The 144,179-nt window shown below is 43.8% G+C and overlaps 1 protein-coding gene across 5 annotated transcripts; it reads left to right on the top strand.

The window, feature by feature from the left end:
• Window positions 1-31,123: 31,123 nt before the first annotated feature.
• DCUN1D4 (defective in cullin neddylation 1 domain containing 4) lies at window positions 31,124-137,689 on the top strand. Of its 5 annotated transcripts, none has more exons than XM_040334905.1 (11): window positions 31,126-31,278; window positions 61,663-61,733; window positions 65,920-65,959; window positions 79,646-79,760; window positions 86,303-86,394; window positions 103,815-103,885; window positions 105,624-105,715; window positions 122,713-122,821; window positions 132,795-132,899; window positions 136,354-136,456; window positions 136,536-137,689. In XM_040334905.1, the coding sequence occupies exons 1-11, from the start codon at window positions 31,260-31,262 to the stop codon at window positions 136,589-136,591; spliced, it is 873 nt and encodes a 290-aa protein (XP_040190839.1). In that variant the 5' UTR covers window positions 31,126-31,259; the 3' UTR covers window positions 136,592-137,689. The 5 variants fall into 5 exon arrangements, with proteins under 5 accessions (XP_040190842.1, XP_040190839.1, XP_040190840.1 ...); XM_040334906.1 differs by lacking the exon at window positions 31,126-31,278 and adding an exon at window positions 64,011-64,127 and having other exon boundaries at window positions 61,661-61,733; XM_040334907.1 differs by lacking the exon at window positions 31,126-31,278 and adding an exon at window positions 64,023-64,127.
• Window positions 137,690-144,179: the final 6,490 nt, after the last annotated feature.

The raw sequence follows: 144,179 nt of genomic DNA, 5'->3' as shown, positions 1-144,179 counted from the left end.
GGGAATATTGCTTATATTGGTGGTCAGTGGGATAGGGAATATTGCTTATATTGGTGGTCAGTGGGATAGGAACTATTGCTTATATTGGTGGTCAGTGGGATAGGAAATATTGCTTACGTTGGTGGTCAGTGGGATAGGAAATATTGCTTACATTGGTGGTCAGTGGGATAGGAACTATTGCTTACATTGGTGGTCAGTGGGATAGGAACTATTGCTTATATCGGTGGTCAGTGGGATAGGAAATATTGCTTACATTGGTGGTCAGTGGGATAGAAAATATTGCTTATATTGGTGGTCAGTGGGATAGGAAATATTGCTTACATTGGTGGTCAGTGGGATAGAAAATATTGCTTATATTGGTGGTCAGTGGGATAGGAAATATTGCTTACATTGGTGGTCAGTGGGATAGGAACTATTGCTTATATTGGTGGTCAGTGGGATAGGAAATATTGCTTATATTGGTGGTCAGTGGGATAGGAAATATTGCTTACGTTGGTGGTCAGTGGGATAGGAAATATTGCTTACATTGGTGGTCAGTGGGATAGGAAATATTGCTTATATTGGTGGTCAGTGGGATAGGAAATATTGCTTATATTGGTGGTCAGTGGGATAGGAAATATTGCTTATATTGGTGGTCAGTGGGATAGGAAATATTGCTTATATTGGTGGTCAGTGGGATAGGAAATATTGCTTATATTGGTGGTCAGTGGGATAGGAAATATTGCTTACGTTGGTGGTCAGTGGGATAGGAAATATTGCTTACATTGGTGGTCAGTGGGATAGGAAATATTGCTTATATTGGTGGTCAGTGGGATAGGAACTATTGCTTATATTGGTGGTCAGTGGGATAGGAACTATTGCTTATATTGGTGGTCAGTGGGATAGGAACTATTGCTTATATCGGTGGTCAGTGGGATAGGAAATATTGCTTACATTGGTGGTCAGTGGGATAGAAAATATTGCTTATATTGGTGGTCAGTGGGATAGGAAATATTGCTTACATTGGTGGTCAGTGGGATAGAAAATATTGCTTATATTGGTGGTCAGTGGGATAGGAAATATTGCTTACATTGGTGGTCAGTGGGATAGGAACTATTGCTTATATTGGTGGTCAGTGGGATAGGAAATATTGCTTATATTGGTGGTCAGTGGGATAGGAAATATTGCTTACGTTGGTGGTCAGTGGGATAGGAAATATTGCTTACATTGGTGGTCAGTGGGATAGGAAATATTGCTTATATTGGTGGTCAGTGGGATAGGAAATATTGCTTATATTGGTGGTCAGTGGGATAGGAAATATTGCTTATATTGGTGGTCAGTGGGATAGGAAATATTGCTTATATTGGTGGTCAGTGGGATAGGAAATATTGCTTATATTGGTGGTCAGTGGGATAGGAAATATTGCTTACGTTGGTGGTCAGTGGGATAGGAAATATTGCTTACATTGGTGGTCAGTGGGATAGGAAATATTGCTTATATTGATGGTCAGTGGGATAGGAAATATTGCTTATATTGGTGGTCAGTGGGATAGGAAATATTGCTTACATTGGTGGTCAGTGGGATAGGAAATATTGCTTATATTGGTGGTCAGTGGGATAGGAACTATTGCTTATATTGGTGGTCAGTGGGATAGGAACTATTGCTTATATTGGTGGTCAGTGGGATAGGAACTATTGCTTATATTGGTGGTCAGTGGGATAGGAACTATTGCTTATATTGGTGGTCAGTGGGATAGGAACTATTGCTTATATTGGTGGTCAGTGGGATAGGAACTATTGCTTATATTGGTGGTCAGTGGGATAGGAACTATTGCTTATATTGGTGGTCAGTGGGATAGGAACTATTGCTTATATTGGTGGTCAGCAGAGAAGGTTCCTACTTACATTGGTGACCAGTGAGAGAAGTGTCTACTAACATCAGTGGTCAATTCAAGAAAGTTTATAGGTTCCAATGCTTGAAAAAGAGAAAATAAAAATAAAAGAAAATGCTAATACTGATGCTGGCTATGGTGGGTGATGTGCTGCTGGAAGTTACAAGAATAATAAACCCAGAAGAAAAAAAAAAGCAGGGTCCGGATTCCCACTGGGCTTTAGGGCTACAATGTTTAAATGATGCCCTGACCAAATTTTGTTGACTTATTTCCTATTGTTTTCTTATTGTTTTACAGCAAGCTTAAATTGCTTTAGGAAGACAACAGTGCAAATAATGGTGAGCATTTTAGAAAGACTAACCTAACACCTTATTTCTTCAGATTCTTGTAACTCCTGCCCGTGGTAAGTGACAGTTAACTACACACAAAGGTGAATGAGCCAATACCAGGCAAAAGCCTGTTATACTGTAGTTATAAAAGAAAGATCATTTTCCCATTGCCCGCCCTTGATAAGGTGATATATGTCAGGGCTTGGCTGTCGATTTATTTCTTTGAAAATCCGAGGTGTAAAATCAACCTTTGTTCCTGCTAATGGAGCTTTGTTGGCACAGGTAGAATCTACCGGGCATTTGCCAAACTGTGTAAAGTCTGGTTGCTGCTCTTCAAAACATTTCTTATTTTGGGGGTGTAGGTGAAATTAACTTTGCTTGCATCTGAAGAGCATTTTATTCATGTCTTTATGTTCAAATCACAATTTTTTAAACAACTCATTTTTTAAAAACAACTCTCCAGATTTCAAAATAGAATAGCTGTCTGTGTAGTGTCATAATAACCACTTAAGCCCCGGACCATTTTGCTGGCCACTTTTTGCAATTCGGCACTGCGTCGCTTTAACTGACAATTGCGTGGTCGTGCGACGTAGCTCCCAAACAAAATTCACGTCCTTTTTTTCTCACAAATAGAGCATTCTTTTGGTGGTATTTGATCACCTCTGCGGTTTTTATTTTTTTTGCGCTATAGACAAAAATAGACCGAAATTTTTTAAAAAATTAAATTTTTTTGACTTTTTGCTATAATAAATATCCCCAAAATATATATATATATTAGGGCTGTGCAAATTAACTTTTAATTAATCGATTAATCTTTAATTTTTTTGATCAATCAAAATCTTTTTGATCGTTTAAAATTCTTTTGATTGGTACTCACCTCTCCGGCGGCTTCTGGGCCTTCCGTCGGAGATCCAGTAATGTCACGGACACCGGCGGGGCTTGCCGTGTCCATCTGAAGGGCTCCTTTGCTGTGCCTTCATATCTGCATGCCGGCGGGACCTTACTATCTGCCACACGCAAGGGCTGTTACACTTCCCTCTATCACTTCCCTCTATCAACCTGGGATTCTACAACAATCCACTGGGAGTTGTGATAGTTCCCTTCATGGGACATCTACATGCCAACGGACTGATGTTAACCTCTCCTCATCTGGATTCAGCAGTGGTATCGTTGTACACATTTTTATACCAGTATCATACTTAGCTACATGTTTTTATGACTGCTTTTGGTACCGTTTGGTATTACTCGCACCATTTTTACAGTTTATGTAGCTGCATCGATTTTATCTCCAGTGCAATATTTATTTTGTTACCTACTTGAAGACTATAAAAGTTTTAATGCTATTCCCATCGAGCGCTGCCTTTGTGTGTTTTTTGTATCCTGCTATCCATTTTTCCAGTTGTTGGTAGCTGCACTGGGAATCAGCCTGCAAGGAGATCAGCTAAAAGTAGTTGGATCTGTATATGCGTTATAATTAATCGAAATTAGTCGATTAATCTATTAAAAACGATTAATCTAACAGAACATTTTTGATCAGTAACAGCCCTTATATATATATATATATATATATATATATATATATATATATATAAAATGTTTTTTTCCTCAGTTTAGGCCGATACGTATTCTTCTACATATTGTTGGTAAAAAAATCACAATAAGTATATATTGATTGGTTTGCGCCAAAGTTATAGCGTCTACAAAATAGGGCATAGAATTATGGCATTTTTAATAATTATTTTTTTCTTTTACTAGTAATGACAAGTGATTGTTATCGTGACTGCGACTTTATGGCGGACACATCGGACACTTTTGGGACTATTGTCATTTTTACAGCGAACAGTGCTATATAAATGCACTGATTACTGTGAAAATTACACTGGCAGTTGCTGTAGATCCGAGGGGGGACATGCAAGGAAAATAAAAAACAGACTTTTAGCTTCCACATGATTGGATGAAAAAATCAGCAGAGCTTTCCATCATTTCAGATCTTCCCCTCAGATGTACAGCAACTGCACTTCTAAGTGTATTTACAGTGCACTTCCAAGTGCACTTGTAGTGCAAAGTGGATTTGCCTTTAGTAAATAACCCCCACAACCATTAATGTCCAAACAGCTGGCAACAAAATAGAGGCTCAGGGCCTAATCCACAAAAACCCGGCGCAACGTAACTTTTGCCATTTAAGTTACACCGCCGCAAAATCTCTACCTAAGTGCCCGATCCACAAAGCACTTACCTAGAAATTTTGAGCGGTGTAACTTAAATCCGTCTGGCGCAAGGCGTTTCTAATTTAATGGGGCGAGTCCCATTTAAATTAGGCGCGCTCCCGCGCCAGACGTACTGCGCATGCTCCCGACGTCATTTTCTCGACGTGCTTCGCGCGGTTTTACGTTGCACCGGTTTTTGAGAATCGCGACGAGCGTAAAAAAAAAAACGAGTTGCGGCGGGAAAAAAAAAGACAGCGACGCGGGGTAGAAGGGTCTACTTTTACAAGGTGTAAACAGTTTAGGCCTTGTAAAAGCAGCCCTAATTTTGCGACAGCAAACTAATACTTACGGAGAAAAAACGAAGCGTAAAAGCTTTGTGGATCTCCGTAAGTGCTAATTTGCATACCCAAAGCGGCATTTCGACGAGAAATGCCCCCAGCGGCGGATGCGGTACTGCATCCTAAGATCCGACAGTGTAAGTCCCTTACACATGTCGGATCTTCTGCCTATCTATGTAAAAACTGCTTCTGTGGATCAGTTCCATAGATAGAAACAGGGATACGACGGCGTATCAGTAGATACGCCGGTGTATCCATTTTGAGGATCAGGCCCTCAGTTCTGTCAGCTTTTGTTTGCTTTGTTCCTTAATATTTTTACACCTTTAACATATATTTACACATTTCACATTGAAAAAAGCGCCAAAATTTAAAAAAACAAAAACATTTAATTTGTAAATATTTTTTCAATACTTTGTACGATTGCTGACAGCTGAAGTGTAAACAAAACCGTTGTGTTAGGTATCGGTAATTGGTATTGGTGAGTACTAAGAAAAAAGTATTGGTACTCATATAAAAAAAAAATGGGTGCCTAGGATAGGGTGCCCACGTGTCCCGGATTGCCCCGGGACTGTCCCGCAAGTGACATGTCTGTCCTGGGTCCCAGGCACCTTCATTCCGGGACAATACAATGTCCCGGAATGAAATAGAGGACACAGCCACCCCCTACTATTAACTAAATTTCCAGAACTGGTTGCTAGGGCCAGCGCTGCCTGGCATCTTGCAACCAGTGACAATTTACTCTCAGAGTGTGAGACCGGGGGCGAGGCCTGGGACTAGTGCAGCACTGCTGTCCCCACCCACCTTGGCACCTCCTCCTTCTCTGGCACCCAGCGGCACGCAGCAGGGACTGGTGTGATCTTCACTCTCCAGATAGTGACCCCAGTCCTTTCCTTCTACGCATGTGGCTCATGCATAGGGAGTGACAGCTGCACTGTATCTGGTGGCAAGTGGCACATTCACCTAACAAATAACCCGCCGCCAAATTCCCCATCAACCCCGAGACTACATTTTCCCCCGCCCCCCCATCTTATTTTGGGGAAGGTGAGAGAGGGGGTGTGTCCCTGAATGGCTGTTTGGAAATGTGGTCACCCTAGCCTAGGATCCATGAGAATAGTGGTGCAGTGAAAATAGTGCCATCCATTTGGTTCACATATATTGGATTGATGTGCTTTTACTACTCAGCTTGTGAAAGTTTGTAATCATTATTATTGCTGAAAAAAGCATTCAGAGAGAACTATGAGAGTTTTTTTCTCTTTTCATATTGATACATATGCAGTGATAAGTATTATGCAGAGGAAGTTTTGTTCTGGAAGACATAAAAACCGCACTCAATCTGGATGACTGAGCAGTATTTCTTCCCTGTGGGGATACAAGCATAGGGCCAGATTCTCAGAAGAGATACGACGGTGTATCTCAGGAAACACCGTCGTATCTCTGTTTTTGGCCCCGGGTATCGATGCGTATGATTCCTAGAATCATTTTCACATAGATACGGCGTAGATCCGACAGGTGTAAGTCACTTACACCGTCGGATCTTAGATGTAATTCGACGCTGGCCGCTAGGTGGCTTTTACGTTCAGTTCTCATTTGACTATGCAAATGAGCCTGATACGCCGATTCCCGAATGAATTTGCGCCGCGTCGTCGTCGTTTCCGTAAGCGTAAGGTTACCCCTGCTATATGAGGGGTAACCTTACGCCAGTCCGCCGTATGCCATGTTAAGTATGGCGTCGGGTCAGCTTAGTCTTTTTCCGTCGGTTACGTCGTTTTACTAAGTCGTCCGCGAATACGAATTTACGTCAATGGCGCTCACGTCGGCGTCATTGACGTTTTCCGTCGTGAGCTGGAGCATGCGCACTGGGCTATTTTTCCGCCCGGCGCATGTGCAGTTCGATCGGCGCGGGGGCGCGCTTAATTTAAATACAAGCCGCCCCTTTGAATTACGCGGCCATACGCCGGGCCATTTACACTACGCCGCCGCAAATTACGGAGCAAGTGCTTGGAGAATACGGCACTTGCTCCAGTAAGTTGCGGTGGCGTGGTGTAAATGGCTTACACTACGCCGCTGCCGATTCTATGAGAATCTGGCCCATATTCCTTGCAGAGGTCACAATATGATGGTGAGCAGGTTGGAGTGACACTAGTAATCGGGTTGCACTTCACAGTGTGTAATTTAAAGTATGCAAATCTTGTGTACTCACCTGGATTGGGACTTTATTATTTTATTGTCCACTTATATTTGTGGAATGTTCACAGGATTTTGGTTATCTAACACTTTATATGTAAACTCTGAGGCCTCGTACACACCACAGGACATGTCCGATGAAAACGGTCCGCGGACCGTTTTCATCGGACATGTCCGCTCGGAGATTTCGGTCTGATGGCTTTACACACCATCAAACCGAAATCCACGCGGACAGAGAACGCGGTGACGTAGACGACACCGACGTTCTCTATCGTGCAAGTTCAATGCTTCCACGCATGATTCGAATCAATTCGACGCATGCGCGGGATTTCGGTCCGCTGGTTAGACATACTAACCAGCGGACATGTCTGATGGACAGCTCTCCAGCGGACAAGTTTCTTAGCATGCTAAGAAACTTTTGTCCGCTGGAAATCTGTCCGCTAGCCTGTACACACGATCGGATCTGTCCTCTGAAACTGGTCCGCAGACCAGTTTTAGCGGACATGTCCGGTCGTGTGTACGAGGCCTCAGATGTGGTTTACACAGTAGCACATTTGTTGGATTTATTATGATTTTTGCCGTAACCCCCGTTGCCCTGGCACAACCCAAGGCCTGTAAGTGTTTTTTTTTTTAAAAACTGTGTAAACTGTGAATTCAATATCTGCAATTTATTTGAACATTTCAACTAATTATTTTATGTTTATTTTATGGACATTAATTGAACACTTGTTGCGCCCTTTTCATTGCCAATCACTTTTCATTAGTTTTCACAAATTTTTGGAGCTGCACTTGTTGTCATAAGTATTTATATCATTGGCGCCGGATCCTATTTTTTATTTTTCACAACCCAAGGCCACCTTCAATATTCATTACAATTATTTGCAGTAATTTATTGGACAGCATTGTCAAACACCTTATATTTTTCACAGGATCATTCAACAATGTGTTACACAGCACTAATTAGCACTTTATTCCATAGGTTTGTTAATTATATGAGGAGCAGCGCCACACCTACACTTTTTCCTTTTCATCATTCACTTTGCACAACACAAATGCAGCAAAATAATTATGACAGCGTGGGCCGGATTCAGATACATTGGCGTATCTGTCCGGCCCGCGTAACGTATCTCCGATACGTTACGCCACTCTAACTTTGGGCGCAAGTTCTTTATTCACAAAGAACTTGCGCCCTTAGTTGAAGCGGCGTAGCGTATGTGTTGCGGCGTAAGGCCGCGTAATTCAAATTGGGATGTAGGGGGCGTGTTTTATTCAAATTTCCCTTGACCCCGCGTTTTTTACGTTTTACTAGAACGGCGCATGCGCCGTCTGTAAAATCTCCCAGTGTGCATTGCTCTAAATAGCGTTGCAAGGACGTCATTGCTTTCGTCGTGAACGTAAATTACGTCCATCCGTATTCGCAAACGACTTAAGCAAACGACGTAAAAATTTCAAAACTCAGCGCGGGAACGACGGCCATACTTAACATTAGCTACCCCTCATATAGCAGGGGTAACTTTACGCCGGAAAAAGCCAAACGAAAACAAAAAGCGCCGGGCGTTCGTTCGTTTCTGAATCGGCGTAACTCCTCGTTTGCATATTTGGATCTTAGGGATATCTATGCGTAACCTGATTCTATGAATCAGGCGCATAGATACGACCGTCGGAACTCAGAGATACGACAGCGTATCAGGAGATACGCCGTCGTATCTCTTTCTAAATCCGGCCCCATATGTCCAAAGTCTGATGCATTATGCTGATGTGGTGTCTAATTGCATACTTATGACAGGCAACAAAACTGATGAAATACTGTGAAAGAAAATGTTCTGCTGTAGATTGGTGTGCAAATCTTGCTGCTCTGCTGCCACCTGGTGGTTACTATGGAAAAGATTGATGGCAAATACTTATTAAAGGTTAAAGCAGAGGTTCACCCAAAAGTGAACCTCCGCTTTTCGGAACCCTCCCCCCCCTCCGGTGTCACATTTGACACCTTTCAGGGGGAGGGGGGTGCAAATACCTGTATAAAACAGGTATTTGCACCACTTCCGGGTATAGAGTCCCGCGGGAGTCCGGCCCCACCGCGTCACCCCCCCGTTGTGTTCTGGGAAACACTCGGCTCCCAGAACACAACGGAAACCATTGGGAACTGCACAGCGCGACTTGCGCATGCGCAGTAGGGAACCGGGCAGTGAAGCCGCATCGCTTGACTTCCCGATTCCCTTACAGAAGATGGCAGGAGGGGCTACCACTCGGCTTCGGCGGGCGACTTGGACAGGTTAGTGTTAGTTTTTTAAAAGTCAGCAGCTGCTGTATTTGCAGCTGCTGACTTTAAAAAAAAAAAATTGCAGGTGAACCCCCGCTGTGTTTAAAGGGAGACTACATTTCAGTTTTTAAAAGAAAAGAAGTAAAATAAATAAATGTATTTTCAATTTTGTATTAACTCTGTAAAGAACATTCTATTTCGCATTATATATATTTTTTTTCTAACACCCTAGAGAATAAAATGACGGTCATCGCAATACATTTTGTAACACCGTATTTGCGCAGCGGTCTTACAAGCGCACTTTTTTTGGAAAAAATTCACTTTTTTGAATTAAAAAATAAGACAACAATAAATTTGGCCCAATTTTTTTATATATTGTGAAAGATAATGTTACGCCGAGTAAAATGATACCTAACATGTCACCCTTAAAAATTGCGCCCGCTCGTGGCATGATTTAAAAATCTCGATAGGCGACGTTTAAAAAATTCTATAGGTTGCATTTTTTGAGCTACAGAGTAGCTCTAGGGCTAGAATTATTGCTCTCGCTCTAACGATCGCGGCGATACCTCACTTGTGTGGTTTGAACACCGTTTTCATATGCGGGCGCTACTCGCGTATGCGTTCGCTTCTGCACGCGAGCTTGTCGGGACGGGGCGCTTTAAAAAATTTTTGGGGGGTTTTCTTATTTATTTTTATTGATTTTATAATTTTTTACACTGAAATAAAAAATAATTTATCACTTTTATTCCTATTACAAGGAATGTAAACATCCCTTATAATAGAAAACAAGCATGACAGGTCCTCTTAAATATGAGATCTGGGGTCAAAAAGACCTCAGATCTCATATTTAGACTTAAATGCAAGAAAAAAAAAAAAAAGGAAAATTTGTCATTTAAAAAAATGACAACAAAAAAATTGTCTCTTTAAGACGCTGGGTGGGACTGACGTTTTGACGTCATTTCCGCCCAGCAAAGCTATGAGGACGGGTGGGGGCCATCTTGCCCTCACTCAAGTCCTCACACATCAGGCAGCAGCACCTGATCTCCTCCGCCGCTACCGGCGGCTCCGGTAAGCGGCGGAGGGCGCGGGAGAGCAGCGGGAGCCCCTCTCCCGCCACCGATAACGGCAATCTCGCGGCGAATCCACTGCGGAGACCGCCGTTATCGTTTACAGGCCCGCCCACTGAAAAGATGGATACCTCGGTTGTGGCAGCAGCTGCTGCCGTTACCGAGATATCCATCTTTAAAAACAGGACGTATATATACAGTGGGCGGGCGTTAAGTGGATAGTAGGCTAACTTCATATCTACCCCCAATTGACAGAAGGCCAGAATCCTACTTATGACAGATTGTATAGGGTTCCACCCTCTTGATTTACACCAGGAAACATATGCCTTCCAGATTCTATAATAAATGAGCCTAGGGGCCGGCTTCCTAGCAATAATAAGAGTGGAAAGAACCGGACCTGAGAGGCCCCACTTCTTCGGTATGTAGGATTCAACAGCCAGACCGTAAAATTTAGCTTTTGTAAGGAAGGATGGAACACCAGACCTTGAGATAACAGGTCTTGGCGAAGTGGAAGAATCCAAGGTTTCCCCACCGCCATCCTAACAATCTTGGTTTACCAGGCCCTTTTGGGTCAATTCGGGGGCCACCAAGAGAACTGGTATTCCTTCTTCTTTGATATTGCACAGAAGTCTCTGTAAGAGCGGAAATGGAGGGAATGCATAGACCAGGGAAAACTGATCCCAGGGAATCATAAGTGCATCTGTTCGGTAGGATAGAGGATCTGCTGTCCTCAATACAAAAGTTGTCTAATTTCCTGTTGAACCTGGAAGCGAACAGGTCTACGTCCGGGGTCCCCCATTTCTGGCATATATCCTAAAAGATGTCGGGGTGGAGAGACCATTCCCCCGGCGATAATTGCTGACGGCTCAGGTAATCCGCTTGCCAATTCTCCACTCCTGGGATGAAGATCGCAGAAATGCAAGGAATATGAGTTTCTGCCCATGTTAAAATCTTGCTCACTTCTCGCTGAGCATTCCGACTTCGGGTGCCCCCTTGGTGATTGATATAAGCCACAACAGTAGTGTTGTCGGATTGAATCCGAACCAGGTGACCCTGTAATCTGTGTGTCCAGGTTGGTTAAGAAGGCTAGGTATACTGCCCGAATCTCCAAAATGTTGATAGGGAGGCCTTTCTCTGACTTTGAGCAAGTTCCCTGGGCTGAGGCTTCTTCTAGAATTGCCCCCCAGCTCAACAGGCTGGCATCCGTTGACGCCACTTTCCAAATGACTGGAAGAAGGATTTCCCTGCTCGCAAATTCTTGGTGTTCAACCACCAACTGAGGTTTCGGCGCACCTCTGAGGATAGGTACATCGGCCAATCCAAGGCCTGGATCTTTCTGTTCCAGGCAGTCAGGATACTGTTCTGAAGTAACCTTGAATGAAACTGGGCATACGGAATGGCCACCATTTTTCCCAACAACTTCATGCAAAGGCGAATTGATGGTTTTCCCTTTTCCCTGACCATGCGGACCAGATCCTTTAAGGATTTGATCTTTGGCTCCAGAAGGAATACCTTGGTTTGGGTTGTGTCTAATGCCGCGTACACACGATCGGTTTGTCTGATGAAAACGGTCTGATGGACCGTTTTCATCAGACTAAACCAATCATGTATGGGCCCCATCGGTTATTTATCCATCGGTTAAAAAATTAGGAACTTGTTTTAAAATTATCTGATGGATGAAAAACCTATAGAAAAAAACAATCGTCTGTAGGCACGTCCATCGGTTAAAAATCCATGCATGCTCAGAATCAGGTCAACGCATGCTTGGAAGCATTGAACTTCATTTTTTTCAGCAAGTCGTTGTGTTTTACGTCACCACGTTCTGACACGATCGTTTTTTTAACTGATGGTGTGTAGGCACGACTGATCATCAGTCAGCTTCATCGGATAACTGATGGAAAAATCCATCAGACCATTTTCATTGGATGGACCGATCGTGTGTACAGGGCATAAGACCATGCCCAAATATTCTAACCTCCTCTGGGGGTGTAGAGAGGACTTCTGGAAGTTTAGGATCCAACCTAGATACTCTAGGTATTTTACTGTGCTGAGTACGCTGTGGTTTAACCGACTCACTGACTGTTCTACCAGAAGTAGATCGTCTAGATAAGCCGTCACTGTTATGCCCTGCGTCCTTAGATTTGCTGGAAGCGGGGCCAGAACCTTTGTAAACACGCAAAGTGCCGTGGCCAAGCCGAAAGGCAGAGCCACAAACTGATAGTGGTGGTGTTCTACAGTGACCCTTAGGAACTTTTGGGGAGCGGGATGAATAGGCACATGTAAATATACATCTTTGATGTCTATTGACGCCAAAAATTCCCCGCCCTGTAGGGTGGAAACCACTGATCTAATTGTTTCTATTCGGAAATGACGAATGTTTAAAAACTGATTTAGGGCTTTTAGATCCAAAATGGGTCTGACGTCTCCATTTGGTTTCGAAACCACAAAAAGGGTTGAATAGAACCCCGTGCCTTGTTCCTTTAGGGGAACTTTTTTGATTACCCCTTGGGACAGCAAGTGATCCACTGCTTGGAAGAAGGATTTTCTTTTTAATGGATCTCTGGAGATTTTTTAATTTAGAAACCGATAAGGTGGGATTTCCCGGAATTCTATTTTGTATCCTTGGGATACTGTGGAAATTACCCATTTGTCCAGTCTCTCTGTTTGCCAAGCTGTTGAAAACTGCCAAAGCCGTCCTCCCACTTGGCCGAGCAGGGGTGCCCCTTTATAAGGAAGCTTAGGGCCTTGTACACACGAGCGGATATCCGATGAAAACGGTCCGCCGGACCGTTTCACTCGGACATTTCTGCTCCGGATTTTGATCTGATGGCTGTACACACCATCAGATCAAAATCCCAGCGGAAAACATACGCAGTGACGTGGCTGCGCCGTCGCCGCGACGATGACGCGGCGACGTGCGCGACCCTGGAAGGTAAATACTTCCACGCATGCGTCGAATCACCTCGACGCATGCGAGGGATCGGTCGGACTTATCCGGTGAGTCTGTACAGACGACCGGATAAGTCCGACGGACAGGTTTCCAGCGGATAGATTTCTTAGCATGCTAAGAAATTTTTATCCGCTTGAAAACGATCGGCTGGACAAATGTCCGCCGAAAATAGTCCGCTAGGCCGTACACACGACCGGATTTGTCTGCTGGAACTGATCCGCGGATAAATCCGGTCATGTGTACAGGGCCTTAGGTTTCTGTTCACCAGTTTTTTGGACCCACGGCTTTTTGCGACCCTGGGTCTGATTCTGGGTCTTAGGCTTTGTGGTTGACTGAGAATGCCATCGCCACTGCCTGGGAGCAGAGGTCCCTGGGATTGGAGAGGGACCTTTTAAAACACAGCGTTTTTTCTTCTTCTCTGGCAAAAGCGTAGTCTTACCACTTGAGATTTTCTGGATGTATTTATCCAGATCATCCCCAAAAAGTCGTTCCCCATAAAAAGGGAAACCAGCCAACAGCTTTTTACATGGAGCTTCCGCTGACCAATGCTTTAACCAAAGGATTCTGCACCAATTGGAGCGTGAGGCGGGATGCCTGTTGGATAAAATCTCTCATAGCATCGACCGTGAAACATAAGGCCTTAGGTAGGTTACGTCCCTGTCCATGCCTGCTGGATCATGAGTCAGCGGTAATATGCACCTTACCGCTGATCGCCCTGTCCAGCGAGGCATGGACATTGCCTTCCACATGCCGGTAGAGAGCCGGAATCGCCTTCCGTGAGAAAAAGGCGTTTGGGAACCTGCCACTGAGGTACATTCCACAAACTCACGGAAGGGGGCAGAGTCTACCAACTGAATAGGCAGCAGTTGAAGTGCTGGCAATTTAGCCAAGTGTCAGGGAGCCAGCGTTGCCAGCCACCGAATGGCACACATGCGCGTTGGAACAGCCCCCCGGCGCACCCCCCAGAACCATTTAGAGGCCTGACCGGCCTATTTAAACCAGCCCCTGTCTCATGACAGGTTGCTGGTTTGTCGTCAGCTCCTGCTTGAACTTTCTGTTGCTGTACCTGCCTCGTTTTGACCCGGACTTCCGCACGACTCTGCTCTCTCTCCTGAACCTGACCTCTGGCTTACGTCCCTGGATTTGCTGTTGTCTCCAACCCTTGGCCTCTGGCCTGTATCTCTGGACTTGCTACCTTCTCCTGCCCTTGACTCTCGGCTTGCACCCCGGACCCGCTTTCAGCCTCTGCCCCCTAAAACGTGCTCTGTGTACCTGAAGCTGTCCTGCTGCCTGACCTACAGCCTGCCTCTAGTAAAGTTCTACCGGATAAGTCTTCCGTTCAGCACCTGCCATCAACTTCAGATACCTTGCTGGTACCGGTGCCTCCTTGCACCTTTCCCCCCTGTCTCAACTCCAGGGGGCGAAGTGCGCCAGGTCGCAAAGGTAAACCACCCTCAGCATCTCGGTGAGTACGTACCTGACAGTACAAACCAGCCCGATGTCTGAGGCCGACAGGGCGCGCTCGCCTTTCGAGACCCTATGCCAGCAGGTCTCCGCACTTACTGAAGCCGTGCAAAAACTACAAGAGGGATATATGCAGATTGACGGCCGTCTTCAGCAATTAGCCGGTGCACATGGGCCTTCACCTCCACCTGTGGCAACATCCACTTGGGCTCCGACATCTCAGACTCCCACGAGCCCGGCCGTGGTGGTGACTCACCCAGAACCTCGGGTTCCCACTCCTGAGCGATTTGCTGGCGATCGCAGGAAGTATATGGCCTTTAAGAACGCTTGCTCACTGTATTTAGCCCTCCAACCCAGAACTTTTTGTTCAGAGGCCGTTAAAGTGGGGTTCGTGATATCCCTTCTGGCAGAGGAGCCACAAGCATGGGCCCACAGCTTAATGGAGCAAAGAAGCCCGATACTGGACACTATAGATACCTTCTTCGAGCACATGGCAAAATTATACAACGATCCTCAGCGCACAGCCACGGCTGAAGCCACCCTCCATAATCTTAACCAAGGGAGGAGACCTGTTGAGGATTACACCGCCAAATTCCGGAAGTGGTCGGCCGACACAGGTTGGAACGAAGCGGCTTTAAAATACCAGTTCCGCCAGGGACTCTCTGAAGCCCTTAAGGATGAGTTGGCGAGGACTGAGACTCCTGCCTCCCTGGAAGACTTGATTCAGTCCACCACTCAGCTTGACAGGCGACTACGGGAGCGGCGCTCCGAGCGTTTTCAGGCTGCTCGCCCCAACTGGATACCTCCGAGGCCAAACCCAGTACCACCGCCTCCCTCAGCTCCTTCAAACACCTCCTTCCCAGATCCTGAGCCTATGCAGCTCGATCTGGTCCGAGCTCCTCTTACCCCCGAGGAAAGACAACGCAGGCGCCAAGCCAACCTGTGCCTCTATTGCGGAGGTGCTGACCACTTCCTCCGCAATTGCTCAGTGAGACCCAGTAAGTCAAAGCCTCAACCTGCCTTTAATTATCATGTTTCAAGTGTTCCACAGACTTATGTTGTCCTTTTTATTTCCCTACAGTTACCGGAAGGGGCAACCCGCCTACCGGCCATTGTTGATTCCGGAGCTTGCAGCTGCTTCCTGGATTCCACCTTGGCACAGAAGCTGCATGTTCCTCTATCTTATTTCATAAGGACCACCACTTACAAATCCATTTAGCAGATGGCTCTCTCCCCCGCTCTGGACCAATCACACAGGAGACTGAACCCATCTGTGCCATCACCGATTCCGGACACCAGGAGTTCTTACGATCAGACCTCATTCCGTCTCCCCTGTTTCCCATCATTTTGGGCCTTCCCTGGCTACAGGCACACCAACCCTGCATAAACTGGCTCAAGAAGGAGGTTAGCTTCACGTCTTCCTATTGTTCTCAACATTGTTTCACATCTACAGTTGCCACTTGCTCCACCATAACAACCCCACCGGAAAACCTTCAACACGTCCCCTCCATTTACCTGGAGTTCAAGGATGTTTTTGACAAGCAGCAGGCCGACTGCCTTCTACCTCACTGTCCCATTGACCTCCTACCCGGTTCCGAGGTCCCCTTCGGCCACATTTTTCTGTTGGCTGAACCGAATTAAAGGCCCTCAAGGCTTATATTGATGAAAACCTAGAGAAACACTTTATTCGACCGTCTTCCTCCCCAGCTGGAGCAGGAATCTTTTTTGTCGAAAAAAGAAAGATGGCTCTCTAAGACCTTGGATTGATTATCAAGAACTCAACAAAATAACTGTCAAAAACAGGTATGCGTTGCCTTTCATCCCGGAACTTTTTCAACGCTTCTGATCAGCTCAAGTTTTCTCCAAGCTTGACCTTCGAGGCGCCTACAACCTCATTCGGATCAGGGCTGGAGATGAGTGGAGTGTAATTCTACACCTTCATTCCTCTCAGTGCAGGCTTCAGAGAGGACTGAAGGTATAGTGGGGTTAGAGATCCCAGCTGATGAGGAGCAAGGAGAGGTTCTTTGGTGTGGGTCTTTTAGGTACGCTTGCCAATGAACTGCATGGCAGGTCGACATATGTCTGGTCAAGCATGTGGTGCCCAAGCGGGTGATGTTTTGGCCACGCGAGATACGCTTGCGACATATTTTGCAAATAGCAGTGGTGCGATCTGATGCACTCATCTCAAAAAAGACCCACACCAAAGAACTTTTGGAATAACGTGGAGAGAAAGCAGCGCCCTGCACATGCAGAGCTCTGCGGTGTGATGCAGTCGGTGTGCTGCCCTTAAGCTGGCCCCTGGAGGGCATCCTGCCTCATTGGAGATGTGCCTCCTTCTCCTATCAGGCACCCACGTGGAGTCAGTGACCTCATCATCCCCTCCCTCCTCATCACTGGAGCAAATCTGGCAGTATGCTGCAGCTGGGGGAACATGACTGCCAGATTGCTGTCCTTCTTGGACACCCGTCACTCTGGGCTAAAGTTACTGCCTTCCTCTAGCTGGCTACCATCATCGGAGCCTTCAAAACGCAGCGCATCCTCCTGCAGCATGTACCAAACACTGTGGACAAACAGTTCGGGGGACTCCTCGGGAGGACAGGGTGGGAATAGGGAAGGAGTGACTAATGCCATTGAGCAGAGGGAGGAGGTCGAGTTGGCAGCTGCTTTGCCAGACAAAGTACCCTGAGCCTGGGTGAGAGAGAATGAGGACGGCTTGGTCATCCACTCTACCAAGTCTTCGGCATGTTGCGGCTCAACACAGCCAGCTGCCGAAAAAAAGGACAAGCGTGTCCCATGGCCACTTGCTGATGAGGATGCACCGTGTCCACGACCAGCACTGTTGCCTCTAGACGCAGAGCATGCTTGTCCTCTTTTATCGGCTTGTGACTGTCTGCCTCTCCTTGTTGTCCTTTCAGACATACTAATGGCCTGCAGGGAGATGTAGCTGCACAAAGCTGGAATGTATTTATATACTGATTATACTGCAGCTAGCAGAATCAACTGCCTGCTTGTAGTATTATTAATAAGAGAACACCAGCAATTGTCTTCAGTTATCTTTAGTTGCACACTGTGCAGAGGACACAGTACACCAAGTGAAAATACTTGCAGATCCCTGCCTGTGGTATTACTATGAGAACACCAGAAATTGTATTCAAGTAGCTTTGTGTGCACACTGTGCAAAGACACAGTACACTAACTGACAATACTTGCAGATCCCTGCCTGTGGTATTAGTATGATAACACCAGCAATTGTAGTCAGGTAGCATTAGGTGCACACTGTGCAGAGGACACAGTACACCAAGTTGATATATGACCTCTGAGGGTATAAAAAATAAACACTTTAAAGGGGGCGTACCATCATCCAGGATCTAGATATATAGAGCTTGGTGCTAAGGTCCCCAAACCAGAGAGCCAAGTGGGGGGAGTAATTGGGCCAATATTGGACTATCACGGTACTAGTAATATATGTAAGTAGTGTACAGCAAAACAAGTAAATAATAATAAAAAACAATTTTATTGAATAAAATGTCGATAATGACACAAAGGGGATACATGGTTAAAAAATACACACCCTGGGCCAGATTCAGATAGATTAGCGGATCTTTAGATCCGCGTAATCTATCGGATTTACGATCCGCCGGCGCAATTTTGCGAGGCTAGTGCAGTATTCACAAAGCACTTACCTCGAAACTTGCACCGGCGGATCGTAACTCCCCCGGCGGAATTCAAATTCCGCGGCTAGGGGGAGTGTAGTATTTAAATCAGGCGCGTCCCCGCGCCGATTTAAATGTGCATGCGCCGCCGGCTAAATTTCCCGGCGTGCATTGCTCACAATGACGTCGCTAGGACGTCAGTGGTTTCGGCGTTAGCGTAACTAGCGTCGGGCTGAATTCTGAATCGACGTACGCAAACGACGTTAAAATTTAAAACTTGTGCGGGAACGACGGCCATACTAAACATAGGATACGCCGCAGTTACCCCTGCTATAGCAGGGGTAACTATCCACCGGAAAAAGCTGAACGCAAACAACGTGAAAAAAAGCGACGGGCGGGCGTTCGTTTCTGAATCGGCGGTTTTCCTCATTTGCATATTCGTCGCGTAAAAAACCGAAGCGACACCTAGCGGCCGGCGGGAGATTGCAGCCTAAGATCCGACGGTGTAAGTCACTTACACCTGTCGGATCTAAGGGAGATCTATGCGGAACTGATTCTTATGAATCAGTTGCATAGATCCGACCGTCGTATCTCAGAGATACGACGGCGTATCAGGAGATACGCCGTCGTATCTCTTTGTGAATCTGGCCCAATGTATGACCAACAAATCGCCAGTATAGTAGTCCCCAGGAGGGGAAGAAGCATAGTGGGTAGCAAGTCATATCACAACATCTTAACTAGTTTCGTGGCTATGCGCCACTTCATCAGAAGAGTCTAAAGTTAAAAATAACATGGGTCAGACAATAATACATAAAACAACAATACAATAAATGTACATGGGGGAAGGGTAGACTCGGCTGCTCACCTAAAAACCCCCCCCACATGAGACCAGCGGGGAGGGCGTCCGCCACCTCAGAGTGTCCCGTGTAACGACCATGGGGCACGTGTATGGGCGAATGGACCTACTTCTCAAATATATAGGGTAAGAAATATAATTAATATATGAAGCCCAGGTTGGAAATAAGGAAGGTAAGTGGAACACGCGTGATGTGAACCAGTGGTGCAATTTCAGAATAAAATAAACAGTGATAAGGAGGTAAGAATGATGTGATGTGGTGGTAAGGGGATAAGGGGTGGTAAGGGGATAGATGGAAGAAAGGGGATAGAAAAAAGAAAAATAGAGAAGGGGAAATGAGGGGAGGAGGAAAGATAGAAAGAGGTAAAGTGGAAAAGTGAAACATTTTATTCAATAAAATTGTTTTTTATTATTATTTACTTGTTTTGCTGTACACTACTTACATATATTACTAGTACCGTGATAGTCCAATATTGGCCCAATTACTCCCCCCACTTGGCTCTCTGGTTTGGGGACCTTAGAACCAAGCTCTATATATACAGTACACCAAGTGAAAATACTTGCAGATCCCTGCCTGTGGTAATAGTATGAGAACACCAGCAATTGTATTCAGGTAAGCTTTAAGTGCACACTGTGCAAAGGACACTAAAACTGAATACTGAAGGTCCCTGCCTGTATATGTATGAGAACACCAGCAATTGTATTCAGGTAAGCTTTAGGTGCACACTGTGCAAAGGACACTAAAACTGAATACTGGAGGTCACTGCCTGTGTTTGTATGAAAACACCAGCAATTGTATTCAGGTAAGCTTTAGGTGCACACTGTGCAAAGGACACTAAAACTGAATACTGAAGGTCACTGCCTGTATTTGTATGAGAACACCAGCAATTGTATTCAGGTAAGCTTTAGGTGCACACTGTGCAAAGGACACTAAAACTGAATACTGGAGGTCCCTGCCTGTATTTGTATGAGAACACCAGCAATTGTATTCAGGTAAGCTTTATGTGCACACTGTGCAAAGGACACTAAAACTGAATACTGGAGGTCACTGCCTGTGTTTGTATGAAAACACCAGCAATTGTATTCAGGTAAGCTTTAGGTGCACACTGTACACTAAGTGAAAATACTGCAGCTAGCACAATCACCTGCCCACCTGTCAGTATATTATGAAGAGAATAACAGGAACAGATCTAGCTAAACTGAATACAGTGTATAAATATATATACAACACCTGGGATGCATACAGAGGCGTTGCTAGGGGGGTGCGGGGGGTGCGGCCCGCACCGGGTGACACCCGCTAGAGGGGTGACACCCTCCCGTTTTTTTTTTTTTTTTCTTTAATTTTTTTTTTTTTTTTTTTTTTTTTTAGCTTACATGCCCAGCACTGCTGGGCATGTCAGCTAAAAAAAAAATTTTTTAAGAAAAAAAGCACCCCCCTAGCACCCACCAGAGGGTGACACCAAGAGCAGGACAGGAGGGGCGTGAAGAGATGAGTGTGCGGGCAGTGCCGGCTTATGTCTGCCCGATGGCAGTTTAACATCATGTACACAAATCACTGCCAAAGTCAGACCCTGAAGAGCACTTGCAGAGCTGCAGTGGCGTGCCGAGTGCAAGAACGCTCCCTGTGTGCCTCCTACACTCGGCACTAGTAGACATCTATTACACTTCTCTATCAGGAGTAAACTCCACTGGACAGATCATTTCTAGTCCCCGCCTCTGTCATGATGTCATTCAGAGGCTGGGACAGGAAGAGAGGCACCGCGAGGGAGCTGCATGTTGCTGTTATTAGGTAAGTGAGCAGTGACATACAGAGCAGAATGTAATGTTGTATGTGTAATGTTGCAGTGACTCAGCACTTCCTCAGTGCACTGACTGGACTGGTTACTGTCTTGAGAACTGTGGTGGGTTTTGTCAGTGGGTTTCAATGAACTAACACTGCCATTAGCTAGTAATGTGTAGCATGAAGGGGTTAATGTACTGACACTGGCCTCTAATTCAGTATGAGGTGTTATTGAACACTACCATTGATCTCAAATGCATTAGTAACCAGTAGCAGTTAATTAAGCCCTTTGTGCTGCATTAGTGGCCAGTGTTAATTAACCCATTCATGCTCTAATACAAAGTGGTTAAATAACACTGACCACTAATAAAGCACAAAAGGGTAAATTAACACTGGCCACCACTGCATTAATGATCAATGGCAGTGTTAAATAACCCCCTTGTGCTGAATTAGTGTCCAGGGTTAATAAGCCCCTTCATGCTGCAGGATTTAAAATAGCCTAATGTCACTGACCATCTATGCTGGGGGCTATTATTGTAGCTACTGCACCAACCCCTTGTGCAGCCAGAGTCAGACCAGTGACACTAATGTGATGCCAGGGAGCTACTGTAAGAAGCAGCAGAGCACCTCCCAAGAAGGTACTTGGCATCATACATGGACACAGACCTATCTTCAGATACCGTCCTCTCACTCTCTCAGCCGTCCTCTCTCTCTCAGCCGTCCTCTCTCTCTCAGCCGTCCTCTCTCTCTCAGCCGTTCTCTCTCTCTCAGCCGTTCTCTCTCTCTCAGCCGTTCTCTCTCTCTCATCTGTTCTCTCTCTGCCGTCCTCTCTCTCTCAGCCGTCCTCTCTCTCTCAGCCGTCCTCTCTCTCTCAGCCGTTCTCTCTCTCTCAGCCGTTCTCTCTCTCTCAGCCGTTCTCTCTCTCTCATCTGTTCTCTCTCTGCCGTCCTCTCTCTCTCAGCCGTCCTCTCTCTCTCAGCCGTCCTCTCTCTCTCAGCCGTTCTCTCTCTCTCAGCCGTTCTCTCTCTCTCAGCCGTTCTCTCTCTCTCATCTGTTCTCTCTCTGCCGTCCTCTCTCTCTCAGCCGTCCTCTCTCTCTCAGCCGTCCTCTCTCTCTCAGCCGTCCTCTCTCTCTCAGCCATTCTCTCTCTCTCAGCCGTTCTCTCTCTCTCATCTGTTCTCTCTCTGCCGTCCTCTCTCTCTCAGCCATCCTCTCTCTCTCAGCCGTCCTCTCTCTCTCAGCCATCCTCTCTCTCTCAGCCGTCCTCTCTCTCTCAGCCATCCTCTCTCCTAGCCCCAACCTCTCTCTCTCTCAGCCCCACATCTCTCTCAGATCCACTTTCTGACCACTACCCTTTCTCCCAGCCCCACATCTATCTCAGCCCCCTCTCTCTCTCAGCCCCCTCTCTGTCCACCACCCTCTCTCTCAGCCCCACATCTCTCTCAGCCCCCCTCTCTCTCAGATCCACCTCCCTGTCCACTACCCTCTCTCTGAGCCCCCCACTCTCTGTCCACTACCCTCAGTCTCAGCCCCACCTCTCTCTCTCAGCCCCCTCTCTGTCCACCACCCTCTCTCTCAGCCCCACATCTTTCTCAGCCCCCCTCTCTCTCAGATCCACCTTCTGACCACTACCCTTTCTCTCAGCCCCTCTCTCAGCCCAACCTCTCTCACTCAGCCCCCCTCTCTGTCCACTATCCTCTCTCTCTGCGCCCCTCTCACTCAGCCCCCTCTCTGTCCGCTACCCTCTCTCTGAGCCCCTCTCTCTCTCAGCCCTCTCTCTATCCACTACTCTCTCTCTCTCTCTCTCTCAGCCTCACCTCTCTCTCTCTTTCTCTCTCTGCCTCATCCCTCTCTCTCTCTCTCTGCCTCACCTCTCTCTCTCTCTCTCTCTCTCTCTTTCTCTCTCTCAGCCTCACCTCTCTCTCTCTCAGCCTCACCTCTCTCTCTCAGCCTCACCTTTCTCTCTCAGCCTCACCTCTCTCTCAGCCTCACCTCTCTCTCAGCCTCACCTCTCTCTCTCATCCCCACACCCTCTCTCTCTCTCATCCCCACCCTCTCTCTCATTCTCTCAGCCCCACCACTCTCTCTCAGCCCCACCGCTCTCTCCCTCTTTCTCTCAGCCCCACCTCTCTCATCCCCTCTCTCTGTCCACCTCTCTCTGTCCACTACACTCTCTCTCTGAGCTCCTCTCTCAGCCCCTCTCTCTCAGCCCCACCTCTCTCTCTCAGCCCCTCTCTCTGTCCACTACCCTCTCTCTCTGAGCTCCTCTCTCTGTCAGCCCCTTTCTCTGTCCGCTACCCTCTCTCTCTGAGCTCCTCTTTTTCTCAGCCCCCTCTCTGTCCACTACCCTCTCTCTCTCAGCCCCCTCTCTGTCCACTACCCTCTCTCTCAGCCCCACCTCTCTCTCTCAGCCCCACCTCTCTCTCTCAGCCCCTCTCTCTGTCCACTACCCTCTCTCTCTGAGCTCCTCTCTCTGTCAGCCCCTTTCTCTGTCCACTACCCTCTCTCTCTGAGCTCCTCTTTCTCTCAGCCCCCTCTCTGTCCACTACCCTCTCTCTCAGCCCCACCTCTCTCTAAGCCCCCTCTCTCAGCCCCCCCCTCTCTCTCTCTCTCTCTCTCTCATCCACACCTCTCTCTCTCTCTCTCTCTCTCTCTCTCTCAGCCTCATATCTCTCTCAGCCTCACCTCTCTCTCTCAGCCCCCTCTGTCCACTACCCTCTCTCTCAGCCTCACCTCTCTCTCTCTCATATCTCTCTCAGCCTCATATCTCTCTCAGCCTCACCTCTCTCTCTCAGCCTCACCTCTCTCTCTCAGCCTCACCCTTCTCTCTCTCTCTCAGCCCCACCTCTCTCTCTCAGCCCCACTTCTCTCTCTCAGCCCCACCTCTCTCTCTCTCTCAGCTCCACCTCTCTCTCTCAGCCCCATCTTTCTCTCTCTCTCTCAGCCTGACCTCTCTCACCCAGCCTGCCCTGTACCACCCCAGCCTGCCCTGTACCCCCCCAAACAGCCCTGTGCCACCCCAGCCTGCCCTGTACCACCCCAGCCTGCCCTGTACCACCCCAAACTTTCCCATGCCACCCCAACTTGCCCTGTGCCACCCTAACTTGCTCTGTACCACCCCAATCTGCCATATGCTACCATAACTTGCCCTATGCCACCCTAACTTGCCCTATACCACCCACAACTACCCTATATCACCCCAACATGCCCTATACCACCTTAACCTGTCCAATACCACCCCACGACACCAACCTGCCACTATACCACTCTATACTACCCTAACCTGTCACTATACTGCCCTATACTATCATTTACAGGGGCTGGTTTGGGGTGTGCCCCGTTCCCGTGCGCTGCCTGCTTGGTGCTGGGCAGCCTAGACAGAGGGGGGTGACACCATGTTTTACCGCACCGGGTGACACCAACCCTAGTGACGCCACTGGATGCATATATATCCTCTGCACACTGTAATTGTAGCTAGCTGACTCGCTTGCCTGCCTGCTATATCTAACTCAAATGAAATGACACTGTCTCTCTCTCAGCACCCCGGAACACACTACACGAGGCCGACTTCCAGGCGGCATTATATAGTGTGGGGCGTGTACTAAATGCCCTGAGGCATAATTGGCCAAAGCCACCCTGGCTTTGGCCAATTACGGCTCTCTGTACAGACGGCGCTGTGATTGGCCAAGCATGCGGGTCATAGTGCATGCTTGGCCAATCATCAGCCAGCAATGCACTGCGATGCCGCAGTGAATTATGGGCCGTGACGCGCCACTCAAATTTGGCGCGAATGGCCCATAACGTTCGCAATTCCACGAACGGTCGAACATACGATGTTCGAGTCGAACATGGGTTCGACTCAAAGCTCATCTCTACTGCCTAATATATCCCACCCACTTTCAGATGTAATTGTAATAACATAATCACTGTGATTCACTTTCACCTGCCAGTGGTCATAATGTTATGGCTGATTGGTGTATATTTTCTTTGCTATTTGAGAGACAACACCAGTGAGCCTAGGTTCACACTAATGTGGTGCAGGAAATGCTGCGATATGTGTGAGTTTCCCACACAAAATTAACGACACTTCAAATGCAGGTTGCGTACATAACAATCATGCAATCCGGTTGTGGTGCGGCTCCAAAAAAGGTGCATGCGTGTATTTGTTGCAATTCAAATGAACAAGCTCAAATCGCACCACACTGAATGGCATGTGAATTGCACAAGAATGCAGATGATGATTGGTTTCATTGCAAAGCTGAACCAGATTTTGCACTCTCTCGTTTTAGTACATGTCCACCACAACGTCATTGGTTGCTAGAAATTTGGCGGTTGCCGGTGTCCCAGCAACCAATGACAGTTAGCCACACGTCATCAGTTGCTAGAACTCTGATAGCCGCCAGTGTCCCAGCAACCAATGTCACTTAGCCACACAACTTCATTTGCTGCTAGGACATTGGTGGCTGCCAGTATCCCAGAAACCAATGACACTTAGCTACACGTCGTCATTGGTTGCTAGGACATTGGTGGCTGCCAGTATCCCAGAAACCAATGACACTTAGCCACACAACTTCATTTGCTGCTAGGACATTGGTGGCTGCCAGTATCCCAGAAACCAATGTCAATGGACCTAAGCGCAGCCTTCGACACTGTAGACCACAAACTATTACTGACTCGGCTAGCTGATGTAGCCAAAGTCGCAGAAGGTGATTTATCTTGGTTCTCCTCTTTTTTGGAAAACCGATCACAAATAGTGAAATTGGGACCTTTCACTTCTGAGAAACGCACATTATCGTGCGGAGTCCCTCAAGGATCGCCTCTATCGCCGGTGTTGTTCAACATCTATCTTCGTCCTCTTTTTGAAATTATTAGTAGCCAAAAACTACTTTATCACTCCTATGCAGACGACACGCAACTGTATTTCCGTATTTGCAACAAAAAGGATCATCATCTCAATCTAGAGACATGCCTCTCTTTGATAGAGAACTGGATGACAAAGAGTTATCTCAAACTCAACGGCGCGAAAACAGAACTTCTCCTGTTTCACGCCAAGCGTCTGAATCAACCTGCAACAACTTGGATACCGCCGCCCATTCTGGGCAAAATCATCACCCCTAGCGCCAAAGTCAAAAGTCTTGGGGTCATCTTCGACTCTCACATGACAATGGACGCACAAATAGGGTCAGTAGTCAGCGGATCTCACCATCTGCTGCGCCTACTACGCAGACTTATTCCATTTATTCCTAAAGAAGACATAGCGGCCGTGGTGGGAGCGATTGTAAACTCCAGACTGGATTATGCAAACACCCTTTACCTCGGACTCCCAAAGTACCAAATCGCTCGTCTACAAGTCGTTCAAAATACGGCCGCCAGACTAGTGACTGGGAAAAAACCATGGGAATCAATCTCACCTTCACTGAGATCCCTTCATTGGTTGCCAGTAAAAGACAGAATTGCTTTTAAAGCACTCTGTCTAACGCATAGATGTTTCTATGGGAACGCTCCCCATTATCTGTGCGAAAAAATAAAAGCTCACAACCCCAATCGCGTTCTGCGATCCGCCAACCAAAATCTGCTTCAGATACCGAAAGCCAATTACAAGTCCAAAGGAGAAAGAAGATTCGCGGTCCAGGGTCCCAGACTATGGAATGCTTTACCAACCAGCATTCGGTTGGAGGAAAACCATTTAGCATTCAGGAGAAAGATCAAAACTCATCTCTTTTGATATCAAAGGAGACAGGAACAACAAGCGCCCAGAGGCGATTTGGTTCGCATGTGCTGCGCTATATAAGTTATTCATTCATTCACTTAGCCACACAGCGTCATTGGTTGCTAGGACTTTAGTGGTCACCAGTGTCCCAGCAACCAATGACACTTAGCCACACAACATCATTGGTTGCTAGGACTTTGGCGGTGGCCAGTGTTCCTGCAACCAATGAAGTTCAGCCGCATGACATCCTTGAGACCTTTGAACACAGCCTTTGTGACAACTTCATGTACAGGTTTCTGACACATATTTGAATTGATTGGATTTACTGACATTTGTCCTATGGTGGTGTTTATGAATTCCAGAGAGTTTTCCTGGACAGGAGTTTCAGGATGGTGGCGCAGAAACAGAGCGATGCAAGGAGAACTTTGGCTTCCAGGAAGACAACTCTGGGCTCTGCAAAGTTGTCTTTTTATTATCATTCAGGGACAATTATTGGACAGATGGAGTTTAGTTTTACCTCGGTATGGGGGAAGTTCTTCTAGATCAGGGGTGGCAGGCCCGCGGGCCGAATCCGGCCCGCCAGGCCTTGTCATGTGGCCCACGCGGCGGCCCCCGTCAGCAGGGGGATCTCTCTTATGGCGGTAATCAGCGAGGGGCCGAGCCGAGGACAGATAGGCCTAAGAGCCCCGGAAGTCAGGAGAATAGCTCAACCACGGCCGCCTCCTCCTTGACCTCTCCCCCCCCGACCCCCCACGAGGTGAGAAGCAGCAGGCGCCGCATCTCCCGTGCCTCCAGAGCATGGATTGCTCTAACTTCCATTTCGCAGTGAAATGAGGCCCGGGGAACAGGCTGACTAGAAGCATCAGAGGAGACACACTGGCATGAAAGGTAGAGATAGCAGTCTCTCTTGTCATCTCTCAGGCCCCGTACACACGACCGAGGAACTCGACGTGCCAAACACATCTAGTTCCTCGTCGAGTTCAGTGTGGAAGCTGACTTTTCCCATTGACTAACGAGAAAATAGAGAACATGTTCTCTTTTCGGCCCGACGAGTTCCTCGACGGGTTCCTCGCTGAAAAGTGTACACACGACCGAGTTTCTCGGCAGAATCCAGCTCCGACCGAGTTTCTGGCTGAATTCTGCCGAGAAACTCGGTCGTGTGTACGGGGCCTCAGCCTCCCCCTCCTCTCCCTTTCCCTCAGCTCCACTGTCTCTCTGATCCCAATGTCTCAGTGAATCCAAATCACCAGTGCTGCAAAAAAACACAATTGTACAAATATATAAATAAACAAACTCATTTTATATAATTATTAATAAAATGTTCATTCATAGCCATGTTTTTTATTGATTGTTATATGGAATTAGTTTGTTTATTTATATAGTTGCACAATTGTGTGTTCTTGCAGCACTGGTGATTTGGATTCACTACCCAGTAGGGCCATCTTAGAATTATTGTATTTGATGAATTGTTTTATGACATTTTCTGTACTTTATTTATTTGCACAATGAGGTTGAGGTTTCTTGCAGCACCGGTGATTGGGACTCACTACCCAGTAAGGTTATTTTATAATATTTCAGTAAATGGAAGCTACATATGTCATATTCACACTATAATACATGTTGCAGCACCGTGCACTTGGGATCAATACCCATTAGGTTTTTTTTAACCTTTCTATATATATTTTGGTTTATATATAGATATACCTATATATATATATATATATATATATATATATATATATATATATATATATATATATATATATATATATATATAACATTTTCAAAAAGGTTAAATACAAAACCCTACTGGGTATTGATCCCAGCTGCACGGTGCTGCAATAAGTATTATAGTGTGAATATGACATATGTAGCTTCCATTAACTGAAATATTATAAAATCCCGCTCCTAATGCCTATGATAGCTAACCTGTGTAGAAAAGATGTAAACACCTATTTTCAGGCTGTCCGGTCATGTTATTCCCTGTGTGAGCCAGTGGTGTATGCAGCGGAGAGGAAGGAGCACCAACAACAGATGGGACATAGGAATCTATATTTGATGTCACCACTCCAGGCTTTACCAGTCATTGACAAGCACGCTCTCCTCTCCCCTGCAGCCACCGCTGGCTCACACAGGGGATCACGTAACCAGACTGGAGCTAGCTGAAAATAGGTAAGTCTGCGAATCAGGGGGGGGAGCAAATTACCCCGGGCGCTGACAACCCACGTTACGCCACTGGTGTGAGCGCAGATACAACCGGCCCTTTGAGGGCAACCAAACTGCTGATGCGGCCCCCGATGAATTTGAGTCTGACACCCCTGTTCTAGATAATTATACATGGAGCACTACCCCTGGAGCTGCTGAGTATTTTTGGGTGGCACATTACCTCTATCTTCTCGCTGTCCAGGGTGAAAGGAGAGTCCAAAGAATTTCAATGTCCACAAAATGCACTTATTTTTCTGGGATTTATTTGTAGAACTTCAATAGAAAGAAGTGGAAAGGGGTAGAAGGGTAGGTAGGTTCAGGTGTATAGTCACAAATAGGAAACACTCCTGCTTCCAGCAAACAGTTCTCGTCGCCACTCTAGCCATAGTGGGTATTGCTCACCCGGATAGGTCCCTCTCACTGGCCTAGCAGCTGGAATGGCGCACAGAATAAAGTACAGTCTCTGCCACAGACCTTCCTTTATAAGGAGACACTTTTGGTCCAGAATCCCCTGACACAGGATTCAGCATCCGGATCTCTCCAGCTTAAAGAGGAGTTCCACCCTAAAAATGGACCTCCGCTTAACCCACTCCTCGCCCCCTTGCATGCCACATTTGGCATGTAATTTTTGTGGGGGGGGGGAGTGGGGGCGTCAGGAGAAGGGGACTTCCTGTCCCACTTCCTCCGAGGGGCTGGAAAGGCGATTAGCTTAATCGCCTTTTCACAGCCCCTCCCTGTAGGCGAGCGCCTGTCCAATCGGACGGCGCCGCTCGCGCATGCGCACCGCCGTTCGCGCATGCGCAGTGGGTGCCTGGCCGTGAAGCCGAAAGCTGTCACTTCCGGGTGCCCACAGTAAGAATGAAGACGCCGGCCGGCGAGGGGGGGCGAGGAGCGGAGCCCTGGCCGGCGCGTCGTTGGAGCCGTGGAGCAGGTAAGTGTCAGTTTATTAAAAGCCAGCAGCTACACTTTTTGTAGCTGCTGACTTTTAATAAACTAAAAAAAATGTCTGGAAAACCCCTTTAACTCTGATAGAACTTTAGGCCCGACAGGCGACACCGTCAAGCTTCTCAATGTATGGTGCATCCTTCGATGAAGTTTCCAGGCCTTCTCCCAAGGTACCAGCCTCTTGCATGGCCCCTTCCAGGATAGGTCCTCCCCTGGCTTCCTCCATCAAGTGGCTTCCTCCCGCAAGATGGACGGTACAGGATCACCTCTGCAAAAGCAGGCCCCAGTCTGACTACTGGGCCTACCAGGCAAAGCCGAGAACCCGGACCAACGTGGTCCCGGAGTCAGGATACGCACCTCTGGCCAGGCGGGCCACGAGGCGCGAACAACGGACCCCCGCCAATGGCATCTGTCCCTTAAGTACCCCTCCCCAGCATGCACCTCGGGGCAACTACTCCCACTGATCCGCTGCTGAGGGGAACACCCAATGCACCCTGGCCTTGCTACTCCCACCCTTGGCCTGGGGTGGTAATGACACCCCCAGGCGAACAATGATGGAACCCTCAGCACAGCCATGGCTGGAACAGAGGCTAAATTTGCCATTAACCCCCACTAAATTTACAGCAGCGCCTGTTCAACAGGAGCAGGCCGCTACATACACAATTGGGCTGATTTACTAAAGGCAAATACTTTGCAAGCAGTTGCACTCTGCAAGGGCATTTGTTCCATAGCTTAGTAAATAAGAGGGAGCTCTGCTGACTTCCATCATCCAATCATGTGCAAGCAAAACATTTTTTTTTCATTTCCATGCATGTGATTGGGTATTTTTTGCAAAGTGAAGCATCACCTAATTTACTAAGCCCTGGAGCAAATTCCCTTGCAGAGTGCAACTTCTCTGTGCACAGGCTATTTATCTTTAGTAAATCCCCCCATTGAGTGTGAATGTATCCCTTCTACTTAGCCATCTCTCAGACACCCCTGACAAAAACAAGAGGGCGGGACTCCCATCCCCGCCCACTCACCCTACCGACCAATAACACGGCTTCCATAACAGCTGCTTATGTCATCTCAAGTTACTCTAGGGACTTTTATGAGAGGAGCGTCCATCAATGGCAGATTTACCAATAGCTTCATCGATTCCTGACAACTTGTAGGCGGGCCGTCCTTAAACCCGATAATGACGTCATCCAGAAATTAGCCCACCCCCCCTATCGAAACAATAAGATCCGCCCCGTGTTCCCGCAACCTTTCCAGCCCCGCCCCGCTCACCCGCAGCCAATCGGGGAGACAGAAGGGAGGGCGCCCCGAAACCGTCCGCCAATCCGAAGCAGCGGAGGGCCGGGCTGAGCGGTGTGCGTGTGTCCTGCGAAGTGAGTGCGGGTCGAGGAGCTGAAGTGGGGGGACCGGCTGCTTAGTGGCTGTGTGTCTGCGTCACACGAAAATGCACTCGGATGCTGTCAGTAAGTACGGGCCGCGGCCGGCTCCCCTCCACCCGCTGCCTGTCATTGCAGGGGGACGTTGTAGTATGTACCCGAGTCCTGAGTCTTACAATGGGGGAGAGACTGCTGCGTAATAATAGCGGCCGCCATGGCCGTCTGCCTCCCCTATGTGGGATATGAAGCTGCCATCCTCACCCTCCTCCACCCAATGACTGCCTCAGAGAGAAGTGACAGATGTCAGTGCGCCTCCTGGTGGCGGGGTGTGGAGAGGCAGCTGCTGTCAGATTTCTGGGTCAGGTGTATGGGATAGTACTACTGGTATTATTTATGATAAACCTGACATGGTGTCTATGGAGCTCAGTCTGCTCTCATTTATCTACTGGAACAAGGAGCTTATTCAGTGGGACTGTATACATGGGGCCAGACTAGGGGGCTGCTTGTAAATGGTGCCGATCTATGGGGTGGGGGGCGCGTAAATGGTGCCGATCTACAGGGGGCCACGTAAATTATGCCAATCTACACGAGGACACGTAAATGGTGCCAATCTATGGAGGGCTACGTAAATAATGCTGATCTACAAGGGGCTGCGTAAATGGTTTCAGTCTAGGGGCTCCTCATAAATGGTGCCAGTCTATGGAGGGCTACGTAAATTGTGCTGATCTACAGGGGGCCACGTAAATGATGCCTATCTACAGGGGGCGACTTGTAAATGGTGCCCATCTCCAGGGGGCCACTTAAATGGTGCCGATCTACAAGGGGCCGCGTAAATGGTGCCGATCTACAGTGGGCCACGTAAATGGTGCCAATTTACAAGGAGCCACATAAGTGTTGCTGATCTAGGGGCGCCTTGTAAATGGTGCCGAATTACAGGGGGCCACGTAATTGGTGCTGATCTGCGGGGGGCCATGTAAATGGAACCTGTCTAGGGGGGCCACATACATTTTGCTGAACTAGGGGCAACCCTCGTAAATGGTGCTGATCTAGGGGCCTTGTAAATGGACTGATGGTTATTGGGCCAATCTATGGGGCTGCATTAATGGGCCATTCTATAGTGTTGTGTAAAGGGACGATCTATGGGGTACTAACGCCTAGAGCAGGGGTCTCCAAACATTCTAAACAAAGGGCCGGTTTATTGTCCTTCAGACTCTTGGAGGGCCGGACTTTGGTCAGCGGGAGTGAAAATGTTCCTGGCATCAGTGGGAGTACATATCTGGTATTAGGGGGAGGAATAGTGCCCCATTGCTGGTATCATAGGGAGGAATAGTGCCCCATTAGTGGTGTCAGTGGGAGAAATTACGCTCTTTTGTCGGTGTCAGAAGGCAGAATAGTGTCTTGTATCATTGGGAGGGATAGTGTTCCAAGGGCCGGATAAAGGCAAGCAAAGGGCCACATTTGGCCCTTGGGCTGCAATTTGGAGACCACTGGCCTAGAGCTTTCTTTTGGTGGTATTTGATCACATCTGCAGTTTTTATTTTTTGCTAAACAAATAAAAAAAGACCGTTTTTTTTTTCTTTCTTTCTTTCTGTTTCTGTTATACATTTTGTAAATAAGTACGTTTTCAGCTTCATTGAGGTGGCACTGATAGGCACTCATGGGTGGCACTGATAGGCGACACCGGGCACTGAAAGGCTGCACTGATGGGTACTTATGGGCTGCACTGATACGTGGCACTGATATGCGGCACTGATAGATGGCACTGATACTGGCAGGCATTGTGGATGGGCATTGATTGGCAGCTGCCTGGGCATTGATTGGCAAATTTCTGGTGGTCTAGGGTGGCATACCTGGTGGTCCAGTGTGGGTCACCATCCTTGGTGGTCCTGGCGGCATCCTGGTGGTCCTGGGCAGGCATCCGAGGGGGGGCTGCGCTGATAAACAATCAGCACAGACCCCCCCCCCCCTGTCAGGAGAGCAGACTACCGGCTCTTCTCTACTCTGACAGACACGAGTGAGGAAAAGCCAATCAAGGGCTCTTCCTGTTTACATCATGATCCACCATGATTGGACACGGCTGATCACGTGGTAAAGAGCCTCCGTCGGTGGCAATCGGTGTAGCGGTGTGTATGTCAGAATGACAAGCCGCACCACCTCGATGCGCGCGCCCCCATGGGCACGCAGCGGCTGTTATACTGCTGGACGTCATATGATGCCCATTCAGGATAACTGAACCACTGCCCGGCCGTTTTCAAACTATGTACATAATTCATAAAGGTGAAAAGACAATTAAATTACGTATATTACATTCTTGTGAATCAATACCCATAACTGATAATTATGGTCATAAGTATAGGTGCAAAAAACATAATTTTCAATACAAATTATTATAGAAATGTTTATCAATAAAAATGGCTCAATTCAAAAAATGTAAGTTCTTATTACGGTAAGTATCAGGGTGGATAAAAAGCAATAATTAAAAAAAAAACTGATTTTATTTTCTGATTTTTAAATCTGATTTTGTTTTTCTGATTTAATTTTTTTTTCTGATTTTTCTGATTATCAAATGTATTTTAATAAAATGCTTTTGGGTTAACAATCTATCTAAAGATAGTTTTTTATTTAAGATTCATTTAGTTTATTCAATTTAGTTTATTCAGCATGAAATGGAGCTTGGTTATGTAGCTTGAGGCTGTATATTCTGCAATATGTACATTTTTGGAAAACTCATTTGATGAATCCAAGCTATGTAAGCTGAGATAACATGCACTGCATTGATGCATTTACACAACTTCACAGTAACCATGAGATAAAACAACGTTCAGAAAAATTTCTTTATCCCATTGTTTTGCAAATCTATGTTCACTACAAACTGTATGATGGAATCGGTTCTGATATCGCTGTTTTACTACCCTGACAGCGTATTATTCTAAATAGGAAACCTTCATTTTGTTTGCAAATATTAAACATTGTAACTACCAGCGCACTCGCGACCCGGTCCAAAGCTCCGTGACCGCGGGACTCGCGGACCCGATCGCCGCCGGTGTCCCACGATCGGGTCACAGGAGCTGAAGAACGGGGAGAGGTGAGTGTAAACAAACCTCGAGTTTTACTTCCTCTTTGTTTCCCTGCAAAGGTAAAGCATCGCATAGTAGCCCATTATGTGTCATTACCTGAAAATGAAGCCTGCGATGTCCCCGATTTCCTCGCTTCCATTATGGGTGCATCTTTCACCCTCTTCCTTCCGGGTATCGTGGCACGATCTCCTTTAGAAATCCAATCAATGACGTGGTGCGCCGGGGGCGGGGCCAAGTGATGCACTTAGCGGTTATGGCCGCCGACTGTATCACACAGGAGCGCGGCCGCAAGCTAACCCCCTTGGGAGAGCTATTGCGGAGAGGAGCCAAGACAGGCGCAGAGGGACCCCAGAAGGCGAGGATCAGGACCACTCTGCAAAACAAACTGCACAGTGGAGGTATGTATGGTATGTTTGTTATCTTAAAAATAAAATAAATCTTTACAACCCCTTTAACCACTTAGGGACCGCCGCACGACGATATACGTCAACCGAATGGCACGGCTGGGCACATGGACGTATATATAAGTCCTCTTTAAGATCCCAGCCGTGGGTTGCAAGCGCTCCGCCGGCTGCGCCCTCGCGACCCGGTCCGAAGCTCCGTGACCGCAGCCGCGTACCCGATCGCCGCGGGTATCGCATGATCGGGTCACAAGAGCTGAAGAACGGGGAGAGGTGAGTGTAAACAAACCTTCCCTGTTCTTCTCTGTGGCTTGTCACTGATCGTCTATTCCCTGTCATAGGGAACGACGATCGGCACGTCCAGACACGCCCCCCTACAGTTATAAAAAAACACCTTAGTACACACTTTAGCGCCCCCTAGTGGTTAACCCCTTCACTGCCATTGTCATTTTTACAGTAAACAGTGCATTTTTATAGCACTTTTCGCTGTGAAAATGACAATAGTCCCAAAGATGTGTCAAAAGTGTCCGATGTGTCCGCCATAATGACGCAGTCATGAAAAAGATCGCTGCCATTACTAGTAAAACATTTTTTTTTTCTAAAAATGCCATAAAACTATCCCCTATTTTGTAAACGCTATACATTTTGCGCAAACCAATCAATAAATGCTTATTGCGATTTTTTTTTTTTTTTACCAAAAATATGTAGAAGAATACATATTTTTCAAAATTGTCGCTCTATTTTTGTTTATAGTGCAAAAAATAAAAACCGCAGAGGTGATCAAATACCACCAAAAGAAAGCTCTATTTGTGGGGGAAAAAAGGACGCCAATTTTGTTTGGGAGCCACGTTGCACGACTGCACAATTGTCGGTTAAAGTGACGCAGTGCCGAATCGCAAAAAGGGGCCAGGTCCCTTAACTTGCACATTGGTCCGGGTCTTAACCGGTTAAGGTGAAAAAACACCTTGCAGTCACCGAACCCCCGTTTTACTTACCTGAGCACCGAATCTCTGTGGGCGTGATCCCGCGTTGCTTTCCCCCAGCTCTTGTCGGCTCTTCATTGGATGATTGATGGGAGCGCAGCCATTGGCTCCCGCTGCTGTCAATTAAATCAATGACGTGGCGCGCCGAGTCATACACTTGGCGGCTATGGGCACAAAGTGTATCACACAGGAGCGCGCCCGCAATGTAACCGCCTTGTGAGAGAGCTTCCCAGAGGGGGTTAGCTCTTGCGGGGAGGGGCCATGAGAGCTGCTGTGGCCACTCTGTGCAAAACGAACTGCACAGTGGAGGCAAGTATGACATGTATTTTGTATTTTTTTTTAAACCAAACCTTTAGTATCCCTTTTAAAGCAGTAAATTTTTCTAGTTTTTGGTGCCGTAAAATAGGGTAATACCGCAGCAAGAGCAGCAGCTCTGATCATTTTTGCTAAAAGGACAATATTGCTTAAAACCTGGCAAGATAATCTGACCTAAAATACCAGGCCACGTGGAACCCCATTTGTGGTGATCTGGCTAAGACTGTTTTGATATTTTCTTTGGGGAAAATGAATAGAATTTCATCCTAAAGATTGAAGGGTTTCCCAAAAAAAAAAAAAAAGATATATTTGGGGCCAAAGTCTCAAATGTTGTGGTTTTCAGTGCACTGAAAAAAAGTAGTCTTTCAACCAAGCAAAGAGGCCCACTTCCATTTGTTATCACAAATCTTCCAGGAGACCGAGGGAAAGCAGAGGCTCTCTTGAGTATCATATCGCATCTGAAGGAGGAACAGGTCATTCTGCAGGTTCCAGAGGACCATCTATTGCGGGGGTTATAATCCCACATCCCACATTATCCTTTTTCCAAACACCCTTATGGGGAATTTAGAATGATTTTTAATTTTGAAGAAATTTCTCATTGGCAGAAGCCAGTGGCTCCCACTGCTGCCTCAGCCAATGAGGAGTAAGAGTCTCTGGAGAGTGGAGGCTTTCATGCACATCACTGGATCGCAATGGGGCCCAGGTAAGTATTAGGGGGAGCAGCACAGAGAATGTTTTTTTTTTTTACCTTTATGCATAGAATTCATGGAGGTAAAAAACCTTGAACCTGTAGAACCATTTTAACCTCTTTTTGGTTTGAGTTTCCAGTTGAAGGCTTACCTAGAAATACAAGTTCTGGAAAGACTTAAAGAAGAACTTCATTTTTCTACACCCATTACATAGTATGTTTGGGCCAAGCTGGCCAAAATGAACTATGTTCCTCACTAACCTGTGAGGCCTCTGGATGTTCAAACTGTATGTAGCTGGGGCCACATCCAGCATACCAAACATGCCGCACTGTGTTCCGGGTGCAAACCCAGACTTTCTGTCTCATACCGCATTGGCAATGTATTCTGTCAATGAATAAAAAGCTTTCTCTGATTGGCAGATGTTGTGACATCATCAGCCGCCTCTCTGACTTGGCCCAAACGAACGAGTTCTTCTTTAACGGTAGTTTTTATACAGCTCTGAATGTGGTTGCTTAGAGAAACATGTTGGTTATGTTTGATTTCATATAAATGCATAAAATCTAAGCTGGTAATTTGATTGTTTACCAAGAACTGCTCTCGCATATTTTTTTTTGTAACATAACAATTGGTTGTTGTTTGTTTACTGGGGAGTCCCCGGGTGTTGTGTATGGACATGCCTTCGTTTAAATGGATGTTCAGTGATAGGAAACTGAAATTGGCCGCATATTTTGATGTCCAGTCATAAGATTTCGTGTTTAGGGCAGTTTTACATCTGGTTTCCAATATGTGTGTGTGTGTGGTTAAAGCGGGGGTTCACCCTTAGAGGGCACTTTCCCCCTTAGATTCCTGCTCGTTTTTACTAGGGGAATCGGCTATTTATTTTAAAATATGTGCAGTACTTACCCGTTTACGAGATGCATCCTCTCCGTCGCTTCCGGGTATGGGCTTCGGGAATGGGCGTTCCTTCTTGATTGACAGGCTTCCGAGAGGCTTCCGACGGTCGCATCCATCGCGTCACGATTTTCCGAAAGAAGCCGAACGTCGGTGCGCAGGCGCAGTATAGAGCCGCACCGACGTTCGGCTTCTTTCGGCTACGAGTGACGCGATGGATGCGACCGTCGGAAGCCTCTCGGAAGGCTGTCAATCAAGAAGGAACGCCCACTCCCGAAGACCCATACCCGGAAGCGACGGAAGAAGATGCAGCTCGAAAACGGGTAAGTACTGCTCATATTTTAATACAAATAGCCGATTCCCCTAGACCGAACGAGCAGGAAGCTAAGGGGAGAAAATTTTTTTTTTTACAAATGGGTGAACTCCCGCTTTAAGTTTGCAAAAAATCCAATCTGAATCTCCTGTTGGATTATTTTATGTAATGCAGGGCACTAGACCGTGTAGTGCGTTACCTGATATTGTGTTGACACAGCACAGTGTAAACTTGGCTTTATAGTGGAACTAAACCACCTGATTGAATCCTTGTGCATGGCTCTATTAGGCCTCATTCACACGGACGCACAGTTCGGGTCCGCCTATCAGTTTTGACGGCGGACCTGAACAGCAGCTCCATGCATCCCTATGGAGCGTCGGATGTCAGCGAAGACATGTCCGCTGATATCCGATCCGCTAAAAACAGACTTATGGGGGCACGTCCCCATCCGTCCATGGCGGATCGGGTAAGATCTAATGAAAACGGACATGCTGTCTCCATAGGAGACAGTGGTGCCCGACAAGCCCCTCCCCGCTCAGTGAGCAGAGAGAAGCTTGTCATCCGTCGGCTCAGCGGAGATCTGCGGACTAATCTCCCGCTGAGCTGGCGGGAGAAGGCGGACTTCGTAGCGCTAAGGCCCCAGTCACACGGAGTCCGCCTCGTGTGAATGGGGCCTAAGGCCTCATTTACACTTGGTGGACTCCGTCGCTACGGAGTCCGCCTGCTCCCGTCGGCTCAGCGGGAGATCAGTCCCCATACGTGTCCCCATACGTCTGTTTTTAGCGGGTATGATCAGATCGGATGTCAGCCGGCATGTCTCCGCTGACATCCGACGCTCCATAGCGATGCATGGAGCGGCCGTTCAGGTCTGTGACAGACGGACCCGAACGGCCCGAAGTGTGAATGAGGCCTTAGGGCCCTTTCACACGTGCGGACCGTGCATTAGATCAGTTCAGTCACATTTTTTTTTTTATCATCAGTTGTTGTCAGTAAACATCAGTTTTCATCCTTTTTCACTTCCGTTTTTCATCCTTTTTCACTTCCGTTTTTCATCCTTTTTCACTTCCGTTTTTCATCCTTTTTCACTTCCGTTTTTCATCCTTTTTCACTTCCGTTTTTCATCCTTTTTCACTTCCGTTTTTCATCCGTTGACATTCGTTTTTCATCCGTTGACATTCGTTTTTCATCCGTTGACATTCGTTTTTCATCCGTTGACATTCGTTTTTCATCCGTTGACATTCGTTTGTCGTCCGTTGTCGTCTGTTTTTTTGTTTTGTTTTTTTTAGAACGTTATTTAATCAGTTTTTCATGAATTTTCCCATGATTCTTTGTTTTCCCCAGAGTGCATTGTGCTTTCCATGCTGCTTTGTGATTTCAGCTCGCTTTGTGCTTCCTGATATCTTGCTGTAGTGTTCGTGCTTATACAGCAATGGATTTCGGCAGATTTTTGGAGCATGTGACATTATTTGTCATGTTCTCCTATTTGAGGAGACAAAAAAGCACAACTTGTGGCAAGTGGACAATCCACAACTTGTGACAGGTGACGTGGCAAGTGGACAATCCACAACTTGTGACAGGTGACGTGGACAATCCACAACTTGTGACAGGTGACGTGGCAAGTGGACAATCCACAACTTGTGGCATGTGGACAATCCACAACTTGTGACAGGTGACGTGGCAAGTGGACAATCCACAAATTGTGGCAGGTGACGTGGCAAGTGGACAATCCACAAATTGTGGCAGGTGACGTGACGTGGCAAGTGGACACCACAACTTGTGGCAGGTGACGTCACAGGTAACGTGACAAGTGGACAATCCACAACTTGTGACAGGTAACGTGACAAGTGGACAATCCACAAATTATGGCAGGCATATGGATGCTGACATATGGGTGGACTACACGTTTAACCATGCCAACCCACCCCCCATCCCACAAACTGCTTATTTTGATGAAAAACGGATGTCAGCTGATCGGATCGTCCGCTAACATCCGTTTTTCGTCCGTTCCGGTTTTTTTTTTACAGAAGAAAATTCAGGTTTTCTTCCATTCAAAAAAACTGAGCTTAACGGAGATGGATGTTAGCGGATGCTCATCTGCTAACGTCCGCTATCCCATAGGAAAGCATTGCAGTCCGTTTTTTAATCTGTAAACGGACGTATGAAAAAACGGACAAACGGTCCGCACGTGTGAAAGGGCCCTTAGACTCATGCAGGTCCTTGCTGGCAGCATGATCATATTGTCTGTACGGAAGGTGAACTCGTACAGATATAAACCCACCATGTCAGTATGACTGGAGAGACTTGCATTCTGTGCTGCCACTTATCCACTATTGAAGTAACCACCCCCCTTGAATGAGTCACTCATGTGGTGCAGGTGCAGACTGATCTTGGCCTTTAGTCATTCATAATAATGGAAGGTGGTGGTTATTCTGTTCCGCGACTGCATGGATGACTTATTCAAGGGAAGATGTAAGCATCAATAGTGTATAAGCAGCGGCAATGCCACAGAATAACCTCAGCCTTCAGTTATTCAGAATGGCTGTTAGGCCAAGGTGCGTCTGCGCCCCCTCCCCTGCTGCCGCCCACAGATTGTTGATGTTTTATTCTGCGGCCTCCTGGGACCTACCCTACGACATGTCCTGGAAAGTTCTGGTGGGGGGGAATGGGGTTCTGAACTTCTGCTAAAACTAGGTACCTGCACCCCCCCCCCCCCCCAAAAAAGAAAACAAATATTCCAAATATGGTTTGGGGGGGGGGGGGCAGAACTTCCCCTCTTGGGTGAAGTTCCACTTTGAATATTATCTATTGGGCCCCAAAAATATCTCTCCTGGCCCTACAAAGTAATTAATCAAGCACACGTTGTGCTTGGTTAGCTGCTTTCCTGCTGTAACAGCCAAAGAAGTGACGGCTCTGAAATCGTAGGGCTGTGTACACGGTCGATCCAAACCGATGAAAACGGGGTGAAGTCCAGTTTCATCGGTCCAAACCGGCCGTGTGTACGGCCCATCGGTCTGTTGTCCTTCGGACAAAAAATATAGCACTTGCTTTTAAATCGAACCGATGGACGGCTGACCATCGGTCCAAACCGATGGTTAGTACACAAAAGCATTGGTTCAAAACCCGCGCATGCTCAGAATCAAGTCGACGCATGCTTGGAAGCATTGAACTTCGTTTTTTTTAGCACGTCGTGTGTTTTACGTCACCGCGTTCTGACCCGATCGGTTTTTGAACTGATGGTGTGGGCACTTCAGCGGTGAACCGATGAAAACGGTCCGTCGGACCATGCTCATCGGATGGATCGACTGTGTGTATGCGGCCTGAGTGACAAAATCATTGTCTCTTCAGCCATGAACTTGTAACAACCACTTGCTGACATGATGTCTTTATATGTATGTCGGTCTGCAAATGGTTAATAAAGTTTGGGGGAAAATGTTATATTTGGTTTTATAAAAATTGGCTCCACTTTAAGGGAGTGTTTAATTGCTGTGGGAAAAACTGACAGCTCTTCCTTCAGATGATGATGATTTCACAATCTCTCTCTTTATATTTTTTAAAGCTAAACTCCCCCCGCAGTGCTCTCACACAGTAAAGGATGACTTCTGGTTTATATCTAGGAGGCCCATGAAAAGCACTTCCTTGATCCTCATCTCCTGCAGGCTCCTGCTAGCCTGGCCCCGGGTGCTTCTTATTCCCTGCACTCCAGCATCCGACATCATCAAGGCTGATACTCATAGCCCTGATTTGGATATGAGGATGTTGAGAACAATCCACTGCTAGGGTGGAGGGGAGCGCCGTTTGCCAGAGGAGCAGAGGATGAGGTAAGTAAAAGTGCTTTTCACATCCATTGGACTAAGCCAGCACGTTTTTAGTTTTCCAGATTTTCGCTTGAGTTGTCCTTTTGTGTTCCGCAAAGTGGAAGTAATTATAAGTAATTGAAGTCATTTTTTTTTTAAATGCACTTCAACAAAAGAGACAGGAGGATCCATTGAAATTAATGTTCTTTTAAAATTGTTTTCCTGTGGTTAAATACATTCACTTTACTGCTGAAAAACCAAGTGTGCTCCCTCTTACCCCGGCTTTTATCCCCAGCCAAGTTCTAAGTAATATATATATATATATATATATATATATATATATATATATATATATATATATATATATATATATAAATTTTTTTTAATAAATTCTCATGAATGTAATTCTTTGGAAGTGAGGCATGGCTGCTTACGGCGGTATTAAACCCAAAACCTAAAATGTAATATATTGCAGGTTTCCAATCATTTCTTTACTTTGTTTTTTTGTCCACCTGGTGATCTGGCCTGTAACACACCTCCTGTATTAGTGAGTCACAACTCTGGATGAATGAGCACGAGAGGCACAGCAGCATGGTCAGTCTTGGGGTAGGATAGTGTTAAAAGTATCAGCAGATTTAAATACTCCAGTTCAAACTTTATAATCAGTTACAGCCATCATTTTTTCTTTTTTTTGGGATAAAGGTTTACATGAATAAATGCTGATCATTTTAACCACTAGCCAACCGATATATATAATTACACAGTCCGGTACATAAATATTGGGACATCAACACAATCTTTTGGGCTCTATACACCACCACAATGAATTTGAAATGAAACAAACAAGATGTGCTTTAACTGCAGACTTTCAGCTTTAATTTGAGGTATTTACATCCAAATCAGGTGAACGGTGTGGGAATTACAACAGTTTGTATATGTGCCTCACACTTTTTAAGGGACCAAAAGTAATGGGACAGATTAACAATCATAAATCAAACGTTCACTTTTTAATACTTGGTTGCAAATCCTTTGCAATCAATTACAGCCTGAAGTCTGGAACGCATAGACATCAACAGACGCTGGGTTTCATCCCTGGTGATGCTCTGCCAGGCCTCTACTGCAGCTGTCTTCAGTTCCTGCTTGTTCTTGGGGCATTTTCCCTTCAGTTTTGTCTTCAGAAAGTGAAATGCATGCTGAATCGGATTCAGGTCAGGTGATTGACTTGGCCATTGCATAACATTCCACTTCTTTCCCTTAAAAAACTCTTTGGTTGCTTTCGCAGTATGCTTCGGGTCATTGTCCATCTGCACTGTGAAGCGCCATCCAATGAGTTCTGAAGCATTTGGCTGAATATGAGCAGATAATAATATTGCCCGAAACACTTCAGAATTCATCCTGCTGCTTTTGTCAGCAGTCACATCATCACTAAATACAAGAGAACCAATACCATTGGCAGCCATACATGCCCACGCCATGACACTACCACCACCATGCTTCACTGATGAGGTGGTATGCTTTGGATCATGAGCAGTTCCTTTCCTTCTCCATACTCTTCTCTTCCCATCACTCTGGTACAAGTTGATCTTGGTCTCATCTGTCCATAGGATGTTGTTCCAGAACTGTGAAGGCTTTTTTTTAGATGTTGATTGGCAAACTCTAATCTGGCCTTCCCGTTTTTGAGCCTCACCAATGGTTTACATCTTGTGGTGAATCCTCTGTATTCAATCTGGTGAAGTCTTCTCTTGATTGTTGACTTTGGCACACATATACCTACCTCCTAGAGAGTGTTCTTGATCTGGCCAACTGTTGTGAAGGGTGTTTTCTTCACCAGGGTAAGAATTCTTCGGTCATCCACCACAGTTGTTTTCCGTGGTCTTCCGGGTCTTTTTTTTTCAGTTTCAGTTTTTTTGCAGTTTTTACATTTCTTCAGTTAGTTCCTGATTTCTTGCCTAGGCAAATGATGACATACATCCCAAGAGTCTTCAGGATGGGAGGCGAGAAAGGGTTTTCTCAGCTAAGCACACGCTCCTGCCTGCATGCTTGAGCTAAGGATGGATTCCAGGAAGTAGATGCTACATGAATCATTTCCCCTTCTCAAGATGGCCAGGGCCAGAAATGCTAAGGGTTGTTTTTCAAAGTGATTTCTCAACAAATAAATCGTGGAGACATGGATGGATGGGAGAGTTTGCTTTGAATATTAAAAACAAATTAAATGGTGTTTATGGTTTATGGTGCTCGGTTGCAGTGAAGATCTTTAGGTTGTAATTTTTTTGGAAAATTAAGAAATGAAATCAAATGCGTCTTTTATTTAACCCCTTCCATACAGGGCATTTTCACCCCCTTCCTGCCCAGACCAATTTTTAGTTTTCAGCACTGTCGCACTTTAACTGACAATTGCGCGGTCGTGCGACGTGGCTCCCAAACAAAATTGACGCCCTTTTTTCCCCACAAATAGAGCTTTCTTTTGGTGGTATTTGATCACCTCTGCGGTTTTTATTTTTTGCGCTATAAACAAAAGAAGAGCGACAATTTTGAAAAAAAAAACACTATCTTTTACGTTTTGCTTTAATAAATATCATAATTTTTTTTTTTTTTTTAACTTTTTTTTCCTCAGTTTAGACCGATGCGTATTCTTCTACATATTTTTTGGTAAAAAAAATATCGCAATAAGCGTATTTGATCGGTTTTCGCAAAAGTTCTAACGTCTACAAAATAGGGAATAGAATTATGGCTTTTTTTTTTTACTAGTAATGGCGGCGATCTGCGATTTTTATTGTGACCGTGACATTGCGGCGGACATATCAGACACTTTTGACACATTTTTGGGCCCATTCACTTTTACACAGCGATTAGTGCTATAAAACTGCACTGATTACTGTGTAAATGTGACTGGCAGGGAAGGGGTTAACACTAGGGGGCGCTGAAGGGGTTAAATATGTTCCCTAAAGTGTGTTCTAACTGTAGGGGGACTCGCAAGGGGAGGAGATAGATGTGTGTTCCTCTGTACTGGGAACACACATCAGTCTCCTCACCGCTGACAGGACACGGATCTGTGTGTTTACACACACAGATCCATGGTCCTGCCGTGATTGTGGGCATGTGCACGGCCGATGGGCACGTGCACCGGGTCCCGAGCAATGCGGCAGGGGCGCGCGCCCCCTAGCAGCCGGCAAAGCAAGGACGTCATATGAAGGACGAAAGGTTCCCGCCAACGTCATTTTACTATGACTCGGTAGGGAAGTGGTTAACATGCCGTCACAGTACAGCATCATGATTTAACTGGTGAGGAGGTGATTAGGGATGCTGACTGATGATGGCATGTAAAAAGTAAATTTAAAAAAACTAAAGTTTTTTTCTTTAAATTTTTTATATTTAATATTCTAAATGTTTTTTTAAGTAACCTTGTATCGGGGATTTTTTTTATTTTTTTTAATTACACTATAACTATCTAACTATTTAACTAATCACAGCAGCCCTGTACCTTTTGATCAGCTGTGTCCAATCACAGCTGATCACATTGTATACAGACTTTCTGGTTATCAGCAGTACTTTCCTCACGTGCTGTCACAGCGTGAGGAAAGGAGAGGTGGTAACCGGCAAATCTGACACATACACTGACAATCGGTGTTGCATCATCAGCGCACATCAGTGAAGAAGACAAATTACTTATTTGGAAAGTTGTTCGAACAATTTTTTTTTCAAAATTTTCGTATTTTTTTGGTTTAGTAAAAAATAAAAACCCTAGATGTGATTAAATACCACCAAAAGAAAGCTCTATCTGTTTAAAAATGTCATTTCGGTAGTGTTGCATGACTGTGCAATTGTCATTCAAAGTGCGACAGCACTGAAGTTATTTTATTTTTTTCCTTTTTCACATATGGGCACCTCCGTGTATTCTCTGTGTGAAAACCCTCGTTGTGCATCTGTCAAGATTCACATCAGGGCTACTTATGAGAGAAGTTTTTTTTTTTGTAGAAAATAAAGCTTTATTGGTTTAAAAAAAAACAAAAAAACGGCTCCTAACTTTTTAGGTTGGCGCCTAGATAAATTTCTCTCTGCTGTCCAGTTCCTCTGCTCTCAGCATGAGTCACTTCTTAGGCCTCGTACACACGACCGAACATGTCTGCTGAAACTGGTCCGCGGACCAGTTTCTGCGCACATGTTCGGTTGTGTGTACGGACGACCGGACAATTTTCCGGCGGATCAGACAGGTTTCCAGCGGACAAATGTTTCTTAGCATGCTAAGAAACATGTCCGCTGGAAGCCTGTCCGTCGGACATGTTCGGTCATCTGTACGACTCACCGGACATGTCCGCTCGGCCGAAAGCCCTCGCATTTGTCCAAGTGATTCGACGCATGCGTGGAAGCATTGACCTTCCAGGGTTGCACACATCGCCGTCGCGTCGACGTCACCGCGTTCGCTGTCCGCGGGAAATTTGGTCTGATGGTGTGTACAGCCATCAGACCAAAATCCGCCATCGGACATGTCCCGTCGTGTGTACGAGGCCTTACACATTTTCCTGACACCAAGAGAAAAATGGTGACGGGAGGGGTCTCCAGCCGATTGACAGCTTCAACTCTGTTCCTGAGTGCTGTGTGAAGGGGGGTGTTTCCCTCTCTCCAATTTAGCTTTAAGAGCTTTTGTGCAGTGTGCAACTGCAGCTCCACACCCCCTGCTTTGCGGGCCTGTGAAAAATCCTTTTCATCTCAAGAGTTTTACAAGGATGTACAGGGCACATTGCTGCAAATAAACATGTACAACTTATGGAGGAGGACTTGTTTTATCTTCAGGTGTATCGCCTGAGGCCAGTCACTTCACTGGGTATATGTAATGGTTTACAACCACTTTAAAAAATCTGTTGGTGGTGTCCAAAGATTGTGTGTCCAAGTTGTACCCTATCATCTGCCAGCTGTCTAAAGATTATCAAACTTGGTGAAAGGACAGTGTTTTTGTGTGTGTGTGTGTGTGTGTGTTAGGGTGTGGATCTGTGGTGGTACAGTCCATGATGGGGTTTCTGAAAGTGTGCTGGTTAAGAGAAAGTTTAGCTACATAAAAAGACAGATCAGATGATAAGTGCTGCTTATGAAATATTCTGTAATGCAATACTTTTGAATTGTAAAAAAGAACGGAGGTTATACTGATGTGTTTTATTTATCTTTATTTTTATTAAATGAAAGTGAAATAAAAATTAACGTGAAGTCTTCATTAAAAGTTACATTTTGTTTTAATACCATTTTTAATCTGTTTGTTTATTGATTTTGTTTTTTCATTGTAATATCAAAACCCACCCTTTTTTTTTGTCCGTTATGCATTATAAGAGCCTGAATGCACAGTTGCCTTTAAGTGAACCTGTAAGGGAACCAGTAACTTTGCAGTATTATTCAAATTTAAACAGTTCTCTTCCACAACAACCATGTTTTTAGTGTTGGGTTGCTCCAACTGTGTACAGTTCAAGAGCACAAGTCTTTCCTAGGCGACATCTCTTCTCACATTACCCGGCCCGTAGTCAGACTAAAGATGAAACGACTGTCTGCTCTCCACAGTCTGGTGCAAAAGTCACTTGGGAGAAGAAGGCCTTTATTTTTTGTGCACCCGTCTGTACAGAAATTAAATTAAAGTAGGCGGGACTGGTGCAAAGATTTTTGACACCCTACTCGAAACCTCATTTTGCCCCCCCTCCTTGGCTCCACCCCTGACCCCACTTTGCCCTGCCCATATATACCCCACCTTTTTATTGAAGTGTCCATCTAATGCAGCCTCACCAGTGCCCATTAATGAATGTTTGCTTGCTTCCATTCATTCTGGAGTCGGGACAAAGTCCTCCACCGCTGTGCCTCTGACACTATGAGCGAACTGAGCGGCGGCTGATGCTGAGACTTGGTTGCATACAGCAGAGAGAAGAGAGTAGTAAAACCAGTGGCCGGGCATCCTAGGCAGCAGTGCGCCCTAGGCGGCTGCCTAGTTTGCCTAGTGGTAACATCGGCCCTGTGGCTTAACCATATATTTGCAAATGTGTGCAACCAATCCTCCGCTTTTAACATACAAAGTTAGACAGTTGAATTTGGCCTGCTGATTGGTTGGTAAGTTTTAGCCTGGTTATTACGCATACAACCTTATTTATTTATACTTACTGTTTGCATTTAAACGCATCTCATTTAAAGTCCCAAACCCTTCTCTTTTTCCTAGTTATAAACCCCATTCATGAAATGTGAATTAAACACTTATACCTGTAGTGTTTACTTGTGTCTCTCTCACCAAAGCTCTAGGTGTCATTTCTCTCTGGCGCTTCATTCCTCTATTATCAGCATGAGTCACTTCTAACAAGTTCTCTGACACATGAGCATACAACCTTATTTATTTATACTTACTGTTTGCATTTAAACGCATCTCATTTAAAGTCCCAAATCCTTCTCTTTTTCCATTATCAGGGATGGAGGCATGTGTTTTTCATATGCCTCATTCAAAGTCCCAATCCATGTTCCATTCATATCATCAGGGATGGAGATGCGTTTTTTGATACGTTTATACATATACCTTTATGCGTTTTTTTTTCCAGTGCTCTCTACTACTATACCAATCCTAGATGGAGGTGGTGACACACACCCCTAGTCACCTGCCCTCCATCTACTCATTAGTACTTGTATGCCTCCATTGAGGAAACCATAAAAGTTTAGTTAGGACTACAGGAATGCAGAGAGCCTTGGCGAGGCCTGTAGCTTAACCATATATTTGCAAATGTGTGCAACCAATCCTCCGCTTTTAACATACAAAGTTAGACAGTTGAATTTGGCCTGCTGATTGGTTGGTAAGTTTTAGCCTGGTTATTACGCATACAACCTTATTTATTTATACTTAGGCTGCATTCACACCTGAACGCGGCGTATTTTACCACGATTTTCCGCGACAAATTGCAGCGTTTTGTCCTGCGATTTGCCGCGACAAAACGCGGCTTTTTTAAGCCTAACATACGCCGGAGGGGTGATTAACATTGTCGGCTATGCCGAACGCCGCTTGAAAAATGGGTCCGGGACTTGTTTTGAGCTTCAGGCGTTTTCGGCGTGGAGATGTGAACCATCTCCATAGCCGACAATGTTAAATCACCCCTCCAGCGTATTTCAGGCTGCAATAGCATCGCGCTACAGGCGACAAAACGCCTAGGTGTGAATGGAGCCTTAGGCCCTGTACACACACGAGAGGATATCCGTTGGAAACGGTCCGCCGTACCGTTTCCAGCGGACATTTCTGCTCCCGATTTTGATCTGATGGCTGTACACACCATCAGATCAAAATCCCAGCGGAAAACATACGCAGTGACGTGGCCGCGCCGTCGCCACGACGATGACGCGGCGACGTGCGCGACCCTGGAAGGTAAATACTTCGACGCATGCGAGGGATGGGGATCGCTTGGACTTATCCGGTGAGTCTGTACAGACGACCGGCTCAGTCCAACGGACAGGTTTCCAGCGGATAGATTTCTTAGCATGCTAAGAAATTTTTATCCGCTTGAAAACCGTCGGCTGGAGAAATCTCCGCCGAAAAATGTCCGCTAGGCCGTACACACGACCGGATTTGTCTGCTGGAACTGATCCGCGGATAAATCCCAACAGACAGATCCGGTCGTGTGTACGAGGCCTAACTGTTTGCATTTAAACGCATCTCATTTAAAGTCCCAAACCCTTCTCTTTTTCCTAGTTATAAACCCCATTCATGAAATGTGAATTAAGCACTTATACCTGTAGTGTTTACTTGTGTCTCTCTCGCCAAAGCTCTAGGTGTCATTTCTCTCTGGTGCTTCATTCCTCTATTATCAGCATGAGTCACTTCTAACAAGTTCTCCGACACATGAGCTAAAAATTTGTATCAGGGAGGAGCTTAGGGGGAGATGAGCACGGAGCTTGTCTATTCAGAATACAGCTCTACATGTTCCTTCGTTCTTCCACCTATGTGGAGGGGGGGGGGGGTGTTCTTTTCCTCCAATCAGCTCTCACACAGTGTACCTGCAGACTCCCCACCCACCCCTATATACTTCTGAAAGATGATAAAGATTTTTAACAATCTGCACTTTTCAAAGGGTGTAGAAAGGGGAAGACAGCTGATATACAAGTAAAACTTATTTGTTTCATCTGTGTGTATCATCCAAAGGGTGTTCACTTCACTGGGTATGTGAGGGTTTAAAACCACTTTTAATAGTGGTTGAACAGCATGGCAAATCCAACCTCCGCTATAGTTGTCATGGAAAAAAATAGAGTTCAGTTCGGAGAACTCTAGGGAAATATTTTATCCATACTGTGTGTTTCTTTGCACTCCACAGCATAAACATAAATGCTTGGCTGACCCCAGAACTGACATTTATACCTGAAGCTGGACTGTCTAAAATGTATAACCCTCTAGGTAAACACAGAGAAGGACTGTCAGGAAAAATCTCCCCACAGTCATTACAATTACAGAACCTTTAGATGGAACAATACTAATCTCATGCCTGTTTCAGACCTGGACTGCCAGTCATGTGTAAAGTAGATATGTGCATTCCCGTTCGTACGAATGTTATTTTCGTACGAAAATGTTCATTTTCGTACCCGCAGAATAATGTGTACATACGAAAAAAATAAAGCACCAAAATACGAAAACGACGGGATTACGAATGAGCTGCATAACGAACAACCGCAAATACGAACGAACGATCTGACGAAAATACGACAAAACGAAAACGGCAAAAGAACAAAAATTACATCTATAACAAAAGATTTGCATTCTGTATCCTGTTTGAATCCCCTCTCTGTTCGTATCCTCAGCCGTATGTTCACACGACATCCCCAACAAAAGATTTGCATTCTGTATCCTGTTTGAATCCCTTCTCTGTTCGCACCCTCAGTCGTATGCTCACACGACATCCACAACAAAAGACCCGCACCCTGTATTTTGAATTCCTTTTTTCTGTTTGTATTTTGGATTCAACAGAATGCAAATCTTTTGCCACAGATGTCACACGAACACACGACCGAAAACACCAAAAGAAAAAGGACCCAAAATACAGAATAGAAATCTTTTATTATAGATGTCATTTTCGTTTTTTTGAATGGGCAGTGAGTGTAGTTTGTAAAGCAGCTTCTCTTTTGTGCTGAGTAGTACAGTAAAGCCAAATAAACTTTTCTGTGGATTTTCATCTGAAGGGAGATCAGTTGGCCAGACTTTTGAACCCAAAAATGGTTTTCTGATGGAGTTTAAAAACGAACAAATTTTCTGAGAACGAACGGAAAACGATCGTTTTTATGTTTGTTGTTAAAAAAGTCTGACCAAGTGTATGGGCTTAACAATAGTTAATATGGATGAGCCGCGTGTTGAAAGTGCCGCGAATCCCGCGATATATTTACGAAAGTACAAAATGACGAAAATCCTTTTTCTGTTCGTATTTTCAGTCGCATGTTCATATGACATCTATAACAAATTGTTATAGATGTCATATGAGCATACGATTGAAAATACGAACAGAAAAAGGAATTCAAAATACAGAATGCAAATCATTGACGAAAATTCACGAAAATTATTGTCTAACAAGTAATGAACATGAATTAAACATAATAACGAACCATCCCGCATGTACGAAAATAAAACGGTAACGAAAATACGAAACGATCGGAATACGAAAAAATCTCGTCGTACGAAAAACGAACGGGAACGAACAGGAAAACGGGCATCTTACGAAAAACGAACGGAAATGAACCTACGGAACGATATGAAACAGAACAAAAAAAAACGAAAAAAATTTCTGTGCACATGTCTAGTGTAAAGCAGAGCTCCACCCAAAAGAGGATGCTCTGCTTGTCTGCCTCCTCCCCCCTCCGCTGCCACACTTGGCCCCTTTTGAGGGAGAGGGGGGGAGTGGAAACCTGGTTTGGACAGGTACCGTTCCCTCTTCTGGCTCTGTTCACCACAGTGAACTGAGCCAGAATTTCAAACCCCCCTTCAAGGCCTTTTGGTACACATTACAGGTCCTAGAAGACTGTGGCCCATTCACAAAGCGCAGTAGGAGAATAACTGGCTGTGAAGCCGTAAGGCTTCATTGCCGGTTTACCTTAGTCAAGATGATGGTTCCAGCACCTGATGGCCGATTAAAGAATCGACTTGGTTGAGGACACCGCTGGATGCATGAAAAGGTAAGTGCCCTAATAATAAAAGTCAGCAGCTACACTATTTGTATGAAAACTAAAGGATACATTGTGCCTGATAACTAAAAAAAAGTGTTTGTATATGTGAATAAAATAGGCTGCTACCCCTGGCTTGATATACTACGAGAACAATATTGGATAGAAGATAGGGGGCGCTCTGGTTAAAACAAATATAAAGTGCAACTGTGCATGTAACTGACAATATCTATAATCCATTTTCAAAAGATCATAATATAGTGCAAACAATTTATACGCATGCAAAAACGACTTGTGCAAAAACATTAGCAAAAGAGGTTAAAATGACACACACTTTAGAACAATTATTGAAATATGAATAAAAAAAAGTCCAATTTGGAGTAACACTGATAAGTGGTTGATTCTTCTGATTGCTGGCGATTTATAAGTACACCTTCACCAACTAGAGGCTAGACACCCAAAGTGGTCAATACCAGATGGTGTTGACTTCTTTATTTTAAAAAAAGCAGGTCAGTCATGCTTTAGCAAGAAATGGAAAAAGTGCGCTTATCTATAACAATAATAAAAACAGCTGCAAACTCAAAATGTTTATACAAACAAAAGATACTATGAAAAGAAGGAATGGAGTTGCGCTAAAAAAAAGTGACTTTCTCAAAAAATAGTGAACACTATAAAGTCCCAAAAGAAGAAGAAAAATCTTCTTTATTCCAATATCAACTCTGTGAAAGTTCTGTGCATAATCAGATAATCATGTGGAATCACAACGTGTGGAAAGATCTGGATCAATGTTCCCTGAGAGTGCTGACCCTTACCAGATATTCAGATCCAAAGGATCAAGCCAAGCGGATTAGCCACACACCTGGGCTGCATAGGAGATCAGGATCTTGATAAGGTCTTCCCAGCAGTGGATCAGTGGAACATCCAGAAAGCAAAAAAAATAAAACTAGATAGTGTGATATTGTCAGGTAATCACACACAGAAATTCCCCCTGTGACTGGCAGACGGACAGTGTGACATGCAAACCACCACCTAAAAACACACTGACCCTTACCAGAGATCTGGGTATAAACAAATCGAAAACACACGGGGGATATGGGCAGCCACTGGAAATGAATTCTCCCACAGACAATCCACTTGTGTAATGTAATACACTTACACTTATGTAAGTGTATTACATTTTTGCCCATTAAATGCTTAAACGTTATCACACCATTGTGAGTTTCTTCCTCCATGACCGCGGATTGTCTAATACACTTTGGTGAATCCGAGGATTGTCTGTGGGAGAATTCATTTCCAGTGGCTGCCCATATCCCCCGTGTGTTTTCGATTTGTTTATACCCAGATCTCTGGTAAGGGTCAGTGTGTTTTTAGGTGGTGGTTTGCATGTCACACTGTCCGTCTGCCAGTCACAGGGGGAATTTCTGTGTGTGATTACCTGACAATATCACACTATCTAGTTTTATTTTTTTTGCTTTCTGGATGTTCCACTGATCCACTGCTGGGAAGACCTTATCAAGATCCTGATCTCCTATGCAGCCCAGGTGTGTGGCTAATCCGCTTGGCTTGATCCTTTGGATCTGAATATCTGGTAAGGGTCAGCACTCTCAGGGAACATTGATCCAGATCTTTCCACACGTTGTGATTCCACATGATTATCTGATTATGCACAGAACTTTCACAGAGTTGATATTGGAATAAAGAAGATTTTTCTTCTTCTTTTGGGACTTTATAGTGTTCACTATTTTTTGAGAAAGTCACGTTTTTTTTAGCGCAACTCCATTCCTTCTTTTCATGCTTTAGCAAGATATTGCTTGCTGCAATATTGGAAACTGTATGAGCTGCTCAAACTGACGAGGATCACAAATGGGATATGTGAAAGAAAAATGGAAGGAACCAATAGTGTAATCCTGTTTTATTTAAAATAAGTAAAATACAAATGCCAACTGGCTGCTTACATGAATTGTGCCATCACCCGGCACTGAGGCACTTGTGGCTAGCGTGCGTTCCACCGTCGATGGCAGACAACCTTGACGTACGTTTCGTGTGTTTCACGTCATCGGGTACGCTTCCTCATGACGTAAAACACGCAAAACTTATGTCGAGAAGGTACTTGGTCACGCTACTTCCCGTGCCTTTGGTTGTCTTCCATCGAAGGTGGAACACACGCTAGCCATGAGTGAGAGCCGCGGGGCACTATTCGCCAATTTCCTTTGCACAACAGCCCCTCGGTACCTGTCAGTTTTTTAGTCAGACTTGAACGGATGTTAGCGGTGACATGCCCGCTGACATCCGACTACGGTATGTCTTCATCCGATTCCCCCATAGAGGAGAGCGGCGCTCTGACAGGTTGGTCCCTGCACAGACAGATTTGTCATCTGCCTTCTCAGCAGGGATGGATGGAGCGATCCCTGCTGAGCAAAGCGGAGCCCGTACACAGACACGTGCGTGTGAAAGGGTCCATAGAGTCTACAAGCTATGGTGCCAATCACTGAAAATTGATCACAAATGATGTACTGAAGGACTATCTAATTTCTTGAGACACTGACAAGCCAGGACAGTACAATACCCTCCAAATGACCCCTTTTCCGAAAGTAGACATTTCAAAGTATTTAGTAAGAGTTTTATGAAGTTTTATTTTTTTCCACAATTTGCAAAATAAAGTTGTGTTTTTTATTTTTTTTATACAAAATTGTCATAGTTACAGGTTATTTCTCTCACGTGGCATATGCATACTTGCAACTACACCCCAAAACACATTCTGCAACTCCTCCTGAGTATGGAGATACCACATGTGTGAGACTTTTACACAGCCTGACCACATACAGAGGCCCAACATGCAGGGAGCACCATCAGGCATTCTAGGAGAATAAATTACACATTTCATTTCTTGACTACCTCTTACACTTTTGAAGGCCCTGGAGCACCTGGACAATAGACACGACCAAAAAATGACCCCATTTTGTAAAGTAAACACCCCAATGTATATTCTTTGAGGCATAATGAGTCTTCTAAATGTGATTATTTTTTTTGGAAAGAAAATGAAAACACTTTTTTTTTATACACACAAAGTTGTCCATGTATAAGATATGTGTTGGAAATGGCATGTCCATAACAAAAATGACACCCAGAAAAAAATTCTGCTGCTCCTCCTGAGTATGGCAATACCACATGTGTGAGACTTTTACACAGACTGACCACATACAGAGGCCCAACATGCACCATCACGTGTTTTAGGGACATAAATTTCAAATCTAATTTTATTACCTATTACACTTTTTTGTGAGGCACGGAAGATCACTGATGCGGCATGGATGACCACTGATGCGGCATGGATGACCACTGATGTAGCATGGATGACCACTGATGTGGCATGGATGGGCAAGAATGAGCCATGGATGTGCTAGAATGAGAATGGATGGGGAAGGATGATCCAGAATGAGGATGGGTGAGCCATGGATGGCGATGGATGAGCCAAAATGAGGATGAATGAGCCATAATGAGGATGGGTGGAAATGGATGAGCCATAGATGGGGATTGATGAGCCAGAATGAGGATGGATGAGCACAGATCAGTGCTGTGGGCACTTCAAATCCAGCCCACAAGGGCTGCTGTACCTGCTCCCTCCTCTCCTCACACACTGTACCGATCAGTGAGAGGCAAGGGGAGAAACTGAACTGGACATTCCCTGGCTTGTTGACAAGTGATCGCTTCGTCATTGGACAGAGCGATCACGTGGTAAAGGGCCATTGGCCATGATGCGGCTGGTCCATAAGATCACACGGTCACATGCACTCCCAGGTGCGGGCGGTAAGCGCAAATCTGGGAGGACATCATTGTACGCCCTCCCAGGCCTAGTCAGCAAGTGGTTAACCGATGTCTGAACAGCCTCTGTGCACTGAAAGAAAGAGCTGTTAGTATATAGCAGGAGCCCAGCCCTGACAGTACCCCCTCCTCCAAGACCCCTTCCCCCCTCAGTGGAGCACCAGGCTTGATTGGGGAAATGTCTATGGAAAGGTGGAGGGCAGGAGCTTGTACATCCAGGCTTGAGACCCAAGAGCGTTCCTCCGGACCGTAACCTCTCCAGTGAACAAGGTATTGTATGTGTCCACAATGCCTATGGAAATCAATGATGGATTGTATTTCATATTCCTCATGGTTGTCAACTTAAACTAAGCGAGGGCATGATGCTGAAGTGGTATAGCGGTTGCACACAAAAGGTTTTAATAAGGAAACATGGAATATTTTGGAAATCTGCATGTTTGAAGGATCTGATGTGTCACTGGGTTAATCTTATGGAGTATGCAGAAAGGCCCAATATAGCGAGGTGGCAGTTTTAGTGATGGGACACTGAGTTGGAGGTTATAAGAAGATAGCCAGACACTTTCCTCAATTTAGTAGGAGGGCACAGGTAGGCAGTGGTGGTCAGCATGGAGTCTGTACCTCTTGTTGGTGCGTTGCAAGGATTTTTGAACCTGTACTCAAGTGGATTTCCTTGCGGAAATAAAATCTTAGGTAACATGGATGACAGAAAAGGGGGCCACCGTGCCCTTCTGGGAGATGAACGTTTGGCTTCAGACAAAACATGTGAGGTTCTTATGGTCAGTTAAAATGAGGACTGGCACCGAATTTCCCTCGAGGAGATGCCTCCATTCCTTAAAGCGGAGGTCCGCCGATTTTCCTTTTTTTTTAAAGTCAGCAGCTACAAATACTTTAAAATAAGGACACTTACCTGTCCAGGGTGCCCGCGATGTCGGCACCCGAGGCCGACCCGTTCCTTGGTCCTCGGATGCTACCGCCGCCATCTTCGGTAAAGGGAGTCGGGAAGTGAAACCTTGCGGCTTCGCTTCCTGGTTCCCTACTGCGCATGCGAGAGTCGTGCTGCGCAATCCGAATGGTCCCTGCTGTTTTTTGGGACCCGTGTGTCTCCCAGAAGACAGTGGGGGAGTGGCATAGATCCCCGCAGATTCTGTGGCTATGGATGCCCGGAAGTGGGTGCAAATGCCTGCATTATACAGGTATCTGCAGCCCCCTCTCCCCTTAAATGTGACATCGGAGGGGGGATCAGGACAGCGGAAGTTCCACTTTTGTGTAGACCTCCGCTATAAGAGCTTAAATGTTGGCTAATAATTCTTTGTCCCCAATCTTGTAATTGCATTCTGCAGGAGACAATCTTTTAGAAAAGTAGCCACAGGAAGCACAAAGCTCTCAGAGGTAGGACGTTGAGACAGGAGAGCGGCTACTCCAGTCTCAGACACCTCAACTTCAAGAATAAAGGGTAACATAGGATCAGGAAGTGCCAGCACAGGAGCTGTAGCAAAGTGGTCTTGAGGGATCCAAAGGATTTAATGGCGTCTGGGGACCAATTCTTTGGGTTGCTGTCCTTCCTGGTCATATCAGTCAGGGGTTTGACCAGAGGAAAGAAATTACAAATACATTTCTGATAATTGGCAAAGCCAAGAAAATGTAGGTGTCATCTATGGTGTTGGGACAACTTGTCAGAAGTGACACATGCTTATAACAGAGGAACAAAGCACCAGAAATGACACTCCGATCTTTGGAGAGAGACCAGTAAACACTGAATGTGCTTTGTTCAGATTTCATGACTGAGGTCTACAACCACTTTAACTACCTGAGACCCGGGCGTATGTCAAAAGACGGCCTCAAGGAGGTTCTATAAATCCGTGAGGATGTCTTTTGACGTCCTCCGGCCACTGGGGGGCACGCGCGCACCCGGCGCATCCCCGAGATGCCGATGCGCGTGCCTGGCGGCCGTGATGCCCGCCAGGTACCTGCGATCGGCAATGACAGCAGGGACGTGGAGCTCTGTGTGTAAACACAGAGCTCCACGTCCTGTCAGGGAGAGGAGACAGATGCTGTGTCCCTTGTACATAGGGACACAGCATCGGTCACCTCCCCCAGTCAGTCCCCTCCCCCCACAGTAAGAATCACTCCCAGGATACACATTTAACCCATTCCTCGCCCCCTAGTGTTAACCCCTTCCCTGCCAGTCACATTTATACAGTAATCAATGCATTTTTATAGCACTGTTCGCTGTATTAATGTGAATGGTCCCAAAAATGTGTCCGCCGCAATATCGCAGTTCTGACAAAATTCGCAGATCGCCTTATTACTAGTAAAAAAAAAATGTCAGAATTCTATCCCTTATTTTGTAGCCACTATAACTTTTGTGCAAACCAATCACTATACGCTTATTGCGATTTTTTTTTTTTTTTTACCAAAAATATGTAGAATACATATCGGCCTAAACTGCAAAAAAAAATTGTTTTAAAAAAAAAAAAAATGGATATTTATTATAGCAAAAAGTAAACAATATTGTTTTTTTTTTTTAAATTGTCGCTCTTTTTTTGTTTATAGTGCAAAAAATGTAAACCGCAGAGGTGATCAAATACCACCAAAAGAAAGCTCTATTTGTGGGGAAAAAAAGGACGTCAATTTTGTTTGGGAGACACGTCGCACGACCGCGCGATTTTAATTCAAAGCGACGCAGTGCTGAAAGCTGAAATTTCGCCTGGGCAGGAAGGGGGTATATGTGCCCAGTAAGCAAGTGGTTACGTTTCCTTGTCCAACCAGTGCTTCTACAGTACTCAACATTGCCTGTTTTTCTTTGTGCTTCTTCAAAAAAGCTTGAACAGCATGTCTTGAACCCCCAGTCTGCTTTGAAATCTTTGCCTGGGGGGGGGGGGGGGGGGGCCGTGCTGATGCAGTAGAACTACCGTGTGACTTGCTGCTGTGCTCAGTCTTTCAATGGTGTATGTGGCCTGTGACACAAAACTGTCTTCCACAACCTCACCTTTAGTAGCAGAGTTTGTTTGTTCCTTACTCAGTTTTAACACTCATACACAGCTGTTTCTGTTATTGGCTGTGTTTCAACCTACATATGAAATTGATGATAAATAGTACCTGCTTGTTATAATTGGCTAATCATACACCTTACTCTAAAGCCTGGGCACACACGGTTCGATTGTTGGACAATTGCCACAAACATGGATGTAGTGACGTACTACGAGGAATTTCAGTGCAGAAAAAATTTGACAACAATTGTCAAAAAGAGCGTACTAACGGTATGAATTTAGGACAACAGTCGGTCAACAGACAATCCCTTGCCAACAATCAAACCGTGTGTACGAGGCTTAAAGGGGTTGTAAAGGTAAAACATTTTTCCCTAAATAGCTTCCTTTACCTTAGTGCAGTCCTCCTTCACTTACCTCATCCTTCGATATTGCTTTTAAAAATTTCCTTATTTCTTCTGAGAAATCCTCACTTCCTGTTCTTCTGTCTGTAACTCCACACAGTAATGCAAGGCTTTCTCCCTGGTGTGGAGAAAGCCTCTTGAGGGGAGAGGGCGAGCAGGAGAGTCAGGACACTCTACTTTGCAGATAGAGAAAGGAGCTGTGTGTTAGTGGGCATCCTGACACTCCTGCTCGCCCCCTCAAGAGGCTTTCTCCACACCAGGGAGAAAGCCTTGCATTACTGTGTGGAGTTACAGACAGAAGAACAGGAAGTGAGGATTTCTCAGAAGAAATAAGGACATTTAAAAGTGGAAGGATGAGGTAAGTGAAGGAGGACTGCACTAAGGTAAAGGAAGCTATTTAGGGGATTTTTTTTTTACCTTTACAACCCCTTTAATCCTACAAAATCCCTGTAGTGTAAGAATTGGTGCTGATTTGGAGTCAAAGGTTAGTCGCACCAAATATTGATTTGACTGAGATTTTTCTTCTGTTCACTCACTTTGCCTTTCATAAACTGATAAAAATAAACAATTTAAAAATATATTTTTGAAAGCATTCTTGCTTTACTCAATCAGATCTCACAACGAGCTGTTATCCAAGATTTTAACACTGCGCCACAGAGAAAATCAGACAAGTATGATTAAACAGATCTACCAAACAGGTTAAAAGGTAAATAGTGGCGCTAGGTAAAGCAACAACACATACATAAGTATTACACACCCAGTGAGCAGTAATGTGTAAACATAGGAAAAATAGTCCATATGCTATGATAATAAAAAAGCAGAGTGGTATCTCTGTGATAGAAATTCAGTTAATAATACGGTGTTGGATCAGTATATCAACTGAATTTCTATCATGTAGATACCACTCAGTTTTTTTATTATCATAGCATATGGACTATTTTTTCTTATGTTTACACATCACTACACCCCTCACATTTGTGTAAATATTTTATTATATCTAGGGCTGTGGAAATTAACTATTAATTCCTAGATTAATCTTTAATTTTTTTGATCAATCAAAATTCTTTTGATTGGTACTCACCTCTCTGCCGGCTTCCAGGCCTTTAGGGAGTTCCGTCGGAGATCCGGTGAAGTCACGGCCACCGGCGGGGCTTGCCGTGTCCATCTGAAGGGCTCCTTTGCTGTGCATTCATATCTGCATGCCGGCGGGACCTTACTATCTGCCACACGCAAGGGCTGTTACACTTCCCTCTATCACTTCCCTCTATCAACCTGGGATTCTACAGCCATCCACTGGGAGTTGTGATAGTTCGCATGACTGTGGTGACTAATTGCGGGAAGGACCAGAGACAGATGCCGAGGGACCCCAGAAGACATGGATCAGGGGCACTCTGTGCAAAACTAACTGCACTGTGAAGGGTAAGTATGACATGTTTGTTATTTAAAAAAAAAAAAAAAATATTCCTTTAGTAGTGCTTTAAGTCTTGAAAGCACTTGAGAGATTTGGCTGTAGACACTCCACAGCTACAGAGGTCAACAGGGCTTGTTTTAGAGCTAATTTATTACATAACAATATAAATATGTGAATGTCCATAACCTGGACTGACTAAAAGTGGAGTTCCACCCAGGAATTTTTTTTTAGACCAAAAATCCTAGAAAAAAAATAGAATTTTTTTTATACTCACCTGAAATACCTGTTGCTATGCAGAAGTCCATCATCTGCCTCTTCCGTAGCCGCGGTCTACCTTCTTCTTCATCTTCTTCTAGTGAATGGGGCACGCTGCTTTCTGGGAACTGTGTGTGTTCCCAGAGAGCAGCTGCCCATTCACAAGTCGGCGCGAGACTCGTGCATGCGCAGTAGGAAACTGGCAGTGAAGCAGTAAAGGTTTCACTGCCTGTTTCCCTTAGTGTGAATGGCGGCGCGGGACCTGCACTGATCGAGAGATCGGTATCGGGGGGGGGGGGGGGCCATCAGCGCGAGCGAGTAGGACAGGTAAGTGTCCTTATTAAAGGCAGCAGCTACACTGTTAGTAGCTGCTGACTTTAAAAAAAAAAATAATAATTGACGGGTGGAATCCCGCTTTAAAGTGTGTAGGATTTCTGAGGATGCACAGCTCCAAGAAATGTTATGTCTTATCATTGCACTACCATTTGCTGAATAAAATGATGGCATCTCTATTTATTATTATTTTTTGTTGGGGGGGGGTTAAGTAATTCTGACTTTACTCCAAATGTACCTGTATACTGCCCTTATTCCAGACCAATGACTTAAAATATTGAAATCGGAGGTATTCAGGAAACTAGCATTTTAGGTCCGCAGTGGCTTGCTCCAGCTTTCCCTCATTCCATTCTGTTTTTCTTGTATGAAGAGAAGCGTTGTATTCATGGTACATGCAGCCTGCAATTTGATATCATAGCAAATTGGATCATGCTCTGCTGGGGTTTTTTGCCTTCCTCTGGATCAACTGTGGGTATGGAGTTGGGTGTATAGGATTTTACTGTGTTTTTTATTTTGTTTTTTTGTGGTTGAACTGGATGGACTTGTGTCTTTTTTCAACCTGACTAACTATGTAACTATGTAACTATATGGGTAGTATGTATGTATGTGTTTGTGTGATATGTAAAATATAATTTTTTTTTATCTGATTTCAGATTTTCAGCTGAACTCTCATCTATCAACACTGGCAAATATTCACAAGATATATCACACTCTCAACAGGCTGGTAATAAAAAGAATATTATTCGAAAATAAATACGATTTTTTTTTTTTTTTTGTAGTTTGTATCTAATTTATTAGATTCTCTGCAGCCGTTTATTATTAAAGGATAAGTTCATCTTTTGGGAAAAAATATTAAATGCATATATTTTTACAGGAACAAAATATGCATTTATTAATTTTTATTAAAGGGGTTATAAACCCTCAGCGTTTCATTCATGCATTAAGGTGAAAAACATTCTTTACTGCAGCAGAGCCCCCGAGCCCCCCTTTGACTTACCTGAGCCCTGTAATTCCTGCGACAGGAACGAGTACACCAGCTCCGGCCGGTGTCTCGTGTCCTGATTGGATAGATTGATAGCAGCACAGCCATTGGCTTCCGCTGCTGTCAATCAAATCCAATGATGCAGGTGCCGGGGGCGGAGCCGCGTCTTACTGTCTGTGTCAACAGACGCAGAAGCAGCAGGACACTGGACTGCACTCACACGGGTGTCCTATAGGAGAGCGATTTTCCGACGGGACACTCGAGAAGAGGAGGAGCCAGGAGCGCCGCAGAGGGACCCCAGAAGAGGAGGATCGGGGCCACTCTTTGCATACCCAAGTGCACAGCGGAGGTAAGTATGACATGTTTGTTAATTAAAAAAAAAACTGAACCTTTACAACCCCTTTAAGGAGTCTGGAAAGCATTGCATTTGTGATCAGTGGAACAGGGTTCAATGCCAGACTCCTGCAGACAAGCCCTGCAGCTTTTAGCACATACCTACATATGGGCTGACTGTTTACAAGCTTACAAGCTGCATGAACTACACAGCCGCTCATTAGCATCCTCACAGTTCATTCCAAACTACAAATCATCAGCTGCAATGGTAGTTTGTGCATTCACAGGTAACTGTGACTAAATGACGTTCTTCCCACACATAATTTTCAAATAATGACAGCAGGTAAGGGGAGAAGATCCACCCCCACCCCCCACTCTTTGTCGGGGGGGGGGGGGTGGTCTGCAGCTGCTGAAACATGTTGCATGTTCCAAAAAGTGAACTCATCCTTTAAAATTAAATTGTGTTGCAAATACACTTTAAGTGGAAGTCCATGCAAAAAATCCCTGCATCTATAGCCACCAGGGATCTAACACTAACCTCTCTATTCCTGTAAAGAAAAGATGAGTATACATACCTTTTTGGAAGCCAATCTGACCCGCTCCGACACGATCTCCAGCCATGGAAGCTCTGCAGAGGACACCGATGACAACGGCTGTGAAATGAATGGGAAGTGACCTCACCCATAGGGGGTGATTCACAGAGAGTTAGGCCGGCGTATCAGTAGATACGCCGACGCAAATTTAAGCGTATTCTGGAAACCAGATATGCTTAAATTAGGCTCAGATACGAGCGGCGTAAGTGTCTTACACCGTCGTATCCTAAAGTGTAATTCTTAGGCTGACCGCTAGGCGGCGCTTCCATTGCGGTCTGCCTAGAATATGTAAATGAGTAGATACGCCGATTCACGAACGTACGCTTGCCCGACACAGTAAAGATACGCCATTTACGTAATGCACTTTCAGGCCTAAAGTTATTCCATCAAATAGCAGGAATAGTAATTTTAAGTATGGCCGTCGTTCCCGCATCCAAATTTGAAAATTTTACGTTGTTTGCGTAAGTCGTCCGTGAATAGGGACTTACGTCATTTATGTCCACGTCGAAACCAATAGGACCGTGCAGCGTACTTGGCCGCAATGCACACTGGCATATGTACACGGACGGCGCATGCGCCGTTCGTAAAATACGTCAATCACGTCAGGTCACCCCCTATTAACATAAAACACGCCCCCTCAGCCGAATTTGAATTAGGCGCCATTACGTCCGCCCGATTTACGCTACGCCGCCGTAACTTAGCAGGCAAGTACTTTGTGAATCATGTACTTGCCTCACTAACTTATGGCGGCGTAGTGTAAACACGATACACTACGCCGCCACAACGCTACTCCTGCCTACCTGAATCTAGCTAATAGAGTTACTATGGGGCTTCCATTGTCCTCCGTCTCCTCTGCACCCACCTACACAGAGAGGTTGTGGCTGACAGCTCAGCATGGGATCCGGTCGGTATGTATACTTGTTTTTTCTTTACAGAGAGGTTAGTGTTAAATCCCTGGAGTCTATAGATGCAGAGATTTTAGATTTTGCATGGACTTCCACTTTAAGCTGCAGTTCATTCTGTAAGTATGAGAACGTAAGGTTAACTAGATAAAGTTTGTTCCATTTTCATCTTATTATTAATGGCTATTCAGTCTTTATTACAGCAAGCTCCTGCATAGAGGCAAAGTTTCACACTGGTTTACTGCATGGATTTGGAAGAAATGCACAACGCACACCCAAGACTCAAATTTGGAATACACATGGCTCTTGTATGTAGACAATATTTGCTTATTTGGAGGTCAGCTTAAAAGTGAACATTAGCTCAATATTATAAAAGTCCTGTTGCTGCAAAGGTACATAGAATGCCAAATCTCTCAGTCTCATCAAGGCCCCTATAGAAAAAAAAATGCACAAAAGGGGAGTACAAATTTTAAAGCAAAAATATCCCCATTAACCCCTAGGTCTGCATTCTGGATGCAATTTGCATTTGCTACATGAGTGGCAAACGCTTTTTTGTGAGTGCAAGCTTGCGGTAAAAAAGGCTGTTGCGAATTTAACTGATTTTCTTCAGTTGTGTGTCTTGTCATGTAATGTTAAAAGAAAAATAGGCTCTCCTAAATTGAAAGGTGAACTTTGACTTTAGGCTTACCATTCTGCTGTACTGAATGCAAAATTTGACTTTTAATATGCAAGGTGCAACTACAGAAAAATTGTGCAAAACCATATACTGAGGGCCAGATTCTCGTAGATCGGCGTATTTTTGTGCGGGCGTAACGTATCCGATTTACGTTACGCCTCCGCAACTTAGACGGGCAGGTGCTGTATTCTCAAAGCACTTGCTCCGTAAGTTGCGGCGGCGTAGCGTAAATAGGCCGGCGTAAGCCCGCCTAATTCAAATGTGGAACAGGGGGGGCGTGTTTTATGTAAATGTTATGTGACCCGACGTGATTGACGTTTTTCACGAATGGCGCATGCACCGTCCGTGGAATATCCCGCCGCAAGGACGTATTGGTTTCGACGTGAACGTAAATGACGTCCAGCCCCATTCACGGACGACTAACGCAAACAACGTAAATTTTAAAAAATTCGATTCGGGAACGACGTCCATACTTAACATTGGTACGCCGAATGTACGCCACCATATAGCAGGGGTAACTTTACGCTGGGAAAAGCCTAACGTAAACCGCGTATGCGTACTGCGTCGGCCGGGCGTACGTTCGTGAATTCGCGTATCTAGCTGATTTACATATTTCTAGGCGTAAATCAGCGTACACGCCCCTAGCGGCCAGCGTAAATATGCAGTTAAGATCCGAAGGAGTAAGAGACTTACGCCGGTCGGATCTAATAGAAATCTATGCGTAACTGATTCTAAGAATCAGGCGCATAGATACGACGGCTCAGACTCAGAGATACGACGGCGTATCTGGAGATACGCCGTCGTATCTCCTTTGAGAATCTGGGCCTAAATGAATAAATACATGAGATGCACGATCTCTTTAAATATATCAAAGCATTAATAAAGACATATATTTTTGTAGTGAATAATACGACCGTGCATCAAATGATATAAAGCGAAAACATTATAAATAGTGCAATAAAAAAGTCCAAATATCATGTGAATAAGCTGTGAGGATGCTCCACCTCATAATGTGTCCAGTACGTGTTCCACTACCTGATTGCACATCAGCTCCTTGCCGGATTCATACGACCTCCCAAACATTCTGTTTCTGAGTGCTTAATAGGAAAAAAGCCTATGCCTCAAAGATGTCACCTGGTCCTTTATAGCGCCTTCACCGAGATGCAGTTCATACTCAAATATTACATGAACAATCCAAGGCACATAGGAGGAAATAAACTATTCTGCTGTGTTATGTATACATTTCACTGATGTTCCTTGTAAATAAAGAGATAGTGACAATTATATTTCAGGGGAATATCTGGGTTTGCCCTGAATATGTAAAAGTAGCTTTAGTAAAAATTACATAATAATGGCAGGTGTCTGTTTCACAGCATCTAGCTGATCTTATTATTTTTTTTTACTTTACTTTTTTTTCCCCACAGAATTTGACTGAAGACGTGGGCCAAGACGATCACCAAACAGGTAGCCTTTATATTTACTCCAAGGGAGCAAAGAATAATTATATTGGAGTGGAGTAATTACTAGGTATTCAGTTGAATTATGGGCTCTCATATAAAAACAATATATATATATATACTAGCTGAATACCCGGCGTTGCCCGATCTTCCTATCTTAACCTTTTGGGGAGGAAAATCATAGTAATATAAATATACCCATCTTTTATATAAGGGTGTAGGTAAGGGTTAATTTAACTGTCATATATTTTTATTTGGCATATAAGTAATATGTGTACCAGGTATTATTGAAATATCTCCAGGCGTACAGAAGTTATGTGGGAACATACATTTCCCATTGATTTGCATGGGACTTTAAACAAAAATCCCGACCCTCACAAATGGGGGTAGTTAAGGGATAAATTAACTATCCTATAGTTTAAGTGGACATATAAGTAACATGTGACCAAGTGTTATCGAAATATGTACAGCCGTTTGGAAGTTATGAAGTAACATGTATTTCCCATAGAGTTGAATGGGACTTTAAAGAAAACCCCGACCATGGCAAATGGGGGTGGGTAAGGGTTAAACCACCTATCCTATGTTTGTTGCTGACATATAAGTAACATGTGTGCCAAGTTTCATGTTAATATCTATAGCTGTTTGGACGTGATGCTGGAACATACATACACACACACGTTGAGTTTTATATATATAGATATATATATCTATATATATATATAGATATATATTTGCTTCAGAAATTAGAGTTTTTGTAAAACCTCACCTTTGTAAAATAACCAATTCAGTTGAAAAATCTAAATGAAAGGCATACATTTGCCCTTTTCTAAGGCCTCGTACACACGACCGAACATGTCTGCTGAAACTGGTCCGCTGACCAGTTTCAGCAGATATGTTTGGTCGTGTGTACAGCCGACCGGACCGCATTCCCGGCCGAGCGGACTTTTTCCAGCGGACAAATGTTTCTTAGCATGCTAAGAAACATGTCCGCCGGAAGCCTGTCCGTCGGACGTGTTCGGTCGTCTGTACAGACTCACCGGACACGTCCGATCGGCCGCCATCCCTCGCATGCGTCAAAGTGATTCGACGCATGCGTGGAAGCATTGACCTTCCAGGGTCGCGCACGTTGTCGTGTCATCGTCGTGGCGATGTCGCGACATGTCACCGCGTTTGTTTTCCGCGGGGATTTTGGTCTGATGGTGTGTACAGCCATCAGACCAATATCCGGCAGCGGACATGTCCGATGAAAATGGTCCGCGGACCGTTTTCATCGGACAGATCCGCTGGTGTGTACGGGGCCTTAGTGATCACATTCCCTCTGTTCTCAGCGGCATAAGAACTTTGTTAGGAGAAACAGCGGCACACTGAATTTCCCAGCGAATGGCTGTACAGAGGCGATGTGTCAGAACAAGTCTGATCATTGGAGAACACATCGAGTTCCCAGCAAAAATTGCAATGCATGGTGCTGTGCTGTTAGAGGTAAATAATGAATGTGAAGTAAATAACAATACTAAAGATGAATCCAATAGACATATAAAACACTATCCTAGTCAGTACATAAGTACCTAAGATGTATAAATACGTGGTAAAGGTATCTCACAAAAATTATAAATGCACAAATAAGAAAGGAGAAAAAAATCCTAAATCACAGGGAAAAAAAAGAATGAAAATCACTACTTGCTGATAGTAATCATATAAATAAAGTGACATATAATATAGTGCATCAATTTATTGAATTTAAAAGTCCTGGGGGGGGGGGCTGTTCAGCAGCAGGTAAGTATTTTTTAATAACACAAATTGCACCAAATTTATATTCAAGTCTTGAAAATTTAACCTGATTTCAGATTTGCCTTCTTCCAGTTTTCTGAACATTACCCAGTGAGGTTGGCTAATGTCCAGTACTGGCTGAACAAAAAACCTGACAGATCAGTGTACTAACACACACCGTGCTATTGTGTTCTGACAGGATGCCCCCCCATCAGAACATAGCGGTCAATGCTCTCAGCCATTGGACTGCCTATCACAGAGTGGTGCACTGTAATAGCCAATCTTACTGGGCAGGTGCAAAGGGCACCACCTTGTGGAAGGCAGTACACTAACCGATTTTTTGTTAACCCAGCATACCAGGCAAGAGAAGTGGTACTGTGCAGAGTCTATGCATATAGAACATAACTCACAACTTTTGAGCTTGAAAACAAACCATCCCTTATCTACGTGCCTGGTGCTGATTGGCCTCTCACCTTATTGCTGTAAGGTAACAGCATAAGTGTATGATCTGATGAAGTTCCAATGGTAAGTCCTTCCCAGACTTACCCGTACAATATATACAAGAGAAGGATATCCAAATAGTGTAGTAATGTTTTGTAGATTTATTATATAAAAACTGCTTCTTTTACTCACATTGGCACAAGCAACATACATCATATAATCCACAGTGTGCCTGTCAATCAATCTCAACATGTTTTGTCATGTCCACGTGACTTCATCAGGGGATCAACTTCACCAGATCATTCACTTATGCTGTTACCTTACACCAGGTGTCTTCAACCTACGGCCCTCCAGTTCAGGAACTACAATTCCCATCATGCCTAGTTATGTCTGTAAATGTCAGAGTATTACAATGCCTCATGGGATGTGTAGTTTCATAAAAGCTGGAGTGCCATAGTTTGAAGATCCCTGTTTTACACTGAAAGAAGAGACACTTGTCACATTTTTCTTTATTTTTATCTGTGCATGGTGAAACCATTTATCACTTTTGATATTATCTATACTAGATTGATTCCAGGACTTTTATATTCAATCAATGTATGGACTAAATTCTGCCTATTATCCATTTAGTCACGTTATTTATATGTTCACTATCAGCACGTAGTGAATTTCTTTTACTTTTTTCTTTTTTTTCGTGATTGTTTTCATCTTTCTTCTTTATACATTTTATAATTTTTGTGAGATAGCTTTACCACGTATTTATACATCTTACGTACTTATGTACTGACTAGGACAGTGTGTTTTATATGTCTATTGGATTCATCTTTAGGATTATGTACTTCACTCCTTCACATTCATTATTTACCTCTTAGGGCTCTTTCACACGGAGCGGACCGTTTCTGGGTCCGCTCCGTGTGTCCGCCAAAGCTCAGCGGGGATCCCCGCTGAGCTGTCGGCGGATAGGGCGGTCCCCGCACACAGTGCAGGGACCGCCCTGTCTCTGCTCCGCTGTACCCTATGGGGGATCGGATGCAGACGGACCGTCCCGCCGAACTGAAGAAAAATAGGGTTTCTTCCGTTCGGAAAAGCGGATCCCGACAGACGCGGACGCTAGCGGATGCTCCATCCGCTAACGGACGCGATCCCATAGGGATTCATTACAAGTCCGTTAACGGACTTGTAATGAGCGAACGAACGGTCCGCTAGTGTGAAAGGACCCTAACAGCGCAGCACCACACATTGCAATTTATTTTACATTCCTTTGGCTACGGATTTAGCCTATAGGTGTTTGCAGCAGTTAGTTCTTTACTTGCTTATAGTGATAGCGTGGGAACACTACTTTATACTTTTCATAGAGTTCCCAGAATAGTTAGAGAACTAATCACTATGTGTTCCCCTGTTTAGTGTGATCAGTATTAGGAAAGTAGAGGGACAGGCAGGTAAAGCTGGGATTTTTATACAAAGGAAGAAATGCAAAGAGAACAGGGTACTTTTTCATATGAGCACGTAGTACAGCAGGCACATATCGGGAATATGAAATGTTGGAGGTACATATTCTTTAATTATAAGGCCGCTTTCACACTGCGGTGTCGGTGGTAAAGCGCCAATATTTTTAGCGATGCTTCATCGCCATTTTTGCAGTGCTATTCGACTGCTAGCGGGGTGCTTTTAACCCCTGCTGGTGTCCAAAACCGCATGTTAAAACCGCCCACAAAGCAGCGGTTTGGCAGCGCTGCCCATTGATTTCAATGGGAAGGTTCGCTTTAGGAGCGGTGTATACACCGCCTCAAAGATGCGGCTAGCAGGACTTTTTTTTACCGTCCTGCCAGCGCACCGCTCCAGTTTGAAGGCCGCTGGAGTGAAAGGAGAGGCTCATTCAAGGCACTTTGCAGGCGCTATATTTAGCACTATAGCGCCTGCGAAGCGTCTCAGTGTGAAAGCGGCCTAAGTGTATCAGTATTGCATTTTGTCTTGGTCCCCCTACAAAGTCCCACAAATACCTGTTGTTCCAATCAGTAAAGTCCACCTAATGCAGCATCCTCTCCTCTCTCTCTACACTATAATGAAACTACACTTCCTATCATGCTTTGGGATGTGCAGTGAGTGTGGGAGGGTACACTAGGCCTGTACATGTTGAATGTGAACATCATGCCAAGTGAATGGTACTCGCACCCCAGCAGCTGTGGGGTTAAGTCTATACAGCCGCCCAGTTCCTTCCCCTCTTTTCCTTTGCTTATACAGAAAGACTATAAAACGCTTTCACTCTCCCCTGTGTATCTCCGGTGATCGACATAGTTAATACTGATCTCTGAAGTCTGGGCTTTCACAGTGCCTTCCTAATATCACTAGTGAGGTCTGTACCCCAGGCATGTTAAATGGTTTCAGGGAACTTTACAGCTGGGCCTCCGTGGGAGGTTCATACCGGGCATCTCAAACCTGCTGGTCCACCCACTGCAGCGAGCAGGAAGTGCTGGATGAACTAAACTACAGGAAGGACGTGACAAGACCAGTGGAATGCAAGGCATGGCAGCCTGTGGTCTTGCAAACAGTAAACCACAGATGATCAGCCCCATTATTTAAAAAATGCACAGGCTGTTTCTCAAAAACTACAGAGGGAATCAGAAGATGGACTACATATTCTAGAAAGGTAGCAAAGCAGCATTAACCATTTCAGCCCTGGAAGGATTTACACCCTTAATGACCAGGCCATTTTCTTTATCGTACATCACGGGACACAGAGCGGCATATTCATTACTATATGGGTTATATGGAGTACCTTCAGGTGATGGACACTGGCAATCTCAAACAGGAAGTGCCCCTCCCTATATAACCCCCTCCCATAGGAGGAGTACCTCAGTTTTTACGCCAGTGTCTTAGGTGTTGGTCATGGTTTAGCTTGCCTCCACATCCTTGGGATTAAGGTGGGCTAACCGGTTCTGTCCAAAGGCCTCAGCGCTAAAGTGGTCAGTAACCGGACCCCAAACCAATGGGGTATAGCCCATAATGCTTTCTTTTTAGAGAGCTGGACCCTGGGCCCAGAACTTAGAAACCTTTGGGGGCCTAATGTTTCTGTTGCCAGAGTGCTATATGGGCCCAGGACAGTGGATCCTTCATAGGAACCCAGGGCCTGAAGGTCAATGCCCCACGGAGATGGGGGAAGATTGGGCCTCTTGCTGTGCAAAGTCCTGCGGCATGGAGCAGGTAAGTGAGGGGAAACTTGCGGAACTTGGTTCGCAGCAGGTTTTCTGGGGGGGGTCACAGTGGGACATGCCTAAAGTTATGCGCTGCATCTGGCAAAGTGAGTCACATGTCTTAAGGATAGGATGGCTCTATGTGTATTTCCCCATAAAAGGTGACCTCCCTGGTAGTATTGTAAAGCATTGAGAAAGCTGTGTGTGTGTAAAGAGAGCTGTGCCTACCTGCAGAGCCTCCAGGCGATTGCTGCCAAGGTTTCTTCCTCCTCGCCTGGATGACAGGCAAACGCTGGCCTCCTCGTGTGGCCCCCTTCCCCCCACCCCCCCCCCCCCGCCGGCGGGCGCGCGCGCGTCCCCGTGATATGGGCGCAATTTCGCGCCGTTAGCTGGGGGGGAAGGGTGGGCCAGTATGTTTAAGGAAGGGGCGGCCCTTCCATTCGTTCCCAGCTCAGTGTTTGCTGGAACTGAGAGAGGAAGAGACCAGAGCGGCAGCGCGGGGCGCCGAGGACACACAGTGGCCAAAAAAGAATATTACAGTCTTGAAAGACTGTCCTGGAGCCTAGAGTTAGGCTGTTCTTTTTTTTCTTTCTTTCTCAGCAGTTTTTTGGCAATACTACTAAGGGGGACAGAATGTTTTTTCTCTCTTTGGTTTAAAAAAAAAAAAGAAAAAGAACCATTAATAGGAGAGAAGGCATTTTTTATCCCCCAAAGGGTTTTTGGGTAATAACTATTTATAATTCCAAACACCGTTAAGTTAGCGGGCGTACCTCGGTATTGTACCATGGCATCTGGTTCAGAGGGTACCAGAGGTGGGGATTCCCCCAGAGAGTCTGAGGTCTCGGACAAAGTTATGCCGCTGCTTTCCCGAGAGGGAGCCTTGGTGGGACCATTGGGATCTGGGGCTGGGGCTGGCACGGGTCAGTCCAACCCTAGGGTGGTCACGGACGAGGTACTGTCCACCTCTTTAAAAGAGATGGAGAAAAGAATGGAAAAAATGATAGCCAAGGCTATGCGGGGCAGAAAACGGAATAGATCTCCGTCGCCCGAGCGTGGACCCTCAGAGGAGGAGGTCCTTTCCGCAGGGGAATTGGACGACCTCTTGGACGAGGACCAAGCAGGTTCGGGGATCGAGGACCCAGATACGGAGGAGTCTGGGGCAGCCTCCCAAGGGGAGAGCTGGTGGGTTCAAGCCTTAACGGACTTGGTCCATAGAGCATTCAACTTGCCAGTACCAGATCTCCAAGTATCGACGGTTTCTGCTTTGGGCTCACTAAGAACGCCTCAAAACAACGCAGTTTTTCCGATCCATCCTCTGCTAGAGGAAGTTATGTTCCAAGATTGGACCAAGCCAGATAGAATCTTTTTACCACCTAAAAGATTCTCTGCCTTATATCCTATGGAAAAGAAATTTTCCAAGAGATGGGCAACCCCGGCGGTGGACGCAGCCATCTCATGTGTTAACAAATCTTTAACATGCCCTGTAGAAAACATACAGGTGTTCAAGGATCCGGTTGATAAACGCTTGGAAACGCTACTTAAAAACTCCTTCACCACTGCAGGGGCAGTAGTGCAGCCAGCTGTGGCTGCGATTGGGGTTGCACAAGCATTATCGGATCAAACTAAGCAGATGCTTAAACTTATTCCTGCCCAGCAGGCAGAAGAATTTTCGGATGTCCCTAGGGCCATACGCTTTACGGTAGACGCGATTAAGGATTCTATCCAGCAAGCGTCACGTTTATCGTTATCCCTTATCCATATGAGAAGACTCTTATGGTTAAAGAGCTGGGAGGCAGAGCCCCCATGCAAGAAGCTCCTGGTAGGGTTCCCCTTCCATGGAGAACGACTTAAAAATGGTAAATGCATACCTAAAGGTCCGCTCATTTCGGATGGAATCCGTGCGGTCAGCAACTGCCACACTCCAGAAGGACGACTTCATGGCATCCATAGACATAAAGGATGCCTACCTTCATGTTCCAATTTATCAGCCACATCAAAGATTTCTACGCTTTATGGTGGCTTCGCGTCATTACCAATTCGTGGCGCTTCCTTTTGGGTTGGCTACGGCCCCCCGGGTATTCACAAAGGTCCAAGCTCCAATCCTAGCCAAGCTAAGGATCCAAGGGGTCACGATCCTAGCGTACCTGGACGACCTCCTAGTCATAGATCACTCGTCTCCTGGCCTGGAACGAGCAGTGGCCCTCACGGTCCAGTACCTCGAGAGGTTCGGCTGGGTCCTAAATCGAGAAAAGTCAGCATTCCAGCCCACAAGGCAGTTGGAATATCTCGGCATGAGGTTAGACACAGAACAACAAAGGGTGTTTCTACCTCTGATAAAGGTCAAAGCCATCAAGGAGTTAATCCTATTGGTTCTAAGCAAGAGAGAACCAACTATTCGCCTATGTATGCGGTTACTAGGCAAGATGGTGGCCACATTCGAGGCGGTACCGTACGCCCAGAGCCACACTCGCATCCTGCAGGCAGCCATCCTGTCAGCATGGAGCAGGAGGCCACAGGCCTTGGATATCCCTTTGCCGCTCTCATCAAGAGTCCGACAAAGTCTGTGTTGGTGGTTAGACCCTCAGAATCTACTGAAGGGAAAGTCTTTCAGCCCAGTGGCTTGGAAGATAGTAACCACAGACGCCAGCCTGACGGGCTGGGGAGCAATTTTGGATGGTTGCACTCGCCAGGGTACTTGGGCAAAGCCAGAGAAGCAGTTGCCCATCAACATCTTGGAGCTCAGAGCTGCTCGACTAGCCCTCAGGGCTTGGACGTCCAAATTGCAGGGGTTCCCGGTGAGAATTCAATCAGACAATGCCACGGCCGTGGCATACATAAATCACCAAGGGGGAACCAAGAGTCAAGCCGCTCAGAGAGAGGTGAGCTTGATTCTCCTATGGGCAGAAGCTCATGTGCCCTGCATATCGGCAATATTCATTCCAGGAGTGGACAACCTTCAGGCGGACTTCTTAAGTCGCCAGACTCTGTTGCCGGGGGAATGGTCTCTACATCCACAGGTCTTTCAGACACTCTGCCAAAGATGGGGAGTGCCGGACGTGGATGTCATGGCATCGAGACTCAACAAGAAGCTAGACAGGTTCATATCCCGCTCAAGGGATCCGATGGCCTGCGGAACCGATGCGCTGGTTTGCCCTTGGTATCAGTTCAAACTTCTTTATGCATTTCCCCCGCTCCAGTTACTACCCCGCCTGCTGCGCAGGATCAGGGTGGAGCACATACCAGTTATCCTGGTAGCTCCAGCATGGCCCAGAAGGGCATGGTATTCACTAATCCTGAAGATGGTAGTGGGAGACCCTTGGACTCTTCCTCTACGGCCAGACCTGCTATCGCAAGGTCCGATCCTCCACCCTGCCTTACGGCATCTAAATTTGACGGCCTGGAGGCTGAATCCCTGATTCTCAGGGGTAGAGGTCTGTCTCAGAAAGTAATCTCTACCCTAATCAGAGCCAGGAAACCGGTCTCTAGGGTGATTTATTACAGGGTCTGGAAGGCCTATGTAGGCTGGTGTGAGTCCAAGCGATGGCTTTCTCGCAAATTTACCATCGATAGAGTATTAAGTTTTCTCCAGCTAGGAGTGGATAAAGGACTGGCATTAAGCACAATCAAGGGACAGATTTCAGCTTTGTCAGTGTGGTTTCAGCGGCCGCTGGCCACCCACTCGCTAGTTAAGACCTTCATTCAAGGGGTCTTACGTATTAATCCTCCAGTTAAATCCCCACTTTGCCCGTGGGATTTAAATCTTGTTCTGTCAAGTTTACAGAAACAACCTTTTGAGCCGTTGGCTGAAATTCCTTTGGTTTTACTGACAAGGAAGTTAGTATTTTTGGTTGCCATGGTTTCCGCCAGAAGAGTATCGGAGCTGGCAGCCTTATCCTGTAAGGAACCATATCTTATTTTACATAAGGACAAGGTCGTTCTCCGCCCTCATCCTTCCTTCCTACCAAAGGTTATATCCAGTTTTCATCTAAACCAGGATTTGGTATTACCATCCTTCTTTCCTAAACCTACTTCCAGAAAGGAAGGGTTGCTGCATACCTTGGATATTGTCAGGGCCATGAAGGCCTATCTTAAAGCTACAGAGAAGATCCGGAAAACAGATGTGTTGTTCATTTTACCGGATGGGCCCAAGAAGGGGCAGGCAGCTGCAAAATCCACCATCTCGAGGTGGATTAAACAGTTAATCACTCAGGCCTACGGCTTGAAGGGGTTGCCTCCTCCGTTATCATTAAAGGCTCATTCTACTAGGGCCATGGGCGCCTCCTGGGCAGCACACCACCAGATCTCTATGGCTCAAGTTTGCAAGGCGGCAACCTGGTCTTCTGTCCACACGTTTACAAAATTCTACCAGTTGGACGTAAGAAGGAATACTGATACAGCCTTTGGGCAGGCAGTGCTGCAGGCTGCAGTTTGAGACCCTCGGAATCCGGGGGGCTCCCTTTTGAGTTAAATTTAAAATTTAAAATTATTTTTTCTCAACTAAGTTGGATTTATTATGATTTGAGTATATCTCTAAATTAAATCCTTTTGTCTTGGGAAGATGTTCTCCCTCCCCTCATTGTAAGCATTGCTTTGGGACATCCCATATAGTAATGAATATGCCGCTCTGTGTCCTGTGATGTACGATAAAGAAAAAGAGATTTTTAATACAGCTTACCTGTAAAATCTTTTTCTTGGAGTACATCACGGGACACAGAGCTCCCACCCCTCTTTTGGGGACCATTTTGGGAGGCATACTGCTTGCTACAAAACTGAGGTACTCCTCCTATGGGAGGGGGTTATATAGGGAGGGGCACTTCCTGTTTGAGATTGCCAGTGTCCATCACCTGAAGGTACTCCATATAACCCATATAGTAATGAATATGCCGCTCTGTGTCCCGTGATGTACTCCAAGAAAAAGATTTTACAGGTAAGCTGTATTAAAAATCTCTTTTTTTGCAATACAGCACTGCATCGCTTTAACTGACAATTGCGCGGTCGTGCGACGTTGTACCCAAACAAAATTGATATCCTTTTTTCCTACAAATAGCGCTTTCTTTTGGTGGTATTTGACAACCTCTGCGTTTTTTTTTTTTTTTTTGCGCTATAAACAAAAAAGTTTAGGCCAATATGTATTCTACATATTTTTGGTAAAAAAAAAAGCAATAAACGCATATTGATTGATTTGTGCAAAAGTTATAGCGTCTACAAAATAGGGGATAGATTGATATTATTATTATTTTTTATTTTTTTAATAATGGTGGTGATCAGTGATTTTTAGCGGTATTGCAGTGGACAGATCGGATACTTTTGACATCTTGTTGGGACCAGTGACATTTATACATGCTATAAAAATGCACTGATTAATGTATAAATGACACTGGCAGGGAAAGGGTTAAATGTGTTCCCTGGGAAGTGTTTCTAACTGTGGGGGGGAGTGGACTGACTGGGAATACATAGAGATCGCTGTTCCTAATCTCTAGGAACAGACGATCACTCTGTACTCCCCTGATAGAACGGGTAACTGTTTACATTGACAGATCCCCATTCTGGCTCTCTCTGGAGCGATCATGGTTGGCCGACGGACATCGCAGCCGCCGGCTACTCGCATCGGTTCCAGCGCTGCACCACGAGCCCACTTTATCTATTGCACAAAGCGACGTACACCTACAGCGATTTGCGCAATAGAGCCGACCTGCCGTATGATAGATTGTGTTTCCGTTTAGCAAGTGAAGTCAGCTGACGCACATCCCTAAATTACAGAATAGGTCACTAAAGAGTTTCTTCCTCTAAAGTGGGACTTTAACAGGGGGCACTGCTTCACTAAGAGTCAGGCAGTAATTGCTATCAAAAATATATTATATAATTGCAGCGGCTGGTCGGCAAGTGGTTAAAACTATAAAAAAAAAGTTTTTGCCCGGAGTTCTGCTTTAAGCCTTAAATGTGCATTGCTTCTCTTAGTAAAACTAGGTCACTTTAAGTTCTTCTAGAAATGGTGACATTTAAAGGTGTTTCAGTGTGGTGCATTCCATAAGAAAATTCTGCTTATTGCATCTTTGGTGTGCTTTCCAGCAAAATGCAGCCTCAACAGTGATGAATGTTAACTTTCATATAAGACATCTGCAGCTGCACTGCATGCAAAATGCAGATGTTTTGCCTTAGACCCCTTTCACATAGCGTCGGCGGTAAAGCGCAGCTTTTTTTACTGCCGGCACTATGGGCGGATTCACGGCGCATTTCGGCCACTAGCGGGGCACATTTAACCCCCGCTAGCGGCCGAGAACGGGTTAAAACCACCCTGAAGCAGCACATTGCGGGCGGTGTAGCCGAGCTGTCCCATTGTGGTGGAGGAGCGGTAAACACACCGCTCCAAAGATGTGGCTAGCAGAACAGGCTTTCACACTGGAGACAATGAAGCAGCTGTTTGAGGGCGGATTGCAGGCGCTATTTTTAACGTTATAGCGCCTGCAATACGCCCTCAGCGTGAAAGGGGTCTAATGCCGCGTACACACGATCATTTTTCGGCATGAAAAAAAACTACGTTTTTAAAAACGTCATTTAAAACGATCGTGTGTGGGGGCTGCACATCGTTTTTTATCTTCTGAAAAACGACAAAAAAAAAATTCGAACATGCTGCATTTTTTAATGTCGTTTTAACCACTTCCAGACCTGCGCACGACGATGTACATCCATTTTTTAAAGATTGATATCTCGGTAACGGCAGCAGCTGCTGCCACAACCGAGGTATCAATCTTTAGTGTGCGCGGTCTGGTAAACGATAACGGCGGTCTCCGCAGCGGATTTTTTGCATTTAAGCCCAAATATGAGATCTGAGGTCTTTTTGACCCCAGATCTCATATTTAAGAGGACCTGTCATGCTTTTTTCTATTACAAGGGATGTTTACATTCCTTCTAATAGGAATAAAAGTGATCAATTTTTTTTTTCAGTGTAAAAAGTAATAAAATAAAAAAAAAAAAAAGAAGAAAACAAACAAAAAAATTTTTTAAAGCGCCCCGTCCCGACGAGCTTGCACGCAGAAGCGAACGCATACGCGAGTAGCGCCCGCATATGAAAACGGTGTTCAAATCACACAAGTGAGGTATCGCTGCGATCGTTAGAGCGAGAGCAATAATTCTAGCCCTAGAGCTACTCTGTAGCTCAAAAAATGCAACCTCTAGAATTTTTTAAACATCGCCTATCGAGATTTTTAAGGGTAAAAGTTTGACGCCATGCCACGAGCGGGCGCAATTTTTAAGCGTGACATGTTGGGTATCATTTTACTCGGCGTAACATTATCTTTCACAATATATAAAAAAAGTGGGCCAAATTTATTGTTGTCTTATTTTTTAATTCAAAAAAGTGAATTTTTTCCAAAAAAAGTGCGCTTGTAAGACCGCTGCCAAAATACGGTGTGACAAAAAGTATTGCGATGACCACTATTTTATTCTCTAGGGTGTTAGAAAAAAAATATATATAATGTTTGGGGGTTTTAAGTAATTTTCTGGCAGAAAAAACTGTTTTAGTCTTGCAAACACCAAATCTGAAAAACACCTAAGGTCTGGAAGTGGTTAAACAATGTCATTTTTCGGGTTGTAAAAAATGATCGTGTGTGGGCTAAAAGGACGTTTTAAACCCGCGCATGCCCAGAAGCAAGTTATGAGACGGGAGCGCTCGTTCTGGTAAAACTACCGTTCATAATGGAGTAAGCACATTCATCACGCTGTAACAGACAGAAAAAGTGCGAATCGTCTTTTAGTAACAATGAATCGGCTAAATCAGCACAAAGGCGAATAGAACTTCCCCTAGAGTGCCGTTGTACGTGTTGTACGTCACTGCGCTTTGTTCATCATTTTTTTTAAACGATGGTGTGTAGGCAACGTCGTTTTAATGATGAAGTTGGAAAAACCTCGTTTTTTGGACATGCTGAAAAACAAAGTTTTTTTTCATGCCGAAAAATGATCGTGTGTACGTGGCATGAGGGTTATGCCTGGTATGGGTTCACATTTGATGTGACTGCTTTCTGAAAATTGAAGCAAATAAGAGAAGAGATGTTTTATTCAGAAACTTTGTTTTATTTTACTGGTTTCCAATTACAAAATAAAAGATGAATCCTGATTGGTTGCACTGGGCATCCTCCATATTCTTCCTTCCTGCTCCAGTATTTGTGATTTAGCCCCGCAATGCACCTTTCTTGTGTAGTACCAGTGTAGCACAATGTCTGATTTATAGAAGAGGAACACGATACCTGCTATATATGAACCTTGGGTTATTGATGCTAATGCTTTCTTTTTTTTAGGGAGTCTGCGTTCTTGCAGCACTTCAGACTGTTTTAGTAGGACTATGCCACCAAGGAAAAAGAGGAGACCTGCAGCAGGAGATGACCTGTTGGCTAAGAAAAGTAGACATGATGGGTAGATATTTACAATCAATTGTTTTTATCTTCTGTTTTCAGTCATTTTTATTTCATTTTAATGGAGGCATTTTAAAAAAACATAATGGATTGTTAAAGTAAAAGTGTGTGTACAGCAAATCATACTTAGGTGATAATTACGTTGACTTGTATTTTCCTGTATCCTGTGGTTAATTTTGTTGCTGGAAGAATTTGGTTTTTGCTGGCTGTTAGTTATGGTAGAGCACTAAGCTCGAAATAAAGATGCTTCTCTACATCAACAAGGAGGTTGGGATGTAGTCAACTGTTTGTCCATTGATGATAATAGTAATAAATTCACAGGATCCTTTGCATTTTTTTTTTTTTACTGATTTAAAGGTGTTCTCTCTTTTAAAAAATACCAGACGGAGACTTGGGCCTCGTACACACGGACGGACTGTCCGCTGAAAACGGTCCGCGACGATGCTAAGAAACATTTGTCTGCTGGAAACCTGTCCGATCCGGCGGAAAATTGTCTGGTCGGACGTACAGACGACCGAACATGTCCGCTGAAACTGGTCTGCGGACCAGTTTCAGCAGACATGTTCGGTCGTGTGTACGGGGCCTTATTCATTCTTTTGGAACTGCCCCAAATTGGTGTGTTACTGGTCAGGAACAATACAAATTATCCTGGTGATATTACGGCTACCCATCATAGTACTAGTTACCAGATTTCTTTTTGTAACATCACACAAAACTGGCCCCACATTCCCATCTTTACAGCCTGGAAAAACTGGCGCCACCTACATCAAAGTTACAGTTCTTGTTGCAATAAATCTTGAAAGGGGTAATCAAAATACGGTGAAAATTACCAATACAGGGTACTGTGACCCACAAAGGGTCTTTTTATATTACATCTTCAGTGGTAAATACAACAGATACATTTGCATACCTAATACAAGTTGGCTTATAGCGTACGCTGTGTTAGGTAGATTCACGTACAGTGGAATAAGTTACGGCGGCGTAGCTTAGCCTTTTTAGGCTACGCCGCCGTAAATTAGCTAGGCTAGTAATGAGTCTAAATCAACTTACCTGCTAATCTACGGCGGCGTAGCCTAAAACGAGCGGGCGTAAGGGCGCCTAATTCAAATTGGTTGGAGGGGGGCGTGTTGTATGGAAATGAGGCTTGACCTCACGTTTTTTGACGTTTTTTGCTACTGCGCATGCGCCGGGCGCCTACATTTCCCAGTGCGCATTGCGGCTAAGTACGTCGTACGGGCCTATTGATTTCGACGTGGACGTAAACAACGTAACTCCCGATTCGCGGACGACTTACGCAGACGACGTAAAAAATTCGAACCTCGCGGCGGGAACGGCAACCATACTTTAACATTATTATTCCACCTCATAGGTGGAATAACTTTAGACCGCCTAAGGCCTTACGGAAACAACGTAATTCGACTGCGGCGGGCTGGCATACGTTCGGGAATCGGCGTACAAGCTAATTTACATAATCTACGTCGGCCGCAATGGAAGTGCCACCTAGCAGCCATCCGAAAAATTGCAAGCTAAGATAGAACTGCGCAAGTCGTCCTATCTTAGCTGTGTTTAAGCGTATCTCTGTTTGAGCATACGCTTAAACATACGGCGGCGTAGATTCGGAGTTAGGTCGTCTTATCTACTGATAAGCCGGCCTAACTCTTTGTGAATCTACCTATGTGTGTATGTATGTGTGTACTGTGCCTTGCAAAAATATTCACCCCCTTGGCATTTTTCGTGTTTTTGTTACCTCACAACCTGGAATTAAAATGGATTGTTTGAGGATTTGCATCATTTAATTTACAGAACATGCCCCCCAACTTCAAAATGTATTTATTTTTTTATTGGGAAGCAAACAACAAATTGGACAAAATAACAGAAAATGTCAATGTGCATAACTATTCACTCCCCTAAAGTCAATACTTTGTAGAGCCGCCTTTTGCGGCTATCACAGCTCCAAGTTGCTTTGGATAAGTCTCTATGAGCTTGCCACATCTTACCACTGGGATTTTTGCCTATTCTTTCTTGCAAAACTGCTCCAGCTCCTTCAAGTTGGATGGTTTGCGCTTGTGAACAGCAATCTTTAAGTCTGACCACAGATTTCCTATTGGATTGAGGTCTGGGCTTTGACTAGGCCATTCCAACACATTTCCATGTTTCCCCTTAAAGCGGAGTTCCACCCAGGAAAACAACATTTGGCCAAAAGTACTAAAAAAATTAAATAAAATAAAAGTGAAAAAAAAAAAAAATTTATACTCACCCGAAATACCTGTTGCTATGCGGAAGTCCGTAATCTGCCTCTTCGGCACCGCGGAATGTTTTCTTCTTCTTCTCCTAGTGAATGGGGCGCGCTGCTTTCTGGGAACTGTGTGTGTTCTCAGAGAGCAGCCGCCCATTCACAAGCCGGCACGAGACTCACACAGGCGTAGTAGGAAATGGGCAGTGAAGCCGTAAGGCTTCACTGCCTGTTTCCCCTAGTGTGAATGGCGGCACGGGACCTGCATCGATCGTGGGATCGGCATCGGGGGGGCCATCAGCGCGGGCACGTAGGACAAGGTAAGTGTCCTTAGTAAATGTCAGCAGCTACACTGTTAGTAGCTGCTGACTTTAAAAAAAAAATTATTGCGGGTGGAATCCCGCTTTAAACCACTCAAGTGTTGCTTTAGCAGTGTGTTTGGGGTCACTGTCCTGCTGGAAGGTGAACGTCCGTCCTAGCCTCAAATCACACACAGAGTGGTACAGGTTTTGCTCAAGAATATCCCTGTATTTAGCACCATCCATCTTTCCCTCAGCTCTGTTTCCCAGTCCCGACTGCTGAAAAACATCCCCACAGCATTAAGCTGCCACCACCATGTTTCACTGTGGGGATGGTGTTCTTTGGGTGATGTGATGTGTTGGGTTTTCACCAGACATAGCGTGTTCTTTGATGGCCAAAAAGTTACATTTTAGTCTCATCAGACCAGAGCACCTTCCTCCATACATTTTGGGAGTGTCCCACATGCCTTTTTGCAAACTCAAAATGTGCCATTTAGTTTTTTTCTGAAAGTAATGGCTTTCTTCTGGCCATAAAGCCCAACTCTACGGAGCGTACGGCTTATTGTCGTCCTATGTACAGATAGATACTCCAGTCTCTGCTGGAACTCTGCAGCTCCTCCAGGGTTAGCTTATCTCTGTGCGGCAAGGAAATTTTTCCCCAGTGGGGTTTTTTAGCAGCGAAAATTCCAACAATTACAAAATTATATGTTAAAAGGGTTTATTAAATATGTACAGTATATTTGGACACAGTCATGATAATAACATTTTTTTTTTTTTTAATCTCCAGTCACAAGAATAAAAATACATACATACAGTTACAAACACAACATTGCAATTACAGTTGTACATAACAAGGACATCTCTATATGTTGAATTACTGACGCGTTTCGATCCCTGATGCGGGATCTTCTTCAGAGGATTCATAGTTTGCAATCAACTGTGTTGTAGGAACAATTTTTGTAACTGGAGTCCCACCAAATATGTTAAAAAGAGATCCCGGTGGTCTCCCGGCCGCTGAACCTCCCAGAATTCGGTGCCGCCAAGCCGTATGTGACTTGCAGAGAGTCATGCTAGGGAGAAAGGCACCCCTGGGGCGCACACAAGGGTACGATTGGCACCTTACTGATAAATTGTAAACAGTTCACCCAAAAGGTGTCTTTTTCATTTCAGACCTTATCTCTGTGCTGCCTCTCTGATTAATGCCCTCCTTGCCCGGTTTGTGAGTTTTGATGTGCCGTCTCTTGGCAGGTTTGCTGTTGTGCCAAGTTCTTTCTATTTGGTTATGATAGATTTGATGGTGCTCCTAGGGATCATCTAAGATTTGGATATTTTTTTTATAACCTAACCCTGACTTGTACTTCTCAACAAAATTGTCCCTTACTTGTTTGGAGAGTTCCTTGGTCATCATGGCAGTGTTTGGTTAGTGGTGCCTCTTGCTTAGGTGTTGCAGCCTCTGGGGCCTTTCAAAAAGGTGTGTATATGTAATGACAGATCATGTGATCTTGCACACAGGTGATCTTGCACACAGGTGGACATCATTTCACTAATTATGTGACTTCTTAGGGTAATTGGTTGCACCAGAGCTTATTATGGACAAAGTGGGTGAATACATGCGCATGTGCCAATTATAATTTTTTTATTTCTGAATTTTTTTTTATATATGTATTTTTCTAATTTTACTTCACTAACTTAGACTATTGTGTTCTGATCCATCACATATAATTTATATTAAAAAAAACATTGAACTAAAGGCTGTAATGTAACAAAATAGGTAAAAAGCCTAAATACTTTTGCAAGGCTGTGTGTGTGTGTATATGTATACGTGTTGTGCTCAAAAGTTTGCATACGCTGTCAGGAATTATGAAATGTTGGCATTAACCACTTAAGGACCAGTGTACGACGATATACGTCGACACAATGGCTCCTGTGGGCAGATGGGCGTACAGGTACGTCCCCTTTAAGAAACGGCATTGTGGGCGTGAGCCGCCACCGTGAGCTCCATGAGTCCGTCCACGGCTCCCGCGGACTAGATGTCCGCAGGGATACCCGCAATCATTTCACGGAGAGAAAGAATGGGGAAATGCTGATGTAAACAAGCATTTCCCCATTCTTCCTAGTGACAGGACACTGATCACAGCTCCCTGTAATCGGGAGTGGTGATCAGTGTCATGTCACACACAGCCCATCCCCCCTACAGTTAGAAGCACTCCCTAGGACACACTTAACCCCTTCAATGGCCCCTACTGGTTAACCCCTTCACTGCCAGTGTCATCTTTACAGTAATCAGTGCATTTTTATAGCACTGATCGCTGTATCAATGACAATGGTCCCAAAATGGCATCAAAAGTGTCCGATATGTCCGCCATAATGTTGCAGTCACAATAAAAATCGTTGATCGCCGCCCATTACTAGTAAAAAAAAAAATATTAATAAAAATGCCATAAAACTATCCCCTATTTTGTAGATGCTATAACTTTTGCGCAAACCAAATAATGAACACTTATTGCGTTTTTTGTTTTTTTTCTACCAAAAATATGTAGAATACGTATCGGCCTAAACTGAGGAAAACCATTTTTTTTATATATTTTTTGGGGAGATTTATTATAGCAAAAAGTAAAGAATATTGTTTTTTTTTTTCAAAATTGTCGCTCTATTTTTGTTTATAGGGCAAAAAATAAAAACCGCAGAGGTGATCAAATGCCACCAATGAAAGCTCTATTTGTGTGGAAAAACAGGATGTTAATTTTGTTTGGGAGACACGTCGCACGACCGTGCAATTGTCAGTTAAAGTGACGCAGTGCCGAATCGCAAAAAGTGCTCTGGTTTTTGGCCAGCCAAATGGTTTGGGGCTTAAGTGGTTAATATCGAAAATATTGAAAATATGACTTATCATGCCAAACAACTGTCTTTTATTTAAGGATAGCAATTACATGAAGCCATTTATTATCACATTTTTGTTGGATTATTTTTTTCTCAAATAACCTTTTATTGAAAACAATTGCTTACAACATACAAAAGCACGAGATATAGCATAAGGGAAGATGTACAAAATAGGACACAAATCTGCAGACGTTACAGAGCTTCCAGCTATAAAAAGTATGGTTTGTCAGTACACTGTTATTTTGGATCATTTTTAAATTATAATGATGACAGAAATCACCCAAATGGTCCTGATAAAAAGTTTACATACCCTGGAATGTTTGGCCTTGGTACAGACACAGAAGGTGGCACACACAGGTTAAAATGGCAATTAAAGGTTAATTTTCCACATTTGTGTGGGAAATTAATTCACAATTAATGTCTATGTATAAATAGTCAATGAATTTTAGCTCCCACATGGATGCACTAAGCAGGCTAGATACTGAGCCACGAGGAGTTAGAAAAGAACAGTCAAAAGACCTGCGTAACAAGGTAATGAAACTTTACTGAGAAGAAGAAGGATATAAAAAGATATAAAAAGCCTTGAATATGCCAGTCAGTACTGTTAAATCACTTAATAAGAAGTGGAAAATGTAACCGGTTTATGTAGCTAAGGCTCAGTACGAACTATTCGCTACTTTGTGAAGAGGACACATAACTGGTCAGATAGAGCTATGCAGAATGTCATATATGTAACTGACCACCTCGCTAGATGTTGCTTTCGTGTATGGTCCTGCATGTATACGTGTATTGAAAACTTCTGAATAAAACTGTTATTGATAAAAAAAGAAGTGGAAAATGTGGGAATCTCTTAATACCAAGCCATGATCAGATAGATCAAGAAAGATTTCAGAAACCTCTGTACAACCTGCAGATCTCTGTACAAAGTGCAGACAAGGCTGTGAGGATTTGCAGAATGGTATATATGTGTGTATGTGTTTTAGTGGGAACTTCAGCTAATATCGTTTCTACTGATAAGTCATATTTAAATTGTGTGTAAATATTCTATTTTTAAAAAACTGAGTGACAAGGAAAGTGTAATATTATAGTTACAGTTGTCTATAACATGCGTATGTATATTTATGTCTTTAGGATGTATAAAAAATTTGATTCCTCCAGAATAAGAGCAGAGGAAGAAGCTTTCTCCAGCAAGAGATGCCTAGAATGGTTCTATGAATATGCAGGTAGGTCATAGTGTACTATATGTTTGATTGTCCCATGCCCCACTTTTATAGGCCCCATCTTCCCTCCAACACATTTTCTTTGTTCTGGACATGTGCTCTGGCACCTTCAGTTGTCTTATTACATGCACCCTATGTAATTCCTCCTGAGCATGTGGTGAAAAATGCATAAGCACAGTTTACTTTCAGTGACAACAACGTTAAAAACAATTATTATAATGGGTAAATCTCAACTTTTCCTGTAAATGTTGCAGTCGTCCTCGCCTACTGAGCCTTCAATGTGATGGGCAGCCTCACTGACCAGTAATAGAGTAGATTTTCAGGAAAATGTTAAAAAGTGCAAAAATCCAATCAGCCTGTGTAGTTCTGGGCTGATTCTTCACCGTTCTCATGATCACTGAAACTTCACGAGGTGAGAGTCTTATGCCGCGTACACACGATCGGTTCATCTGATGAAAACGGTCTAATGGACCATTTTCATCAGACGAACCGATCGTGTGTGGGCCCCATCGGTTTTTTATCCATCGGTGAAAAAAATAGGAACTTGTTTTAAAATGATCTGATGGTTAAAAAACCGATAGAAAAAAACGATCGTCTGTGGGCACGTCCATTGGTTAAAAATCCACGCATGCTCAGAATCAAGTCGACGCATGCTTGGAAGCATTGAACTTCGTTTTTCTCAGCACGTCGTCGTGTTTTACCTCACCGCGTTCTGACACGATCAGTTTTTTAACTGATGGTGTGTAGGCACGACTGATGAAAGTCAGCTTCATCGGATATCTGATGAAAAAATCCATCAGATCGTTTTCATCGGATGAACCGATCGTGTGTACAGGGCATAAGACTGAAGGGAGAATGAGTTATATTGTGTTTCTTCCATTTGCAAATAATCGTAACAACTGTTGTCACACTTTCCCCAAGCTGCTTGGCGATAGTCTTGTAGCCCATTCCAGCCTTGTGTAGGTCTACAGTCTTGTCCCTGCCATGCTTGGACAGTTCTTTGGTCTTGGCCATGGTGGGGAGATTGGAAGCTGTTTGAGTGATTCTGTGGACAGGTGTCTTTTATACAGGCAACATGCTGAGATTAGGAGCACTCCATTTAAGTGAGACACCTGGGAGACAGAAATCTTGCTGACTGGGGATCAAATACTTATTTCACTCATTAAAATGCAAATCGATTTATAACTTTTTTGAAATGTGTTTTTTTCTGGATTTTTTTGTTATTCTGTCTCTCACTGTTAAAATAAACCTACCATAACAATTATAGACAGATCATTTCTTTGCCAGTTGGGAAATGTACAAAATCTTCAGGGGGCCATATACTTTTATCCTTCACTGTAAAGGCAAAATTGGCCTTTAAAAAAATATATAATACATGCACATATTTTTGCAGGTAAATAATATGTGTGTGTATATATACAGTACAGACCAAAAGTTTGGACACACCTTCTCATTCAAAGAGTTTTCTTTATTTTCATGACTATGAAAATTGTAGATTCACACTGAAGGCATCAAAACTATGAATTAACACATGTGGAATTATACATAACAAAAAAGTGTGAAACAACTGAAAATATATTTCATATTCTAGGTTCTTCAAAGTAGCCACCTTTTGCTTTGATTACTGCTTGGCACACTCTTGGCATTCTCTTGATGAGCTTCAAGAGGTAGTCACCTGGCGCAGCACCCCATCACTCTCCTTCTTGGTCAAATAGCCCTTACACAGCCTGGAGGTGTGTTTGGGGTCATTGTCCTGTTGAAAAATAAATGATGGTCCAACTAAACGCAAACCGGATGGAATAGCATGCTGCTGCAAGATGCTGTGGTAGCCATGCTGGTTCAGTATGCCTTCAATTTTGAATAAATACCCAACAGTGTCACCAGCAAAGCACCCCCACACCATCACACCTCCTCCTCCATGCTTCACGGTGGGAACCAGGCATGTAGAGTCCATCCGTTCACCTTTTCTGCGTCGCACAAATACACAGGGTTTGGAACCAAAGATCTCAAGTTTGGACTCATCAGACCAAAGCACAGATTTCCACTGGTCTAATGTCCATTCCTTGTGTTCTTTAGCCCAAACAAGTCTCTTCTGCGTGTTGCCTTTCTTTAGCAGTGGTTTCCTAGCAGATATTCTACCATGAAGGCCTGATTCACACAGTCTCCTCTTACCAGTTCTAGAGATGTGTCTGCTGCAAAAGGTGGCTACTTTGAAGAACCTAGAATCTGAAATATATTTTCAGTTGTTTCACACTTTTTTGTTATGTATAATTCCACATGTGTTATTTCATAGTTTTGATGCCTTCAGTGTGAATCTACAATTTTCATAGTCATGAAAATAAAGAAAACTCTTTGAATAAGAAGGTGTGTCCAAACTTTTGGTCTGTACTGCATATACACAAGCTACCTTAAAGTGGAGTTCCACCCATAAATATAACTTTACATCAGTTGTTTTAAAAAAATGTCATTAGTCCTTTAAGAATTTTTTTTTTTTTTTTTTAGATGCCTTCAAAGTGTTGTTGCTAGGCAGAATAGTTAATCTTCCCACTTCCTGCACCTAGGTGCTTAAGCTTCACCGCACAGACTCCTGGGAATGTAGTGGGTGTAACTTTCCAGGAGTCTGTGCACTCCCCAGTCTCGAAGAATCATGTGACTTGGACAGTACAGGTGCTGAAACCTGATCTGAAAACTATTACATTGCTTGTGCAGCACTGAGCATGTGCGAGATCTGCAAGGCTGAAATCCAGGAAGTCATACAGTCTGGCTTCATGATGCCCACACTTAAGATGGCCCCAGTCAATTTCTATTTTATAAAGTGTCTAAATGCCGTAACAACCTAACAAAACGGACCTTAGTTTACAGACTAACTTTACTAGAATACATTAAGCTTGTGTATTACAGGGGTATTTATATTTAAAAAGTGAAATTGTGGCCGGAACTCCGCTTTAATTTAAAACTGCATTATAGAAAAAAACGTAAATCTAGTGTTTCGGGAAGCTGAATGTCTCTGAATTTCTTGTTATTCTTTAACTCTGCATTCAACTCCTTCCTGAGTATTCAAACGTTCTCTTTATTATGATGAGCAACCTTATCGACCAATGGTAGGCTTTGAAGACAGAGGCGAGTTCCTATGTCAGCTTTTAAAAAAAAGATCAGATCTGCAGACAACCTATACTGCCTGTATCTCTGGACCTACCAATCACTTTCACACACAGTTTTGCCTAATGATAATCTGTTCTTATGCATTTTTTTCCACCTGTTCAGTTTAATGTGATTGTAAAGGGATTTTTTGTTTTAGTAACAAACATGGTATACTTGACTGCTCTGTGCAAAAGGTTTGGACAGAGCAGCCCCGATCCTTCATTTCTTAGGACCCCCACTGGCGCTTTTGGCCCCCCCCCCCCCTGCTGAGTGCCCCCATAGAAAGCCACTTGCGCTCATGCAGGCTCAATTCAGTATTGGCTCTGTGTGGTTAATAGGCAAACGTTGCAGATTACAGTGAATGACTGACTTGGACAAATGTGCATTGGGATTCTGGATAGATCTTTTAGAACAATTGTGTGTCCAGGCATTTCTTAACTTATATTTTATTTTTTATGAGAGTTTGAAGTACCTTATTCAGGCTAATACTGTATGCGTCTTCCTATCTTGATAAAAACTGCTCGTATTCTTGCTAAGATAGAAATAAAAAAGTGATGTCAAATCTCCATAACGGGGTCAAGGCCAACAATAATGCAGCATACACACGATCATTTTTCAGCATGTAGAAAAAAACTAGTTTTTTTCCAACTTCATCATTAAAGCGACGTTGCCCACACACGATCGTTCTAGCAAAGCGCGGTGATGTATAGGGCCGAAACAACTAATCGATTAATCGTCAACTAATCGATTATGAAAATTGTAATCGATTAATTTCATAATCGATTAATCGGCCAGTAGCATAATGGGGTTAAAAATAAACTAAAATTAGCCCTTTATAGTACAAAAAAGCAAATCGCTACTGTAAATATTACTTTCACTGTCCCACAGTAAAAAAATTATCCCCTTACAGTAGTGATTATTTGCTCTTTTTGTACTTATTTTAGTTTTTTTAACCCCATTATTTTACTAAACATCTCAGGCCTGGGGTCACATTTCAGTTTTTTGGTGCTTTTTGCAGAAACACACTACAGTTCATTTACATGTTTTCCTATGGGACATGTTCACATCCATGATTTTTTTTTCAGCTGCTGCGTATTTGGAAAGGGCAAGGATTTTTTAATGCAAAACGGTGCTATTTTGTTTTTTTTTGGTTCAATATACTTCAATGGAGAAGCTGCAGAAAAGCATGTCATGTGTTTTTGGGGCAATTTGTGTTTTGTAATCTGCCCAACAACAAATTGGCCCAAAACATTTTTTAAATGCTATTTTTTTTTTTTAAGGCTATTATCCGATGAATCGATTAATCGAAACAATAATCGGCCAACTAATCGATTTATGAAAATAATCGTTAGTTGCAGCCCTAGTGACGTACAACACGTACGACGGCACTATATATGGGAAGTTCCTTTCGGATGACGTCACCCTTTAGCTGATTTTGTGTTAGTAAAAGACGATTCGCGCTTTTCTGTCTGTTAAAGTGTGATGCTTACTCCATTACGAACGGTAGTTTTACCAGAACGAGCACTCCCGTCTCATAACTTGTTTCTGAGCATGCGCGGGTTTTTAACGTCGTTTTAGCCCACACACGTTCATTTTTTACACACGATCATTTTTTACAACCCGAAAAACGAGATGGTTTAAAACGTTGTTAAAAAATGCAGCATGCTCAAATTTTTTTTTGACGTTTTTCAGAACACGAACAATGATGTGAAGCCCACACACGATCATTTTAAATTATATTTTTAAAAAAAATTGACTATTTGTTATAATTAATTATTAGCGCTGCAATTTGAGGGTTTTGAATTTTCTCTATTGCTAGCAGCTGTCCCTTGGTGTAGCGCTGATCATTTATTTATATTTATCCTATAGCAAAATGACGGCCAGGCGGTGGTTTAATTGTTCTGAGTGGACGTTATATGACGTCCTTCAGAACAAGCCGCTTGTGCCCCCCCCCCGGGGGCGTGCAGTGCCGTGATTGGGGATGCAGTGTTTTTGATTGGACACACTCCATCATTGATCATGGTAAAGAGCCTATGACGTAGGCTTTTTACCATGTGATCAGCTGTGTTTAATCACAGCTGATCACAGTGTAAGTAGGAAGTGTCGCTAATCAGTATTTCTCTTCTCTTGCTCACAGCACGTGAGTTAATAAGCGGGTTTTCTCACAGGGGAGAGCTGCACTGATAATCAGTGCAATGATTATCAGTGAAGCCCCATCAGCGATACCTGCCCGTGCTTATCAATGCCCATTAGTGCTGCCTTTCAGTGCCCATCAGTGATGCCTATCAGTGACCATAAAGGCTGCCCATCAGTGCTGCATGCCAGTGACTTCTATCGGTGCCTGTCAGTGCAGCCTCATCAGCGTACATCAGTGAAGGAGAAAAATTACTTATTTACAAAATTTTATAACAAAAACTTTATTTTTTTTCCTAATTTTTTTGTTTGTTTAGCAAAACTTTTAAAACTCAGTGGTGATTAAATACCACCAAAAGAAAGCTTTATCTGTCTCTACAAAAATTATAAAAATGTTGTTTAGGTACAGCATTGCATAACCCCGCAATTTTCATTCAAAGTGTGATGGCACTGAAAGCTGAAAATTGGCCTGGGCAGGAAGGGGGTGAATGTGACTTGTATTAAAGTGGTTAAAACCAGGCATAAATAATAATAATAATAAAAAAAAAATAGGATTAAAGTCAGCCGTGCATTGATCACAATTCTGCCAGTTCAGCAGGGACCAAACAAATTTTAATCCATGTATGGACACCTTGGTTGTACAGAAGTCATGCTAACAATTGACCTCTGTTTTTTCCCAAATAATCTGTGCCGCCTACTGCCATCGGAATATAATAGCACAGCTGGTGTGATTTCCCCCATTCATCCTTGAATGTGTAGATGGGAGAATCAGAAAAAAAAAAAAATTAGTTCAACCCTGTGGCTGAACGAAAAACAAAGATTAATGTGTGTGCTGTCTAAGGCTCGATTCACACTAATGCGTTTTTTGGTGCATTTTGCGTTTTTCCTGTAGAACATGTTCATATCAATGCTTTTTTGTGCCTCTGCGTTTTTGTAAAGGGTCGGGGACTTTTTTCACCGCAAAAAGCAGTGTTTTGCATGCGTTTTTACCGCGATTTTGCGTTTTGCGTTTTTTTTAAACCTGTGTAAGAAAGGTCTGGATTCTTTCCTAAATGTACAGAATATAACTGAGTACTAAGATTTGTAGGTAAAGTTGATCCAGGGTAAATCCGATTGCCTCTCGGGGGATCAGGAAGGAATTTTTTCCCCTGCTGTAGCAAATTGGATCATGCTCTGCTGGGGTTTTTTGCCTTCCTCTGGATCAACTGTGGGTATGAAGTTGGGTGTATAGGATTTTACTGTGTTTTTTTATTTTGTTTTTTGTGGTTGAACTGGATGGACTTGTGTCTTTTTTCAACCTGACTAACTATGTAACTATGTAACTATGTAACTATGTTTATAGCTGGTTGTTAAATTAAATGTAAAAAAAATTAAATTTATGAAGAAAAAAAAACGCAAATCGCAGCAAAATCGCGGTAAAAACGCAAGTCAAAAAACGCAGCAAGCACCGCAAAAAGCACTGCAAAAACGCTCCAAAGCAACATGCATAGGTGTGAATCGAGACTAATACAACTATGTAATCCGTAAAAACATTATGCATTTTAAAGGATCACTATAGCACAAAATATTGTATTCTGGTAACTATATGAGGTTAATACATCTAATTTTAGTATTCAATGTGTGACACCTTTTTATTTATTTTATATGCTTTTATTTCTATTTTTTCTCCACAGAAAGTGGAGAGTTACAGCAGTTAGGACAAGCTATGTAACATTGCCAGGGGTGCTTACAACAACTTCTAGTAACCTCTTCAGGACCGGCATGTTTCACCCCCTTCTTGTCCAGGTCATTTTTTCAGTTTTCAGTGCCGTTATAGTTTGATACTCAGTCATGCAATACTGTACCCAAATAAGTATCATAGATCACATGACAGAGGATTGTCTTTTTCTTAGACCAATGGGTTATGCTTCACCTCCAGATGATTGAACACTGCCAAAAAACAAAGCTGAAACCCAACCCTGCATAACTTTTTTTTTTTGCTAATGTCCAGTGGCTGCTGGTGCTCAAAATTTTTGGGGCAAACGAAAAAAAAAAAAAACAATTGCAGCCTCACTGTGCCCATCAAACACAGCCACTGTGCCATCAATTGTCACCAATGTGCCATCAATTGTCACAACTGTGCCCCGCAATTGTCACCACTGTGCCCAGTTAAATGCTGCCACTGTGACCTGTATGTGCCATCAATTGTTACCACTGTGCCCAGCAATTGTAGCCACTGTGCCCCGCAATTGTCGCCACTGTGCCCAGTTAAATGCTGCCACTGTGACCTGTAAAATGTCCCCCCCCCCCCGCCTGGCACTTACCTTCCTCGGGTCAGCCATCCTCCCTTCACGTCGCCGCTGGCTCTGATAGGCACTTCCACACAGCCAACCAGCTGCCGTTATTCAGATGGCCGGCACTCACCATCCGCCAATCTGAATAGTGGGCGGCAGCGCGAAAATACATAGATTCATGCATGAATCTATGTATTTCAGTGGCTGTGCGAGAGCCAGAGGGGGTGGCGCTCCAGCACCCTCTATGGACGAACCGCCACTGCTAATGTCGTTAGGTAATGGACAATTTTGTTCTCTCTCCTGAGAGAGATTTTATCCAGCTACTGCGTTTTTTTTTTTTTTTGCTCTGTTCTTCTAGCAAGTTGCCATTTATTGTTCAGCTGCATAACCATTGAGGCTTTTCCAGAATCGCATATCCGGTTGGTTGACTATCCACCTTTCTGAGCCATTATGGACTGTACCCAGATCCTGTAGAGAAGATCAGGGACGGCCTATATATTGCTCCTAGCACTGAACCCTGCAGAAAGAGTTTGCATCGCATGAGTGACTGATTGAGTACTCTACAGGACTAGGGCTGCCAGTCTGAATGATAGCGTTGGAGGCGGGCCGCAGTAGTCTGGGAGATGCCTTTGTCAGGGCTAAAGATCTGAAGGAGTGGTTTATGGTCCGTCAGTATGGTGAATTCCCTACCATACAGGTAAGGATGAAACTTCTTAATTGCCCATATCCGAGCAAGAGCCTCTTTGTCAATGTGTGAGTAATTGCTTTCTGCTTTTGTCAAAGACCTAAAGGCAAATGCCACTGGTTTTTCTGACCCATCTGGTAAGATGTGGGATAGTACCGCCCCCAGACCATAGGGTGAGGCATCACAAGCCAAGATGAGAGGCTTCTGGAGGTCATAGTGCACGAGCATGCGTGACGCCAACAGCTTTCGCTTAGAAACTTCAAAAGCACGTTGGCATGCAGCCGACCAGTCACATCTGGAGTGTTTCTCCAAAAGATTGTTCAATGGAAACAAGGTGTGTGCCAGATCTGGCAGGAATTTGTGGTAATAGTTCAGCAAGCCAAGGTATGATCGCAGCTGCTGGACGTTGGTTGGGGCTGGAGCTTTGACTAAAGCATCAACCTTGGCTTCTGTGGTGTGTATACACTCTGCATCCACAAGGTGGCCACAAAACTCTAATTTAGGCACCATGAATTGGCATTTTGCTAAGTTCACTTTCAGACCCTGTTCCTGGAGTCGCGCCAACACAAGCTCCACATTCTGCTTGTGTTCCTGGTCGGTCCGTCCCGTGATGAGCATGTCATCTAGCAGGCACTGCGTGAAAGGAATGTCCGCCAAAATCTCGTCCATTTTTCGTTGCCAAATGGCTGGGGCAGAGGCTACCCCAAACACCATCCGATTATATTCATACAGTCCCTTGTGGGTATTAATGGTCAGAAACTTGCGGGAAGAAGGATGGACCTCAAACTGTAAATATGCTTGTTTGGGATCAAGCTTGGTGAACTTTTGACCCCCTGCAAGAGGGGCAAAAATGTCATCTACTCTGGGTAGGAGATACTGGTCTATTTCCAGTTGGGAATTCAGTGCCATGCAGAAATCGTCACAAATGCGCAAGTCCCCATTCGCTTTCTTTACCGGTACAACTGGTGATGCCCACTCGCTGTGCTCTACCTTTGAGATGACATCTTGTTCCTCCAGCCGACTTAGTTCTGCTTCCACACCAGCTCGGCGTGCGAAGGGTACTGTCCGAGCTTTGAAGAACTTAGGCTGAGCGTTGGGTTTCAGCTTGAGTCTCACACAGTCATGCTTTATTTTTCCCAACTGGTCATCAAAAATCTTTCAGAACCGCTGCTTCAGGGACACCACCCATCCCTCATTATCTCCTAATGGAATTGTAACAGGGTTACAGGGACTTATGGCGATGTCTGGCATACCAAAGTGAGCAATCCAGTCTCTCCCAAAGAGAGGGGTCACCCATTTTCTAGGATATATAATGGCAGTCTCTTTGTCTGACCCTTGTACAATACCTGTACTTTTGCGTAACCTGCTTTGAGTATGTCTGCAGTTTGATTGGTGTTGGGCAGACAGTTTTTCAGGTCTGAAGTTGTCTCCATTGTTTCTGGGTGATAACTGAAACTGCTGCTCCTGTGTCTACATCCATCTTGAGTTTCTTTCTCTCAACGGTTACATCTACAGTCATTGCGGAGGGTGCTGAATGCATATGATGTATGTCTAACCTGTGGAGCACTTCCTCATCCTCTGACTCAGATGATAATGTATATCTTCCCACCATATATGTCTTTGTCTTGGGGTTCAGAGGTTGTTTATATCGCACCTTCTTACTATGGCAAACTTGTTTCAGATGGCCGGTCCTACCGCAATTATGACAGGTCTGATCCTTAAATCGTCAGACTTTGTGATCATGGTCTGTATTCCCACAACGGTAGCAAGCTGACTCCCGGCTTGGTGGGGGTCTGTATTTCCAGTATGCGGCAGTTGGCTTGACTGCTGTCCTTAAAAACTTCCTGCTTCACCTCTTTCCTTCTGCTCTGGGGGTTCAATTCCTTTGTATCTTTCACAGCCATTTCCATCACTGAAGCTATCTCAATTGCCTTTGTAAGGGTAAGGTCTTTCTCTGTTAACAGTCTCTTTTGGGTCGACTCACAATTTAGTCCCATAACAAACTTATCTCTCAGTGCAGTAGGTAGGTAGTCCCCAAAAGAACAGGTAGGGGCTAGTCTGCGAAGGGCGAGCACATAAGCTTTAATCTCTTCACCTGTCTGCTGCTGCCTCTGATAGAAACAAAATCTTTCTGCAATTTCTAGTGGTTTAGGCTGGAAGTGACTCTCTAGCAGTGTCAGCAGCTCTGCCAATGTCTTAGTTGCTGGTTTTACAGGGGAAAGCAGATCCCTAAGAGTGTCATATGTTTTGGCCCCAGGGTGCTGAATGCATATGATGTATGTCTAACCTGTGGAGCACTTCCTCATCCTCTGACTCAGATGATAATGTATATCTTCCCACCATATATGTCTTTGTCTTGGGGTTCAGAGGTTGTTTATATCGCACCTTCTTACTATGGCAAACTTGTTTCAGATGGCCGGTCCTACCGCAATTATGACAGGTCTGTATCTTTCACAGCCATTTCCATCACTGAAGCTATCTCAATTGCCTTTGTAAGGGTTAGGTCTTTCTCTGTTAACAGTCTCTTTTGGGTCGACTCACAATTTAGTCCCATAACAAACTTATCTCTCAGTGCAGTAGGTAGGTAGTCCCCAAAAGAACAGGTAGGGGCTAGTCTGCGAAGGGCGAGCACATAAGCTTTAATCTCTTCACCTGTCTGCTGCTGCCTCTGATAGAAACAAAATCTTTCTGCAATTTGTAGTGGTTTAGGCTGGAAGTGACTCTCTAGCAGTGTCAGCAGCTCTGCCAATGTCTTAGTTGCTGGTTTTACAGGGGAAAGCAGATCCCTAAGAGTGTCATATGTTTTGGCCCCAGGGTGCTGAATGCATATGATGTATGTCTAACCTGTGGAGCACTTCCTCATCCTCTGACTCAGATGATAATGTATATCTTCCCACCATATATGTCTTTGTCTTGGGGTTCAGAGGTTGTTTATATCGCACCTTCTTACTATGGCAAACTGGTTTCAGATGGCCGGTCCTACCGCAATTATGACAGGTCTGATCCTTAAATCGTCAGACTTTGTGATCATGGTCTGTATTCCCACAACGGTAGCAAGCTGACTCCCGGCTTGGTGGGGGTCTGTATTTCCAGTATGGTTTTACAGGGGAAAGCAGATCCCTAAGAGTGTCATATGTTTTGGCCCCAACCACTGTCAGAAATACTGCTACTTGCCTGTTGTCTGGGATGGCATTTGCACTGAAATACTGTTCGTCTCTCAACCCAGGAACTCCAGGATATCTGTTCTCCATCAAGCTCACTTAATGTACCGATTAATGACATTTTCCTGCTGGGATCTGTGATTGCTTTTATCCAGGTGACAATCCACAATGTCTTTGTCTCTCTCTTAGACTGATAGACACTTTGTAAATCTCATTCTCGTTGCCACTGTTATATCCTCTGTGTTGTGAGAGACACAAGACTCTGGTCTGGAACAATGGATGTTTATTTCAGGTCATCTGTACACTGCAACATGCGAAAAGTGTGTCCGGTGTTCTGTACTTGAACTGTCCGGCCACGAGAGAGTTAACCTTGCATGGCTAGGCTTGGGCGTACGTGCGGCCTAGCACGCGCCTGCAACGTGTCCGGACAAGTTCTTCCAAGTGGGCGGAGCCACCCTCCCCTGCGTGAAATGTGCAAGGGATTTCGCACCAGCAGGAGACAGAAACGCCCACTAGCGCGCCAAACTAGCAGAACCACCATTTCCTTCGACCAGAACGGATCACTATCGGAGATGTCTGAGATGTCGAAGGCCTCTGCTAAAGCAAAAGACCTTGCTGCTCTTGCTCCACTAAGACGTCCGATGACCGCACCCGGGACACCCTCTGCGATTGTCTCGCATGGAGAGTCCGTGACGGACACGGGCATACGGCTGACCACCCAAGGGCAGTTTGCGCTATTGTCCCATGAGGGCACAGAAATACTGGGCCTGGCCTGCCATCGGTGCCAGGAGTTGGCTGTCCGCCTTCTGCCATTTGTCCGGTGTCGTGAATGTCGGACACTGTTATTCGATGATGTCCCATCCATCGGTCCCCCGAGAGAGTACCGGTGGACCGCTATTCGGGAGAGATCGCCGCGGAGGTGGAGGTCTCGTGGCCAGAAGTTCCCCCATCCGACGAGAACGCGAAGCCGGAGGCTCTGGATGATGGAAGCACAGTCGGCCCGTTCACTAAAGCTTCGCTACCGGCCACCTTGATCGTTTACCCCCAAGAGGTGAGCCCATTGGACGGGATGGGGGAACTAAGTGACTTTGTGGCCCGCACGGCCTGCATACAGGCCGAGACCACCCACGAGGCCGTCTCGGTTGGCGCGGCCTCCATTCGATGTGTGCCCACCGAGGGAAGACCTCCCCAATCTATTGACTGGGGGGCAATACGGAGGTCCATCCGGCCTGATCCGGCTGCTGTTACGCTGACATACCTTCCTGCTGGAGCGGAGGATTCTTCCGACTTTGAGTTCTGGTCGGGCGACGACCTGCCCGACCACCTGTTTGAGCCGCGGTTCCCCGAGCAACAGGGCTTTGGGGGATGTTGGAGCTCCGCGAGGAGAAGAATGAAGAAGAGCCCTGCCCAGAGTGCGTCTTGCGGGCCAAGCGGCCATGTCTACCTTGAGGAGCGGGTGAGTCCGCTGTGTGTTTTTTTTTTCCTGTTTGACTTGCCGCTTCTCCAACCCGGGACATGTGCGGGTTGCCCGATGTTTCCGTTCCCGGGGACCCTGTTCATGTGATCGGGTGAGTTGCCAGGTTTGGGCACTCACTAAAAAAAAAAAAAGGGAAGTTACGGACAAGTATGCCCCACTCCGTTTGAATTTTTCTTCCCGGTTTCCCCTTTCCCCCTGGCTCCTCCAGAACCACATAAACTTTTGTGCAGAACTCTTGGGGGGGGGGTTGGGTTCAATCAGAGTGGGGACCTTGCCAACTTTTTTTATGCAGCTTTGGAACATTCAACGAGGAGAAAGAACTATTTTTCCATTTTTTTTGTTCACTTCCCTTTGCTGCTACTTCTGCACCTTTGAATTTGTGACTGTTGCAGTACCAGCACACTGACCGCTAGGGGCAGTGTTCTGCACCGTTACTTTAAAAAAAAAAAATGTGTGATAAGTTTTATGTTTAAACTTCTTGCAAATTAGTATTTCTTCCACAGCACTTCCACCTTAGGACTCCTCGGGAGGAAAGGAAGTTTTGCGTTCAAGCTCGAGTGCACAGCTTCATTCCTGACCCTGGAGGTTGTACATACATAAAAGATTATTTGATGGTGCATATTGTACATTTTTTTTGTATGCTTTTCTTATTTCCCTATACAGGATTTCTTCTGGACCCACCTATCAAACACTGCAGAGAATGGGCAGATAGATAGCAGGGTTGTGTATGTCGTATGTCTTAGGCCATTTTAAGATTTTGTATTACCATGTGTGAATTCTGTCCTTCCTTCCTTCTTTTCCTCCTTTTTTCTTTTTTGTTAGCAGGTATCAGGTCAGCATTCGGGCTCGAATGCTTTAAGACACTGGGGACAGTGTAATTTCAAGTGGGGAGAGTATGTAGCGCCCCCTTACTTTCAGTATGGGCACTACACTAAAGTTGGTGGGGAATGGGAGAGTTACCTTGCTCCCATTCACAATTTGTTTAAATTGTGGGACTTCTGTCATTCCAGAAATGTCCACTGGTTCAGTCTGTGGTCCAGGGATGCAATGCCATCCCTGGCCAGCAGTTGGCGCCAGAGGGGTTCTGGCAGAGTACGTTTCTCCAGCAGCCAATCAGAGGAGCTTTTTCCTTCGCGGGGCATGCTGGAGGGGAGTATATCTGTGACAGGTGTCATGTGTTCTAAATCTTTGCGGTGTCCCCGTTCCAGGTGCGGCATCCACCTTCAGGGTGCGCGCATCCATGGACCCCGCCGGCGTGGCCCACCTGGCCAAAATTGCAGACTACTTGGGACCTCATCCGGAGGTACAAGGGGACCCCAGTGACTTACTGGGTTCCCAGTTCTATTGAAAGGATCCCTGGCTGGGTGCCGTTCGATTGGGGAGTTGGTTTGAGGGGGACCCGGAGGCAGGTTGTCCAACAGAGCCTGAACAAACCAATTGGGGATCCGGTGACCAGAGTACTGACAGGTATGTTTGCTGTCATCTGGTGACCAACGCAAAAATCTACTGGGAGGATTCGTTCCATTTATCTATCTAGCTCAGTTATTGGAATTGGCCTGTGGCAGAGGCTCTAGAGCCAGGCCTGTGAGAGAGGCCTGTTCCTCCCAGAAATCCTAAGTGACATCTCAGCTGCCAGGCTTATAAAAAAGGGTCTGTCCGGGGGCACTTTACCCACTCAGTTGGAGTGGCGACGAGTTACAAATTGGTACTATGCAGAGCAGTACTGACTGCTCTATTTAATATCCAGGCCTGATACTGCAAGGTTCTCTCTCTCTCTCTCTCTCTCTCTCTCTCTCTCTCTCTCTCTCTTCATCAACCTGGTCCTTCCCAATTTATGTTGATGTTGGCTGTGTTGGCCTGGAAAATAAAGCATTGGAAAACCCTTTATTCACTGTCTGGACCTTCGCTCACTGTTTGTTTCTACATCTGCACCCCTGGGCCATATCAAGGTAACTCAATATGCCAAACCCAAAAACAAACCAGCGACTCCTGCGGGGGTAGCGCTACACACCATTAGTGTTAGTGGAGGGAATAGTGCCAATAGTACCCCATCTTTTGTGTCAGTGGAAGAAATGGTGCCAAAAGTCTGCAAACTATGGTGCGTATATTTGAAATTTATCAGCCCTAATGTTCTTACTTCTTATTTGATTTCTTGAGACCCTCAAATACCAGGATAGTTCAATCACTGTGGTATCCTTGATGGAAAAAGGGTCAAATAAGGTCCCACGCTGTCCTTCTGTTGCTGCCTATCTCAACCTTTTCTAAATGTGGAAATTGAATATATAACCTGTGCCTATCTTGCACAATTTGTACGACTTCAGCCCTTACCTTGCACATTTACTGAGGACATACTGTTTTTTATATGATATATTTGCCTGCCAAGTGTATGAGGGACCCCTCAATAAAGATTTGCTTCTGGAGTGTATACATTTCTGAAATGTGTGGGGAAATAATTCACGAGCGCCCTATTTTTGTAAAGCTATATAGGTAGTAGTTTACATTGGTTTCTATGAGCATACATTAATATTGTGAAGGCTATCTTATGCAGAATCAGGTACTGGTATTGACTGTAAACAGTCTCTGTAAGGAATAGTAGACCGACCCCAGTACGTACCGTAGGTAGTCACTGGCTCTGACTGTGATCTGGCATTTGTTCCGACTGTGATCAAGCACTGGTTTACAACTGTAAGCAGGATCTGGTAGGGATAACAGGCAGGCCCTGGTATGTACTGTACTCTGTAATCTGGCATGGTTTCTTATAGTGATCAGACACTATTACCCAATGTAAGCAGACACTGGCACATGCTGGACTATGATCAGACGCTGACATGCAATCCTTTCCAGTGCGCTGCAATAAAATGCATGCATGATCACATATAGTTATCCTTATGCCAACTGTTCTGACTGTCTATATTTAAACAACCCCTTGCATGCCATTCCGCTGTCTTTTTTTTCTTGTTTCTTTCTTTTTTTAAAACCTTTCTGAGGTTTTCTACCTTTTAAAAGTAAAATGTGGTAAATACAATGCTGAGCATTACATGCATTTGCAGTTTAGATCACACTACACAGAAAAAGTCACTGCTTCTGTATAACCAGACAATACAGTGCACATCACCTAATGCTATAAGTAAGACAGTAAGTCAGTCGCACATACTAAGAAATGACACTGCATTCATACATGGAGAGCAAACGTATTCATTCTTCATTTGCATTAAATATTTTCGGAGGATCTGCAAAGATTTGCACCCGCTACCAGTAGATTGTGAGTGCAATGTCAGGCTCCTGCAGACACACTGCCTCCTGCTTTTCTGCCTGTACGTTCGTACTGGATGTCAGTTCAGTGGTCAGGTTTAAGTAATGCAGAGTTTAGTTTTTTTTGGCAATAAACAGATTTCAGGGGCCAGGTGTAAAAAATAGGGCTGGGGAGAGTAGTAAGGAATGTAAGATTGAGAGCATAGTATTAAGTAACACAGAATTGAGGGGTCAATAGTTGGTAACTTATTTCAGGGATCAGATGTAAGGCAGAGTTCAAGGGTGAGGAGTAATGAACAGTTTAGATGCCATGTGTAACTAACGCAGAGTACAAAGGTCAGCTGTAGGTAACGCAGAGTGTAAGGGGTCAGCAGTATAAAATGCAGGGTGTAGAGCTCAGCAGTACGTAACGGAGTTTAGGGGTCAAGAGTAACTACCGCAGCGTGTAGGGGGTCAGCAAATAAGTTTAGGGATCGAAAAGTATGTCAGTGTGCCACATGATGTGGTTTCTACTTTTTTACCTCCTTGGGTCCCATTTTCATGCATTTGACTACCCGCAGCCACTTCTTCACCACATGATGGTCACTCTGGCAACGTCCGAACATTGAGCATAAACCCATGCCATATTGCCAGAGCCCAAAGCTGAGGAGTGGAGGTCAGTGTTCCAAGTCCTACCCTAAAGTTCCCAGCAAAGTCCCTCAGTGGAACAGCAGGGAAGATAAACACAACAGTAGCGGCTTGCTTTATTTGATTGACTTGCATTCGTTGCTGCTTGGGATAGACCTCTCAACATTGGAACTGTCCCTGTTATACTTTACTATAAAATCCTTTTCTTGGAGTCCATCTCTGTGTTTATGATCATTTTCTCTGTACTGCTTTGCTGGTAGTAGGAGGGGTTATCCTTGGCTGTCTAAAGTTTGTTTGCCGGTGTTCAATCTTTCTGTAGTACAAAAATCTATTATCAACATCTCTATGGAAGGTTTGATCTTATCAAAAGAAGAATAAAAGCAATGGTGTGTAGTTATTCACTTTCCATAGTGCCTCTGTTGTGTTCTGAGCAGCTACAAAGATATGACTCTCTTTATAGAATTGTTCTTTTAGTTGGAAGAACTGGGCTTTGGAGGTGAATCATTTTAACCCTCCTCTTCCCGAACTCTCCAAGCCAAGTAGTGAATTTTCTCTAGAAATGTGTTTTTTGTTGTTTTGTTTTTGTTAGCTTAATGTAATGCTTTGCTGCTCAGTTTTGCCTTTTAAACTAATTCTGGACAAGTCTTTTAACAGATCTCTATCTATCTGTTCAGGAACTGATGATGTAGTTGGCCCAGAAGGGATGGAAAAATTTTGTGAAGATATCGGTGTGGAACCAGAAAATGTAAGGCCAGTGTTTTTTTTTTTTTTTCTTGATTTGTTTTATAGTTACATAATTAATATACCGGTAGTTTCAAAAACACTGATGTTCATCAAGTTAAACCTCTCTACCAACTCCTGCAGTTTTACAGAGCCAGGTAGAGCAAAACTCCCCTGCATTGGCCCTTGCTCTATTCTGTTCTTTTTCGCTTTCTGAAAGGCATTTTAAGAAAAAAAAAAAAAAAAAATTAAGTGTGGGATAGTTTTATTTATTTATTGCAAAAGAGACTTTGCATGTTACTTGCCCAAAAATATATTTGAACAGAAAATCGTGCTAATCTCAACAGTGATATAAAACTTAAATTATAATGTGACATGATACACTCTCTGCATAGATAATGTCCTTGTATTTTTCAAGTGATGAATAAAAGGAAAGACAGTTTAAAAAATGTGCAGAAAATTAATCCTCGTGCTAAATATGCAGTAATCCAAAAACTGATTGAACAGGGTTTCCATCACCAAAAACAATCATGCAGAGCCTTCTGTGACACCCTACACTCTGTGATCAGGGATGCTTACTAGATGGTAGGGACCACCTATTGCTAGAATGGTCAGACGGACAGGCAGGACAACCTCTGCAGGGTATAGAAAACAAGGAAGCCCCTGGGACACTCTGGTAGTGGGATATCCAAACCAGCCGAAACCAGAAGGTAAACCATACAAATGGAGAGCTCTAATCGTCTAATACTGTATATGTAACGTTTATTGAATAAAGCCAAATGGCTACTCACAATGGGTAAAAAGCAGTAAAGCATGGATAAAATCGTTTGCCAGAAAACACAAATTCTTTTACCCGCATTTCAGGGGTCACGTGGGGTGCGATGGTGTCAGCGCGTAGCTCCACCCAACATGTTTTGGCACACCTGACGTCATCCTGGGGTGCGTGATGAAACATGTCAGGCGAAACAATGCGCTCACTCCTTCACGCCCCATGTGACCCTTGAAGTCCTATATATAATCCTGTATATTAATACTAATGTACAGGTGTGGTTTTATGTCATTAGAATAAAAGGTTATGTTTTCAGCCTAAAGTATATCATATTGGTGGGTAAAAGGCATCCTCATTTTTTGTTTTGATACTGGCAATAGACTGAGTACAAACATTTGACAACGAAGTGATAATTGGCTTTCAACACAGGGAAAGGAAAAGGTTGGATTGCATTGTACATATGTTTTTCAGCAAGCTGAAACATCTCACTGTAATATAGAACAATCAGATGTGCTTGCTCTAGTCACATATTGCCTAATCCTTGCCAACAGACCTTTGGGAAACAAACCTTTTGTGTGTGATTTCACTTGATTATCTACCTCTCTGTAAGTTTGTAAACTCTAAATTAGTGTATGCGCATTCTATTCTGTTAAAAATAAAGCAAAAACAACAGTACCGCTTTGAACCCTAAGGAACAAAATGATTTTCACTACCTCCCAAAAAATAACATTATGAGATTTAGACCAGTATTAGTTTACTGGTCATCAATGATCTTTCTCACCCTCTACTCTCTCTCTTCCCCGTTCTCTTATCTCTTAGTGATATCTACATTATTGTATCATACTTGCATGTGTGTTGTTTTTCTGAACAATATTGTGTGCCTAGGGAGACTGTTGTGTTTTGAGATTCTAATAATTGGTTCTTCTACTGTGGTAATGAAGTCTCTGTTACACGTTCAGACACTCATTAGCTTGTATTTATTATTTTCCCACAGGTTGTTATGCTTGTTTTAGCCTGGAAATTAGATGCACAGAACATGGGTTACTTTACATTACAAGAATGGTTAAAAGGAATGACTTCCCTACAGTAAGTAGTTGCAAAAAGTGAAAAAAAGTGCGCTTATCTATAACAATACAAAACAGCTGCAAACTCAAAATGTTTATACAAACAAAAAATGCTATGAAAAGAAGGAATGGAGTTGCGCTAAAAAAGTGACTTATCAAAAAATAGTGAGCACTATAAAGTCCCAAGGAGAAAAGAAAAATCTTCTTTAGTCAAATATAAACTCTGTGGAAGTTCTGTGTATAATTGAATTTTCATTAAGAATCACAACGAGTGGGAAGATCTGGATCCCTGTTCCCTGAACATACTGACCCTTACCAGATTTTCAGATCCAAAGGATCAAGCCAAGCAGATTAGCCAAACACCTGGGCTGCACAGGAGATCAGGATCTTGATAAAATCTTCCCAGCAGTGGATCAGTGGAACATCCAGAAAGCAAACAAAGAAAATAAAACTAGATAGTGTGATATTGTCAGGTAATCACACAACAACAACTCCCCTGGTGACTGGCAAACGGACAGTGTGACATGCAAACCACCACCAATATACACACTGACCCTTACCAGAGTTCTAAATCTAGATAGATCGAAAACACAGGGGGGATGTAGGCAGCCACTGCAAAGAACTTCTCCCAAATACAGTCCTCGGATTCACCAGGATGCACCAGACCATCAGCAGTCATGGAGGAGAAACTCACAATGGTGTGATAACGTTTAAGGCATTTATTGAACAAAAACGTAGTACACTTACATCAAATGACTTTAAAAACAGCAAAAAAGGATCCGGCCGGCAGTAGAACGTGTAGTCCTCAAATTTCGGTGACGTCAGTACGTCTCCTCCCGACGTTTCGTCTACTAAGACTTGTTCACGGGTAGTGAGGAGGCGTCCTGCGTCACCGTTTAAATACATGTAAAGAGGCGGAGCCGGCTAGGCCAGTAATGGGCGCACGTCTCAGGTGATCCCCCGTCCGCCATCTTAACTCAGGGAAAAGAAAAGGGCAAATGTAAAAACTTATAAAAAACAGCCTGGAGATGTTCGGTGATATGGGTAACAAGCTGGGAGGCCACACAAGCCAATCAGGCAGCTCCCCAAGTATCCCAAAATCCGGGAACAATATCCAAGTACACAAAAGATTTTGTTCAGGGTTACAAATTAGTAATCATGCAACCCGAACGGGGGAAGTGGAAAAACATAAAAAATGGTGACAACATGATACGCTCTTCATTACTGAGCATTAAATCTTGGTAAAGCACAAAGAAAAACCAACAATGTGAGTTGTGGTGTATGTAATTATCACACCACTCTACCGCAGAACAGATGTTATTACAAAATGTCTCAGCATTTCACATTTTCAAACTGTTGGCAAATAGATCCAGCAAAAATCACCATGTCACCCACTTGGATAGAAGAATATACATGCAAAAATACAAATTCAGCATATATAATCAAAAAATCGCGTTTAAAAATAATTTAAAAATAATGTGCCTAATTAAATCTAGTAATAAGACTCATAAGTACATGATGGCTTCTCGGGGCACCTGAGACCTATGTCCACAGTACAATAAATTACGTGCGGGCAGTAATCAATGCCTACGCGAAATACATAAACAGTGTACAAAATATAAAAATTAAAATATAAAATATATAAATACGAAATATAAAAATATATACAGTATATTATACAGAATATATAAAAATACATGAAAAAATATATAAAAAACACAAAGACTATATGTATTATATTATAGACCCCAGTGACAAATAAATTAGACCTGCTGTATAGGAAGGGCCGCCTATGCTATCGCCAACAGCAACTAGTCAGGGCTCACATGATTTGACACTATGAGTTTAAACTAAGGAAGGGTCAGAATGTCAAACTGAGGCATATTGCACCAAGGATTTAAGTTCAAAACTAGGAATTGTCGATGAAGCAGTTCACATCCACTTCGATGTTTAAACCATGCGGTTCATAACATTTTAGTGTGTGAACCCACATCATTTCAGTTCTTGAGATGCTCCTTACAAGGTCACTGCCTCTCCAGTGCGCCTGAAACTTATCTATCCCAATGCATATAATGCCCTTGGGATCTTGATTGTGGGCCACCAAAAAATGTTTGGACACTGAATGGTCAAGGTAGCCATTCATAATGTTGGTTACATGTTCATTCAGGCGTATTTGGAGTGAACGCTTAGTCCTGCCCACGTATTGAAGGCTGCAGGGACATTGTAGTAAATAAATAGCACCTGTACTAGAGCATGTAATGAATGACTCAATGGGAAAGGTCTTAGATGAATGTCTAGAGGAAAAACTCGTGGTTCTCTTCGGAACTACTGTATTGACAGCACAGACCTGACATCTCCCACATTTAAAGAATCCCACAAGACCCGACAAAAACATTGATTGGATTTTGGGAGGATCCAAGACATTTGGTGACAATTTGTCTTTAAGGGATGTGGACCCCCTGAATACCACTCTCGGCTTGTCAGGGAGAATAGCATTCAAAGTCTTGTCACTTCTGAGTACATGCCAGTGCCTAGACACAATGTGTCTGACACTGGCATGTTGGCAAGAGAAGTCTGTAATAAAGGGAGCTTTGTAGTTGGACAATTGGTCAGCTTTGGGCTTAGTCTGGAGAAGGTCCTCTCGCCTGATGCCTGTGACGAAATCCAGAGTCTCCACAAGAGAATCCCGGCCATATCCCTTTTCCAAAAAGCGCTGTGTAAGAACACCAGCTTGTTCAGAAAAAGTGTTCTGCTCACTACAATTACGTTTTAATCTAAGGAATTGTCCCTTGGGGACTGCTCCAAGCCATGAGGCGTGGTGGCAACTGTCATGTGGGATAAAAGAGTTTCTATCTGTGGTTTTAAAGTGAGTGGAAGTAATGAACCTTCCTTCCTTCACAGAGATGGACAGATCTAGAAAGTTAATGCTGTCTCTACTGGCCTCATACTTAAGGACTATGCCTCTGTTGTTAACATTGAGGAAAGACATAAACTCAGATAACTCCTCTTCAGAGCCTCTCCATAGGAGGAGGATGTCGTCGATGTATCTGGCCCACAACATAATGTGGGGCCTAGAGACAACATCGACGACATCCTCCTCCCACTTGGCCATAAATAAATTGGCCAAGCTGGGGGCATATTTAGCCCCCATAGCAACTCCCCTATCCTGCCGGTAGAATTGGCCGTCATGCCAGAAAAAGTTATGGGAAGCTGCAAATTGCAGTAGTTTCATAATGAATGCAATCTGGACCTCTGAGAGTTCCGAATCCCTGTCCAAGTAGTAACCCACTGCCTCAAGACCCAGGTCATGCGGAATCACTGTATAAAGTGACGTGACGTCAGCTGTCACAAGAAAAAGACCTGGAGGTGGTAGCAATTCAGTCAGGATGTTGATGACCTGTCTGGTGTCTTTCAAAAAGGACGGCATGTTTCTTACCAAGGGTTGTAAGAAAAAATCAATGTATTTGCCCACCCGGGATGTCACGGAATCTATACCGCTGACTATCGGGCGTCCCGGGGGGCAAATGGGGTCTTTGTGCACCTTGGGCAAATAATACATGATAGGCACCCGTGGAGCCTTGGGTACCAAAAAGGCCTTCTCTTTATTATTTAAAATATTCAGACGAAAACCTTTGTTAACCAATTTGACAAGAGATTTTTTGTACTTGTCACCCGGGTTGAGCGGGAGGCGAGTATATGTATCCTCATCGCTGAGGATACGCTGCATTTCTGTCAAATAATCTACTTTATTTAAAACCACTATACCCCCCCCCCTTGTCAGCGGGGCGTATCACAATATTCCTATTGTCACACAATGATTTAATGCCTTCCTCCAATAGTTTTTTACATCTCACTTTTTTCACATTAAGATTCTCCAGGTCTTTAAGAACCAAATCTTTAAACACCCTCAAGGAGGCGGGCATGTGACCAGGAGGGTTGTAGGTGGATGCATTACTCAAACCTGAATGAACATAGTTAGAGGCTAATGTATTGGAGGGGTTGAAAGGGTTAGAAGACATATAGCGCTGGATGTTGAGTTTGCGCACAAACTTATGAACGTCCATGTATGTTTTGAATTTGCTAATATTTTTGGGTGGAGCAAATTTCAAACCCTTGTCAAGCACACATAATTCGGAATGGGTTAACGTATGAGAACTGAGGTTAAAAATGCCCGTCCCTATTACGTTTTGGGCCTTTTTGGACTGAGTATGTCGTCCCCCTCTAGTCCCTCTTTTAATTCTGCCAGTCTTTTGGTTCCCTGTCCGGCCCTGGGAAAACCCCAATTGGACTGGGACTGAATGATTGGCTGATTCGGGTAGCCCAACTCGTAAATTCCTGAGGTTTGGGCCTGACTGGTGGTAGGGATGGGGAAGAACTTATCTCCCTCAAAATTCTCAAAGTCCCCCAAAGGGAGGAAACTGTTTTGGGTAGAGACATTATAATCGGGTTCAAAGGTCCCCGTATAATGTGTAATACCCATATCTCTCTGTCTCTGTGTCACATTAGGATGTGACCCAATGTTGTATTGGGGAGTGTGATTCATATTGGGTGGTTGGGCCTGATTCACACTATAATTTGGAAGATAACCAGGAGGTGGAACACTGTACAAACCTCGATTATGAGGAGCAGGTGCAGCGAGTGGTACCACCGTGTTATGTCCCCATGGATGAGAATAGTAACTAAGCGGTGGGCCAGTTTGGCCACGCTGATTGATCCCTCTCACAGGATTGGAACCATAAGTGACCACAGGTTTCTTAGACCTAAGTTGGCCCTTGGGAGTATTGTTAGTTTTAGTGCGAGCAGCACCGACTCTCCCAGGGTGCCCTTTAAGGATAGCAGTAGGGTGGGCAATAGGGTTTGGAATGGTTACATCCATGGCTGGAGCCGCCATACCACTGGCCTCAGCCAGTAATTTTCTTTGCCATTCAAACACAGTGTTATTTTGGTAATCAACAAAATCTCTGTTAAATTTTTTCTTTTTTTTGATTTTTTGTTCCTTTTCTTCCTTGTCTAGGATCCGTAACAGATTTTTGGATCTGTCGGAATATTCCTCACTGGACATGAAAGGGGTTAGTTTTTCTTGAATGAGTTTAATTTCATCATCTAACCGTTTTAATTTTGCGGTCTTGCGATCCCCCAAAAATTTCAATAAACTGAGACCACAATCATCAAAGTGTTTGTACCATCCCTCCAAGTCGTCATCTCTCTTATGTGGGGCAATCTCCCACCTCAGGCTTCTAGGAACCATTTGGTTTTTGATATAAGTGTCTAAAAAGACGACATCCCACTGTGTATGGAGTTCTGAGATGGTCAAGTTTTTAAGCCTCATAAAAAGGCCTCCTTGATCGTTATCACCTTCCTTGAAAGCTTCAAAAACTCCTTCAGAGTTAACCACATAAGGGAGATGACGACTTGGAGGGATGGTACAAACACTTTGATGATTGTGGTCTCAGTTTATTGAAATTTTTGGGGGATCGCAAGACCGCAAAATTAAAACGGTTAGATGATGAAATTAAACTCATTCAAGAAAAACTAACCCCTTTCATGTCCAGTGAGGAATATTCCGACAGATCCAAAAATCTGTTACGGATCCTAGACAAGGAAGAAAAGGAACAAAAAATCAAAAAAAAGAAAAAATTTAACAGAGATTTTGTTGATTACCAAAATAACACTGTGTTTGAATGGCAAAGAAAATTACTGGCTGAGGCCAGTGGTATGGCGGCTCCAGCCATGGATGTAACCATTCCAAACCCTATTGCCCACCCTACTGCTATCCTTAAAGGGCACCTTGGGAGAGTCGGTGCTGCTCGCACTAAAACTAACAATACTCCCAAGGGCCAACTTAGGTCTAAGAAACCTGTGGTCACTTATGGTTCCAATCCTGTGAGAGGGATCAATCAGCGTGGCCAAACTGGCCCACCGCTTAGTTACTATTCTCATCCATGGGGACATAACACGGTGGTACCACTCGCTGCACCTGCTCCTCATAATCGAGGTTTGTACAGTGTTCCACCTCCTGGTTATCTTCCAAATTATAGTGTGAATCAGGCCCAACCACCCAATATGAATCACACTCCCCAATACAACATTGGGTCACATCCTAATGTGACACAGAGACAGAGAGATATGGGTATTACACATTATACGGGGACCTTTGAACCCGATTATAATGTCTCTACCCAAAACAGTTTCCTCCCTTTGGGGGACTTTGAGAATTTTGAGGGAGATAAGTTCTTCCCCATCCCTACCACCAGTCAGGCCCAAACCTCAGGAATTTACGAGTTGGGCTACCCGAATCAGCCAATCATTCAGTCCCAGTCCAATTGGGGTTTTCCCAGGGCCGGACAGGGAACCAAAAGACTGGCAGAATTAAAAGAGGGACTAGAGGGGGACGACATACTCAGTCCAAAAAGGCCCAAAACGTAATAGGGACGGGCATTTTTAACCTCAGTTCTCATACGTTAACCCATTCCGAATTATGTGTGCTTGACAAGGGTTTGAAATTTGCTCCACCCAAAAATATTAGCAAATTCAAAACATACATGGACGTTCATAAGTTTGTGCGCAAACTCAACATCCAGCGCTATATGTCTTCTAACCCTTTCAACCCCTCCAATACATTAGCCTCTAACTATGTTCATTCAGGTTTGAGTAATGCATCCACCTACAACCCTCCTGGTCACATGCCCGCCTCCTTGAGGGTGTTTAAAGATTTGGTTCTTAAAGACCTGGAGAATCTTAATGTGAAAAAAGTGAGATGTAAAAAACTATTGGAGGAAGGCATTAAATCATTGTGTGACAATAGGAATATTGTGATACGCCCCGCTGACAAGGGGGGGGGGGGGTATAGTGGTTTTAAATAAAGTAGATTATTTGACAGAAATGCAGCGTATCCTCAGCGATGAGGATACATATACTCGCCTCCCGCTCAACCCGGGTGACAAGTACAAAAAATCTCTTGTCAAATTGGTTAACAAAGGTTTTCGTCTGAATATTTTAAATAATAAAGAGAAGGCCTTTTTGGTACCCAAGGCTCCACGGGTGCCTATCATGTAATATTTGCCCAAGGTGCACAAAGACCCCATTTGCCCCCCGGGACGCCCGATAGTCAGCGGTATAGATTCCGTGACATCCCGGGTGGGCAAATACATTGATTTTTTTCTTACAACCCTTGGTAAGAAACATGCCGTCCTTTTTGAAAGACACCAGACAGGTCATCAACATCCTAAATGAATTGCTACCACCTCCAGGTCTTTTTCTTGTGACAGCTGACGTCACGTCACTTTATACAGTGATTCCGCATGACCTGGGTCTCGAGGCAGTGGGTTACTACTTGGACAGGGATTCGGAACTCCCAGAGGTCCAGATTGCATTCATTATGGAACTACTGCAATTTGCAGCTTCCCATAACTTTTTCTGGCATGACGGCCAATTCTACCGGCAGGATAGGGGAGTTGCTATGGGGGCTAAATATGCCCCCAGCTTGGCCAATTTATTTATGGCCAAGTGGGAGGAGGATGTCGTCGATGTTGTCTCTAGGCCCCACATTATGTTGTGGGCCAGATACATCGACGACATCCTCCTCCTATGGAGAGGCTCTGAAGAGGAGTTATCTGAGTTTATGTCTTTCCTCAATGTTAACAACAGAGGCATAGTCCTTAAGTATGAGGCCAGTAGAGACAGCATTAACTTTCTAGATCTGTCCATCTCTGTGAAGGAAGGAAGGTTCATTACTTCCACTCATTTTAAAACCACAGATAGAAACTCTTTTATCCCACATGACAGTTGCCACCACGCCTCATGGCTTGGAGCAGTCCCCAAGGGACAATTCCTTAGATTAAAACGTAATTGTAGTGAGCAGAACACTTTTTCTGAACAAGCTGGTGTTCTTACACAGCGCTTTTTGGAAAAGGGATATGGCCGGGATTCTCTTGTGGAGACTCTGGATCTTGTGGAGACTCTGGATTTCGTCACAGGCATCAGGCGAGAGGACCTTCTCCAGACTAAGCCCAAAGCTGACCAATTGTCCAACTACAAAGCTCCCTTTATTACAGACTTCTCTTGCCAACATGCCAGTGTCAGACACATTGTGTCTAGGCACTGGCATGTACTCAGAAGTGACAAGACTTTGAATGCTATTCTCCCTGACAAGCCGAGAGTGGTATTCAGGGGGTCCACATCCCTTAAAGACAAATTGTCACCAAATGTCTTGGATCCTCCCAAAATCCAATCAATGTTTTTGTCGGGTCTTGTGGGATTCTTTAAATGTGGGAGATGTCAGGTCTGTGCTGTCAATACAGTAGTTCCGAAGAGAACCACGAGTTTTTCCTCTAGACATTCATCTAAGACCTTTCCCATTGAGTCATTCATTACATGCTCTAGTACAGGTGCTATTTATTTACTACAATGTCCCTGCGGCCTTCAATACGTGGGCAGGACTAAGCGTTCACTCCAAATACGCCTGAATGAACATGTAACCAACATTATGAATGGCTACCTTGACCATTCAGTGTCCAAACATTTTTTGGTGGCCCACAATCAAGATCCCAAGGGCATTATATGCATTGGGATAGATAAGTTTCAGGCGCACTGGAGAGGCAGTGACCTTGTAAGGAGCATCTCAAGAACTGAAATGATGTGGGTTCACACACTAAAATGTTATGAACCGCATGGTTTAAACATCGAAGTGGATGTGAACTGCTTCATCGACAATTCCTAGTTTTGAACTTAAATCCTTGGTGCAATATGCCTCAGTTTGACATTCTGACCCTTCTTTAGTTTAAACTCATAGTGTCAAATCATGTGAGCCCTGACTAGTTGCTGTTGGCGATAGCATAGGCGGCCCTTCCTATACAGCAGGTCTAATTTATTTGTCACTGGGGTCTATAATATAATACATATAGTCTTTGTGTTTTTTATATATTTTTTCATGTATTTTTATATATTCTGTATAATATACTGTATATATTTTTATATTTCGTATTTATATATTTTATATTTTAATTTTTATATTTTGTACACTGTTTATGTATTTCGCGTAGGCATTGATTACTGCCCGCACGTAATTTATTGTACTGTGGACATAGGTCTCAGGTGCCCCGAGAAGCCATCATGTACTTATGAGTCTTATTACTAGATTTAATTAGGCACATTATTTTTAAATTATTTTTAAACGCGATTTTTTTGATTATATATGCTGAATTTGTATTTTTGCATGTATATTCTTCTATCCAAGTGGGTGACATGGTGATTTTTGCTGGATCTATTTGCCAACAGTTTGAAAATGTGAAATGCTGAGACATTTTGTAATAACATCTGTTCTGCGGTAGAGTGGTGTGATAATTACATACACCACAACTCACATTGTTGGTTTTTCTTTGTGCTTTACCAAGATTTAATGCTCAGCAATGAAGAGCGTATCATGTTGTCACCATTTTTTATGTTTTTCCACTTCCCCCGTTCGGGTTGCATGATTACTAATTTGTAACCCTGAACAAAATCTTTTGTGTACTTGGATATTGTTCCCGGATTTTGGGATACTTGGGGAGCTGCCTGATTGGCTTGTGTGGCCTCCCAGCTTGTTACCCATATCACCGAACATCTCCAGGCTGTTTTTTATAAGTTTTTACATTTGCCCTTTTCTTTTCCCTGAGTTAAGATGGCGGACGGGGGATCACCTGAGACGTGCGCCCATTACTGGCCTAGCCGGCTCCGCCTCTTTACATGTATTTAAACGGTGACGCAGGACGCCTCCTCACTACCCGTGAACAAGTCTTAGTAGACGAAACGTCGAGAGGAGACGTACTGACGTCACCGAAATTTGAGGACTACACGTTCTACTGCCGGCCGGATCCTTTTTTGCTGTTTTTAAAGTCATTTGATGTAAGTGTACTACGTTTTTGTTCAATAAATGCCTTAAACGTTATCACACCATTGTGAGTTTCTCCTCCATGACTGCTGATGGTCTGGTGCATCCTGGTGAATCCGAGGACTGTATTTGGGAGAAGTTCTTTGCAGTGGCTGCCTACATCCCCCCTGTGTTTTCGATCTATCTAGATTTAGAACTCTGGTAAGGGTCAGTGTGTATATTGGTGGTGGTTTGCATGTCACACTGTCCGTTTGCCAGTCACCAGGGGAGTTGTTGTTGTGTGATTACCTGACAATATCACACTATCTAGTTTTATTTTCTTTGTTTGCTTTTTGGATGTTCCACTGATCCACTGCTGGGAAGATTTTATCAAGATCCTGATCTCCTGTGCAGCCCAGGTGTTTGGCTAATCTGCTTGGCTTGATCCTTTGGATCTGAAAATCTGGTAAGGGTCAGTATGTTCAGGGAACAGGGATCCAGATCTTCCCACTCGTTGTGATTCTTAATGAAAATTCAATTATACACAGAACTTCCACAGAGTTTATATTTGACTAAAGAAGATTTTTCTTTTCTCCTTGGGACTTTATAGTGCTCACTATTTTTTGATAAGTCACTTTTTTAGCGCAACTCCATTCCTTCTTTTTACAGTAAGTAGTTGCCAAATAGTTTTAATATGTTAATTGACATTGTCATTGATTAAAGGGTCACTAAAGGAAAATTATTTTTTAGATAAATAGCTTCCTTTACCTTACTGCAGTCCTGGTTGCATGTCCTCATTGTTCGTTTTTGCTTTGATGTTGCTGTAATTCTGCTCTGTTCTGGACACTTCCTGGTTGTCTGTTTCCTGATCACCACAGTACTGGGAGATTCTAGTTTCGTTTTCCAAACCAATACTGCTCTATGTGTCTGTCCAGCACAGAGGCATCAAATAACATGCAAAAACTAAGCTAGATGCAAAAAACGAAACTGAAACTAGGAGGTACATTATATGATTGATTTTTATCTATTTTTAATCGTTTTTAAAAGGCATCAGTTAACTATTATGTCTCTATATCCCGTAAACAGTCATTTCAGCAAAAACAATTTTTTCCTTTACAACTCCTTTAAGCTAGCCTACCATTTTCCCATAACTTTTCTTAGGCCTCTTTCACATGGTCGTTTAGTACTGGATTCCAGCTACAAGAAACCGTGGATTCATGCAGCTGGAATGATAGGTGCATGTCATCAGCGGTTGCCTCTCAGTCTGTACGGCTAGAGACAGGTGTCCATGCCAGAACGCATCTGACTGCGTCCAGGCTCGAGTACCCATCCCTAACCACAGGTAGTTGCATGGAATAGCAACGGTTGCTGTCAGCCTGTCAATACTTGGTACAGGCTGAGCAGCCGCCACTATGCGAATGCACCTGGCATTCCAGCCGTAAGATTTTTCTGATTCGCACTGCTGGAATCCAGTGAATGTGGCTAAATGGCTGTGTGAAGGAGGCTTTAATGTTGCTAGTATGCTGGTTTCATTTTACCCAACTTAAATCATGTTGGGGATAATTTCCTAACATTGATGATTTAAACTATTGTTTTTTTACCTGTTTAAGTGCCAGAATTCTTTTTATAATGAATGAAAATTGCTAGTTTGTTGATGACAACTTTCATGCCAATACTGTCTTTCCTGACACATCTGTGTTCCTATGTCTCTGCCTGTACCTCAGTCTTTCAGAAACAACCCGAGAGATTCCTATTCTAAATCTAGCTTTTTTTCTTGTCTGTCCCCAGTCTCAGCTGTTTTGGTTAGAGTGGGGAAGAATTAGAACCCTTGTCAATTTTTTTTTTTTATTGCGGTCTTTGTCTACAGTGCAGAGATTTCCCCTGCACTTTCTGCCTCCGATGTCACCAGTTTTTGCATCAGAATGCAAGAGGAAATTTCCCTAACAGGAACTCATTAAAGGGGAACAACACCTGAGGTAGACATTGATGGTCAGACTTTCAGGCCAAGGAAGTATAGTAAAAAATAGTTTAATAGCATATAAATTTACAAACAATAAATAGGACAATGTAATTTACAACAAATGACCATTGTATGCGCAATCCTCAGAAGTCGCCAACGCACGTTTCGCCGTGGGGCTTCTTCAGGACGAAGACGAGGAATACATGAGTGACAAAAAACAGAAATTCATATGACAGATGGTCCTCCAACGGATACATCCATAAGGCATATACGGCAGAAAGAGGTCAAAATCAATAAAGAATTTGAACAAGGGTTTCCATGGACCGATATCTTAGAATGACCAAAAAGGTCAAAAAAAGAGAATCGCAGGCTTGGAAACGAGCGCCACAGGAGGGATTGCGTATCAAATATACTAGCATGCGTGGTCCTGGGCCAACTGGAACAACAGATGTCAGCAGCAGCAAGCACACCAAGCCCTAACAGGTGTGACCTTATTAAACAGTACCCCCAATAAACAACAATGTTCTGAGCTGTATGGAAATCTTGCAGCTAACACAAAATAACATCTGTGTCCCAGGGTGTAAACGGTGTAACACCTTCCCCCCTCCGTGTTTCTGGCCTCCGAATCTTTTGTTTCTGCTTTCCTTCTCCCCTCCCTCTTTTTCCTCCCCTTCTTTCTTTAATATCTAACAGGAACTCAGACGTAGTATTCTGACCAGTTTGAACCTTTACCGGCTATAAAATGCAAATTTTTGGCCTGGTTCATCAAACCTATATTTTCAGTAAAAAAAGACATTAAAATAAATTTTAGGTCATGCAAACTTAATATAATACCCATTTTTGTAAACTATAAAAGATGAGACTGCGCCAAGTAATTTAACACCAAATATGCCAGGCCTCAAAATAATGTAAATAAGAAAAAGTCATGGCCTCCTAACCCCTACCCAGATCTGGCATCTCTAGTATGTTACATATACAACTTCATTCTCAAAATCCTGCATAAAAGACTTCAACTGGCAACTCCTCAAATCTAACATATCCAAAGGAAATTCACAATCCAACAAATATCGGAAGATTCCTGCTGCCACAATTTGCACTGGCCAAAATGCTGGTGTGAATGTAGCCTTAAAGGGTTACTAAAGGAATTATTTTTTTCTTTAAAATAACAAACATGTTATACTTACCTCCACTGTGCAGTTTGTTTTGCACAGTTTGGCCCGGATCCACGTCTTCTGGGGTCCCTCGGCGGCTGTCTCTGGTCCTCCCCGCAATTACTCACCACAGTCATGCGAGAGCTCGCATGGTGGTCAGTAATTGCTGGCGCGCTCCCGCTGGCCGCTCACTGTATCACTCGGCCCTGCCCCTCGGCGCGCCGCGTCACTGGATGTGATTGACAGCAGCGCCAGCCAATGGCTGCGCTGCTCTCAATCCATCCGCTCTAGCCAATCAGCGGCCAGGCTGAGCTGTGAAGAGGATATCGGGACCGCGCGCGGGACTTTCGAGGGGGCAGGTAAGTATAAGGGGGGCTAAGGGGGGGCCGGCAGCATTAGATGTTTTTTCACCTTAATGCATAGATTGCATTAAGGTGAAAAAACATTTTTCTTTACAACTCCTTTAAGCATCAAATCAGCACTCTGTCAATGGCTGAGAGTACTGACCAGTGTGCTTTGACATGGTTGGAGTCAGATGCTGGAGTCTGCTGAATGCTGAGACCAGGGGAGGCAGAGAGGAAGGGGTGCTGTGGCTACACAGAGAGGTGCAGGATCTATAGGAGTTCTGTCCTACTCTCTGCTGCCGACTGCTGAGACAAGTGGGGGCGGAGATGAGGAAGGTGCAGCAGCTGCAGGAGAGAGTGCTAGGGCCACATGAAATGGGCAGGAGGGCTGCATTTGGCCCACGGGCCTTGTGTTTGACACATGTGCTTTAGGATATTCAGTCTCCATAACAAGATGGGATGCCACAAAGAAACGTGATACACCTCTGAGGCAGCTGAGTGGGGTTGGGGAAATTGGACAGGTGGGATATCTTAGAACCACATATGCAGTTGTGGTGGAATTTGCTTATTGGCCACTGGGTATAAACCTCTGCCACTAAATGGAACTGTGCTGAAAATTTAACTACCTATGGCCAGCCTTAGACCCCTTTCACACTGGGTCACTTTGCAGGTGCTATAACGCTAAAAATAGTGCCTGCAAAGCGACCTAAAAAAAGCCGCTGCTGTCCCTCCAGTGTGAAAGCCCCAAGGGCTTTCTTAGTGGAGCGGTGCGCTAGCAGGATGGTAAAAAAAAAGTCCTGCTAGCAGCATATTTGGAGCGGTGAAGGAGCGGTATACCGCTCCTCCACCGCTCCTGCCCATTGAAATCAATGGGGTACTGCGGCTATACCGCCGGCAATTTTCGGTGGTCTTAACTCTTTCTCAGCCGCTAGGGGGGGTAAAAGCGCACTGCTAGCGGCCGCATACGCAGCAAAATTGACAGTAAAGCGCTGCTTAAAATAGCGGCGCTTTACCGCCGCCCCCGTCCCAGTGTGAAAGGGGCCTTAGAATTGCACTGAAAGGAACAGCAGGGCACAATCTCTTTACAGCACCATAAAGCAGAAAGAAGACCCTGCATATGGATGTGAAAATGTCTGTCCCTTGTACACATATTACAGACCATAAATACAAATACATTTTGAAATCATAAATACTTATGAGGTAATCATCTGATTTGGTATTGTATTAAAAAAAAATGTCTGCATAAAGTTAATAATGTTTATGTATATATCAGCAGCCGTATTTTTTCATTGCATATACAGTGGATATAAAAATCTACACCCCTGTTAAAATGTCTGGTTTCTGTGATGTAAAAAAAAATGATACAAAGATAAATTCATTCAGAACTCTTTTTCCACCTTTTAATGTGACCTATAAACTGTACAACTCAATTGAAAAACAAACTAAAATATTTTAGGGGGGGGGGGGGGGTTAAACTAAAAAACTAAAATAATGTGGTTGCATAAGCAATCACAATCAAACTCATGTTAAAGGGTAACTTAACTTTCGTGGGGAAAAAAATAGCAAATAAAGAAAAAATAATATAGCATATACAATTGTGACACAAGTCATATTGTAATTGAATGTTATTAAAAATTTCCTTTCATTATTTAATCTGCAGCCGTTGTAGCTTTCTGAAAATGCAATGCAATATGGCAACCTGGAGGTGCTCTGTATACAGAATGTGTACTGAATGGCCCCCAAAAACATAATTTCCTGCTTGTGTAATTGGCGCACCGATTTTTGCAAAAGTCTACACTAAGATTTCAGGCATCCCCTGGAAAAAAAAAACATTTTGGTGAGCTACTCCCAATAGGAACATTTCTTAAGGGATGCAGGCCAAGTAGATTTCTTCATTAGTGCCCTGAAGTTGCACAGCTGAGTGATAATTATGAAACCACTCCCATTAGATTTATTTTCCCACATGGGCACAGAGGAATTTCTTCAGAATACCAAAAGGTAGGAATCTGCAACATAGTTTGTTAAGATCCTTGCAATGTACATAGATCACCCACAGGGATTTTTTTTTCCTTAACAAAAGTGGACATACACTTTAAATAGGAGTCAGTACACACCTGCCATCATATAAAGTGCCTCTGATTAACCCCAAATAAAGTTCAGTTGTTCTAGTAGGTCTTTCCTGACATTTGCTTAGTTGCATCCTACAGCAAAAGCCATGGTCCGCAGAAAGCTTTCAAAGTATCAGAGGGATATCATTGTTAAAAGGTATCAGTGAGGAGAAGGGTACAAAAGAATTTCCAAGGCATTAGATATACCATGGAACACAGTGAAGACAGTCATTATCAAGTGGAGAAAATATGGCATAACAGTGACATTACCAAGAACTAGACGTCACTCCAAAAATTGATGAAAAGACGAGAAGAAAACTGTTCAGGGAGGCTGCTAAGAGGCCTACAGCAACATTAAAGGAGCTGCAGGAATATCTGGCAAGTACTGGCTGTGTGGTACCTGTGACAACAATCTCCCATATTCTTCATATGTCTGGGCTATGGGGTAGAGTGGCAATATGGATGACTTTTTTTTTATAAAGAAAAACATCCAATCCCGGCTAAATTTTGCAAAAACACATCTGAAGTCTCATGACCTTAGTCAAGGTAGAGGGAATTATGAACAGTTCCAAATACCAGTACATATTGGCTCAAAACCTTCAGGCTTCTGCTAGAAAGCTGAACATGAAGAGGAACTTCATCTTTTAGCATGACAATGACCCAAAGCTTACATCCAAATCAACAAAGGAATGGCTTCACCAGAAGAAGATTCATGTTTTGGAACGGCCCAGCCAGAGCCCAGACCTGAATCTGATTAAAAATCTGTGGGGTGATCTGAAAAGGACTGTGCACAGGAAATGCCCTCACATTCTGACAGATTTGGAGTTTTTTTGCAATGAAGAGTGGGCAAATATTGCTTAGTCAAGATGTGCCATGCTGATAGACTCCTACCCAAAGAGACTGAGTGCTGTAATAAAATCAAAAGGTGCTTTAACAAAATATTAGTTTAAGGGTGTGCACCATGTTTTTGGAGTTTTACTTCTCTTTACCCTCCACCTAAAAGATTTCAGTTTGTTGTTTAGCTGAATTTGTCAGTTTATAGGTCACATATAGGTGGAAAAAGTTCTGAAATTATTTATCTTTATCCAATTTTTTTATATCACAGTAACCTAGAATTTCACCAGGGGACTTTTCATATCCACTGTATAGTCTTTTCTTAGCCGTGCTGATAATCTTCAATTAGTGTTAGGGTCTCCAACTGAATAAAATATACTATATTTATTGGCGTATAACACTCACTTTTTTACCCTGAAAATAGAGGGTAAACTGTGCCTGTGTGTTATACACAGGGGGCTGTGGAAAGTTCTTTTCCTAAAACTTCCCTCCTAAAGTTAGGGTGCGTGTTATACGCCTGTGCATGTTATACGCCGATAAATACGGTACTCTGCTATCTCTAATTATATAAAATGCCACCAAGCTTTTAGTTACAAGACCGCATATTATTTTTGTCTAGGCTTCAGATCTGATAAGAGGGCAGTTTTTATTTATGACATCAAAAGTAGCTTTTAGCCACAATAATTTTGTGATTTGTAAATGCTGATGCCTGCCGATGATTCATGTAAAGTACATAATATCAGCTTCAAACAACTGTTTTGTCTTTGTTTTTTAGATGTGATAGCACTGAGAAACTTCGAAACACTCTGGATTACTTGAGATCCTTATTAAATGAGCCAACAAATTTTAAACTTATTTATAGATATGCTTTTGATTTTGCACGGGTAGGTAAGATTTACTGCCAATAACTGAAAATATTTTATTTCTAATATCACTAGATGTCTTGTTACTCAGCTTCAGATTTCACCTGGCATTGCTGCCTGGGTATCACTGCCATTTTCTAGTTTGACATTGACTTAATGAGGTTGCAAACCTCCATGGGGAAGTTGTACCTATAGGTAAGCCTACAATAAAGCTTACCTATAGGCACTGTAAATATCTCCTAAGCGTGCACTGTTCAGGAGATATTTACTGTGCCGATGATGTCATTGGCGCACGCACTCTGCAGCAACGGCCGTCCGTGCCATTTCTTCAGGCGAGTGTGGCATGACCGGTGGCTCCCGCACACATGCCCCGGAAGGAAGCCTGGGAAGATGGATGCTGCCTGCAGTAGGGACGATGTAGGCTTTGTTTGCAGGTAAGGATCACATAATGTGCTAGTATGCAATGCATACTAGCAAATGATGCCTTTATGGCATAAAGGCCTTTATGCCTTTACTTTGCAGGGAAGAAAGAAAAACCCACCACCGTTTACTTCCTCTTAAAGTGTCACTAAACCCACATCATAAAAAACTATCAATAAATGGTGAATTACATGCTGTTCATACTCACTTAGTCACTATGAAATTGGTTTTCTGTGTTCTGCAAAAAAACAGGTTGATCCTGCTGTTCTCTTCACCTTCTGTTCATGTCCCCAATTCAGCTAGGGATTTTTCAGCTGTGGTGGCAACTCTGCACATGCTCAATCTTCAGTGAGTTTTTATGCTGAGCATTTCCTCCCTATCACATCTGAGCAGCCCATGTGACTATAGAGTCACACGTGGGCATACAGTATCTCACAAAAGTGAGTACACCCCTTACATTTTTTTTATATTTTATTATATCTTTTTATGTGACAACACTGAAGAAATTACACTTTGCTACAATGTAGTGAGTGTACAGAATTTATAACAGTGTACATTTGCTGTCCTCTCAAAATTACTCAACACACAGCCATTAAAGCAGAGCTCCTTGTTTGCTTGGTTTGAACACAGGCATTTCACACCCAAAGATTACTTTGTGTCTCACATTCTGACTTTCCTACAATTAGGACTTGAGCAGAACTTGGCCTTAGGTACTCTGTAAGGACAAGTTTATGCCTTTTTCTATTCTTTTCTCTCCCTTGTCAAAGGTGTATCTTGAATCGGGTCCCTCTGCCAGCAACATGTGCTTCCTTGGGACCGCAATCTGGTTCTCCTGTGCCCTGCAGAAATCACCGTTTGAACCCATCAGAGAAATCCCCAAAGATGATCTCTCCTACAAAGTAGCCTTCTTGGTTGCTATCAGTCTGTAAAGGCGGCCATACACGGTTCGAATTTCGAAATAATTTTCTTTAGAAAATCGTATCAAAGAATTTTCGTACAAATTTCGCACCGTTATTGGGCTGCAGCAACAGCCGATTTTCATGCGGCAAACAAATTTGAGGAATCCAACATGTTGGAAATTTTTGGAATATTCCCGGCAACATGAAGGTTTGGTTGGCCGAATTTCGAAAATCAATGGTCGCATCATCGGATCAAAAAAAAAAAAAAAAAGAACTTTCTGTTTTTGAAAAAAAAATTTGTTCGAAATTCGACCGCTTTAGACATGTTTTTTGAGCTAGCAATTCTCTCATCCTAAAGAACCATTATTCTTCACAAGGACATCTTACCCCAAGAACATTTTTTTGGTATCATTCCTTTATCTCAGTAAAGACATATTCCTTCCTTTTTTGTGCCCTGCTCCAAAGCACTCAACAATTGCTCTCCACTGCCTGGATGCAGGCAGTACCATCAGAGTGTATCCCAAAGCATCAGCTTCTGACAAGAAGATGGACCTCCTTTTGTTCAGATTTCAGTACCTCACAAGGGACATCCAAGTCCACCATCTCTGCATGGATAACTCCTCTCAAGAGCTTACACCCTAACAAAACTCCTTTGCTTTTACCTACTCAGTTCACCAGATCGGTGGGTGTTTCCTGAGTTTTTTCCAACATCAAGCTTTGCCAGCTTTTTCAGGTCGCCATTTGGTTATTTTTTACACTTCCACATTCTACCAGGTGGACGTCCAATCTTTTGTGGATGCAGCTGTTGGCTGCAAGGTTCTTGGAACGAGTACTCTGAAGTTAGGTCTGTTGACCCTTGTTGTTGTTGGGCCTGTTGACACAGTTTTATTTACCTAGTGGTTGCCTACCCTTTCTATTCATTGCTTGGGGGATGTCCCAGGGTTTAAGAATATTCAGCCTGTGTCTTGTACTGTACAATTAAGATTAAAATAATTTTGGCCTACTTGTATATTCCATATCTTGGAGTACAGTACATGACAAAGGCCATCCTCCCTTCTATTGCTGGCTTACGCTCCATTCCTTGCTACAAAACTGAGGACTTGTGGCATAGGGTCGGGTTATAGGGGGGATCCCTGGGTGGAACCAACATATAGATATTCAGCCTGTGTCCTGTGCTGTACTCCCAAGATATGAAATTCACAGATCAGTCAAACTCTTTTTTTTTTTAATAGCCATTTTTTCTAACATTTGATAATTTTTTTCTTCGATTTAAGATTCCCTTACCCGATGCTTGAGATGGTTCTTATGCACACATTATCCAGATCAGTGTATTCTCAGCAATCTATATCCACATGGAAATAGCATGTACAAGACGCAAAGGTTGGGTCCTGGACTGGTCTCCGGCCAGTTGGCAGACGTGCCGACTAGGTGGCTCAGGTCTCCAGGTAGGATGGGAGACCTGGGTGGAGTGATGGGGGATGGGGAGCAGTGGAACGCACGCAGCGGCTCCCACCAGCCATCCCTGTTAGCGAGCTTTACTGGCTCTTTCGCCATCTCTGTAGCTCTTTCTTTTACCAGTTGTGGGTCGGCTTGCTCAGTGCTGGTGACTAGATGCAAGCGGCCTCCTTTTTAAACATTATTTTGTGATTTTTGATTTTGAATAAAACTTTTTTACACTATGGGAGCTTTTTTGGTCTACTTCCTATGAGGAGCTGAGCAGAGACTATTTCTACACTGGCTGGCTTGAAAACCTTGGAAGTGCTACAACTGAAGGAACATAACGGCAGCAAGAGGAGCAGTCCATCTACCCCCCCTGATGTGCCTGTTGCCCCTGTAGGGGTGTATACGTCCCGTGAGTGGGGACTCATAAGGGGGATCAATTTTATTTTACCTGTTTCAACCTGAGGATCAAGCAGCTAGTTGGATTTCAGAAGTCACTGAGATTTTGGCTTGTTGTGGATATACAATTTAGCGGTTCAGTCTCATTACTGGCCGTGTCTTCGTGTCAATCTGGTGCCACTATTAACCAGGTGTACTTGCCCAGAAAAGTGGAGTTCTCTGGCTTGGACTTGAACTTTACATTTTTGCACATTCACTTTCACCTTATACTAGGAGGAAGCACTTTATGAATTTACATGTGCTTCACATGCTTTTTTGACATATGTTTTTTCTTTTCACTTTCACTATTTTATATACTTTATGGATTGCACATTCAGACTTTGAAGGGGGATCCTGGAGTTGATCACCTATCAGAGAAACACTATCATTTTTAGAATATATAATTTACTCACTTTATTTACCTACACTTGCTAACGGCAGCCCAGATTTCACACGGCACCAGGGAACAGGTGTCAGGATACTCTGATACATGGGATATGCTGATGTCTCCTAGTTAGTTAGCAGCGCCACCACCTCTACTATTCTTCCTTTACATACAATGGATTGGTTTTGCCAGCAACAGTTTAGTGGGTGGCTTCTGTCTTAATCTCCTGTCAGTGTATAAGCAAAGGACTATTTGGCTATAAAGTTGGGCTGTGGAGCAAGGCTGCAAAAACTGTTTCTGCGCATGCCCTTCGACTGACAGTGTTTTTTTGGCATGGTCTTGGACTCCCACTTCAAGGGTGTTGCTGTGGGTAAGAGTACGCACCTACCCCAGCACCTTGGCACAGCAGGGAAGAATCACCACCCGACCTTCCTTCCTTCCATGGCCAAGAGGATTTCATAAATTCGTTCCAGGCCTCAATCTCAAATGCCAGACCCAAGACAGGAGCCCGGTTTAACTGCAAATCTTAGGCTTCCAAATCATGTGACTGCTTGGAATTAGAATTTCATACTCTTGGCACTAAAAACAACCAATTTAACATATCAAAAATATTCCTCTTTTTATTCTTACACACAAGGTAACTTTCCTTACCTCTATCAGCTCTGTAATGTGTGAGTGAGCTGTTGAATTTGTCCTGTAAAGTACTATTTCTGGTCTTGCACAAGGACAAATTGGCTTTGGCCTTTCACCTGAGCCAGATCATTGTTCTTCTGTTCCTCTGTCCAGCTCTAGTGCATCAGAAGGAGATCCACCCTCATTATCTGAATGTAGTTCACGCTGTACGTGTCTACTTTGCGACTTTCTCTTCCATTAGAAAGGCACTCTTTTTATTCATCCTTGATGGTCCTTGAATATGGGAACCAGCTTCTCGGACCAATTCTTGGTTGCTCAGACAAAACATCATGTAAGTTTGGCAGCAAGTCTGCCAACTGGTCTTTTGTTCATATGTTCCCTAAGTTTTAACAGGATGTTCAGGTCTCATTTGATTCCAGTTTTGGCTATAAGCTCCTTCTGGTGTCTCTTTGAGCTCCAGACAGCTTCAGGTTCTGTTGTCATTGTGTGGGCCTGTTAGTGTTTTGTTGCCATTTCCCACCACTGAGTTGGATGGCTGAGTGGTGGGAAATCGTCTATGAATCCTGTGTACTTCAATGGACAAGAAATAAAATTGTTTTTTGCTCTCATTAAAAAAAATCTCTTTCTTGATGTTCATTGAGAGACACAGGTCACACATACTCTGTGTCTACAATCTGTCTATAAACTAACATGGCATGGGACTGGCATGTAGAAGGGGTTAACCGGGCTGGTCACTTTTTTGTTTTATTTTTTTCCTTTACTTGCCAGTGTCCACCTCCTCCTTTAACTGGCAGTATAACTGAATAGTGTTTGAATTCTGTGCCCTTAGTGCTTTCTAAGAAATAGATTTTTGCGATAAGTTCAAAAAAACTATTGTATTTTTTTTTTGTCAGAAGAGACTTATAAAGTCTCTTCTACCAAAAATCTCTTCTTGCTAACGTTTGTTTTTTTAATTTTAACTTTATTTTCTATTTTTGTATGTCACCCCAATTGTGGAAATTTTCCCTCACTTTTTGTCCTTGAAATTGCCAATATAAAAAGTTCTAACCCTTCCAAATTCCACTAAAAATGTTAGAAAGAAAAGCCACATATAAACCTGTCAAAAGCTCTAATCCTCCCTTGCTTTATACCAAACAAAAAAGTTTTAGGTGGAGTTCAACTTTCCAGTGATACTTTTTTTGCTAAAGAAGGGTAATATTTTCATTGCACATATTTTATTTATCTTTTTCCCTGTTGGTGCATCACCAAGACAGGAAATGAAATCTCCCCCTTATAGGGATACACAGGCCAATAAAACGTTCCCATTGTGCTATTGTATTCTGACAGTGGGACTCCTCCACTGTCCGAATAAACTGATCAGCATCTGTTTGATCAAAAGAATCCATCATTTCTGTTTGACAGCCATACACAAAACGAAAATTTTCATCCATCTTTGACTAGGTTTTAGCCCTTCCTTCTATTTAAAATCTAAAACATGCTTTGATTTTAATATATTTGTAAGCAGATTTGTTGGTGTCAATATGTCTTGCATTTTTGTATATAGCAGTGTGTTGATGAGCAGCCATATTTATGTACCTTCTGACCACTTCAGAGGCAGCTGGTCTCTAACTGTTCCTTCTCTCTCACAGCCTCTGAATTGACGTTGTGAGATTTTAAACACAAAGATATTTCTGCAACATGGCTAGTGGAGGGTATGAATTCTGTATTCGAACATAATATGACAAGGACACCAAGGACTCTGGTTGTCTGGCTGAATGTCGTGGTGTAGTTGACAACATAGAGTTCGAGGGGCCATGCTCTGCAGGCCAGAAACGTAATACAATTGTTTTGACATGCAATTCTGGTTTACCCAGATAAGGGAGAAATGCCAACAGAACATCCTCCTAACTGCTAGAAACAAAAAGCACAGAGGGTTACAAGAACCTCTCACATCAACCTACTCTGTGTTTTTCTTGTCCCTACTAAGTAGAGAAGACAAAATTCTAGGTGTTTTGTTTAAGGATGCCAAAACTGCTGACATTTTAGTAGCTTAACATACAGTGCATACGGAAAGTATTCACAGCGCTTCACTTTTTACACATTTTGTTATGTTACAGCCTTATTCCAAAATGGATTAAATTCATTATTTTCCTAAAACATCTACAAACAATACCCCATAATGACAACGTGAAAGAAGTTTTCAATCTTAAATTTAATTAATTAATTAAAAAAATAAATCACATGTAAATAAGTATTCACAAAAGACAAGAACGGAACATTTCATAGCTCAATTCACCAACCAGTCTGCTGACCAACCAAATTAACCTGTCTAACCAACAGTCTGCATTAAAAACAGGGGTTTAGTTGGCATGCATTTGCAAACACATGCGTAAGCTGGCAGGCCTCTTCACAGCACCCTGTGTATGCTTGCAGTCCTAAACGCTGCTGAATTTATGAGCGTCTCCACAGTGGTAGAACATGCATTCAATGGATAGATGAGGGGCAGGCGGGCCTGGAGGCAGCCCATTCCACCTTAAAGGAACAGGAGCCCACTGGGCATTCCAGCACGTGCATACACAGGGTGCCGTAAAGAGGCCTTGCAGCTTGCGCATGCGCTTGCAAATGCGTTCTAACTAAACCCCTGTTTTTAACGCAGACTGTTGGACAGGTTAATTCTGGGGTGGTCAGCAGACTGGTTGGTGAGTTGAACTATGGAATGTTCTGTTTTTTTCTTTTATGCGTTTGCCCTTCTATGTGCTCCTTGCTGTGAAAGCCAGTTATAGGTGGGGGCAGGGGCCATTTGTTTGTTACATAAGTATTCACAGCCTTGTCATGACACTCAAAATTAAGCTCAGGTGCATCCTGTTTCCACTGATCATCCTTGAGATGTAGATACAACTTGATTGGAGTCCACCCGTATTAAATTCAGTTGATTGGACATGATTTGGAAAGGCACAAACCTGTCTATGTAAGATCCCACAGTTAACAGTGCATGTCAGAGCACAAACCAAGCCATGAAGTCCAAAGAATTGTCTGTAAACCTCTGAGACATTATTGTATCGAGGCACAGATCTAGGGAAGGGTACAGAAACATTTCTGCAGCATTGAAGGTCCCAATGGCCCCCATCATCCATAAATGGAAGAAGTTTGGAACCACCAGGACTCTTCCTAGAGCAGGCCACCCGGCCAAACTGAGCAAATAGGGGGAAGAAGGGCCTTAGTCAGGCAGAGCTCCAGCATTTCTCTGTGGAGAGATGAGAACCTTCCAAAAGAACAACCATGTAAAAAATGTAGTAGATGGCGCACGATTATCAGTGTATCTAATAATGATCAATGGTAAAATAGCATATGGTCCATAAAAATACAAAGGGTTTGGTCAATAGTCCAATAAAAGTCCAATTTAAAATCCAAAAGATATATACCAGCACTAGCGGCAGCAACCCTATAGCAGAAGCAGGCTCTGGAAAATATATATGAAAGAAAGAGAGATGTGCCCATCTAAGTGCAGTAAGCATGAAATGTAATAAGGAATGACATAAAACGAACAGCCAAGTGACTACTCACAAGCATCACAAATAGGAAGGGCATGTAGATAATGGTGGCCAACCCGATGTCACCAGGGTGGTCAGCAGTTCATGGGTCTCAATCCGCTAACACAGGAGCGTGGGAGCGCTTGATGTCGCAGGAGCGGTAGAAGTTCCAACGGTCCAGTACCTCAGAAGCCTCGACAAGCCACGGGAGAACAGAGAACCAGGATGCGCTGCTAGAAACGGCGTGCATGTCAGTGTGGAACACAGCGTGCCGTCGTCGCACCGGAAGTGACGTGGTGAGCCGGGCCAGCCAATGGGATAGGCCCGGCTCCCCACGTCACTTCCGGTGCGACGACGGCACGCTGCGTTCCACGCTCACACGCACACCGTTTCTAGCAGCGCATCCTGGTTTCCTGCTCTCCCATGGCTTGTCGAGGCTTCTGAGGTACTGGACTGTTGGAACTTCTACCGCTCCTGCGACAACAAGCGCTCCCACGCTCCTTTGTTAGCGGATTGAGACCCATGAACTGCTGACCACCCCAGTGACATCGGGTCGGCCACCATTATATACATGCCCTTCCTATTTGTGATGCTTGTGAGTAGTCACTTGGCTGTTTGTTTTATGTCATTCCTTATTAAATTTCATGCTTACTGCACTTAGATGGGTGCATCTCTCTTTCTTTCAAAAGAACAACCATCTCTGCAGCACGCCATCAATCAGGCCTGTATGGTAGAGTGGTCATACGGAAGCCACTCCTTAGTAAAAAGCACATTACAGCCTGCCTCGAGTTTGCCAAAAAGCACCTAAATGACTCTCAGACCATGAGAAACAAAATTCTCTGGTCTGATGAAACAAAGATTGAACTCTTTGGCCTGAATGGCAAGCATCATGTCTGGAGGAAACCAGGCACTGCTCATCACCTGGCCAATACCATCCCTAGAGTGCAGCATGGTGGAGGCAGCATCATGCTGTTGGGATGTTTTTCAGTGGCAGGACCTGGGAGACTAGTCAGGATCGAGGGAAAGATAAGTGCAGCAATGTACAGAGACATCCGTGATAAAAACCTGCTCCAGAACGTTCTGGACCTCAGACTGGGGAGAAGGTTCATCTTCTAACAGGACAACGACCCTAAGCACACAGCCAAGATAACAAAGGAGAGGCTACAGGACAACTCTGTGAATGTCCTTGAGTGGCCCAGCCAGAGCCCAGACTTGAACCAAATTGAACATCTCTGGAGATCTCAAAATAGATGGGCACAGACGATCTCCATCCAACCTGAACTTGAGAGAAACTGCCCAAATATAGGTGTGCCAAACTTGAAGCATCATACTCAAAAAGACTTGAGGCTGTAATTGATGCCAAAGGTGCTTCAACAAAGTATTGAGCAAAGGCTGTGAATACTTATGTACATCTGATTTATTTATTTTTTCATATTATTTTTAATACATTTGTAAAGATTTCAAACAAACTTATTTTACATTGTCAGTGCGTTGTATTGTTTGTACATTTTTTAGGAAAATTTATGATTTTAATCCATTTTGGAATAAGGCTGTAACAGGACAAAATGTGGAAAAAGTCAAGCGATATGAATACTTTCCGGATGCACTGTACTTTTTGATTCCCTGGTTTGCTTCTAGACTGAGGTTACTGAAGATGATATATAATGGCATCCATGAGTGAGCGTTATCCACAGGGTAGATTTCCTGTTTTAACTTTTCCATGCATGGTAAGACTTATAGGGGTCCCCGGCTCCCACTGTTATTGATATATTGATATTGCTTTGTTTCAGCCATGTCATTTCTGGTCTGTTTGATGTGGAGACAACTAGTGAATAATTTCTGTCATTTAAGATCAGGTTGGAGATCTGGATCTTCATGACAACCGGACACTGAATGTTGGCTGGGGAAGGGAATGCTAACCTGTTTTGTGTGCCTCTTGGTATATTGGTATAAGGAGCAGTTCCTCAGTCAGGACCATTGTGGAAAAGTCACAGAAAGTGTTACAAGTTTTAGCAACAGCCGTTTTTAAGGAACAAAGAACAGTATTGTTTACTCTGGATTTGCAGCTCAATGACAATCCCTATCAAGTAATGGTATAGACATATACTGTAGGTAGTGTTTTCTACAGAATAATGGGTAATATGCATTTTACGTGGGTAAGTCCACTGAAAACATTGGTTAGCCGAACAAGACAAAACTAACTTGTTTTCTTACTTTTGTTAAGTAATTTTTTATTTTATTATTATAATTTTTTTTATTTATTTTTTTAGGAAAAAGATCAGCGGAGTTTAGACATGAATACAGCAAAATGTATGTTAGGACTCTTGTTAGGAAAAGCTTGGCCACTGTTTCCAGTGTTTCATCAATTTCTAGAGGTATGATTGCATTTGTCATTTAGCGTATCTTTTTTTTAAAGGAAGATTTAATAAAACCTAATTAAAGCCAGCAGCTACTACATTTGTCTGAAAGACTAGTGTAATAACTGTCAGGTTGTGGTGTTGTTGGTTTGTAATTTTGTGAATAACAGTGCTGCTTTCCAGCCACCGTAATTCACATGACAAACTGTCGGCTACTACTGTAGTAATCTCCGAACTAGCTGGTGGCTGTTGAGGATTATGGTTTATGGATTATGGCTGTTCAGTCTTTTCACAGTACAAAGAGAGCAGAGGAGAGGTGGGTCTGAATACCAACGAGGGCTGCAGATATACAGAGGAGGCAGAGGCTCTGTCTCTGTACTGCACACTCCTCCCCTGTGTGCTGTCACTCAGAAGTCTGTCTCCTGGCTCCAGCTTATTGAGCTGCGTGCTTGGATAGTGGTGAGGGAAGGGGACAAGCTATCCAACCATACAGCTTAGTAAGCGCCATATCATTTTTAGTGATGACAAGTGCTTTGTGCACTGGGTCCCAGGGGGATTTAACAAGGCTTTTTAACTTTTAATGAGACTACTTCTTAAAGCTGGACTGTCCACAGAGCACCTCCCACTTCGTGAGACTCCAGTTTTATCTTAGTGTCTTTAGGTGATGGACCTGCTCTCCTCCGGAGAAGTATTTTTACTTTTTTAAAACCATACAGTTTTTTTTTCTTTTCTTTCTTGACATGGTGGATCTCCATTACTGCCTTGGAACTTGGAATTTACTGGAATTGGAATGTTGTAACAGATGCAGGTCTTGCAGGCTTGAGTGGCATGTACAACTCCATGACAGTCCAGGGAACAAGGTCCCCAGACGGTGTAAACACCCTTTGTCAATGTTTTCTAACTGATAGCCTACAGAGCTCTGCAGCTTTGGACTTCCCTTTTACTAGCTCACCCACTCAGAAAGGTTGTTCACTTTCCAGAAGTGGACAATTGACAGTGGAATTCCCAAGCTACCAATGCCTAGAACCAGGGGAGTGGTCTCTACACCCCAAGGTCTTTCAGAATCTCAATTAAAGGTGCTGCGAACCAGTTTTGGACATTCTAGCCTACAGGTTTAACAACATGGTTAACAAATTTATGGCCAAGACCGAGGATTCAATCGCTTTTACAGCAGGTGCTCTGGTGATTCCTTGTGCTCATTTATAGCTGTTTTGCCTTCTTTACAAGATAGAGGATTAAAGGGTTCAGTGTATTCTCAACACACCAGATTGGCTCAAAAGAACATGGTACATGGCATTCTCAGACTTCTGGTGGATGAGCCCTGGCTTCAAAACAGACCAGGCTTGCTGGCTCAAGGCACCCTATTCTATTTTCCTTATTAGTCACAGGCTTTAACAGTGTGACTGTAGAAACCTAAGTCCTAAAAATAGGGGTATCTCTGCTTCTGTTATTTCCACCTTACTCAGGGCAAGGAAATCAAACTCCAATTAGATTTATCCTGGCACATGGAAGGCTTACTTTGCTTAGTGCAAGGATAGAAGGCCTAACTCTAGGGGAATGCTCTATCACTTGTATTTTGTCCTTTCTACAGTCTGGTCTTTACCAGTATCTGGTCCTGAGTACCCCCAAGGGACAGGTTTCTGTCTTATCCATCCTTTTTCAAAAACCCCTTGCTTTGCAATCTATTAACAGAACTTTTCTATAGACAGTTGCTCCTATCATTCACCCACGTCAACCTCCTGTGTCACCTTGGGCCCTCAACCTGGTGCCCTCTCCCTATGAGAACCCCTTTAAAATGATTAGAGACATTCCTTTGGAAGATCTCATCTTTTAAATTATAAATAAATGCAAATCTGTGTGGTTTTTTTTTGGTTTTGGATAGAGTAGGGAAGGATTAGAAAGCCTAGTTGTTATTGTTGTCAGTGCCCTCATTAGGGAGATTCGCCTTCTCTATTGGTCCCGATTGCTATTATCACCAAAAGTGAAAGTAAATTAATTTCAAATGTTGGGTTGTCACTAGAACAGGAATAGGGGGGAAATCTTTCTTTCACTAGTTCTATTGACCCTGCTGATAATAGTAACAGGAGTTGGAGAGATTTCCTGGGACTTTCTGTTTTGGCTATGTGATAAGAAGTGAAGGGAAATCTCCATCATGGGACACACATAGCAACAAATTATCCTCCTTTACTCTATCCAACATGGGAAAAAAAAGTTTTGACTTTAGTTTCACTTTAAGGTTGCCACCTTGGTTGCCGTCATGTTTTTTAGGCATGTTCCTGAGTTAGCAGCTCTCTTCTAAAGAGCCTTTGCTTGTTTTACACAAGGAAATGGTGGTTTTGAGACCTAAACCTTCCTTTTTACTTAAGGTAGGGTGACCAGACATCCCCGGTTTCCGGGGACAGTCCCCGGATTGGTTTTGAACAGGGGCTGGGGCAATTTCAAAGACAGTCAGTGCAGAATTATTCTGAATTCCACCCCCCCGCTCCGCCGCTCCTACTAGCTTAGGGTGGTGTATTTTTTTCCATTATCTGTGCCCCTTTCTGATGATTATGTGCTGGTCAGAGCGGAGGGAATATTTCTTCAGTTTCGGGTACATGCCCATTCAGCTCCGCTCGCATGTTCTGCCTTGGCTCAAGTCCCGGCCAGCCGCCTGTCTGCTTATCTCCTTGCCTTCCCTGGCTGAGTGATCTTCCTCTGCTGCCCACCCAGTAGTGAGAATCAACAGGCTGTGAGGCAGGTAGTGGTGGCGGCGGGAAGGGAGTCTCTGATTGCCGCCATTACTGGTAAAAAAAAAAAAATGTCCCCGGATTTCATTTTAAAAATCTGGTCACCTTTACTTAAGGTGGTCTCTTTTTTCACTTCAACAAGGACATAATCATTCCTTCCCTCTGTCTTTCCCAAAAACATGACAAGGAGCTGCCTTAAATTTCCTGGATGTTGTTAGGGTCGGCAGAGTCTGCTTGGCAGCCACAACCTTTTTTTTCTACCATGGCTGTGCTTGTAGAGGAGTCCCCGCTTCCTGTTCCACCATTGCCAGTTGGGTCAGGCAACTAATTTCCAAGGCCTGCACAATAAAGGAAAAGATTCAGCCCCAGTGTTTGGAGAGGTTGTGCTGTTTGACAGGGGTGTCTGCATATAATGGTGTCTCAAGAAAACTAGAATACCTTTTGGCAATGAAACTTATTCATATCAATGTGTTTCAGTTGTGGTTTGCTAGAGATGAGCTCTAAACTAGTTTGTGAAAAGATAGTAATTTATATTTTGTGGCATTCACCTTGAAATTTGGCTTTTATAACAAAGCAGATGTTTGATACTTTATATTTCAAATTTATATAGAGACTACACATTGATGTTGGTTTGATAGGGTAAGGACATTCTTTAGTGTTTTATATGAGTTCTCTTGAAATCTGTGTACTTTTCAAATAGACTCTGCTTCCCTCCCATAACTAACCTCCAAAATGTGTATTTGCAGCAATCAAAATATAAAGTTATAAACAAGGACCAATGGTGCAATGTTCTAGAATTCAGCCGCACAATTAATCTTGACCTCAGTAATTATGATGAGGACGGGGCATGTGAGTAACTCCATAAGTTTCCATTATTTTGGGCTTATTCTTCTTGATCCTTCAATAATCTCCTCTGTTTCTTCCACAGGGCCAGTATTGTTGGATGAATTTGTTGAATGGTATAAAGAAAAACAGATGGCATAACACTTTAACTATGCATAGCAGCTGAAGAGTCATTGTTAACACATTTGCATCAACCATTAGCCATAAATTGCTGTTTGTTTGGAACTGCATGTTGTTTCTTTGCACAGTGTATCCCTCCCGCTGGATCTCTGGGCGCATTTGCTGTTTGACCGGGCGTGCTTTACGTGCAGCATTGTTCTCTTTCCAGGCTGCTCTGCATTTTGTATTGACACTACAGATTGGTGAACTTGCCAATGTCCTCACTGTGATTATGTGTATATTGCTGTTAATTTTTTTTTGTATATGCTTGTACATAGGTGCTTCTCTTAAAGAACCTCTGCTGAAATGTATTGTAAAAATGACCTGCCATTTCTAGTCACTTTTTCTTTTCGAGGAACAAAACTGAAAATCTAAATTTGTTGTTAGGAATGTCTGTTGACATTTTTTAGCATTTCATGCACTGAAATGACAAAACATCTGTTCAAAAGTGTAAATGCAGTTATTTTTGTAGCAGAATGTGACATTGCTCCTGTAAAACTTGTTTATGTGTACAATTTTTCTTAGTGTCTGTTTCCCAAATTAATTGGAGTTGGCAATTTAGTTGGCTGGACTAATATTTAAGCCAAATACAGCCTATAGCACTACTAATTTCTAACAAATTAGTAAACTGTTTTCTAATTGCACAAAATCACTGGAAAAGCATGGTATTAATAGCTAGAATGTTGTATGCTATGCCTGACTACTCCAATTAGAATTAATTAGGGTACCCTCATTGGTACTGATGGTTTTGTTGCTTGTTGTCCTTCAGATGAAATGATAGTCTGTGGACCATTAGGGTCAATTCACACCACATGCATTGTCATACACTGTAGTGCATTTTCCAGTGCAGTCAGTATGCATAAGTATGAGAAAAGCCACTGCTTGTATTAAGGCCTGTTAACGCCAACACGTTGTCTTGCAGCACATTTAAAAAAAAGAAAACACGTTTAGAGTGTGTTTATCCATGTTTTCCTTTAAAAAACTATCAGTCTTACTACAACCCCAGGGCAATATATATATTGCACTGGCAGAAATTGTGAAATCCTGGCATTGATATTAAAAACATGACTTCTCATGCCATAAAACTGTCTGTCTTTTATGTAAGGATAGTGATCATAGGAAGCCATTTATTATCACATAGTTGTTTGGCTCCTTTTTAAATCATAATGATAACTCAATTCACCCAAATTGCCCTGATCAAAAGATTACATACCCTGGACTGTTTGGTCTTGGTACAGACACACAAGGTGATACACACAGATTAAAATCTGTGGATTTTTTAGTGTCTGTCTATAAACAGCCGATGAGTTTGTTAGCTCTCACGTGGATGCACTGAGCAGGCTAGATACTGAGCCATGGGGAGCAGAAAATAATTGCCAAAAGACCTGTGTAACAAGGTATATGGAACTTTATAAAGATGGAAAATTATATAAAAGCATATCCAAATCCTTGAATATGCCAGTCAGTACTGTTCAATCATAATTAAGAAGTGGAAAATTTGGGGATCTCTTGAGGCCAAGGTCAGGTAGACCAATAAAGTTTGCAGCCACAACTGCCAGAAGAATTGTTCAGGATACAAAGAAAAACCCACAGGTAACCTCAGAAGAAATACAGGCTGCTCTGGAAAAAGACGGTGTGATTGCTTTTAAGGAGCACAATACGACAATACTTGAACAAAAATGAACTGCATGGTCGGGCTGCCAGAAAGAAGCCTTTACTATCTAATACCACAAAAAGGCCTGGTAAGGTGTGTCAAGGTGTAGTCTGGTATATTGTAATCTGGCTTTTTTGCCGCATTGACGCAGTAAAGGCATCTTTCTGGCAGCTCGACCATGCAACTCTACGTATTGGCATGATCAGTCGTATTTTCAATATCGATGCCAAAATTTCTCAATTCCTGCCATAAGCAAACTTTTGAGCTGAACTGTAAAACTTGTACCTTCCTGTCAAGAATAGGGACAGTGTGTGGAGGGAGATCCTTGTTACTACACACAGATATCCAAATTGGTTAGGCAATTTCATTTAAAGAGAAATTAGCAGTCTTAAATTGTTATAACTTTGCAGACTTCTGGGTTGATTTTTATTTACTTTTGCTTACTTTGATCGACATTTCAGCTCTAGTGTCCTGACAGCTGCCTACCTTCACACACTTCTAACACCTGAAAGTGCAAAATTGTGTTGAATAACGGAATCCTATCTTTAAGAGCAATGTAAAGTGATGTAGGACTATTCTGGAAGCGTGGTGAGCTCAGGCAGTAAACATTGAAGTCCCTGTCAGACTTCAAATGACCTCTGATGCTCAAGCTAAAGTGTCAGGTCCAGACAAAGTAAACATTAAAAAGGGAGGACATTAAATCATTCACACATAAGCTAGTACAGTGATGATCATTAAGTGCTGTATATTCAGTCTTGTAATATCCAGCTTCTGACTGATTCTCTTTACATTGGGGACACACTGCAAGAGCAAGGTATTCAAATATATCTGTCTGCCTGCAGAGTCACTCCATAACCTGTAAGCCTATTTTGGTTGTATATTTATTCAACATAAGAACATGACATCAAGTGATCTGATTTTACGAGTTGAACATTTATTGTGTTAAATGGCTGGGTGTCAGTAGGCACAGCTACAGAAAGTTTTTGTTTCAGTTTGCATGGGCTGGGGCAACGATAAGAACCCCTGTCAGGATTTTTTTTTACTATGCTGTAGAGACTGCAACAAAGGAATTCACAAGATAAGTGTATATTTTACAACGTGACACTGACCGCAAAGAATAAACTGTTGTGTTTTTTTTTTTTTACTTTTCCCTGTATCCAAAATTAGTAAAACGTCTTGTCTATACATATACTTTAATTAATGATGAGACAGGGTTCTACACTTTCTTATGTGGGCTCTGTGAGTGGAAGACATTACTCCAGGTATGAGTGATAAGAACATGTATATTTGCCTGAAAAAAACACTAAAAAGTGTGTCTGTCATATACTTATAGTGGAATAAGCCAACACTTGGGCTGCAGCAGGTAAATACATTATTTATAAACCATAATATGCTGACCTAACGAGCCATCAGTAACATTGAGTACTCTAATAATTGTATTGCCTGACTATCGTGTCTGTTGTCTTTACTTCGTGTAAGATCCGGGTATCCCCAGTCTGCCTTTTCCACTGACTTGGTTCAATAATTTAGGCTTTTGCAAGGGCACCCACTGGGTTTCCTGCTACTTCAAAGCTTAATGACTTTGGTTGAACAAAAATCATACTTGAACTCATAGTTTGATATGATAAGATTTACCTTTCTGCCTTCTATGGAGTGTTTTTTGGGCTTCCCAGTTCCTCCTGCCTCACCAGTGGCTTTCATAAAGTGCTTGGTGCTTTTGATTTAAGCATTTAAGCCACCTCTGTATGTACAATTTGGCTCTAGAATCAGAGGATGTTCAAACTTGCATTCAAATTATGACAAATGCTTGAGTCATACAGGCATTCCTGCTTTTTGCATATTGAAGGGGGATGCGACTTTCTCCCGGAACCTGCTTATTTGGAGGATACTATTGTGCCAGGGCATTCTAACTTGTTCTATCACTCCCCTCCCTTCCTCCTCCTCAAGATCTGTCAAACATCATTATCTGAAGCTGTCAATAGACAGACACCCAAAACCAGCCAGATTGGCAGACTGTAATCTGATATATAGGTTCCTTACCAGGAAAAATCTGAAAATGCCTTAGCTCTTTTTAGATTTTATAGCAAACAGCACGTGTTTGTATCTCGTTTGTGGGAAGCTCCACAAATTAACGATGCAAATAATTAAAGTCAGATTTTTTTTATAAAATAACAATCATACTTGCCTGCCCTGTGCAGTGATTTTGCACAGAGCAGCCCTGTTCCACCTCTTCTGGGGTCCCTTGATGGGCTCCTGGCTCCTCTTGCCTTTTGAGTACACCACCTCCCCAGGATGCCCATTGCTAGGGGGGTACTCAGGTACTCATGCAGTCCAGCTCGGCCTCATCCCCCCCCCATGGCTCCCACCTTTACAACAACTGTAAACTACTTCTCATTTACAGTGTGCTTATACTGGACTCTGGAAATATATATATAAAAAAAAAATATTTCATCACCCCTCTTTTCTGGATTTGTATCTGGCCAGTTTCAGCCGCATGTAAAAAAACAGTTTATGTAATATCTCCAGAACAGAACAAATCCTTGCAATATATAGCTATTTTAACAAAGCTGGTGTTTTACTATAACAGAAGTGGAATATTGTTTTTAGCATCCTTCTACATAGCAACCTGTAAAGGTAACGTCTATTGTTTGTCTTCCTAGTGAGCATTCTCACCCTTAAGGAAGATTCTCCTTAAAGGCTTCAGAGGCATAAAGGGGCTGTCTATTCCAGTGTTTTCAAAACCAGCAACTGGGGACCACTAACGGGGTTAGTGGCACTTTTTTTACACTGTGATTAGTCAACATAATGTAACTTTCCAACAACTTAAAGTGAAACATTAGGCTGCAGCATGAAAATGGATGGACAGGCAGGATTCTCTTCTGCAATAAAACCACTTACCTTACCTGCTCCCCAGTCACACTTGAGACCTTGTAACACAGAGTCACGTGACACCGGGGAGGGAAAGTGGCTAATTCCCAATTTGGACATTTTCACTTAGGAGTGTACTCACTTTTGTTGCCAGTGGTTTAGACATTAATAGCTGTGTGTTGAGTTATTTTGAGGGGACAGCAAATTTACACTGTTATACTAGCTGTACACTCACTACATTATATTGTAGCAAAGTGTAATTTCTTCAGTATTGTCACATTAAAAGATATAAAATATTTACAAAAATGTGAGATACTGTAGATATACAGGTGCATATCAAAAGTTAATTTAGTTTAGTAATTCAATTCAAAAAGTGAAATTACATACAGAGAGATATATTTCAAATATGTATTTCTTTTAATTGTGATGATTATGACTTACAGCTAGTGAAAAACCCAAATTCAGTATTTCAGAATTTTTTTATATTACATAAGAACAATAATAAAAAGGTATTTTTAATTTGAAATGTTGGCTTACTAAAAAAGTATGTCCATGTACAGTATAGTATGCACTCCAATACTTGATCGGGGCTCCATTTGCATGAATTACTTCATCAATACAGTGTGGCATGGAGGCGATCAGCCTGTGGCATTTGCATTGTTGGATCTGGTGTCTCATCTTCCTCTTAACAATACCCCACAGATTCCCTATAGGGGTTTAGGTCAGGTGAGTTCGCTGGCCAATCAAGCATAGTGATACCATGATCATTAAACCAGGTATTGGTACTTTTGGCAGTGTGGACAGGTGCCAAGTCCTGCTGGACAATGAAAACTGCATCTCCATAAAGCTGGTCAGCATGAAGTGCTCTAGAATTTCCTGGTAGAATACTGTGCTGACTTTGGACTTGATAAAATACAGTGGACCAACACCAGCAGATAACTTGGCTCCCCAAATCATCACTGACTGTGGAAACGTCACACTGGACCTCATGCAACTTGGATTCTGTGCCTCTCCACTCTTCCTCCAGACTCGGATCTGGATTTCCAATTGAAATGCAAAATTTACTTTTTTACTGAGCAACTTTTTTAGTCCTTTTTCTCCTTAGCCCAGGTAAGATGCTCCTAACCTTGTCTCTGGTTCAGGAGTTGCTTGATACAGGGAATGCGACAGTTGTAGCCCATGTTCTGGATACATATGTGTGTGGTGTCTCCTGAAGCACTGACACAAGCTGTGTTCCGTTCCTTGTGAATCTCCCCCACATTCTTGAATGGCCTCTTTAGGCTGCAGATATCCCTGTTGCTTGTGCACCTTTTTGTAGAACACTTTTTCCTTCCACTCAACCTTCCATTAACATACTTGGATACAACACTGTGAACAGATAGTTTCTTTAGCAATGACCTTTTGTGACTTACCCTCCTTTGTGGAGGGTGTCAATTACTGTCTTCTGGACAACTGTCAAGTCAGCAGTCTTCCCTATGATTCTGTAACCTACTGAATCAGACTGAGAGACCATTTAAACACTCAGGAAATCTTTACAGGTGTTTTGAGTTAAATAGCTGATTAGAGTGTGACCCCATGAGTCTACAATATTAAACTTTATCACAATATTCTACTTTTCTGAGATACAGGGTTTTCGCTAGCTTTAAGCCATAATCATTAAAATTAACATAAAAAAATGCTTGAAATTTATCACTGTGTGTAATGAATCTACATAATGGGCCAGATCCACATAGCGAGTACATACGCCGGCTTACTTTCAAATTACCCGCGTCGTATCTTTAGTTTGAATCCTCAAACCTAGATACGACGGCTTCTGGGTTCCATCCGACAGGCGTACGGCTTCATACGCCTTTGGATCGTAGGTGCAATACTTTGGCGTCCGCTGGGTCGAGTTCGCAACGTTTTCCGCGTCGGGTATGCAAATTAGCTTTTTCTGACGATCCCCGAACGTACGCGCGACCGTTGCATTCTCTTACGTCGTCTCTAGGCGTATAGATAGACTTGCCATGTTAAAGTATGGCTGCCGTTCCCGCGTCGAAATTTGAATTATATATTTTTTTGGCGTATGTCGTCCGTGAATAGGAATGGACGTAAGTCACGTCTAAGTTCAAAAAATGATGTCGTTGCGACGTCATTTCGTGCAAAGCACGGCGGGAAATTTCAAAACGGAGCATGCACAGTTCAATCGGCGCGGGGACGCGCTTCATTTAAATGAATCACGCCCCCTACCCGCCGATTTGAATTCCGCCGCCAGAAATACACTACGTCGCCGTAACTTACGGCGCAAAATCTTCCTGGATTTTACTTAAAGCCAGGTAAGATACGGTGGCGTAGCGTATCTCTGATACGCTGCGCCTATCCAAATCTATGTGGATCTGGCCCAATATGTTTTCCACTTTTTGAATTAAATTACTGAAATAAATTACCTTTTTGAGGATATTCAAATTTTTGGAGATACACCTGTGTGTGTGTGTGTATACATATATTCCAGTTGCGTGTTAGAGGAGGAGAATGGAAGAAAGGGATGGGGAAGGCAAAGGTCTTCTTAAAGTATTGGTAAAGCTGCAGTGAATAACATTTTTGTTTTTGTGTTTAAGATCAGGCCAGTATTGTCGGGGAATTTCTTGTTGAATATTGGGACCAGAGCCATAGCGTATCATATGTGCAACCCATTCTGTGTTTGGTTTCACAGAACTCTGCAGAATCCCCGAAATACTGGCCTTAAATGTAGCAGTGTTGCTCCAATTTAGAGCTGAGGCAGTGCTCCAATTATTCCTTTCTCTGTTGCTTCATCCTTTGGGTGAGCTGGACACCCTATTCTTGCTATGCCAAGTGGGGGAGCCATCTTTTTTTTGTACAAAGGCTTTTTTTCCCTCTTGACAGCTATTTGGCTTATTTGTCTGTGCAGGGAGTGCTGCTGAGGTGACTGATATTCTTGGTGTACTAGTCTACCGAAATGAATAGTCCTGATTTAACTATTCACGGTTTATACTTGGGGAGCTCAGCTCCAACACTACAGCTTTTTATATATGGAATCCATGAGTTTCC

The sequence above is a fragment of the Rana temporaria genome, chromosome 1 (genome assembly GCF_905171775.1).
Source record: "Rana temporaria chromosome 1, aRanTem1.1, whole genome shotgun sequence".
NCBI lineage: Eukaryota > Metazoa > Chordata > Amphibia > Anura > Ranidae > Rana > Rana temporaria.
The sequence above is the reverse complement of the archived record's forward strand: the minus strand, read 5'-3'. Positions and strand labels throughout refer to the sequence as shown.

Excerpts from the sequence above, each read along its gene's own strand:
- DCUN1D4 (XM_040334905.1), top strand. Across the intron at positions 86,395-103,814 it reads ATGGTTCTATGAATATGCAG|GAACTGATGATGTAGTTGGC; the intron begins GTAGGTCATAGT and ends CTATCTGTTCAG. Across the intron at positions 105,716-122,712 it reads AAAGGAATGACTTCCCTACA|ATGTGATAGCACTGAGAAAC; the intron begins GTAAGTAGTTGC and ends TTTGTTTTTTAG.